The sequence below is a fragment of the Rana temporaria genome, chromosome 2 (assembly GCF_905171775.1).
Source record: "Rana temporaria chromosome 2, aRanTem1.1, whole genome shotgun sequence".
NCBI lineage: Eukaryota > Metazoa > Chordata > Amphibia > Anura > Ranidae > Rana > Rana temporaria.
The window spans coordinates 451,505,645-451,649,823 of record NC_053490.1 but is presented as its reverse complement, the minus strand read 5'-3'; the positions used below and the strand labels follow the sequence as shown (position 1 = coordinate 451,649,823).

General features: G+C 41.7%; 2 protein-coding genes across 4 annotated transcripts in view; one reads left to right on the top strand and one right to left on the bottom strand.

Annotated features, from left to right (window-relative positions):
* The window catches only part of UNC119 (unc-119 lipid binding chaperone), a 113,197-nt gene extending 97,884 nt beyond the window's left edge, over window positions 1-15,313 (top strand). The window contains exons 3-5 of the mRNA XM_040338507.1: window positions 5,098-5,200; window positions 11,146-11,318; window positions 14,430-15,313. Coding sequence (XP_040194441.1) covers window positions 5,098-5,200; window positions 11,146-11,318; window positions 14,430-14,542 — 389 coding nt within the window. The 3' untranslated portion in view covers window positions 14,543-15,313. The remainder of the gene's footprint in view (window positions 1-5,097; window positions 5,201-11,145; window positions 11,319-14,429) is intronic.
* A 20,416-nt stretch (window positions 15,314-35,729) lies between these two features.
* On the bottom strand, window positions 35,730-138,298 carry FOXN1 (forkhead box N1). 3 transcript variants are annotated; one of them, XM_040338504.1, is made up of 11 exons: window positions 137,900-138,298; window positions 125,516-125,599; window positions 122,527-122,659; window positions 95,789-95,949; window positions 87,000-87,452; window positions 79,207-79,332; window positions 52,870-52,997; window positions 48,905-49,001; window positions 42,553-42,760; window positions 38,871-39,347; window positions 35,730-36,625 (listed from the first exon to the last, which is right to left on the bottom strand). In XM_040338504.1, exons 3-11 carry the CDS (start codon window positions 122,585-122,587, stop codon window positions 36,354-36,356), a joined length of 1,983 nt encoding a protein of 660 aa, XP_040194438.1. In that variant the 5' UTR covers window positions 122,588-122,659; window positions 125,516-125,599; window positions 137,900-138,298; the 3' UTR covers window positions 35,730-36,353. The 3 variants fall into 3 exon arrangements, with proteins under 3 accessions (XP_040194438.1, XP_040194437.1, XP_040194440.1); XM_040338503.1 differs by lacking the exon at window positions 125,516-125,599; XM_040338506.1 differs by lacking the exons at window positions 125,516-125,599; window positions 137,900-138,298 and adding an exon at window positions 131,788-132,167.
* Between the last annotated feature and the right edge of the window lie 5,881 nt (window positions 138,299-144,179).

Here is a 144,179-nt window from a genome sequence, read left to right as displayed (position 1 = left end):
CGCCTCAAAGATGCTGCTAACAGGAATTTTGTAATGCGCTGCCAGAGCACCGCTCCAGTGTGAAATCACTCAGGCTTTCACACTGGAGTGACAGGAGAGGCGCGTTGGTCGCTATTTTTAGCGTTTTAGCGCCTGTAAAGCGCCTCAGTGTGAAAGTAGCCTTAGGCCACGTACATGCGGTCGTTCCAAACCGATGAGAATGGTCCGACGGGCCATTTCCATCGGTTCACCGCTGAAGTGGTCTGATGTGCGTACACACCATCGTTCCAAAAACCGATCGGGTAAGAGCGCGGTGACGTCAAACACACGACGTGCTGAATAAAACCAAGTTCAATGCTTCCAAGCATGCGTCAACTTGATTCTGAGCATGCGCGGGTTTTGAACCGATGCTTTTGTGTACTAACCATCGGTTTGGACCGATCGGTCAGCGGTCCATCGGTTCGATTTTGAAGCATGTTTTAAAATTTTGGACCGAAGGAAAACAGACCGATGGGCTATACACACGGTCGGTTTGGACCGATGAAACTGAACCTCGGTCCATTCTCATCGGTTTTGTCCGACCGTGTGTACGCGGCCTTAGTGTTTGGGTGAAGTAAGGGTCAAAAGTCATGGTCCAGTATATTATGGGCAGAACTGTTTTTTAAAAGCATTTTTTTAAATTGGTATCAGTGTCAGTGTCTGTTTTTTAGGTAGGATAAAAAAAAGCAAAATGCGCACTATAGTTTCTGGGCTGTACTATGGGTACATGCAACAACTAACATACACATGTGGCATCACCTCAATCGTCAGTAGCAGGATGGTGGTAGGTTATAGTAGTAGCAAGAAATATACAGCTAAATTTAAAAAAATACTTTTTAGTTTTGTTTTTACCAATTTGCTCCAGTTTTCCTTTGATGATAAAAATAAATAAATAGGAGATATCCATTACTATTTACCACCAAATGAAATCCCAATTTGTCCTGAAAAAAAAAAAAAGATATAATCCACATACAGTAGGTGTTTGTGATATTGTGCTTTCAGCACGACAGCGTCGCGCTGATACTCGGCGACAGGGTGCCGAGATCTCGCCGACATCTCACACTCACTGGAATAGTGACAGCACATCCCAGCAAGCGCGTCATAGAAGCGACGGGAGATCCGACTTGGATTCCCGCCAATTCTACACGTGTGCGGCGTTTGTTATGAATCCTGAGGGGGAAGTCCCCGCCGGATTTTAAATAAAAATCCGGCATGGGTCCCCCCCTCAGGAGCATACCGGGCCCTTAGGTCTGTTATGGGTTGTAAGGAGAGCCCCCTCTACGCCGAAAAAAACGGCGTAGGGGTCCCCCTACAATCCATACCAGACCCGTATCCAAAGCACGCTACCCGGCCAGCCAGGAAGGGAGTGGGGACGAGCGAGCGCCCCCCCCCCCTCCTGAGCCGTACCAGGCTGCATGCCCTCAACATGGGGGGTTGGGTGCTCTGGGGCAGGGGGGCGCACTGCGGCCCCCCCCACCTCAGAGCACCCTGTCCCCATGTTGATGAGGACAGGGCCCCTTCCCGACAACCCTGGCCGTTGGTTGTCGGGGTATGCGGGCGGGAGGCTTATCGGAATCTGGGAGCCCCCTTTAATAAGGGGGCCCCCAGATACCGGCCCCCCACCCTAAGTGAATGAGTATGGGGTACATCGTACCCCTACCCATTCACCTGCAAGAAAAGTGGTAAAAACACAAATAAACCACACAGTGTATTAAAATATTTTATTTTTCTGCTCCGGAGGCCGCCCCCTGTCTTCTTTATTAGCTCTTTTACCAGGGGGGGCTTCCTTCCTGGCTGGCCGGGTAGCGTGCTTTGGATACGGGTCTGGTATGGATTGTAGGGGGACCCCCTACGCCGTTTTTTCCGGCGTAGGGGGGCTCTCCTTACAACCCATAACAGACCTAAGGGCCCGGTATGCTCCTGAGGGGGGACCCATGCCGGATTTTTATTTAAAATCCGGCGGGGACTTCCCCTTCAGGATTCATAACAAACGCCGCACACGTGTAGAATTGGCGGGAATCCAAGTCGGATCTCCCGTCGCTTCTATGACGGCTCTGTCTCCATCGCGGCAAGCCAGCTCGGCGCTGGCTCCCGCGATGGGGCTCGTAGGTGCTCAATCTCGCTGAGAAAGAGAGCGAGATTGACACAAAATCGGGTTCACCTACTGTAGATACATAAAGTAGTTGTGGTGATATGTACAATTTTACTAGTCAAAGTTGCAAATTTGTGCTTGGGCATTAACATTTGTTTTACCCTTAGGCACGAAGGGGTTAGAAAGCATTATTATTATTATTATTATTATTATTATTATTATTATTTTAGCATTTTAAAAACAGTGGGCCCAAAAAATATTTTTAAACCTTCAACATGAAGGTGTTTTAACTGTTTGTATGTTTGTAGTTGTGCCATACTCTTTCCATTTTTGGATTATGGATTGAACAGTGCTCCCTGAGATTTTCAAAGCTTGGGACATTCTTTTATAACCTAATCCTGCTTTAAACTTCTCCACAGCTTTATATTTGACCTGTCTGGTGTGTTCCTTGTCCTTCATTATGCCGTTTGTTCAGAAGGGTTCTCTAACAAACCTCTGAGGGCTTTACAGAACATCTGTATTTATACTGAGATTAAATTACACACAGGTGGACCCTATTTACTAATTTGGTGACTTCAGAAGGCAATTTTTTCACTAGATTTTAGTTAGGGGTATCAGAGTAAAGGGGGCTGAATACAAATGCATGCCATACTTTTCACATATTTATATGTGCCACTTTGCATTGGTCTATCCCATAAAATCCCAATAAAATACATTTACATTTTTGGTTGTAACATGAAAAAATTTGGAAAATTTCAAGGGGTATGAGTACTTTTTCAAGTCACTGTATGATATCAAGATACCATATATACTCGAGTATAAGCCGAGTTTTTCAGCCCTTTTTTTAGTGCTGAAAATGCCCCCCTCTGCTTTTACTCAAAACCCTTTTTGTGCCTGATCTCCTGGACTTTGGGGACCTGGTACTGGCCGGCTGTAGGTACCCTGGACCCCAAACACATGCACACATGTAGCCCCACTCTTCCTCCACAAGTGTGCAACGTTTGTTGTCCAGGGGACCTGCAGCCGGGGAGCACCGATTTTTCAAAGCCGGACACCCCTTCCATAGACTCCCATGTTAAATGTCAGTCTAGTCATGGGCACAGTGAGGCATGGACACAGTGAAGCACAGTGAGGCATGCGCCCTAGGCTTATACTCAAGTCAATACGTTTTCCCAGTTTTTCTTGGCAAAATTAGGTGCCTCGGATTATATTCGGGTCCGCTTATACTCGAGTATATACGGTACTTCCTCAACCTTTTAATCCCAGAGGAACCCTTCAAATTTTAGGTCTCCAGTAACCCCTTCTAAAACCTATTCATTCAGGGCCAGTGGAAAAAATTCACAAAAAATGAAAAGGTGAACCAGCTCTGTACAGCTCTCACCATCTGACCCCTGCCCCCCCCCCCCTGCCAGGTCTGCCCAAGCAGCCTCTGCAGGGGACCAGAGACTTGAAACTCTCATGCCTCGTACACACGAACTAACGCCCGTCCAAAGTGCGGTGACGTACAACATGTACAACGGAACTATAAAGGGGAATTTCTATTCAAACCATGCCACCCTTTGTGCTGCTTTTGCTGATCCTCGTGTTAGTAAAAGTTTGTAACGATTCGCGCTTTTCATGAGCTGCAATAAACGATGCAATAATTTGCAGCGTGACAAATGTGATATCTCCTTTAGGGCCCTTTATGTGCAGGGACCGCCCTGTCTTTTCTCTGCTCTCCCCTATGGGGGGATCGGATGAACACGGACCGTGTGTCCGTGTTCATCCCATCCGATCCGCAGACGGAAGAAAAAATAGGACATTCTTCCGTCTGCAAAATCGGATCTTTGCGGAGGCGGGTGATTACGGATGTCAGCGGATGTTTATGATGTTTATCCGCTGACACCCGCAATCACATAGGGGCCAATGTATGTCCCTTTTTTTATCTGCAAACGGATGAAAAAGCGGACATATGGTCCGCACGTCTGAAAGGGCCCTTACGAACGCTAGTTTTACCAGAAAGAGCGCTCCCGTCTCATACATGATTCTGAGCATGCACATTTTTTTTTTCCCCCTCGGAAAAGCATACACACGACCGGTTTTCCTGACGGGAAAAAGTCCGCCAGGAATCCCAACGGGAAAAAAGAAAGCTGGTTCTTTTTTTTTTTTTTTTCATCAGTTTTCTTGTTGGGAAAACTGCGATGGAGCATACACATGGACAGTTTTTCACGACCAAAAGCTCTCATGGCAGTTTTTCCGACGGGAAAACCGGTCGTGTGTACGAGGCATCAGTCTTCTTCCAGGAACGATCAGAGTGATTCTGATTGGTCATGTGCTGACACATGACCACTTTGACCATTCAGAATCAGGGTGGGAATGATGTACGTTGTTGCGATAAGGTGAACGTACACTTCAAAGCCTGATTTATTATACAGGATTTATATAGCGCTATCAGTTTGTGCAGTGCTTTACAACATGATGGCAGACACTATGGTTACAATACAATTCTTCTAGATTGTAAGCTCTAACGAGTAGGGACCTCTGATTCCTCCTGTATTGTATATAAACTGTCTTCCCTGTAGTTGTAAAGCGCTGCGCAAACTGTTGGTGCTATATAAATCCTGTATAATAATAATTCAATACAGGAGGATTTTGGGTGAAATGCTTTAGAAAGGGAAGTCCTGTGCATTTGTCTGACACCAAGTTTTATACCATGCCAGAGTTTCGTGGTTAGTGCCTGTGTGTTATTATACTTGAATTGCATATTCTCATGTGTTAATATGGGTGACTTGTAATGCGAAGTACATTGTAATGTGCGTATGATGCGTTTGCAGTCATATCAGTGCAAAATACATTTTGCCAAAATGCACAAGTGTGGTTCCAGCTTGAAAGTTGTTCCTTTGTGCCGCCCCCTTTTGCTGGAGCTATCCCACCTTCTGAGAGTTACTGTGTGTTCAGATATTGCTAATACATCAATTACATTTTTTTATCATGTTTTTGTTTTTTAGAGCGAGAACATGGTGACAAGAAGGATGTGGATCCCAACGCAGGTAGATTTGTCAGGTACCAGTTCACACCTGCATTCCTCAGACTGCGCCAGGTTGGGGCAACGTAAGTAAATGTAAACTCAATAAGGTCACCAGGCAGATATAAAAACAGCAATTCATACCATTTATATATTCATTAGTGGAGCTAGTAAAACTTACTGAATATTAGCCTTCTGTAATCCCCTGTACAACAGCACAGAGGGAGACCGTGCACCTACACGGATATGGAGAATGCTGGCAAGAAGAAACATCAGTGAACAAATGGCTGACTTTATACTACCTTTCTTAGAAAACTTTTTCTATTTTCACTAAAGGTTCAAATGCAAAACTCCCTTCAAGGTCTCCATGCAATCCTGTCTTTCCACCTTTGGGTGCTAGTACAGGTCATCCTCCCCAACCAAAATATACCTAACCACTAGAGGACCGGCCACCGCAGTTAATAACGACAGGTTGGCTCCCCTGGGCAAATCGCCTTTGCTGTACGTCGGCTGCTTTAAAACCACTAGGGGGCACCCGCGGCGTGATGATAGAACCGATGCGCGTGCCTGGCAGCCGCGATGTCCGCCTGGCTCCCTTGATCTCTCCTGAGAGAGACAGAACGAAGATCTGCCAATGTAAACAGACAGTTCTCTGTTCTGTCAGGAGAGAGAAGACAGATCTGCTGTTCATACCAAGTATGAACAGTAATCGGTCTCCGCCTCCAGGTAGTGACACCCCCCCCCCAGTTAGAATCACTCCCTGGGACACACATTTAACCTTTGATCACACCCTAGTGTTAACCCCTTCCCTGCCAATTACATTTATACAGTAATCAGTGGCTATTTTTAGCTCTGATCTTAGTATAAATGTCAATGGTCCCAAAAAAGTGTCCGATCTGTCCACCACAATGTCGCAGTCCTGCTAAAAATCCAATGTTACCACCATTACTTGTATAAAAAAAATTATATTAAAAATTTCATAAATCTATCCCCTATTTTGTAGACTATAACTTTTGCGCAAAACAATCAATATATGCTTATTGAGAGATATATATTCTTCTCTTTCTATATATATATATATATATATATATATATATATATATATATATATATATATATATATATATATATATATATATATATATATATATATATATATATATATATGTATATATGTGTGTATATATATATATGTATATGTGGCCTTTTTTTTGGGTGGATATTTATTATAGCAAAATAATATTGCTTTTTTTTTTTAATTGTTTGGGTACAGCATCACACGACCGCGCAATTGTACGTTAAAGCGACGCAGTGCCGTATCGCAAATAATGGCCTGGTCATTAACCACTTGACAACCGGGCACTTAAACCCCCTTAATAACCAGACCAATTTTCAGCTTTCGGTGCTCACATTTTGAATGACAATTACTCAGTCATACAACACTGTGGGGGGACGTCCCCTCTCGCCTCCCGTAGGAATGATCAAGCGACGAAACGGCTGCTATGATTGTTCTTATGGTGTAGGGAATCGCCAGCTGAAAAAGCTGATATCTGAATGATGCCTGTAACTGCAGGCATCATTCAGATATCCCGCACAAATTTAAGGACGTCATATATGATGGCCAGTGGGCAGGAAGTGGTTAAAACGTGTGTTTATTTGTATTTATTTATTTTTTTACACACAAAGTTGACAATGTATACAATATTTCTAACACACAGCATGTACATACCAAAAATGACACCCTAAAATAGATTCTCCTACTCCTCCTGATTACGGCGATTCCACACGTGTGAGACTTTCACAGCCTGGCCACATACAAAGGCAGGGTATGGCAGGGATGGCTGAGCAGGGAGTGATGGATCTCTCCCCCTCTCACACTATACCGATCGGTGCAGAGAGGGGAGAGAGGAACCGGCGTCATGATATAACGCCAGTTTGTTTACAAGTGATCGCTCCGTCATTTGACGGAGCAATCACGTGGTAAACGCCCGCTATCAGCGGCCATTTACCATGATCCGTGATGGACAAGAGGTCCCAGCGTTCACGGACACTCCCATGTGCGAGCCCCAGGGGGCACGCAGGAGCGCGATTTACGCCCTCCCAGAGTTAACAAACCGCCCTGTAGCCGTCATTCGGCTTTGGGCCGGTTAAGTGGTTCAGGGGGCAAATCCTTTCCGGGGTTAAAGTGGAAGTCCATGCAAAAAATAAAATTCTTGCATCTATAGCCACCAAAATTCTAACACTAACCTCTCTATCCGTATAAAATTAAAATCGCTATACACATCTTTTCTGAAGCCGATCTGACCTAATCTCCAGCAGCAGAAGCTCTGCCGAGTACACGTCCAACTCCTGTGAAATGAATGGGAAGTGACGTCACCCATAGAGTTACTATGGGGCTTCTGTTGACGGACGTGTCCTCTGCATCCGTCTCCACAGCAAAGCCGTGGCTGACAGCTCAGCGTGGGATCAGCTTTCGCGGGTGGAGATTGGGTTGGATCACCTGTAGAAAAGGTATGTATACTGATTTTATTTTTCTTTACAGGGCTAGATAGGTTAGTGTTCGAATGTTGGTGGCTATAGATGCAGGGATTTTAGGTTTTGCATGGATTTCCACTTTAAGGAAAAATACATATCCTGAGAAGCTCAGGCAGGTGATGGGACTTATTGAGAAGAGGACACTGAAGTGGGGTTTATGTATCTTTCCTTGACTGAGAATTATGGCCAAAGCTATTTTGGTCCTACCTCATTAAGGCCTTGTGCACACAGAACATTCTTTAATTAGAAGCCGGCAGCATTTTTGCAGAAAAAATGCCACACTTGTAAAAGTGTCTAAAGCTTTTACAAGCTTCTAGGAGCTTTACAGGCATCAAGCTCTTGGATGCTAATTCATTTCATTGGCCAGAATAATCCGACATCACACATTTGTTGTCGGAAATTCCGACAATTGTCCGATGGAGCATATAAACAGTCGGATTATCTGACAAAATCCTGCCATCACACTTTTCCCATTGCCAGGGGTATTACTGCGGTTTCCCATTGATTTCAATGGGAATGGTAAACACCCTGCTCCTATACCGTTCCAAAGATGCGGCTAGCAGGACTTTTGGAGCGGACCTGCTAGCGCACCGCTTCAGTGTGAAAGCCTTCGGGCTTTCACATTGAAGCCTGCAGGGCAAGATTTTTTTCAGGCGGTATAGCAGCCCTATTTTTAGCGCTGAACCGCCTGAAAAACGTGTCGGTGTGAAAGGGGCCTTATAGCTCTCTCCTGAACTGTTCCTCTGTTATCAGCCTGAGAACTCCTGACAAATACTCAGACTTTTTAGACAAAAGCAGAATGAATCTTTTGTCAGAGGAGGTTGCTAAAATAGAGTAGCAGAGAGCAGGTCCTATTAGAAAACACCTCTGAGAGTCTGTCTGTAAGGAGAGGGGGTGTGTGCCTTTCCTCCCATCAGCAATGTTAGCTATCTTGGCTGTATGCCCAGACATCACACTCTGTGTTAATAGGGAAGAGAAAATCTCCTAAGATGATCTGAACTTTCTAAACGGTATATAAATGTGAACACAGCAGATATACATATAAAACCTATGTAGGGAGATTTGGTTCATCCCTGTGTATCATCTGAGGCTGTTCACTTCACTGGGTGTATGGAGGGTTTACAGATAGCAAAAATCTATCTCTAAGTTTTGAGTTTTTTTTTAGGATTTTGTTCTTTCCACTGCTGTTTCCCTTGAAATAAGGTAACACTGATGTCCTGCCATGCTCCACAATTATATTAGTATGCATGCATGGGTGATACTTGCATACATACGGACGTCACAATCCTTAAAGGGACCATTCTACCATGGCTACATATCTGCCACCATTCTATAGCTAAAAAAAGGGTCAAATGTGATATAATATAGCAAGCTTTTTTTATTTTTTAATAAAATGTGCTTGAATACTCCACCTATTCATGCCCATACAGGGGCGGACTGACAACTCATGGGGCCCCCGGGCAAAAGAAAACTATGGGGCCCCTGTGCTTACAGATGGCCACCACGCCAGGAGGCAGTGTAGAGGGGCAGCTCAAATCTCAGGATTTTCACATCAGAAGCATGTCGGTTTCAGACATATCAGGGACAGATGTAAAAACAACATAGATTTTTACATACTGTCCCTGGTTTTACTGAGCATGTCAACCCTGATGGGGCCCCCTAGTGACATGGGGCCCTCGGGCAGTGCCCGAGTGACTCCATGGTCAGTCCGCCCCTGTGCCCATACACCTCTTTGGGATAATTCCTGCTTGCTGGAACTACTTGCTGTGCCCGATTTTTGAATTGTGGTTTAATGGAGTCATATATGTCTCCCATGTACTGTACTTTCCAGCAGAGGTACTAAATCGTTTCAGGATCTTAAGACTGAATTTCAGTTTCCCAACTCCATGTTTTTCCATTACCTTCATCTCTGCCACATGCTATATACACCCAATTGCTATATACACCCAATTTGGGGACTCCAATCTCTATTCCTTTATACCTGTTGGACGTACTCCCTGATACGAATACTAAAAAACAATGTCCAGTTATTATAATAACCTCCTCTTACCACCAGCTTTTAATTTAGCTTACCAATTGAAGACTGGCTGGGTGGCGGACGTAGGGAAGCTGGAGGATGAAGACTGGGTTGACGTGTTGGAATTCTGCAGACTGGTCTACCCAAAACTTTTTGATTGCCTCACCCACCTATATATTTTGCATAGAACGTATCCAACTTCCATTCATCTAGCTAGGTACCGGCCGCATCATCTCGTGCTCCAGATGTGGTGAGACCAGCGGCACTTTTTATGACCTGATATGGGCATGCACTGGCATCCAAGGCTACGGGTCACAGGTGGTTGGTTTCTACATGACCAAATGGGCTCCCTAATCAAACCTTTGCACTAAGCAATGTCTTCTGTTTCTTAGAGCAAACAGAAGACAGTCCGGATAGTGACAAACATTTCCATATTTTCTTGCAAAAAACACTTTTCATGGCTAGAATGTTGATTGCTTGGGTTTTGCTCAGGGCATCACCACCAACTGTCCTAGATTGGGTGGCTTCCATTAATCTCATGCTGTCATATAAGAAAGTAATTTACATTCATTTAGGATGCCCAGCTAAATATCATAAGATTGTGACAGTTGACTAGATCAAGCCTCTACTTGCATAGGCATTAATCTGTAGATAGGGGAGTGTCAACTCTCTGTGTACATTACACTAATTGCTGTATATACTTAATTTAAAGTGTTATGAGTCATGGGCTATTTTTTAAATGGTACCATTGCTGACTGAATGCCAATTTACTACTGTAATATATGGATATAGGCAGTGCTTTTTTTCTCAGACAATAGGTGCAGGAATTCCCCCTTTCCGGGTCACCCCTTTTCTCCGCCCCCTACCCACCTCCCAGTACTGCCCCTTTTAGACAATCTAGAACCAAGTATATATTTGTGGTGCTAAGTAATTTGTATGGAATTTGGTAATGATATCAAGAAAAGCAGTAAAATAGATCCCCTGCAGCCAGCAACCATAGATCCCCCTAACAACAATGGACCACCCACAACAAAATCCCCCCCCCCCCGCAACAATAGACTCTCAGCAGCATCAACACCCCCCTGCATTACTGTAATAGACTCTCTGGCAGTCATCAACAATAGACCCATCCCACAACTGACCCCCCAGCAACAATAGACCCCCCCTGCAAAAATAGATCCACAGCAGTGAGCAGCACACCCCAGCACCCCTTGCCATTACATAGTCAGTCCAGGAGGTGCCGGAACTGCGTTCCCCCGCGTTCCCGCTGAAAAAAAGCCCTGGATATAAGTATTGCATGCCAAGGCCTTTTTTTACTTGATCCTATTGCTGAGGTACAGGCCTATTATTTGCAATAATTATGTTTTCTATATGGGAATCATCCTTTCTTCTGTAGTAATTTATAGTGGTGTTTATCGCACGTTTTTTTCTAATTAAGATTTTGTTTGATTGATAAAATGTGTTATTACAATTTTCCAGGGTTGAATTTACAGTTGGCGACAAGCCCATTAATAACTTTCGAATGATTGAGAGACATTACTTCCGTGAGCAGCTCTTGAAGAGCTTCGACTTTGAGTTTGGATTCTGTATCCCCAGCAGTAAGAACACATGTGAACATATTTATGAATTCCCACAGCTTTCAGAGGATCTTAGTAAGTGTCTTTTCCTTCTCCATGATAAACATTGATTAAGTTTTTTCTTTATATATATAGTCATTGCCACAATGGGACTTAAAAGCACATTATACTATTGTGAGAGACTTTGGGAACAATTTCTGTGAAAATAAACCCTAAATGTAATGGGATCTTCATTAAAGTCATTAGTTTAAGGAGTCTGTCTTTATAATAAAGTTTTTTTTTTAATATAAATATTCTGAAATTGCAAGGTAAAATAGTCAATGCACGGACATATGCAATACTATGGATCGATTTATAAAAAAATAGCGTCAATCATATGCAGAGCTGTCCCAAATCTTTACCGTAATTTCCTTTTTTATATTTATTTCCTCAAGTGGTCACTGCCATCTAGTGGCAAGAATGCAGTGTTTTCTTGATTTGAGGTATTTGAGGAAAATAGGAGAAAAACATATTGGACAAATCATGGGGAAGATTTGTGATGGCTGTGTAATGTTTGTATTTAAAGCCGAAACTTTGAATTTTGAAAAGCGTAGGGAAAGGTTAACATCAGTGTTCCATTGTGTAGATTTTAAGTGGAAATTCTCTATTAGATACCCAATTAGATTGCTTCTCTTCTATTTAAATGCTATATACAGTATCTCACAAAAGTGAGTACACCCCTTACATTTTTGTAAATATTTTATTATCTTTTCATGTGAGAACACTGAAGAAATTATACTTTGCTACAATGTAACGTAGTGAGTGTACAGCTTGTACGCCAGTGTAAACTTGCAATTCCCTTAAAATAACTCAACACAGCCATTAAATTTTAAACCGCTGGCAACAAAAGTGAGTACACCCCTAAGTGAAAATTTTGAAATCGGGCCCAATTAACCATTTTCCCTCCCTGGTATCTAATGAGTCACATAAGGTCTCAGGTGTGAATGGGGAGCAGTGGTGTGTTAAATTTGGTGTTGTCATTCTTACTCTCTCTCTTACTGGTCACTTAAAGTTCAACATGCCACCTCAAGGCAAAGAACTCTCTGAGGATCTGAAAAAAAATGTTGCTCTACATAAAGATGGCCTAGGCTATAAGAAGATTGCCAAGACCCTGAAACTGAGCTGCAGCACGGTGGCAAAAACCATACAGCGGATTAACAGGACAGGTTCCACTCAGAACAGGCCATGCCATGGTCGACCAAAGGGGTTGAGTGCACGTGCTCAGCAACATATCCTGAGGTTGTCTTTGGGAAAGACATTTGAGTGCTGCCAGCATTGCTGCAGAGGTTGAAGGGGTGGGAGTCACCCTGTCAGTGCTCAGACCATATGCCGCACACTGCATCAAATTGGTCTGCATGGCTGTTGTCCCAGAAAGAAAGCCGCTTCTAACGATGATGGATAAGAAAGCCTGCAAACAGTTTGCTTAAGAAAAGAAGACTAGGGACAGGGATTACTGGAACCATGTCCTGTGGTCTGATGAGACCTAGATAAACTTATTTGGCTCAGATGATGTCAAGCGTGTGTGGCGGCAGCCAGGCGAGGAGTACAAAGACAAGTGTGTCCTGCCTACAGTCAAGCATGGTGGTGGGAGTGTCATGGTCTGGGGCTGCATTAGTGCTGCTGGCACTGGGGAGCTAAAGTTAATTGAGGGAACCATGAATGCCAACATGTACTGTGACATACTGAAGCAGAGCATGATCCCCTCCCTTCGGAGACTAGGCCGCAGGGCAGTATTCCAACATAACAACCCCAAACACACCACCTCCAACACGACCACTGCTTTTCTAAAGAAGCTGAGGATAAAGGTACAAAGCATGTCTCCAGACCTAAACCCTATTGAGCATTTGTGGGGCATCCTCAAACGGAAGGTGGAGGAGCGCAAGGTCTCTAACATTCACCGTCTCTGTGATGTCTTGGAGGAGTGGAAGAGGACTCCAGTGGAAACCTGTGAAGCTCTGGTGAACTTCATGCCCAAGAGGGTTAAGGCAGTGCTGGAAAATAATGGTGGCCACACAAAATATTGACACTTTGGGCCCAATTTGGAAATTTTCACTTGGGTATGTACTCACTTTTGTTGTCAGTAGTTTAGACATTAATGGCTGTGTGTTGAATTATTTTGAGGGGACAGCAAATTTACACTGTTATACAAGCTGTGTACTTACTACTTGTAGCTACTCACTAAATTGCAGCAAAGTGTAATTTCTTCAGTGTTGTCACATGAAAAGATATAATAAAATACTTTCAAAAATGTGAGGGGTGTACTCACCTTCGTGAGATACTGTACAAAATAAAAATAAAAAAAATGGCTTCTGACACAGTGGTAATAAACTCTCCTTTTTTATTTTTAACTACTGGTAAGCTTATAATTAAGCTTACCCGTAGGTTAAATGAATATCTCCTAAACATGCACCGTTTTAGGAGATATTGTAGCAAGCAGCCGGCGGTGATGTCACTGGCACATGCGCTCTAAAGGAATGGCATGCCTGTGCTGTTCTTCAGAGCTCCATGCCACAACTTCATCGCAGCTCGGTCATTCAAGTGTCCGCAGCCCATGAACCTGGAAGGAAGACCGGTTGAAGATGGAAGCTCTGTCGGTGGTGACTCCACGTCGCTGGAGAGCTTCATATCAAGGTAAGTCTTTCATAATGTGCTAGTATGCAGTGCATATTGGCACATTATGCCTTTTACCTTGCAGGGAGAGGTGTTTTTATTTTATCCTGAACGATTACTACTGCTTGAAGTGTTAGATCACCTGATGAATACATGCTTGTTCTGAGTCCATGACTCCCAAAACAGTGAAGCAATGATATTCATGGTAGCTAAATAGCATGCAAGGTTCCCTTTAAAGCAGTCTTATTGTTAAAGGGAACCTGTCAGGATACAATTATGGAAGCTAGCGTTGTTGAATCTTTAGAGATCAGAGAACCCATTTCTGAAATTGTATTGGTTTTCTTCTATGACAAATTAACTACAAAAGGCACTTGGGAAAATGAAACCATCAAACACTGTAAAACCAATGCTGGCTTTTTCCTCCGACTAGAATACACATTTTCTTACTACAATTTTAAAGCATTTAACAGGATAATTTTGTTTTGATTTTTTTGTTTATATGCCTTAATTCTTTTTTCTTTTTTTCTTACCCTACAGTTCGTGAAATGATCATCCATCCCTACGAGACTCAATCAGACAGTTTCTACTTTGTGGACAACAAGCTAGTGATGCACAACAAGGCAGATTATTCATATAGTGGAGGCCCTTGATCCTATTGTAGGAGGGAACCAATCACAGAGCATTGAAAACAATCCCCCTTCCCCTAGCAGTTATACAAGGGATTGTGCCCAACTTCCTGTAGGAGAATCCATCCGGGATCCAATATTCTGTTTGCTAGTAGGAGTTCTAAGACTGAGCCTAAATCTGCCCCTACCTGCCCTAGAGCCTTTTTAGCACATCGAAACCGTGCAAGGATCTTCATATATCTTCACATGTTGGCAAGGATGACTTTGAAATGAGACAAGTCCCCTAAATAAGAACGTGGTCTTTGTACCAGAACGTCTGAGCAATGCCACTAGTTTTATAACCATCAGCGATGCATTGAGCTTAGCAAATGTTTTCCTGAAACAAGGACTGTTGTGAAACATTACTTTTTTTTTTTTTTAGGACCATCCTTGCTGATATCCCACAGGCCATTCATTTTAGGAACAACCATTCCCATGTTACTTGGACCAAATCATCTTAGGAACAGGTTTTCTTGTATACCTTGGGCTATACCAGGCCTCTTCTGTGTCAAGCACCAACCGCACACATGGAGCTAAAATGTCTTGTAAGCTTGGACCAGACCATAGTAAAGGGAATCCAAGCCAAAGATCTAATCGGTTCTTCCTCAATAGCTTCTTCTTAACAATCTGTTTAATGAATTGTGATACTAGGGTTTTTGTCAGGCTTTTCTCTACTGATATAACAGAAGTGTAAACTAGGCATTTGGAAGCATATATAGTGATGCAAAATATAAAATAAAGTGGGAAACTGACATTTTTTTTTTCAAAACAAGGTCAACTGTATTATTTAAAAGGTATAATCGGTGTCAGTGGTGTATTTTTAAAGGGCAACGCAGCCAAACGGCTAGATACACTATTGCAGCATAGGTGTAGAGACTTTTATACCTGCCATATGAATAATTTGTAATGTAATGAGTGTACACTTTGCTGTGCTACATGGCTGCTTACCATAAGGAGATACTGTCCAGTCTGCTGTGTGGACTACAAGTAACAGCTGGTAATGCTTGTTGAAAACGTAAGCACAACCCCCACCTTTAAGCAGGCACTATACATTTTTGCAGCTTAATGTAAAGAGATTTTACATAATCACTCCAGCTGAGTTAAAGAATAATCCTACAACAAAGAATACACATTGGGGTTTATTAACTAAAGCTAGAGAGGGCAAAATTTGTCACAATTCTGCGTAGAAACAGCTTCCAGGTTTTATTGCTAAAGCTTAATTAAACTAGCTGAGGTTAGAAGCTGATTGGTTTCTCTGCATAATTGTGACAAATTTTGCCCCTTCTAGCTTTAGTAAATAAACCCCATAAACTAAAAGGAAATTCTAATCCATCCCCTGGAGATGCCCTTTAGGCTGGGTTCACACTGTTGCGAACTCTTTTGCGAATTTGAGCCGTTGCGATCGCTCAAATTTGCAAGTCATTAAAATAACATTGTTTTCCATTAGTGCGATTCACATCAGTGCGGTGCGAATCTAAGCTGTGGGAAAAAAGGGTCCTGTGCGAGTTTGATCCGTGTGCGATGCAAATTCAGCTCTATAGACTGGCATTCCCTGAAATCGCTGTAAAATCGCACGATTTTGATATCTCAGCAGTGTGAATCTAGCCTTAATACTGCAAAAGTCGACTATAGCCCACATCAACTTGGTAGCAAATGCCTTTTTTTTCAGGTGTACTAATGAATGAGTTATTGCACCTAACTGGTCTAGATGAATACTAAAAGTGAAATGTAATCAAATAGTCTTTTTGATTTAAAAAGACAACTTTCACAGATGCAGTGCCTTGAAAAAGTATTCACACCCCTTGAAATGTTTCGCATTTTGTCATGTTACAACCAAAAACGTAAATGTATTTTATTGGGATTCTATGTGTATCCCTCCCTGTCCCCTCCGAGGCTGCCAGAACTGAACCATAAAAACGGTATATATCTTTTGTGGCCCCCCAACAAATCCCAGAGCACCGCGTGGCGCTCAGGGATTCGTTGGGGGGCCACAAAAGATGTGTATATATATCCAAATTACCCATGGGGTCGTATTAAACCCAGAACATGGGCCGCCATTGGCCCACGGGCTGAACTTTGGACATGCCTGGTATAGACCAACACAAAGTGGCACATAATTGTGAAGTACAAGGAAAATGATAAATGGTTTTCAATTGTTTTTTCAAATTTGTGAAAAGTGTGGCGTGCATTTGTATTCAGCCCTCCCCCAGTCAATACTTTGTAGAACCACCTTTCGCTGCAATTACACCTGCAAGTCTTTTTGGGGATGTCTCTACCAGATTTGTACATCTAGAGAGTGACATTTTTCCCCATTCTTCTTTGCAAAATAGCTCAAGCTCTGTCAGATTGGATGGAGAGTGTCTATGAACAGAAATGTTCAAGTCTTGCCACCGATTCTCAATTGGATTTAGCTTCTGGACTTGGGCCATTCAAACACATGAATATGCTTTGATCTAAACCATTGCATTGTAGCTCTGGCTGTATGTTTAGGGTCATTGTCCTGCTGGAAGGTGAACCTCCGCCCCAGTCTCAAGTCTTTTGCAGACTGTAACAGGTTTTCTTCTAAGATTGCCCTGTATTTGGCTCCATCAACTCTGACCAGCTTCCCTGTCCCTGCTGAAAAAAGCATCCCCACAACGTGATGCTGTCATTGCAATGTTTCAAGGTGTTGTGTTCAGGGAGATGTGCAGTGTTAGTTGTCTGCCACACATGGCGTTTTGCTTTTAGGCCAAAAAGTTTAATTTTGGTCTCATCTGACTAGAGGACCTTCTTCCACATGTTTGCTGTGTCCCCCACATGGCTTCTTGCAAGCTGCAAAGGGGGCTTTCTTTCAACAATGGCTTTCTTCTTGCCACTCTTTCATAAGAGCCAGATTTGTGGAGTGCACGACTAATAGTTCCCCCACCTGAGCTGTGAGGAAAGAGAGAAAGTTTGGTCGTGGGCACATTGAATGAGGCCAATCACTATATAGAGTAAGCATATGAGATATTAATATCCCACATGCTTACTCTACTGTATATAGTGTTTGGCCTCATTCAAAGTCTCCCCGACCAAACTTTCTCTCTTTCTGTTCAAATTTACGATGGGGACCAATTACTTATGGTGCCTTGGACCACATCATTCTCTCCACCTGAGTTGTGAATCTCTGCAGCTCCTCCAGAGTTTCCATGGGCCTCTTGGCTGCTTTTCTGATTAATGCTCTCCTTGCCCGGCTTGTCCGTTTAGGTGAACAGCCATGTCTTGGTAGGTTTGCAGTAGTGCCATACTCTTTCTATTTTCGGATGATGGATTGAACAGTGCTCCGTGAGATGTTAAAAGCTTGGGATTTTTTTTATAACCTAACCCTGCTTTAAACTTCTCCACAATTTTGACCTGACCTGCCTGGTGTGTTCCTTGGCCTTCATTATGCTGTTTGTTCACTAAGGTTCTCTAAAAAAAACTCTGAGGGCTTCACAGAACATCTGTATTTATACTGAGATTAAATTCCACACAGGTGGACTCCATTCACTAATTAGGTAACTTCTGAAGACAATTGGTTCCACTAGATTTTAGTTAGGGGTATCCGAGGAAAGGGGGCTGAATACAAATGCACGTCACACTTTTCACATATTTATTTGTAAAAAAAATATGAAAACCATTTATCATTTTCCTTCCACTTCACAATTATGTGCCACTTTGTGTTGGTCTATCGCATAAAATCCCAATAAAATACATTTACTTTTTTTTTGGTTGTTACATGACAAAATGTGGAACATTTCAAAGGGGTATGAATACTTTTTCAATGCACTGTACATATGTACAAGTTTAAAAATTTCTCAGGAATGCTATAAAATGTCATAGACTATTTCCAATTGTCAGTTAAAATACGCAGCTGAGGGTCTCTGTAAAGTATGTGTTCATTTACTCATAAAGAAGCGCAGGATGTTTCCGTTTTTAATTCATGATTCATTTTTAACCCATGTCTAAAATGTCTACTGAAAAATGATTGCAGTCTCCTCAGTCTTTATTTTCTTGTTACTCTATAGCCATTAACTGCAAAAGATGAGTTGAACATGGAATCGGAAGGGCCTACCAGATGTCTGCTTCCTACAGATTTTAAATGTTAAAAATATGGAAACCAGCAGGATATATTGTTTAAGCAGACTTAGGCCTTGTACACACGATAGGATAGCCAGAGGACAACGGTCTGAAGGACCGTTTTCATAAGTCCAAACCGATCGTGTGTAGGCCCCATAGGTTAAAAAAAGAGAACTTGCTTTCAAATTTAACCGATGGACTGGTAACCGATAGGTCAAAACCGATCGTTAGTATGCAAAAGCATCGGTTAAAAACCCGCGCATGCTCAGAATCAAGTCGACGCATGCTTGGAAGCATTGAACTTCGTTTTTTTAAGCATGTCGTTGTGTTTTACGTCACCGCGTTCTGACATGATCGTTTTTTTAACTGATGGTGTGTAAGCACGACGGACCATCAGTCAGCTTCATAGGTTAACCTAAGACGACGGTCCTTCAGACCGTTGTCCTCTGGCTATCCTATCGTGTGTACAAGGCCTTACATTCAGATGTATTTGTCTTGTTAAGTACATATACTGTATGTAATGTGTAAACCTAGTACAGTATTTTTCTTAACAATGCCACATCTGTAACATATGATCATGCAGTAGTCTTTGAGCTTGTGTAGACACATGTGTTTTTTTTTTTTGCATTTGGTGTGCGTTTAATTTGCACATTAAACACAGGTGAGCAAATTTTAATTTTCTTCAATGGTAAAGTGTGGATGGCAGATCTGATGCCCTATTAAGATGTTTTTTTGTTGCATTGCAGGCAAAGCAGGGCAAAGGCAGCCTATTTCTGTGCTTCATTTTCTAAAGTGTGCATTTAAAGAGGTTGTAAACCTCTGAAAGAAACCCTGGCTACATGCAGTGGAAATATCTCCCTAACTGTACAGGTTTAGGAGATATTTTTAATACCTAATGGGTAAACCTTATTATAGGCTCACCTATTGGGTAAAAATGTTCAGAGGAAGTTTACTACATCTTTAAAGGGCAACTTCTTTTTACATTGTCTGTCTACATGAGCCATTTATGTTGTTGGCTTTGTTTATATGTGTTTTCTTGTACAGTTCAACCCCTTGCTGCTGCCTCACTCCATGACCAGGCAGTGTAAAAATCAAGTACACTTTCTTATGTCTCTAACCATGTGACCTGCTAGTATTAAAATCTGGCAGTCTTGAGGCCCGTACACACGATCAAATTTTTTTGACGGGAAAAGTGTGACAGGCTTTTGTCGGAAAATACGACTGGTTGTATGCTCCATCGGACAATTGTTAGATTTTCCGACAACAAATGTTGGATAGCATGCTTTAAAATTTTCCGACAACAAATGTGTGCTCTCGGATTTTCCAATCGTGTGTACAGAAGTCCTTTGGGAAAAAATCAAAAGTGCAAACACGCTTAGGCAAAGTCCTTGACCGGAGTTCAGGGACTTCTTTTTTTTACTTCTACTAAGAAGTGGTATATAAATCTATATATACATATTTTTTAGGGGGGGGGAGGAAACTACTGCATTTGTATACTGTGAAATGTCAGTTTAGACTTTCTAAGTTACTGACAAGTTTGCTTAAAAACAAAGAAAACCTAATGCAGAATCATATGGACAAACAGGCAATGAAAGAAAAAGAGCAAAAACTGAAAGTGATATTAAAGGCTTTTTTTTTTTTAAATACTCTCATAATCACCTGTTTTGCACAAAGCAGCCCAAATCCTTCTATTCTCAGATCCCTCGCTGACTCTCTTGGCCCCTCTCTCCTGCCAAGTACCCCCAAAGCAAGTAGCTTGCAATGGGGGCATTCAAGCAGGCTTATTTTTGAGCCACGGCCCTGCGTGTCCATTCACACACAACCGTGGCTCAACCTATCTCCTCATTGGTTCACTAGCTGTGATTGACAATGGCTCCCACTTCTGTCTCAGCCAATGAGGAGGGAGAGTTCTCTGAGAGCAGAGACTCTTGTGCGCATTGCTGGGTCGAAAGAGGGCTTAAATAGGTATTGGGGGGGGGGGGGGCTGCAGCACAGAGAAGGTTGTTTACCTTCATGCAAAGAATCATTGAGAGTAAAAAAAAAAACTTTGAGCCTTTACATCCACTTGACGTGCAAGATGCCTTTGTCAATACTCTTATAAATAACCACAAAGTTACTTGGATAGCAAACATTTGATTTTCTGTGCAGATGTGGTAACTTCTACATACAGAGTTGTGACTGTCATTTGTAGATCTTTCTCAATGTAACTTTTTTGTTTCAGATCTGCCAATTCTTTTAACATGAGTTGTGCTAACTTAGGATACAAGTTGATACAATACATCTTAGTTATACACCTTTACACAAGTTGTTGTTGTTTAAAAAAAATAAATGGTAAATTTGCACACTGTGGTGCAACTATATTTTAGGCTGGACCGAAATTCATCCTGTGAGTATCAACCATTGGTATTATTACCGAGGCACAAAATCATAAATATTCACAGTTCAACCAGCAACATGGCGTTCCCAACCTGGAGTTCTTAGTTGATGGGTAGTCGGCATACACTGTGTATGCAATGAATACATGTCTATGTGTAATGCAGAGTAGATATCTTGAGTTGTATAAGAGATTTCCAATAAGTTGCTAAATCTGAGGTATGTCAACTTTTCTAATACTTGGTTACTGTCTGTCTGTTGTATATTTGTTCTGTTGGTTAATGACATTTTTCACATGTTTATTGGCTAGGCCTTCATAGGATGCCTGTGTTATTAAATAAATACAGTTTCTCAATAGATTGTTGGGTATCACTGTGTGGTACAATATCACTAATAAACAATGGACAGTGTCACATGAATTAATGTGACTAACTTGTGGTGATCAGACTTGTTGCTTTGATTTAGGCATTCTATTTTGTTGTAAAATTCTGGCCACTACAGAGAAAGGCTAGAACCCTTTTTAACCACTTAAGGACCGCCTCCTGCACATATACGTCGGCAGAATGGCAGGGCTGGGCACATCCACGTACAGGTACGTCCTCTTTAAGTGCCCAGCGGTCTGAAGCTCCATGACCGCAGGACCCATGGACCCGATCGCCGCTGGAGTCCTGCGACCGGTCCCTGGAGCTGAAGAACAGGAAGAGCTGTGTGTGATCACAGCTTCTCCGTTCTTCACTGTGGCGCCATCATTGATCGTGTGTTCCCTTTTATAGGGAAACACAATCAATGACATCACACCTACAGCCACACCCCCTACAGTTAGAAACACAAATGAGGTCACACTTAACCCATTCAGCGCCCCCTTGTGGTTAACTCCCAAACTGCAATTGTCATTTTCACAGTAAACAATGAATTTTTAATGCATTTTTTTGCTGTGAAAATGACAATGGTCCCAAAAATGTGTCAAAAGTGTCTGCCATAATGTCGCAGTTATGAAAAAAATCGTTGATCGCCGGCATTAGTAGTAAAAAAAAATAATAATAATAAAAATGCAATAAAACTATCCCCTATTTTGTAAATGCTATAAATTTTGTGCAAACCAATCGATAAACGCCTATTTGGATTTTTTTTTTTTACCAAAAATAGGTAGAAGAATACGTATCGGCCTAAACTGAGGAAAAAAATATATTTTTTTATATATTTTTGAGGGATATTTATTATAGCAAAAAGTTAAAAATATTGCATTTTTTTTTCAAAATTGTCGCTCTATTTTTTGTTTATAGTGCAAAAAATAAAAAACGCAGAGGTGATCAAATACCACCAGAAAAAAAGGTCTATTTGTGGGGAAAAAAAGGATGCCAATTTTGTTTTGGGAGCCATGTCGCACGACCGTGGTTAAAGTTATTTTTTGGTCTGTGTAGCTGTTAGGGAGATTTCCACAAATTTTCCTGTTGAGGAAACTCCTTCCGAGTAGAGACTTAGTCGAGAATAAAATCTTGACAATGGTTCTAATCTTTCCCCACTATTCTAAAAAACTTTTTATATTGTAGTCTCTGATCTTATTGGAGCAACAATGCGGACACAGACAGCAATACAAAACTTGACACATTCTATCCCTAAGCAGGGGTTAAAAAACACCACCTGGTTGCAACACTCATCTCCTCTCCAGTGTTGTTCTTTTCAATACTTTCTTTCTGTTGCCAAATAGTCCTAAATGCCCATACACACGATTGGATATTCCGACAACAATTGTGTGACGGACATGTTTTGTCGGATAATCCGATCGTCTGTATTCTCCATCGGACAATTGTTGTTGGAATTTCCGACAACAAATGTTGGATGGTCATGCTTTCAAATTGTCCGACAACAAATGTGTTCCGTCCAATTATCCGTGAAGTCTGTGGGACTAAAATCCAAAATCCATAAGACAACATTAGCAGAAGTTGCCCAAAGGGTGGTGCTAAAGAGCAGAAAAACCACATAGTTTTGTGAATGTTGGCTGAAAAAGTTCTGCCGTCTGTATGTAGAACAAGTTCATGGCCAACGCCCTTCGGACAAAAATCCACGGATTTGTCTGATGGAAGTCTGATCGTGTGTATGAGGCTTAAGTCTTCCAGATTGAGTGACGTCAAGTGTCCTTCAACCCAGAAAGGACATACTGTGAATATCAGGCCCAGAGGGGGTATTGTCACAGCGAGGCCACACTCTGCATCAGTAAAAAATGCCCACTGCCTAAAAAAGATCTGAAGAAAAAGAGTTGAGGAAAGTGGAAAAAAGGCATCAGACTTGTGCTTTTGGTATCTTAAAGATAAACTCCAGCCTTTCCACCCCAAACCAACAGATGTATGTGAATGAATCACATCCACACTGTCAGTTTGTGTGTAACTTACCTCCTTTAGCTGTATACAGCAAGTTCCTGTTTCTGTAATGTCATTCTTCATCCTCTTGGTTGCATTTCAAAGTTATCTGACTTCCTACTTCCTTCCTTTGTCAGTCCTGATACTATATCTCCCATGATCCTTTGCACCTTTGTAGTTTCAGGGCAGGCTATGGGAGTCACTTGTACCAGCTGTGGGAGTTGAAGTGGGTAAGTCTTCCGGTTACTGTGGGTGTTTCTGGGCCTTCATGGGTGGAGAAAGGGGAGGAATGGTATTGTGTTGTCACCGCCCACATTATATTCTTCTCTGCAGTGAATAGTGTGCTGTACAGCAGGTAGGGAACAAGCAGGAAGTGTAACTGCTTTAAAAACCACTTGACCTCCAGAAGATTTACTCCCCTTCATGACCAGGCCATTTTTTTTTATTCAGCACTGCATTACTCTAACTGACAATCGGGTGGTCATGCAACGCTGTTTCAGAATAAAATTGATGTAATTTTATTTCCCACAAATATCAAATAGATCTTTCTTTTGGTAATATTTGATCACTTATGCGTTTTGCATTATAAACAAAAAAGGACAGACAATTTTAAAGAAATATAAATAAAAAAAATTTACATTCTGTTCTTAAACATATCCAATAAAAAAAAAATCTAATTTCTTCGTAAGTTTAGGCCAATATGTATTCTGCTACATATTTAGGTAAAACAAAATCCCAATAAGCATAGATATTGATTGGTTTGTGCAAAAGTTATAGCGTCTACAACCTGGAATATATACTTGAATTTTTATTTATTTATTTTTATACACTTTGAAGGAATCAATGACTACTACAGTGATCAGTACTAAAATTATACACTGGCTGGGAAGGGGGTTAAAAATCTAGGGCGATTAAAGAGTTAAATGTGTGCCTAGCCAGTGTTTTTGCATATTGTGGGAAGTGCTTTTACTAAGGAAAGTCATAGAAGGGAAAGAAAATCCATCACTTCCCCATGTCAGAACGGAGCCTTGCCTTGTTTACATAGGTAGAGCTCTGTCCTGTGTGTCTTCCCGACAATTGGCAGGTGCAAGTACCTGCTGATCGGCTTCTGCCGTGACAAAACATCAGAAACACTTTGCTGACGCACCCTACCCGGAAGTGCAGAATCACGTGTATATACTGTATATGCGAGTCTGCACAGCATGGCCACCTTGTAGCAGTAAATCTGCTAATGGTGTGGTCGGCAAGTGGTTAAAGTGGAACTTCAGTCAGGAAATTAAAATGATTTTAAAGACAAAAAAATAACAAACATATTATACTTGCCAGCTCTGTGTGATGGTTTTGCACAGAGCAGCCATGATCCTCGTCTTCTGGGGTCCCCCACCAGTGCTCCTGGCTCGCCCTTCCTGCCGAGTGCCCCCTGGCAAACCACATCCTATGATGGCTAAGAGAGGGGGATTGCTTATGCCAGCAGAAGCCTTCGGACCACCGAGAAGAAGAACCCCCACCAGTGGCACCACTACAGTTCTTTTAAGCTTGAATAACTCACAGAGACAATACATTGAAGTCTTTATGGATAACAACCCGCTAGCCTACTTGGAGACCCCAAAATTGGGGCCTTGGAGCAAAGGTGGTCAGCGTGCCTGGCACGGTTTAAACTTAAGGTACATTACTGGCAAGGGAAGCTCAACGGTCATGCCGACACCCTGTCTCATTCTACAAGTACATAGAGATGGCTTCCGGCCATTTGAAAGAAACCAGACAAATAAAGCTGGACCCCAAGTGGGCACCCCGTACTGGGTGGTGGGGCAGCCTTTCCCACCTACCCCAGTCTATGACCTAGTCTCTGAGGGGCCAGACCCCATGAAAAAGAGACTGCATCGAAACATGCTGAGTTCTTGTGTGCTGGGCGGTGACTGACCCAGGAAGTCCCAACTGATTGGTTCCTGCCTTCCCTTGTAGCTCTGGTTCTGGGAGTCCAGAATGCCCAGAAACTCCATCCAGCACAATGGTCTGTACTGACATGCCTGAGGATACAACCTTGGGCCCAGGTGAGGGGTAAGCGGAATACATGTGTGACCCCTTGCCACCTGCGTCCCCATAGCCACTACCTGAAGTCAAACCTTTGCCAAGTGGCTCAGCTGAAAATCAAGAGAACCAGTGCCCTTTTCAGTTTAACCGCGGGAAACTCCCTGCAAGATATTCGGGCTATGTTTAAAATTGTTTATTGCTCTGCTAAACTATACTCTGTTGTGTTACGGTGTTTTCATGTTGTTGTGATGCTGAGGACAGCATATTTTAAAGAGAGAGTGTAGGCAGGTGGAGTCTGCTGTCTCCACTGTAGTTGCCCCTCAACCACAGTGATAATGCAGAGGGAGAGGAAGTCATGGCAAACAGGGTTTGGATCCGATTGAATGCTGGTCACCCATGTGACTCTGGTGGCCATCTTAGGTATTTTTTTTTCAGTTTTGGACAGAGTAGAGAGGGATTAGAACCTATCAGTTTTTATTACTGTGCCTCTGTTAAGGAGATTCACCCTCTATTTTAGACCCTGGCCCCTGGGTTTGGCACGCTTTATGCAAGTGGGTAGTGTGGGGAAATCTACCCCGTCTGTTAGGGACAGTAGTAGTGATAGGGAAAGGTTCCTGACAAGGAGGGAAAGCATAGGGTCCCATCTCTCTGGATACCTTCCTGATTGGGCATGCTACGGCCAGGCCGCATTCTATCCCCCCTGGACAGCTTGACTGGAACCTGCTTCTTCATCTTACTGGAAACTGAAATGCCCCATACACATGAGCGAAATTTCCGTCAGCAAAAGTCTGATGTGAGCTTTTCAACGTAAATTCTGACTGTGTGTATGCTCTATCAGACTTTTCTTAGCGGAATTTCCGCCAGCAAAAGATTAAGAGCAGGTTCTCAATTTTTCAGAAATGGAAAAAAACGTTCGTCTGTATGGAATTCCGATGGGAAAAAAACATGCATGCTCGGAAACAATTCAACGCATGCTCGGAATCATTGAACTTCTTTTTCTCGCCTCATCGTAGTGTTGCACGTCACTGCGTTCTTAACGGTCGAAAGTTCAGAGAACTTTTGTGTGACCTTGTGTATGCAAGCCAAGCTTGAGCGGAACTTCGTTGGAAAAACCAACTCCATAAGTGTGCCCTGCTGGAAAGCTTTACTAGCCGGTCTATTGCGAACTATTGCTGCATTACCTCAATACAAATTTAATATTGCACCTGACTGTGAATTATTGCCGGCATACCATGTTGCACCCCACCTACACAGTTAAGCTGTATGTATATATAACATTTGCAACTGCAGATGCTAAGTACACTGGGATATTGATCTGGTCAGTTAAGTAGCAGATGGGGAGGGGTGTATACAGAGGGGGTTGTTAATCAGTTTCAGCTGCTTTGCTGTTAATTTAAATTAACAACATGTGCACTAGATGGGCAACAATGAGACGACCTCCAAAACAGGAATGGTTTATCAGGTGGACGTGTCTGACATTTTTTTCCCTACTCATCTTTTCTGATTGTTTTTCACTAGTTTTAAATTTGGCTAGGGTCAGTGTCACTACTGGTAGCACGAGGCTGTACTTGGACCCTAAAAAAGGTTGCGCAGGCAGTCCAAATTCTCCAGGATGGCACATCAATACGTGTCACTGCCAGAAGGTTTGCCGTGTCTCCCAGCACAGTTTTAAGAGCATGGAGGAGATTCCAGGAGACAGGCAGTTACTCTAGGAGAGCTGAGCAGAGCCGTAGAAGGTCCTTAACCCATCAGCAGGACCCGTATCTGCTCCTTTGTGCAAGGAGGAACAGGATGAGCACTGCCAGAGCCCTACAAATTGACCTCCAGCAGGCCACTGGTGTGAATGTCTCTGACCAAACAATCAGAAACAGACTTCATGGGGGTGGCCTGAGGGCTCAACGTCCTCTAGTGTGCTCTGTGCTCACTGCCGGACATTTTGGAGCTCAATTGGCATTTTCTATTGAACATCAGAGATGGCATGCCCCATGCTTATTACAGATGAGAGCAGTTTCACCCTGAGCATATGTGACAGACGTGAAAAGGGTCTGGAGAAGCCACAAAGAACTTTATGCTGCCTGTAACATCGTTCAGCATGACCGGTTCGGTGGTGGGTCAGTGATGGTCTGGGGAGGCATATCCATCGGTCCATCTGATACCACCAGGTTGCACCTCAGTCTGTTCAGGAGCTCAGTGATGCTCTGGTCCAGATCTAGGAGGAAATACCCCAGGACACCATCCGTCGTCTCGTTGGGCGCATGCCCTGATGTTGTCAGGCATGCATACAAGCACTTGGGGGCCATACAAACTACTGAGGACCATTTTGAGTTGTTTCAATGAAATTTCAGCAAAATGGACTAGTTGTTGCATAATTTTTTCACTGTCTGTCTTTGAATTCAGCCCTCTGTAGGTGGATACATTTCATTTCCATCAAATGATGTGCCATCCTTTCATTCCTAACACGTTACCCAGTCCATATCAGTATAGATATCCAGCATGAGATTTTTGCCCGTTGAGATCTGATATGTTTTCAAAGTGTTCCTTTTTTGAACATTGTGCATCATACGAAATCTTTGAAGATCTTTTTCCATTTTAGTAAGATGTATTTGATTCCTCTTAATACATTTAAAAAAAGACTTGTAATTAAAATGGAGTTTCGCCCCCCCAAAAGATAATTAAAAGTCAGCAGCTACAAATACTGCAGCTGCTGATTTTTAATATTAGGACACTTACTTGCCCAGGGCGCGTGCAATGTCGGCACCCGAAGGCGATCTGTCCCTTGGCTAATCTGTCCCTCGGCTCTCGTGTGCTGCCTTGTGGCTTCACTTCCTGGTTCCCTACTGCGCAGCAATGAGTCACGCTGCACTATTTCACTGGTCCCTGCTGTCTTCTGTGACATGTGTGTCTCCCAGAAGACAGTGGGGGGATGAAGAAGGGGCTAGACATGGTGTAGATCGCTGTAGATGCCCGGAAGTGGGAGGAAATACCTGTATTAGACCCCCCCTGAAAGGTGCCAAATGTGACACCTGATTCCAAAAAGCGGAAGTTCAATTTTTGGGTGGAACTCCGCTTTAAGTGACAGACTTAATGCTTCACAAATAGAAGAAACTGCAACATCATAACCAGGGATGCCATTAGGGGGGACAGCCCATGTAGGGGGCCTAGGTGTTCCTAGGGGCCCAGACCCGAACCAATGAGATGTTTTTTCTGCTGACCTGGCACTTGCCCTGGGCCGAACAATATTATATGGGGGGGGGGCACATTTGAGCTCACCGCACCAGCTTAGCAGCTTCCCTGCCTTCTCTGGATCCACCAGCCTCCAGCATCGACTGTGCTGTTTACAGTGAGGGAGGGTAGAGTGGATGCGGCCAGCAGAGAGAGTTGCAGCAGGAAGGGGTGGGAATTCCTCCTGGCACCTGATTTGGTACTGAAAGTCTCTCTTCCCTCTGCATTGCAACTGGCTGCAATGTCTGATGTGCCCACTCACCCCACACACCATTCACTATTTTCATCATGGTGCCATAAGGCAGCTGTCTGCTGTCCTTTTAGTTCGGGTCTCTCTTTACTGGAGAAGGTTGTATAGGGGGGTCTGAGTTGGGGGTCCCCTCTGATCGCTGCCCTGCAGTCCTACCAGCGGGGGTCTGCTTCTCCTGGGGGCTCTGCGTTGGGGTCCCCACTGATCACCCTCCTGCAGTCCTAGCTGGGGGTTTCCTTTGACTGGAGAAGAGTGGGGGGGTCTTTGTGGGGGTCCCCTCTGATGACCCCCTAAAGTCCTCTTAGCTGAGGGTTTCCTTTGACTGGAGGGTCATTTGTGTGGGGCCCCCTCTGATCGTCCCCTGCAGTCCTCCTTGCTGGGGGTTTCCTCCTGGAAGGGGGTGGGCAGGAGAGTTTGTGTTGGGGTCCACTCTTTTCAGCCTCTGCAGTCCTCCTAGCTAGGGGTCCCCTTCTCCTGGAGGGCGGTGGGCAGGGTGGTTTGTGTTGGAGTCCTTTCTGATCACCGCCTACAGTCCTCCTAGCTTGGTGTTTTTCTAGAGAAGGCTAGCCTACCTGAGGGTCTCTTTTTACTGAAGAAGAGTGGGCAAGGGGAACCTCTCTGATCACCCTCCTGCAGTCCCCATGCCTGGGGGTCTCCTTCTCATAGAGGGGGGTGGGCAAAATGGTTTGGGTTGGGGGTCCCCTCTAAACACCCTCCTGCAGTCTATTTAGCTGGGAGTCTCCTTTAACTGCAGGGGGAGGGTTTTCCTCTTTATATTTGTCTGTATTCCTGGATGGATGGGAGAAGGTCTTTTTTATTTACCCCCATAAACTCCTCCTGTTCAGAGGTCTTTTTTCCTGAGGGGGTCAGTGATCCTGAATGAGAGGGAGGGGTTCCTCTGCTCGCCTCTCTGTACTTCTCGATGGTGAGGGATCTGTAAATACAGAGGGGGGGTTGTATATAGAGGTAGATGTCAGGGGGTCTTATCTAGTGGTTGGTAAGTGTCTGGGGGTCCTGTATAGAGGTTGGTAGGTTTTTGGAGGTCTTTACAGAAGTCAGTAAGTGCCTGGAGTCTTATATAGCAGTTGGTAGGTGTTAGGGAGGGTCTTGTATAGAGATCGGTAGGTGTCAGGGGGTCTTATGTAGAGGTCATTGTGTCAGGTAGTCTTATATAGAGGTCGGTAGGAATTGGGGGGTCTTGTATAGAGATTGGTAGGCATCATGGGGTCTTATATAGAGGTTGGTAGATGTTGGGAGGACATATATAGAGGTCATTGTGTCAGAGGGTCTTATGTAAAGGTCAGTAGGCATTAGGTGGTTTTATATAGAGATAGGTAGGTGTCGGGGTCCATTTAAAAGGTAGTACATGGTCCTGCTCAAAAGAGTCTACCTAGTTGTGGTGACAGGCTTCATATTTTTTGGCCAAAATATAATTCCTTACTGTTAAATCTTGAAAGCACTGATGGGTTGGAATACACTTTTAATTTTCATATATTAAGTTGTAAAAGTGCTAAATTGTAGTAGACAAAAAATTGCGCTAACCCAAAACAATAATAATAATGTGACAATAATGAACCAGAAGGCTGCAGTAAATGGTGCAATGCAAGAAAAGAAAAAGAACTACGCCAACACAAATCAACTAGCACTCATGCTAGATAAGTAGTGACATAGATAAAGTCAATCATGTCAAAAATGTCCCAAGGGGTAATAAATCTTGTTGGTGTTAACATCTGAGACAAACAGCACCAAAGTGAACATTTATAACATCTGTGAGAACCGCCACCACATGGAAAGCCTCTTACCAAAATAATAGGTATAAACAACCTTAAAAGAGATAGTCTCCATCAGTGGGTTAAACACAGGGTCCGGGAGCCACAGGACCAAATCATCCAACGGGGGATCGCTACCTCCTTCACCAAGATGGTCCGTGGATCATAGGTGACAAAAACGGACCATAGCATAATACCGGTTTGTAATGTTTATTTAGTAAAAAAGATTGTACTTACAAACAAAAATTTCATAAAAGCGTGTAAAAAAGACGCCGTCCGGCACTAGAGGAGCCCTTCCTCCTCATCGAACGCAGTGACGTCACTGTACGCCGTTCCAAACGTGTTTCGTCATGGGTTGACGTTTTCAATGGGTGCTGTTCGTCTCAGATGTTAACACCAACAAGATTTATTACCCCTTGGGACATTTTTTACATGATTGACTTATATGTTTATCTATGTCACTACTTATCTAAAAGTGCTAAATTAAAAGTGGGTACACTGAAGGACTTAGTAGGCTGGCTGGCCAGCCCGGGTTTACACTGATGCGATGCGGGAACCAGTGGGATTCCAGCGCCGGTTGCTGCATCGTATTTCTTCTGTGGGCAGTTCACACTGCCCTCTGCGAACCGCTGCAGGTGTCAATACATTGTTAACGACACCCCCAGTTTAGTTCACAGAGCGCAGTGTGAACTGTTAACTCGCACAGGAATCAGATTGCATAGGTGAGAACACTCATGTGATCTGATTCTAGTGCAGGAAAAACAAGTCCCTGCGATTTTTTACTGTACCACTCCAACTACAACTGTATGGCTGAACTTCTCTAATCGCCTCTGGTGTGAACTTGGGCTGAAGCAGAGAAGAAAAGCACCGTTCTCTCCTAGCAAGGATACTGAGGGTTAAATACTAAAGAGTCTTTATTTCAGATAACAAAGAGATAGGAGAAACAAAGTGGGAAAGCTGGAGCACAGATAAGCCATGGCATGAGGTTTGCAAGGAGACACAGTGAGGATCTGTATTTATATCTGACCTGGCTGGAGGGGTAAGAGTACAGAATGTACACAGTAGCTGAGTCTGCTGCTGAAGCCACTATCCGACGGCTCCATCATCCATGTGCACTGGGGTCACAAGTTCACAACACAGGAAGATAAACTGACCAGCTTTCTCACTGGTCTCCCGTCCTGTGCAGAGAGAAAGGGGGGTGGAACTGTCACCACACGCTGTATGAGAGAGAGCGCGCAACTCCAGCTAGCAACTCCTCTTCCACATCGCGCTGGGAGAACGTCTCCCGATCAACTCCACCCGCCGACGGTGCTCGCTCCCCCCCTCCCAGGCAGCCCAGCTTCTCGCCAGCCCTCATTTTCCACTCGCAAAATGCGAGTAGGCGAGTGGAATATTTGAGGAGTGCTATAGAGCTATATTGTAAATGACTCTGATCACAATATTAATACATGTGATATGAAATGATGTCCAAATCAAAGCTACACTATATTACCAAAAGTATTGGGACACATGCCTTTACATGCACATGAACTTTAATGGCATTCCAGTCTTAGTCCGTAGGGTTCAATATTGAGTTGGCCCACCCTTTGCAGCTATTACAGCTTCAACTCTTCTGGCAAGGCTGTCCATAAGGTTTAGAAGTGTGTCTATGGGAATGTTTGACCATTCTTCCAGAAGTGCATTTGTGAGGTCAGACACTAATGTGGACAAGAAGGCCTGGATTGCAGTCTCTGCTCTAATTCATCCCAAAGGTGTTCTGTCGGGTTAAGGGCGGGACTCTGTACTGGCCTGTCAAGTTCCTCCACCCCAAACTCACTCATCCATGCCTTTATGGACCTTGCTTTGTGCACTGGTGCACAGTCATGTTGGAACAGGAAGGAGCCATCCCCAAACTGTTACCACAAAGTTGGGAGCATGAAATTGTCCAAAATGTCTTGGTATGCTGATGCCTTAAGAGTTCCCTTCACTGGAACTAAGGGGCCAAGCCCAGCTCCTAATAAAAAAACCCACATCATATGCAATGCTGGCAGCACTCATACATCTATTTCCCAAAGACAACCTCTGGATATGACACTGAGCACCTGCACTCGACTTCTTTGGTGGACCATGGCGAGGCCTGTTCTGAGTGGAACCTGTCCTGGTAAACCGCTGTATGGTCTTGGCCACCATTCTGCACCTCAGTTTTAGGGTCTTGGCAATCTTCTTATAGCCTAGGCCATCTTTATGTAGAGTAGGGGTCTCAAACTGGCGGCCCTTCAGCTGTTGCGAAACTACAAGACCCATCATGCCTCTGCCTGTGGGAGTCATGTTTGTAACTGTCAGCCTTGCAATGCATCCATGAGGCATTGCAAGGCTGACAGTTACAAGCTTGACTCCCACAGGCAGAGGCATGATGGGTCTTTGTAGTTTTGCAACAGTTACAAGCATGACTCCCACAGGCAGAGGCATGATGGGTCTTGTAGTTTCGCAACAGCTGGAGAGCCGCCAGTTTGAGGCCCCCTGATGTAGAGCAACAATTATTTTTTTCAGATCCTCAGAGAGTTCTTTTCCATGAGGTGCCATGTTGAACTTCCAGTGACCAGTATGAGAGAGTGAGAGCGATAACACCAAATTTAACACACCTGCTCCCCATTCACACCTCAGACCTTGTAACCCTAACGAGTCACATGACACCGGTGAGGGAAAATGACTAATTGTGCCCAATTTGGACATTTTCACTTAGGGTGTACTCACATTTGTTGACAGCAGTTTAGCAATTAATGGCTGTGTGTTGAGTTATTTTGAGGGGACAGCAAATTTACACTGTCATACAAGCTGTACACTCATGCCGTGTACACACAACCGTTTTTCGGGTTGTAAAAAATTAAGTTTTTAATTTTTATGTCATTAAAAACGATCGTGTGCGGGCTCCAGAGCATTTTTCACGATGTAAAAAATGGGCATTAAAAATGTAGAACATGCTCTAATTTTTCACTACGTTTTTAACGTTTTTACTTTTAACGTCGTAAAAAATGGTGGTGTGTGGGCTTTAACGACGTGAAAAAAACGTGCATGCTCAGAAGCAAGTTATGAGACGGGAGCGCTCGTTCTGGTAAAACTAGCATTCGTAATGGAGTAAGCACATTCATCACGCTGTAACAGACTGAAAAGCGCGAATCGTCTTTCACTAACATGAAATCAGCAAAAGCAGCCCCAAGGGTGGCGCCATCTGAATGGAACTTCCCCTATAGTGCCGTTGTACATGACCGCGCTTTGCTAGAGCATTTTTTTTCACAATCGTGTGTAGGCAAGGCCGTTTTAACGATCGGGTTGAAAAAAACGTTGTTTTTTCTAGACCATTAAAAATGACATTTTTTACAACCCGAAAAACGGTCGTGTGTACGCGGCATCACTACTTTACATTGTAGTAAAGTGTAATTTCTTCAGTTTTGTCGCATGAAAAGATATAACAACATTTTTACAAAAATGCGAGGGGAGTACTCACTTTTGTGACATACTGTATTTACGAAATAGCTTTTTGTGCTCTTTTTGTAATGTAAAAACACAACACGTCATTTTTGTAACCCATATATTATCCATCTTGAGAATTATAATGTGGGTTTATAATACTGCACAAACATAAAAGAGTGATAGCAATACATTCAATGAGTTGTTATGGTATAGAGACAATAAAAACCACATTATTTGAAATTATGACAAAGTAGTAATAAACTAAAAAGTGCAATGGGAAATCCCACCAAAAAAGCCAGGGGTGCGCAGCCCAAAGGAAAGCAGCACCTGCTTTATGAAAGCCATGCCTATTCACATATGTTCCTAGACAAGCTGTAAGAAATATCTATTAATGCATGCATCTGAAATGTTTCTGAGTTCCTTGAATTTCCTTGTATATGGTAGGACTCTGAAATTTCCATTTCCATCTATAAGTGGCATCACTCTTCAGCTTGTTTCATTATCTCATGTGGCATCACTCATTAGCTTCTTCCATCACCTTCTCGAGCTGATTCAATCACTCATAAGTGTTTTCCGCTTTCTTGTGTGACATCACTAATCGGCTTGTCCCAACACATCGTTCTTGCCATTTTAATGAAATGAGTCTCAAATAGAAACTTTTTTTTTTTTCTTTTGCTCCCCTTATGATAAATCCTTATGAAATCTCTGGGATTTAAACAATGCATAGGTCCCGTGTGCCAGCTGTCCAGGGCACAGAATACGATACATGCTTTGAAAAGCGTGACAGATTTTAGCTAAAAGCTACAAATAAAACCTATAGTGAAACAGTCCACTGAAACAACACTTTTTGTACTGTACACAATTATTCATTCTAAAAATTATAAACTTCAAAATGATTTCATTTTGAAGGACCTAATTAACATTTTTTTTTAATATATATATATATTTTAAATTCTTTTAGCCACTTTTAGCCACGTTTAGCCTTTTAGGTAAGCATGTTATTAAAGTGGTGGCTAGACAAAGTGGAGGCACATAAATATTAGAAAAATCTAGATAAAAAAAAAAAAAGCATAAACATCAGTTAAATTAAATTCTGTACAATGATATCAAACTAACAAAATCAAAATAATTCTTATGAATTGTAATATTTTACTTTAGCTAGATTAGGACATAATGTTTAAAGAAGGGGTTCTTCAGTTTTAGCATAAACTGCTACTGTATTCTAATTCACACTGTAAATGAACGGGGATGTAACACAATGCTTAGAACTGGGAAAACGTATTGACTCGAGTATAAGCCTAGGGTGTCCATCTGCATGCCTCACTGTGCCTCACTTTGCCCATGTGTATGCCTCACTGTGTCCATTCCTCAGTGTGCCCATGCCTCACTGTGCCCATGCCTCACTATGCCCATGCCTCACTGTGCCCATGACTAGACTGACGTTTAACTTGGGAGTCTATGGAAGGGGTGCCCGGCTTTGAAATATCGGTGCTCTTCAGCCGTAGGTTCCCCAGACAACAAACTTTGCACAATTGTAGAGGAGAAATGGGGCTACATGTGTGCCAAGTTTGGGGTCCAGGGAACCTACGGCTGGCCGGGTCCCCAAAGTCCGGGAGATCAGGTGCAAAAAGGTGACTCGGGTATAAGCCAAGGGGGGCATTTTCAGCACAAAAAATTGTGCTGAAAAACTCGGCTTATACACGAGTATATACGGTAGGTGAAATTGGTGATGTCAATCAGAAGAATCGTGCACCATTGATGGTTTCAGTAGGGGGAATGGTGTCCCAAAGGCCAGATAAAAGCAAGCAAAGGACCACATCCGGCCCCTGGGCCCCTGTTTGGAGAACACTGCTCTATACCATCACTACACTGAAAACTATACAAAAGACAACACAGTCAGTTTTTTATTTTGTTTGTGTCTGGACTTTGTTTTACAGGCAGAGTTGCTAAAGCGTAGAATCCCCTTATATTAGACCCCTTTCACACTGAAGGCGTTTTTCAGGCACTAAAGGGCTAAAAATGGCGCATGTAAATGTCTCCCCTACAGCCTCAGGGTTAAAAGCTCCCTGCTAGTGGCCAAAAAGTACCGCTAAAAGGATGGTAAAGAGCCGCTAAAACTAGTGACGCTTTACCGGTAATGAGGCTGTGCTATTAGTGTGAAAGGGGTCTTACTGGTGCAGTTTCATATATATATATGTTTTAGTGTGCATAGGTGTAGCTTGAGTATAGCATAGAAAAATGCTGAGCTAATAATAGTGTCAGTCACTTTAAACTATTGCAACATGTTTGGATCCTGCGCTATTAATATATGAAGGAACAGCATTGTCCATCTCCAGGAATGAGGAATAAACAGGCGTGAGATGGATATCTCCTAATCCAATATGGGAGTTACTGTTCGGAGAGTGGATGTCATTGTTGTTACTCTCACAGTTGCCATTGTGTAGGAAGTAATGTCGTGAAGAAGGGGTTGCTGGAGATGATATAAGATTGATAGGATCCATATTGAGGCTGTCATCCTTTAGCTCCTCCCATAGATTTCCTGTTGCATAAAACATAAAGAAAAGTTATTTGGGTTTGTAAACTTTTGGCGTCACTGAGTGGCATTTTAACCAGTTTAAGACCAGGCCTTTTTCTGACATTTGTTGTTTACAAGTAAAAATCTGTATTTTTTGCTAGAAAATTACTTTGACTCCCCAAACATTATAAATATATATATATATATATATATTTTAGCAGAGATCCTAGAGAATAAAATGGCAGTCGTTGCAATATTTTATGTCAAACTGTATTTGCGTAGCGGTCTTTCAAATGATTTTTTTGGGGACAAAATACACTTTAATATTAATAATAAAAAAACAGTAAAATTATACAATTTTTTTCATAAAATGGGAAATGTGTAACGCCAAGTAAATAGATACCTAACATGTCATGCTTTAAAATTGCGCACGCTTGTGAAATGGTGACAGACTACGGGACTTAAAAATATCCTTAGGCAACACTAAATTTTTTTACAGGTTTCCTGTCTTTGAATTACGTTTCAAGCACAAACAGCAACTCCCTTCCCCTGTTCTAGCATCACTCCACATCTTACACAGGTTTCTATTGCTACAGCAAAAACACCTAAGTGAAAAACACCTGAAAAAACACCTATAATATTTGCAAATCTGCTAAAAAAAAATGCTCAATGTGTGAATATAGCATAACATTGAGTAGGCCCGTCGCTACAAGGCAGGCAAACCAACCTTGCTTGCCGCCCTTGCCGCGCTTCCTACAGCCGCCTGAGCGCTCTATAGAGAGCCTGCAGCACTGCTGCCTCGAGTCGTCACTTCCCCTTCTCTGTAAAATGGCCGGGCTACTTTTCCTTCCTCCCGTCAGCCGGACTCCAGCCGGGTACCGCGTGATACAGGAGATTCAGTTTCCTGTTCCCGGCCGGACTGACAGGAAGTGCACACTGAGTGCTCACTTCCTTTCAGTCCGGCCGGGAACAGGAAACTGAATCTCCTGCCGCGCGTTACAGACCCATGGGGGGGGGGGGAGTAAAAATAACATAGGGAGGGAGGGGGGGCCCAGGAGGAGTAAAAAGAACATGGGTGAAGTAAAAAAAAAAACATAGGGAGGGGGAGGGGGAAGTAAAAAAAACATGGGGATTTGTCCATTTTGCTTGGGGTCCCCAAATTCCTTTAAACGGCCCTAACAGAGAGTAATGTATGCATATTTGGCTATGACAACTGTCAATGGTTACAATATACAATATGGTTACAATATATTGACCTATGAATCATCTCACCATCTTCCATTCATAGATTCTGTTCGTTCTTAGAAGCTGTAGTACTGGCTTCTATGAATAAGGGAGCTGAGTGGAAAGGCTCTTGATGAGAACCTGTGACAGATCTCACAGTTCTATTAACCCCTTTTACACTTAGGCTTTAAGGCTGGGTTCACACTACTGTGCAGAGTGGCTCACTGCAGTCACTGTTCTCCGTTTCAGGGACGACGCTGGCCTGAATTTTTCATTAAATTCAGACCTGAAACTGAGCCAAAGACGCATGGGACCCCTGTGCCCCTGAGGTGTGTCAACTGGCTCCATTGAGAGCTGGTCACAGTCTCCTGTCATGTGAATTGGATGTGGCGAAACCCGCAATCAATTCTCAATAGAGTGAACCCAGCCTAATGGATACCATAAATGTGTATGTATGGACTTATTCTAAAGATACCTAGCCACTTGCCGACTGCCTAATTGTATATATAATTCATTTCTTTGATGTTAAATACTGGGGTTATGGCAGCAGCTAGCTTCCATAACCCCCCCTGTATATTTTTTTCAGTCAGGTGGTCGGCTTTCAGATAAAAGTGGTCCCAGCGACTAATTTGCTGCAAGATCACTTTAATACTGGAGCTGTCGGTAAGCACAGAGCCGATCCCTCTGATGCCTGGGCAAGAAGTCGAGTGAGGGCAAGATAGCCCCCACTCGGCTCTATGCCCTTGAAGGACCGGAGCGACTTCTGAGGTGTCATTTTTTTTATTCTTTTAAGGGTAAATGAGAGATCTGGGGTCTTTTTGATAAAAATGATAAAAAATAAATATTAAAGGGACAGTGTAAAAATTAGAAGTAAAATACCATATTTATCGGCGTATAACACGCACAGGCATATAACACACACCTTAACTTTAAGAGGGAAGTTTCAGGAAAAAAAAGGTACATTTTAAATAAAGAACTTTGAAGCAAAATAAAGGTCACGTTTTTTTCATTATCTTAATAAAATCAGCGAATAACAGTATCATACCTTGAAGTTCAAAGTCGGTAAGTGAAGGATTGAGGGCATCAATGTCAGTGCTCAGCTCCCCTTCTATCAGGTGGTCATGCATGGTCCTGGTTGGGGAATGCTCTGTAATCATATTCATATTGTGAAGAGGTGGGGTATGGGCAGGTATTGGAGAGTCCTGGGGATTAAGGGGTTGTGTATTTATTTCATCTTGGTTATCTGCTGAAGAAAAATGGTTCTGAGCCAAGCCATGGGGCTGCTGAATCATTGCTGGTGAAATCTGAGGGTAGCCATGTGGTAGTGAATTATAGCATGGTGGCTGCTTTTTTCCATGCATAGACTCAGACATCTCATGCATGGGCTGCAGGGAGGAAATGGTTTGTTCGTGCATGGTCAGCTGCATTGAAGCAGATGTATTCATTAAACCCGAGGCACTGCAAGCTAACAAGGTGGACCTGAGCTTCTCTGTTCTCTCTCCTATCAGCTTGTCAAGGTCCTCTGCGGAGAAAAAGAAAGATTTAAATTAATTAATTTGTAAAAGCCTGCATTGCTCATTGGCAGACAAATACTTCAGAGGGCCCTAGGTCTAAAAGAAAAACAATTTGTGCCAATTTTACCCAGCCATCTTTGTTGCTTTATGCCTATGCAAGGCCCATCATGTTTCCGTTCTCTTTCAATCCTTTCCTGCTCATCCATGATATTATTGTAGAGCACTCCTGTCATCACTTTCTATATAATTACCAATTTTTTTAGGGTAAATAATTGCCCAAGCTATTATAATGATCTTCAGGTGTCTCCAAACTGCGGGCTATGGACCACATCCGACCCCCTACAAGGTTTTACCTGGCCTGCATCTAGGGTCAATGGCGTATTTTCAGTGTGCACCGATTGTGGATTAATGTCATCAGAGGCTGCCTATGATTTCTGCTTCCCCTCCAACCGACACATGGACTCTATAAGGGGGGATCCTGATGTAAAGAGAACTCCAGTGTGGATTTTGCTCTGGGGCTTTGATGTTTTTTGGTCCACCAATAATTTGTACATATACAATGTGGCCCTCTTCATGAAAAGTTTGGAGACCCTTGGTATACTCCCTCTACAGAGAGGTCCCCACATGATGCCCCATTATTTTTTTTCTACTTCATTTGACCTTCTTTGCAGTCCCTGGTTTAATTTAAAAATCAAATATGTAGCTATGTAGGTGTATTTTAAATAATAGACAGAATATCAGCCAAATCCTGAAAATGGACACTAATTACGCTAGGAAATTGGACTTTAAACGGCACATAGTCAGGGGCGTCCCTAAGGGGGGGCCAGAGGGGGCCCTGACCCCCCCAACATCATGCTGTGCCCCACCATGTGCCCCCCCAAAAAAAAAAATTTTTTTTTTTTTGCGCAATTTTTGTTTTTTGCTCCCCGAGAGGGAGAGCGTCCCCAGTCAGCTCTGCGGGGGATTCCTCCCCCTCCCTCTGCTCGCCGACACTGCATAATGTGATCGCTCACACAACCAGATATTCTAGCCTGGGCCGTGTTTAAGTGTGTGCACTGCAGACTGCAGTACACTGTAATCACTGAACTACATTATCTCCATCCCTTCCCCCCCCATCTGTCTCCCTCCCCCTCTCCTGTTCTTTCAAAACATTCACAATTTACTTTCACTTTCAGTTAGGCAGATAATATACAGTGCAAAATTTCTTTCCTGCATCCACAGATTGCAGGAAAGAAACTTGCATGATTCCCCCATCAACAGACAGCGGTGACAGGGGAATATCCCTCCTGCCCAGCAATTGCATTCTCCCGACAAACAGTGATTATCACCAGTGGCTATACAGCAACCAATAGTGATAATTATAAGAGAATCTGCTCATTAATGGTTCAAATCTCAGCCAGTTTCTGCTGAACCAGCTGAGATTTAAACTGTCTATGGCTGGTCTTAGCTCCTAGGCAGCCCATACATTGATTAACACTGTGGAGTGTCGGCTTCCTGGCGTGATCGGGCATGTGGGATTTCAAACACACCCGAGCCCATCTCTATTGGTTGTAGACAGTTGAGCTTCCTGCACATTGCTTAGCAGCAGTGGACCGTTCTCTGACATGCTGATCAGGATGCAATCCAGGTGATGCTCTTAGTCAAATCCTAGTCATAATTATCAGAGATTTTATTGATTAAAGCCCACACTTTACAGGCATAGAGCCCACATGGCTGCTGATCATACGGTTGATTATATTTATGTGGTTGTACTCTTGATGCTAATAATTACTGTGTTTATTAGATCTGACTGGGAGCATCACCTGGATCACATCCCGATCAGCATGTCAACAGAGAAGGTTATACAGCATTACTGCTGCTAGGTGACCAGCTGGGGGCTCAGCTCTCTATAACCAATAGTGCCAGCCTTCCCCTGCATGCACCCATAATGTCACCAGCACTAGGTCCTAATAGACTGCCGCCGCTGCCAAGGAGACAGATGCCAGACCAGCGCTGTAAATAGCAGGGACAGGACAGCTGGGGATCCCCACTGTGGCAGAACACCAGGGCCCGGTGGCATGACAACCTTTGCAACAATGATAGTTCTCCCACTGCTTTGGACCCTTATATTTTCTTGGTGTGCTGGTGACATATATCTCTTGTTTTCTGCCACCCTGGGGGGCCCCAGTATAGTAGGAAGGGAGCTCACTGCAGAACATATGAAAGGGCCCATAGTGGGATCGTAGTAAAGGGCCCCAGGATATATATATATATATAATTGCATTTTATAGTTGGCCCCCCTACTTTTGTCCCTGTCCCCCCATGTGCCCCCCCTAAATATGAAAGCTGGAGACGCCACTGCACATAGGTACTTTATGTAAAAATCTAAGGGTTTTTATTGTAGAAATATATAAAAAACAATAGTACATTTAAGACTGTTTATATAGTAGTTATCAATACATGGCCCAAAATAATGCTTTTATATCACTTCCAACAACTACAGTTATTTTGGTAAACTCAGATGAGTAAAATACACATCCAACAAACAATGATAGTTGAATACAGTTGTGAAGTGAATAGCCTTAAAATGGGTCCAAATGCAGAAGAATTTTCTTGCTCTGCTCTACATGTTTCGCCCATCATTACGCTTCTTTAGGAGCATGGTAGTAAACAGGATGTATTGAGTAGTATAACATGAACCTAGATACCAGGGCACTAGCAATATATCTAGAGTAGATCGCCAGTCAGGATTGTAAGAATAATAGTAATAAACAGCGGCTCACAGGAAGGGATTTAACAGGCCCGTCAACCACGCCATCCACCCAGGTTTTAAGACCTTGGGCAGGTCACCATCTTTGGGCACTATTTTGGACAGGTTGTCCTTGCCCAACCTGCGCACTAGTTCTACTACCTTTGTGCATACCTTGGTGGGTTGAGTCAACTACATTTGAAAAAAAACCTTCTCTGCTTACCAGCAGACTGTGCTTTGTTTGTTACTCCGCTGTTTATTAATATGATTCTTACAATCCTGACTGGCGATCTACTCTAGATGATAGACCCTTAATTTCTTTGTAAGTAGGCAAACTTACAAAATCTACAGGGGATCAAATAATTATTTTTCCCACTGAACAGTCAGTTATCCCCGTTATCGTTGGGGATGTATTTGGTGTGTGGTTTCTAATGGATGGCTCTTTCCTAGTTTGAATGACATAATACACAGACTAGTCTGCATACCTGGTTTAGCCATGCTTTTCCTCACGGTGACAGGATCCTTTCTCTTCCACTTTTGCAGTTCTTCTTGCATCTTGTCAATCTTGGCTGGGTTCAGTGCCCATAAACATCCTTTTCGAGAAGAACTTCCGGATTTATTTTCTACTTTTTCAAAGCACTTGTTGAGGGACAAATTGTGACGCACAGAATTCTTCCACCCATCTGGAGCAGTCTAGAAACACAGGAGGTGTTTGTTAATTTTCTATTTATTTTACAGCACCCTAAACCAAAACAATAACATGCGTAGAATAGAAAACGCAGACTACACCAACAAATATAATGTATATTATTCCACAGCATCATTTATTTGTGTAATGATAATTGCATAACATTAGGCACGCCTACAATTCCCTCAATCTCTTATGTTGAACCTGGTTAACTGATTGTTGCTCCAAGAAGTTGCAAACTAGGTCATATATTACTTGTCATTTCTCCATCCCATGGACAGGAAACTAGTTTGTGCATTTCCCCCTGAATAATGAAGTGGACTGACACAATATAGCTATGGCAAGGGGGCGGGGCGGCTCATAAATTGACACTGGTGCATATGAACCATTTACACTAATGCCCTGTACACACGATTGGAGTTTCCGTCGGAAAAAACTCTAAAGTTTTTTCAAGCAGAATTCCCTTCAAGCTGTCTTGCATACACACACGGACACACCAAATTCCGACCGTCAAAAACGGTCCCGAGCATGCGTTGAATTGTTTCCGAGCATGCATGTTTTTTTCTCCGTCGGAGTTCCATACAGATGAATGTAATTTCCGTCTAAAAAAAAGAAAACATGTTCTCTTTCTAACTCAGTCAGGAATTTTCGACGGAAAAAGTCTGATGGGGCATACACGCGGTCGGAATATCCGATGAAAAAATTCCGTTGGACTTTTTCCATCGGAAATTCCGATCGTGTGTACGAAGCATTAGTGAATATTAGTAGTTATCTAGTATAGTCAGCTTCACGACTGAGGCCCCGTACACACGACCGAGTTTCTCGGCAGAATTCAGCCAGAAACTCGATCGGAGCTGGATTCTGCCGAGAAACTCGGTCGTGTGTACACTTTTCACCGAGGAAGCCGATGAGGAACTCGTCGGGCCAAATAGAGAACATGTTCTCTATTTCCTCGTTGTTCAATGAGGAAAGTTGGCCCGCCGAGATCCTCGGCGGCTTCAACACAGAACTCGACGAGGAACTCAATTTGTTTGGCACGTCGAGTTCCTCGGACGTGTGTACGGGGCCTCAAGCTAAACTTTTTTGTTTTTTGTTCTGAATAGAGCAGGGTTGGGTAAATATCTCTGTTTACTTTTTGTTGCCGTTTGTTTCTCCATGTGGGAGGTTTCTTTTTGATTTCTGCCTTTCATGGGAAGAGGTTTTTGTCAGAACAGGCAGCAAATACCAGAGCAGGCCATGGCTTTGGAAGTATGATAAGTCAGTGGCTCGGGGAGCTAATGCAATTTAGGTGGAATTAGAAAAAATGTATACAAAAAAATATAACCATCCTTATAATAAGATAAAAAGAGAAGCAGAAGCTTGGCAAAAATCACCTCAGCGTAAATACTGCAATGAATACTCAAAATATGTGCTCACTGAACATAAGGGGCCTGATCCACAAAGAACTGCCTATCTTTAGGCAGGCGTAGTGTATCTCAGATACACTACGCCGCCGTAACTTTTAGCGGCAGGTTCCTTATCCAGAAATAATTTGCCCCTTAGGTTACAACGCCGTAGTGTAAATGTGTCGGCGTAAGCACGCGAAATTCAAATGTCTGAGATGTGGGTGTGTTTTATGTTAAATCATCGTGACCCCACGTAAATTACGTTTTTTTTTACGGCGCATGCGCCGTCCGTGGAGGAATGCCAGTGCGCATGCTCGAAATCACGTCGCAAATAGTCAATGCTTTCAAAGTGAACGTAATTCACGCAAAGCCCTATTTGCGAACGTTTTACGCAAACAAAGTAAATGACGTAAAATTCAACGCTGTCCCGACGTCCATACTTAACATTGCGTACACCTCATAGAGCCAGGGGTAACGTTACGCCGAAAAAAGCCTTACGTAAACGATGTAAAAAAATGCGCCGGGCGGACGTACGTTTGAGAATCGGCGTATCTGACTAATTTGCATACTCTACGTAGAAATCAACGGAAGCGCCACCTAGCGGCCAGCGTAAATACGCACCTATGATCCGACGGCGTACTAAGACGTACGTCGGTCGGCTCTACCCCACATTCAGGCGTATCTTGTTTTGTGGATACAAAACAAAGATACCACGGCGCATCGTAGAACTTACGCGGCGTATCAATAGATACGCCGCCGTAAGTTCATTGTGGATCTGGCCCCAACTGTACGAACTAATGATATTGACTGCCATGGCTGTCTTTCATTTTTGACATATTTTTTCTGTAATGATCATTGTGATCCTAATTCACTAACCAAAGTCAGTCAGAACTTTTCTGACTTTGCTTGTTGCTGTATCAGATCAGTGAGTATTAAAGTCAGAGGCAGCCAGGGGTCTAGTATTCTCAGAAAGCAGTGTGCAGTGGTTGTCTTTTTCATAGCACGTTTGCTTTGAAGTTCTAGCAGATTTCATATTAATCATTGAGGCAGGAAAATTAACAAAAATTTTAATATGGCATATCCCTTATGTCAGGGCTTCTGACACAGGACATTAATAATTAGGCTTATTTCCTTACTTCGCTAATTATTATTTTGAAATCAAGATAAGATGCACTTTCCACTCACACTGTCTACAAACAGACTCTTGTCACTCAACAAGATGTCAAGTGCCATGCATCATTTTTATTGTTGTGTCTGTGTCTACATAATCACACATATATTCAGCCTTCTGTCAAATCGTTCCCACCCCGGATAATTACATTGAATTTTCATTCCTAGTACTGAAACACCAAGAAAGGCTCGGATTTTGAGCACAGACAATTAATTGCACTTATAAAACCAAGTAAAGACAGGTATAGATATTTTATACATAGTTACATTGCGCCATCTTGGACCAATGTCACTATGTAAATATATACCTTACCGGGCTGATTGCCCTGAAACTGAAAATCCCTGAAGTAGACATCACTGCTCTAGTGATCTCCACTTGCCTTTGGGTTCCGTAACAATTGGCTGCTCTACTGCATTCGGAACAATGGAATCGGCCGCTTAGCAAGGGCATCGCACATCGCCCTCTTCACCTCATCCAATCAGAGAACTCTTTTGCCCTGTACACACGATCGGTCCATCCGATGTAAATGGTCTGATGGACCGTTTTCATCAGTTAACCGATGAAGCTGACTGATGGTCAGTCGTGCCTACACACCATCATTTAAAAAAAAACGATCGAGTCAGAACGCGGTGACGTAAAACACAACGACGTGCTGAAAAAAAATAAGTTCAATGCTTCCAAGCATGCGTCGACTTGATTCTGAGCATGCGTGGATTTTTAACTGATGGACGTGCCTACAAATGATCGTTTTTTTCTATCGGTTAGGAATCCATCGGTTAAATTTAAAACAAGATTGAATTTTTTTAACCGATGGATAAATAACCGATGGGGCCTACACACGATCGGTTTGGCCTGATGAAAACGGTCCATCAGACCGTTCTCATCGGTTTGACCGATCTTGTGTACGCGGCATTTGCGTTTACTTAGATAATGCAAAGAATTCTGTGAATGGCGCCCAAGCTGAGTGACTGACCTTCTGGTCCACAATGCAGTAGTGCAGCTGATCTGTAGCTGACCTGGAAGCAAGTGGAGATCACTGGAGGAGTCGTGTCTACTTCAGGGATTTCCAGCTTTTAGGGGCATTATGGTATATACATTCAACATAAAATCAGCGCTGTTTAAAAGTCCTACATACCCCAGTCAATATAAATATATTTCCAAAAGTTCTTAATCTTCTTCTTCTTAATCTTTCTAAGTCCAATGTAGACCAAAGACTTCAACACAATCCTTTCTGGTTGTGGATCCCTTGTGGTGCTTCACACAATCTCGAAAAAAAGAAATGCCATTTAGTGTAGTATGTTCAACTACTTATGGCATTTTTTGTTTAGATTATTCGCCTTCTTGAGTGAAGTACCACAAGGGATTCACAACCAGAAAGGACGGTTTTGAAGTCTTTGGTCTACATTGGACTTGGAAAGATTGAAAACTTTTGGAAAGACATTTATATTGACTGGGGTATATACTGTAGGACTTTTAAACAGCTAGCGCTGATTTTATGTTGATTGTATTTCCCCACTAGAATTGTGGAGTCCTTTCAGCTGCTGCTAAGATTAAGGTATATATTGGGATAGTCCCTAGTGTGCTAAATTGCAAAGACATTTAATATAGTATATACAGTACACAGTCACATTGCCCAAGCTAAATCGATGTAACTATGTATAGAATTAATCTTTAATATATTAACCTTTTATGACCAGTGTAAAGGTAAGTAAAGTTTTGACATAGCTTAGATGCCCAGACCAAGTCTGGTACCTTCAAATGTCAAATTACTTATATGTAAGGGCTGGGATTTTTTGCATTGTCCATAAACGTGAGGAGCACTCCTCCCACTGAACATTATGCCATTCTTACATTCAGGAATCACTATGGATTCTAAATGTGGCTGATCCCTGCTAAACCTGCCAAATTTCAATCAATCTATGGCCAGCTTTAGTTAAACTGGCCTTTTAGTCACGGCCAAATGTCTGCATCTTAATGGGTTAGACAAGCCTTTCTAAGCTTTTCTAACACTGAGGATTCTTTAAAATAGTTTTCCAATCTCAGGAAATCCCTGATAATTTACACCCCAAGGTATTTAAGCATGATGGGAAGAATCATTGCCCTTACAGATAGCTAAAAAGATAGCTTAAAAGATCATTTGCACCAGTGGTTATTTATATGAAAGGCAGACATTGCTCAAGAAACCTCTAGCAACCTCTAAAGGAACCCTAAGGTTTCATAAAACACTGGTTGAGAACAGCTGTGGCTACACAATACAGTTCAGAAAATGCTTATCTGGCCATGTTTGCTTAAAGGGGTTTTCCACCTTTTTTTTAGTTCATTAAAAGTCAGCAGCTACAAAAAGTGTAGCTGCTGGCTTTTAATAAACAGACACTTGTTCCACGGCTCCAGCGACGCGCCGGCCGGCGCTCCGCTCCTCGCCCCCCCTCGCCCCAGTCTTCATTCTTAGTGTGCGCACCCGGCAGTGACAGCTTTCGGCTTCACGGCCAGGCACCCACTGCGCATGCGCGAGCGGCAGTGCGCATGCGCGAGCTGCACGGCGCCGTCCGATTGGACAGGCGCTTGCCTACAGGGAGGGGCTGTGAAAAGGCGATTAAGCTAATCGCCTTTCCAGCCCCTTGGCAGAAGGAGGAAGTGGGACAGGAAGTCCCCTTCTCCTGAAGCCCCCACTCCCCCCCAAAAAATTACATGCCAAATGTAGTGGGTTAAGCGGAAGTTCCATTTTTAGGTGGAACTCCGCTTTAAAGTGGCTATAAAGTCAGAATTTTTTATTTTTATTTTAATGCATTCTATTCATTAAGATAAAAAACCTTCTGTGTGCAGCAGCACCACCTAATACTTACCTGAGCCCATCTTGATCCAGCAATGTTGCAGGAGTGTCTCGGCTGCCCAGGACCCTCCCTGCTCGTTGGCTGAGACATTGGCTCCTGCTACAGTCAATCAGTGAGCCAATGAGGAGAGAGAGGGGGCGGGGCCGAACCGCTGCTCTGTGACTGAATGGACACACAGAGCAGCGGCTCGGCTCGGGTGCCCCCACGGCACGCTGCTTGCTGTGGGGGCAACTGTCAGGGGGAGGGGCCAGAAGTGCAGAAGAGGGACCCGAGAAGAGGAGGATCTGGGCTGCTCTGTGCAAAACTACTACACAGAGCAGTTAAGTTAAAGAAAAAAAAAACTGAGATTTTAGTATCACTGTAATAAGCCACACTAAGACGTGTGTTTCCGCTACAAAAGAATCAGTAATTTGAATTACATTTTAGATAGCTAATTAAACACCAAAACAGTGACAGATTTAAGAACAGTGAATGGAGAGACAGCCATAACAGGTGCTGCATTTTTTACTTGTTTAATAAGAACACATCTGCTTTGGGGCAGCAAGTTCAATACACATTCTTTTCTTGCCATAGTTAATGAAAATCAGCATGACAAGGTTATACGTGGAGTAGTATTTTTATAAATATCATGTGCTCACAAGTTACTCTGAAATGTTTGTGTATGTGTCAGTTTAGTCGCCATGCTCGTTTGGATAGTTAGGTGAGCTTCTGTTCAAGAAAGTTCCAATTACATTTTCAGAGCAGCATTTACCATTGCCTTACCTTGAAATAAGGAAAGTGCTCCGTCATAAAATTATAGATCTCACTCACAGGAAGGCTTCCCGTTTTACTGTTCTTCAGGGCCATAAATATTAGGATGCTTTTAAAGTAAATACAAAAAATTGTTAATAACAGAATACTAAATGACTGGTTTATAAAAGTGTGAGAGAGAAAGAGAGAGAGAGAGAAAGAGAGAAAAAAAAAAGAAGCTCAGGCAGGGGAGGGTTCAAGTGTGTAAACGGTCAAAACTTTTCCTTTTAACCTTATTTTTTGCTGTTTTTGTCTCGCTGAGAATATTTTCATCACTTTCTGTTCCAGGAACACAACAGAAAGTGAAAGGAATTTGCTACAAAGTTTGGGGAAATCCCCCCTCTTAAGCCGTTGTCACCAGGAGTTTATTTTGGGAGGTTATATTGGAAAACCTAACTAATCTTAAAAATGTCCTGTCCCCCTCCTTACACATTTTCTGGCTAACCTGCAGCAGCTGTAGGGGAGAGGAGAGAGTGCTTGACAACTGCTAGCAATGCTTGAGCAAGGTGATGTCACACACTGGGGCGGACTGACCATTCGGGCTCTCGGGCACTGCCCGAGGGCCCCATGGCACTAAGGGGCCCCGTCAGGGTTGCCAGCCTCAGTAAAACCAGGGACAGTATGTAAACATTTGAGTTTTTTTGTCCCTGAAATGTCCCTTACCGACATCCTTTTGGTCTAAAAATCCCAAGATTATAACTGGTCCACCTCTCCAGTACCTTTTCAGTGTGTGTATGTATATTCTGTGTGTGTATATACTGTGTGTGTATACTGTGTATGCATACTGTATGTGTGTGTATACTCTGTGGCCCCATAATCTGTTGCCTGGGGACCCCATAATCTCCTATTGCCCGGGGGCCCCATAATCCCCTATTGCCCGGGGGCCCCATAATCTCCTATTGCCCGGGGGCCCCATGAGTTGTCAGTCCGCCCCTGGTAACACATAGGCTCACTAAAGTGTATCTCCAGTCTGTTGCGGGCACTCCCTCCTCTCCCCTGAACCCACTGCTGGCTGACAAAAGATAGCTGGATCCTGTGGCCAGAGCAGCCTGAAAATAGTTAAGTATATACTTTTTTATATACATCTTTCTTACACAGATTAGTCAGCATAAGTGCTAGGAGGGGGATAGAGCATTTTAAGATTAGTTAGGTTTATTCAGGAATTCTACTTTAAATGATGTTAGATGTTATGGTATAGAATGGAGTTATGGGTAGAGTTCAAGATTAAATGCGTATAAGGCTTAGAGAACATGGATACTGCTGCAGGTCTTTAAAAAATATCAGTTATAAACATTTTGTAAACATACATTTTATACCTGTACGTTACGATTTTTTAAAACTAGTATGCTCTAACTAAAACATAAACAATGTGTGAAAATGTAGCCTTATGCCTTGTACACACGACCGGTTTTCCCATCTGAAAAACCGAGATTAGAGCTTTTGGCCGGGAATTTTCGACCGTGTGTATGCTCTATCGCAGGGCAGGATCTCTTTTTGCCCATCAGGAAAAAATGCTAGCGGGTAAAAAAGGTGCGTCTGTATGCTTTTCCGACGGGAAAAAAACAACGCATGCTTGGAAACAATTTGACGCATACTCGGAAGCATAATACTTAATTTTGTCGGCTCGTCGTAGTCTTTTTTGTCACCGTGTTCTTGGCAGGCAAAAGTTCACCGGACTTTTGTGTGACCGTGTGTATGCAAGGCAGGCTTGAGAGGAATTCCGCTGGGAAAACCATTGTTTTTTTATCCGACTGGAAAATCGGTCGTGTGTACGAGGCATCATTTGTAATTTCTTTCTTCCTCTACTTAAAAACATAGTTTAATAGTCAGATATTTTTTTGGATTTCTTTATATGCAGTGGAAAAAAGAATTCAAGCATTGAACTGATCTTAAATTTTGAAATGATTCCTAGGCGCAATAATTCAAGATGATGGAGGAATTTGCCCACTGGTGCATTTTTTCAAAGGAATTTAGGAGGTTGAAAAGGCATGAACAGTTCAACCTGAACGTTAGATTTTTGCTGTTAAAAATAACTTTTAGAAAGTCAAAGACAAAAATGAGTACATGTAAAGGTTGCAACAGTTTTTTTAAGAGCTGGCTTAGCTCACAAAGTACACAACCTAACAAGAGTTAAGCAGCACTGGAGTTTGGAAATCTCTAAAGCCCCGTACACATGATCGGACCTTGGTCCGACCAAAATCACATCGGCATTCCGACGGAATTCCATTGGCGTAAAAGAGAACATATTCTCTATCTAAACTCCGATGGAATTCATCGGAATTTCTGATGGGGCATACACACGGTCGGAATTTCTGATAATGTGTACCGGGATTTAGACTCTTACATTAGTCACATTCACATTTTGTTTTTGGATTCTGTCTGTCAAATCAATGAGATTTACCAGCCAGACAGACCGTCACAGTACCCAGTTGTTGGCAAATTTGGTTGATCTAAAAGTATATATTCAACAATATCAGACTGTTCAGTTGGAAGAAGAGAATAAGATCCACCAAAGATCCACCACTTTTGCTGTATTCTCTGCAAAAAGTTTAAAAGTTGGCTTCTCCACTTTATTCAGATTTAGGGCTATTTTCTGTTACCTTTGAGGCTGTTCTGTTAATAATGGATCTGGGTAACAACCATGTATCAGTTTCATGCTTATTAGTCCCCAATGTAATGGCCCGTACACACGATCCGATAATCGGATGAAAAATACCGCTTTGGAAACAATTGTAAGATAATCAGATTGTTATTGCAGAGTTTTTGAGAGTCGATCATGACAGTTCATCCGAAATTATCCAATTGGACAAACACAAAACATTTTCTCGTACGATACCAGATCGTACGCTTTTCATTTAATCAGTACAGTTGTCGTCCAAACATACAATAGAAACACACTACAACACATGACATCACTTCCGAATTTTTATTCTTTCGTACAAGAATTTTGTCACTTTAGTAACCTCTCCATTTTCAATATGAGACTAGCATGCAAAAAAAAAAAAAAATGATGATCTGTCATCCGATTTTCGGATCGTGTGTACAGGCCATTAGTCAGATCAGGCTAAGGTATTATGTCTATGGTGTAAAGCTAAGGCCTACTGTGTATTTACACAGTTCCAGTTCTGGAGTTCAGCCTTATTCTGTGCATGGCTAACAGTAAGGTTGGAGTTCAATTATTATGTTGAACTAAAGTATGAAAACAGGAGAAAAGATAAATGGGCAAACATGGAGGTGCTCTTTTTACTTGTTTATTGACATTTGGGATTTAAAGGAGTTGTAAAGGTAATTTTTTCCCCCTAAATAGCTTCCTTTACCCTAGTGCAGCCGTCCTCCACTTACCTCATCCTTCGATTTTGCTTTTAAAAATCCTTATTTCTTCTGAGAAATCCTCACTTCTTGTTCTTCTGTCTGTAACTACACACAGTAATGCAAGGCTTTCTCCCTGGTGTGGAGAAAGACTCTTGAGGGGGGCGAGCAGGAGAGTCAGGACACTCTCTAATTGCAGATAGAGAAAGAGCTGTGTGTTAGTGGGCGTCCTGACACTCCTGCTCACCCCCTCAAGAGACTTTTTCCTCACTAGGGAGAAAGCCTTGCATTACGGTGGTGAGTTACAGACAGAAGAACAGGAAGTGAGTATTTTTCAGAAGAAATAAGGAAATTTAAAAGCAAAATCAAAGGATGAGGTAAGTGAAGGAGGGTAAAGGAAGCTATTTAGGAAAAAAAAAATTACCTTTAGAACCCCTTTAATATATAAAATTTTATTTAGGAAAACAGGAAGAAATGATACTACAAGTTTCACCACTAAACAATGCATGAGTAAGAAGTAAAAATGCTTTCTTCAACAATATTTCACTATGCACACTAGGTATTAATACAATGAGACAAAATGAGAGGAGACATTCAAAAAGAGAAGATGGACCCTTCTCGAGGCTTACCTGTAGGAATAGATAGGTTTGGGGAAGAGAGGCTGTTGTGGCTCTATGCCAGCTTGTGGTGCAATCCTTTGATAAGGGTAGTGTGATGCAGAAATGTATGTGATGGGATAGCTCCCACCTGTAGAATACTGTAACAAACAAAGAGGAAACATGAGCAATGGCAAAAATATAATCAGAAAAAAGCATTGAATAAGAAAGAAAACCGTGCTCTCTCAGTCCTCAAAACAGAGATGTTTATCACTTCATTCCGAATTTCCGAGAACAGGAAGTGAATAGGCTTTTTCTGTATGTTGAGTGCTTTGGGGATTGTCTCCAGCACTTTCAGAATATACCAAAGTTGCCTTCTGGCATTAGAAGCTATGAACATGTACCTTGGTTGCCTTTGGTTGCTTCCTTCATCATCACCGAGGGGAGCAAGTAAAGAACAGTGTCAGTGACTTACAGCTTCTCTCCATTACTACTTACCCTTCTTAAGCCCAGTAGGTTTGCTTTAAGGTGATCCTGTCATCATGCAGCCACCTTGTAAAAAGAGTAGGCTAAATGCATACATGTCTGGCAAGAGGAGAGAGAAATATTTTCTCACTTCAAGAGTTCCTGGTAAGGGAGTATTTAACCTATTCTTTTTAAAGGGTGGCTGACACTAAATACTTTTCGAATAGTGACAAGGATGGTTTAAACTTTAAAGGAAACCTGTAGGCTGTTATTACTGACATTGATTTCTTGAAGTGACAGTTTCCCACCTCTCATGTTGTTCGAATATCTTAAAGCAGAACTAAACCCACCAATTTATTGTCATCCCCAATCCGTTACATTTAAGACATGTCTAGAATGGTAACGCCTGGGAATCCCGGCGGGAAAAAAAGAGAGCAGGTTTTTTTTGTCCGGCGGTTTTTGGCAGTTTTCCCTTCTGAAAAACTGCGAGGGAGCATACACACTGCCGGGATTCCCGGCCAAAAGCTCTCCTCGCAGTTTTTCTGTCAGAAAACCCGATCGTGTGTACGGGGCATGAGTGGTAATATAATACAAGGTTTCCTACAACACCAAGAACACGTTAGGTTAACAACTTAAATACTGGGCCCTTTTACCCCCTTCCTGCCAGGCCGATTTTCAGCTTTCAGTAAACCCAGCCGTGTGTACGAGAAAACCGGCGTTTTTTGGCAGTTTTCCCGTCTGCAAAACTCAGATGGAGCATACACACAGTCGGGATTCCTGAGGAAAAGCTCTCATCTGAGTTTTCCCGACGGGAAAACCCATCGTCTGTACGTGGGAAAAGTAGAGAGCAGGCTCTCGGTTTTCCCCCCGGGATTTCCGACGTTTTTTTTCCTGTCGAGAATCCCGCTCGTGTGTACGAGGCATCGGACTAACAAATTGTGTCAGACTGCTGTATTGTCTTAAAGAGTATGGCATGATAGAATGTAAAAGTAATACTATAAGGAAAGAGTAGGGGATGCAAATAATACAAAGGCTTTCTTCTAGCCCACATAACTCATAGAAGAACCTCTTGTGTACAGTTAGCATATGGTGGAAACATTTATATGGTTAGACACTTTAAATTATGACCTTGTATAGCTTTCTTGGAACTTTATACCAGCCCTGTTGACCTTTAGGCTCCATGCACACTGGCTTAAAAATCTCTGCTTCTACAGGAGTTTTGTGTTTTGCCTGTAGAAGCAGCTCAATGTTATCCTATGTGTCTATACACATTAGGACGATTATAGGCATATTTTGAGCTCAGAGTTCAGAGGCAGGGAGAAAAAAACATTCTGGTTTGCAATTTTGATTGGAGCTTTCTAACAGAAAAAACACTAAACATTCCCAAACTCTGTACAAAAACTCTCTATATGAGCATTTGTTTCTGCCAAGGGAAGTTTTTCTTTAAGGCCCAGTGTGCATGGAGCCTAAAGTAGTATTAAACCCAAAAGCAAACATTTAGATTATTGCAGATTACCAATTCTTAGAATTCTTCAGAATTTAGCTAATCAAACCCAACATCTCCATCTGTCTTTAACTGATTGGGCAAAATGAGGAGCTGCTTTCATGTGAAATGTTCAGGTGCCATGTAGGTTTGCAGTAAGCTTCAGGCAAAGATGGAAACTAACAATAAGACACACTGATAATGCAGGTGGGTGTGCTCTGCTGAACAAAATGGATGTATATTAGGAACTTGTCCCAACCTTACTTTTGCACAAAAGACCAGGGCCGCCGATAAGAAAGTACAACCAGCCCTCGTGTACTGGGTCAGGGCTCAACACTGAAGAAATGGTAGCACTCCAAGATCCAGCAAAATTCTTATTTAATAGACGAACATCCCAAGTGTTACAAACAGTTCAAATGATAGACGCGTTTCACACAAAGATGTGCTTATTCATTACCATTACTGGGTCAGGGCTCCATCAGCTCAACAGGGGGACTTGGGCAGCCTTGTTGTCTATCTATAACATGCAGGCATTTTTACATAAATGACCCGTTGAGCCAGGCTCAAATCCTTGCAAGGACTTAAATTATTTTCCTTGGGCCCCATCCATCCAGCAGAGAGGCCCAGGAGACAGGAGCAGAAAGAGGGTTTTACACACATTCCCCCTGGCTGCAGCCACCAGGAGTGTATGTAAAACCCCTCACCGCCACCGTCATAATATGTACTTAGCAGCAGAGAGTGCATGGGGGTGCTAAAAATGCAAGTTTTTACTGCCCACCAAACACAGGAATAAACAAGACCTAATAGGAAGCATCCTACTGTGCTGTGACCATTATCGTGATGATGATCACAGCATATTAGTTGCTGTTTGGCTGTCTGTCACACTGACAATCATAATTGGCATTCCCCGCTCAACAGCCACACATATACATGACTCTTGTATACGCAAGGCTTCAGAGTGGGGAATGCCTTGGCTGCTGATGATTGGTGGGACACTGTGACGGGGGAAGAGGACCCCGTCATAGACCCCATGATTTTTAACAGCAGTCTTGCAAAAGAAAGTTCATGTCCTCCACAGTATGCCACCAGGTGTTCTGAGAGAGTTTTACGCTATTTAGGGGAAGAGGACCCCGTCATAGACCCCATGATTTTTAACAGCAGTCCTGCAAAAGACAGTTTATGTCCTCCACAGTATGCCACCAGGTGTTCTGAGAGAGTTTTACGCTATTTAAAGAGTCAATACATTGACTGAACTTTGTATTTGTTTTGGTGACAGTCTACTCCAATGCATTTTTTTTAATGAAAGGGGTGTAAAATAATTTCTTTCCACAGAAATGACAGACAAGGATAAATACATTAGTAAAGTCCTAATCATTTATTACTATACATATGTCTTTTGTTGCTTAGAAAGGTGAAGGTAACAGATTACAAGCCTAAACAGCTGACCTGCTTAATTCACCTTTGAAGGATATGGAGGGGTGTGGACATGGGAGATCAAGGTGGAACATGGCCAGAGATTTGGGTTTTATATAAATGATGAATAGGTGCCTAGTCAGGAATTTAGACTTCAAAGTGTGAGTGTACACTAGAGGTTTATTGAGGGTGGGAAGAGGAGATGACTTACAAAGTACAATGTCATGAATTGGTGGTGTGCTTTTGTTTCTTTTCAAATAGACATTACACTTAAAGTATAAATAACTAAAGGCAGTTTTTCTTTTTTAGTTTTTAGTGGCAAGCAATTAGAACACCTGTGAGATTTTCATTGCAGTCTCTGCCCCAATTAAAGCCGGCCATACACGGTTCGGATTTTGAAAATAATTTTCTTTCAAAAATCGTATCAAAGAATTTTCGAACTATTTTCGCACCATTAGTGGGCTGCAGCAACAGCCGATTTTCGTGCGGCAATCAAATTTGAGAAATCGGACATGTTAGAATTTAAAAAAATAAATAAAGATTTTATAATCAATGATGGGAGAATCGTGCGAGAAATGTAATAGAAAAAAATTGCGCATGTGCAAGAAAAGAAAATTCCTGGAGAGAAAAGAATATTCCCGGCCACGAAAATTCTTTTCTATAGCAACATAAAGGTGGCACCATTGGATCACAAAAAAACAAACTTTCTGATTTTGAAAGGAAAATTTGTTCGAAATTCAACCATGCATGGCCTGCTTAAAGAGATTTACCCTCTCTTGTACTGGTAACTATTATTACTGGAAGTGAAAGTGAGAGATAATCCAAAATTTGGGGTTGCCCCAGAACAGTAATATAGGGGAAACCTTCCAATCGGGGCACTAGTTCTGGTGATCCTAGTGACAAAAAGGGTTTCCCTCACTTTAGAGCAGGGGTAGGCAACTTGTGGCATTCCAGCTGTTGCAGAAGTACAATTGTAACTGCCAACCCCATCATGCCTCTGGGAGTAATTGTAACTGCCAACCATGCAATGCCTCATGGGAAATGTAGTTTCACAATATCTGGAGCGCCAAAGGTGCCTACCCCTGCTTTAGAGGAATTCCCTCTAACTTCCTGTGTTGGCTATGGGACACAGATGGCAGAAAAAACTCACAAGGGTTATAATCCTCCCTTATTCTATCTAAATTGAAAAACAGTTTTGGCACAGTATACATGGTTGTTGCCCAAAGATGTCCAGACATGATCGAATGATAACCCTGTGTACATATAGGTCAACCATAACCTGATTTATATCGGATATTATACAGTATTTAATGGCTGAAAGGGTGAATTAAAGCTCAATTCCAGGGAACTAAAAAATTGCAGTGGGGCTGCATCTGCACTGCAAGGGTTATTAGCCCGTTTTGTCCAGGAGAGAGAAGAAACATTTTTTTCTTAGCTGATCCTCTGTTTCCCCAGGCAGATGGCGCTCTCCCATGCTCCGGTGGTGGACTGTCCTTCGCGATCATCACATCCAGTGCAGGGCTTTGAATCCTGCCTTGGGCTTGATGATGTAAGGCCCTAATTAAGGTATTTACCCTGCATTAAGGTAAAAAATACCCACTATCTGTTCTAGCCCCATCCCTAAACACTTGACCACTACTCCACCACTGTCCTGGCTCCAGCGCCACTCTCCTATCTTCCTGGAGTCACAGGAGGCTCTGAAAGCAGCAGGAGCCATGTCTATCAACTCACAAAGCCTGGCTCCAGAGTGTGTTCACATAGGTGCCCCCTTGGCACCCGGATTTCTGAGGGGGCACTCATAGGAAGAAGGAAAAGCGAAAAGATCTGGTGGGGGATTGCCAAAGAGGAGATATGTGACTGCTCTGTTCAATATTGTTTTACAGAGTAGGTGGATATAACATCTTTTTTATTTGGACCCAGAAAGACAACATTTAGATCCTGCTCAGGTAGGGGTGTAAAGTTCAACTAGACCACTGTGAGTGCAGGCAGGGGCAGGGAGTTCACCCTAGCTCCAAGCTGCATCAATGTCAAAGGAAAAGATCCATAAGCCGCACATCAAGAATTAGACACATGTGCATAAAGTAAGGTGAATGGAAGCCTCAGCCCAGACTCCAGCCAGGCCACACCCCCAATATGTTTTGCTCCACCCCTTGGAGCTTAATTATGGGGAAGCTCCATGATTAATCTCCAAGGAGCAGAGCAAAATGCGTTGGGATGGGGCCTGGCTGGTGTACACTCTGAGGTTACCATTCACCTTACTTCATCCACATGGATGTGCTTCTTGATGTGCGGCTTATGGATCTTTTCCTTTGACATCTTTTTTATTTTAACACAAAAAATAGCCTAATAACTACTTTAATCTTAGCAGTGCAGGCACAGTCCCACCGCTAGGGGAAATATTTTAGTTGCCCAGAGTTGAGCTTAAAGTTTTGGGATTTCAGGTGTTTGCATGTGAGTGATTGCATGTCCATTTCTACTGTCCCCTCCATAATAAAGGAGTTCTAGAATTGCAGGATTATAAATTATTTAGAGGAAAATAACATTACAAAGGAGCATAGTTCAGGGGTCTTAGGGGATAAATACATAGATATTGTCTGCAAATTGGTAATGAGTGTAAAAGTCAAAATAACCTTAAGAAAAATAACTACCGTATATATAAACTTTCACAAATACAAATAGCATTTGTTTAAATCAAAATGTTCCTATTGAAAAGGAGTTTAATTTTCAAAGATGAATCCAGCCAACAAATGTCTGCTTTTACTATGGTGGTGGGTAGCAGGGGACGACTGGAAACCAGTGACACACCTTTTCATATTTACCAGCCTCGGCTTTGTCTATGGCTTTTGGCTTTCTTCACATGACATAACAGAGCCAAACAGGAAATAATGGGAGACTTTGCTCCACCAGACACAGTGACTGCAAGTCTGAATGGGGAATAGGTAGCCATATAATGCCCATCACCAGTCAATGAATGTGGGTACCACTGACTGATATTCTGTAATAGTGGATTGTCTACAATTGATGAGTTTGTTGGAGCTTTATAAAAATGCAATGTAAATGACATCAAATGGTGTTCTCTGTAATTCGGTTAAGTTTGTTTAGATATTTAAAAAAAGGCATTAAAGCTAAATTCCACCACTTTCTTAAATGTGCTTGCTTACTATGGGTTAAGTCCAATGTGGTGTATGCCACCTCGTGGACATAACTCTTTTATTTACAACTGACAGTTTTACTGTTCCATCGCTCTGGCAGGAACGATGCTGCTTTCTCACACAGCAGCTGCTCTGCCCACCCCTCCTCTCAGGTCCATTCACAGAAGGCTTTGTATTTTGAGAATGGGCACACATAATACAAAGGGCAAGAATTGCTGTGCATATGATTCTGCAGCTGGAGGAATTAGGGTATAGTGATAGCTGTACTCCCAGTGCTCAGTAGGGCCTCGTACACACAATCGGAATTTGCGATGGAAAAAGTCTGACGGACTCAGATGAATTCCATTGAAGATTACATAGAGAACATGTTCTCTTTCCCTCCGATGGAATTCCGATGTGAGTTTGGTCAGGCTAAAGCCCGATCGTGTGTACAGGGCATAAGAGCGGACTTACCCCAAAGTAATTTCATTTTAGAAAGTGGCTGAATTCTTGGAGTATAACTTACTAAGGAAGACAAGCATAATATGTTTATATGGATGCCACAATGAATATTTGTATAAGGTATGTCACTATTTATTTGTGTTTTGTCATCATGCAAACTATTATTTGTTCAAGTAATAAAATCTCTCTATACCCTTGCTACATTTTCATTTTTATTCCTTAAAAATCGAATTTTCTATAAAAATGAATTTACTACTAAATGACAAGCACTATGACATTTTTCACACTTCCTTTACGGGGAGTGATAATGATTTTAGACAGGTACTGGAAGGTACACACTTAGAAAAGTCATTAATATATCCACACCTTAGATGAGGACAGGATAACAACAATTCATCTTATTCCTCTGTGGAAGAGACATGGCCCAGCTGGACTGATATACACCTGGGGATGTCTCAATTTATACAACACATTTTCACGTTTTAAGTTATCTTTAGAATTTGCAAGTGACCATTTATAATCCCCAACTATTTTACATACCAATGAAAACGTGAAAGCCCAACTCAAGTCAAATTTTTTTTTGGGTCGAAGAATCTTTCAACCTTTTACTGCTTTGTGTGTCCTTGGACAGATTTCTGTTTGCTTCTTTGCAACAAGGGGTTACTTACCCTTCAGGGTTGCTCCACTCAGTGGAAGGGGCTTTTTTAGCCTACATAGAGAGATAGTGAGGGAAGAACAGACAGGTAGAGAGAGGGTCAAGAAGAAAAAGAAGATGTAGAGATGTAGTGACAGGGAACACACCACCTCCCTGGAATACTTGTAGTAGGATGTGAGGCCTGCATACACGGCTGTAGTTATGCACACCTCCCAACATTTTGAGATGGGAATGAGGAACACCTACTTGCAAATGTATGTAGGCATACGACATGCCCCCTGCCACACCCCCTTAAAGGAAAATTAACCCCAAAAAAAGGTTAATTAAATCCACAAGGGCTTTTTTTTACCACTACTATTGCTTTATATTGGCTTTTCAAATTTACAAATGAAGCAATTTAGAATTTGGAAGAAAGGTTTAGCACTGGAAAACATTATATTATATATTGTAGTACTACCCCCGTAGGAGCTGCTGAGAATTGATTGGGTTCCTGCTGTTACCCCTCTTTTCACCGTTTCAGAACTAAGGCCCAGATTCTCAACCGAGATACGACGGCGTATCTCTGCGTTGAGCCGTCGTATCTATGCGACTGATTCTTAGAATCAGTTACGCATAGATATCCATTAGATCCGACAGGCGTAAGTCTCTTTACGTTCAGGTCGAAAACCAATGACGTCCTTGCGACGTCATTTGGAGCAATGCACACTGGGATATTTTACGGACGGCGCTTGCGCAGTTAGTTCGGCGCGAGGACGCACTTCATTTAAATGATACACGCCCCCTACCCGCCGAATTTGAATTCCGCCGCGTGATTTACGCTACGCCGCCGCAACTTTACAGGCAAGTGCTTTGTGAATAAAGCACTTGCCTGAAAAACTTGCGGCGGCGTAACGTAAATCGGATACGTTACGCCGCCGCATAGATATGCCATTCTGGCCCTGTGAGTCTATATTAGGAAAAAACTGTCGAACAGATGTAGCCACCAATCACTTAGTCTTTTTTTTCAATGCTTTTATAAAACAAAACTTGCAGTAGTAGAGGGCCATAAGGTCAGAGAGTGCGGAGTAGCACCTAAGCAGGGCCCCGAGGTAAGAGAGCGATCACATGGCTTCTGCCCCTTAAATTTCCTGAATGCCCAGCTACAAAGCAGCTCCTAATTGGGCTGTTTCTGGGGAAAGAATAGCCAATACACTTAGCTTGCTGTATTTCTCACACTGACCTGTGGCAACACCTTCTGGCAACAGTGAGAAATGCACACAACACACTTAAATTGGAACAGAAGCTAATTTAGCTTTGATAAATAAATTCTGAACTATTTACAATTCAGACAAACACTACATTTAAATTTAATATAGCACCTATTCATTAGGAACAGGGCGCTACACATTATATTATTATGCATTTTATATACATCTATATAGATCAGACCAAAATAAGGGACAAATGAGGGGGAAAGAGGGACAGAGGGACATTGCTTTAAATAAGGGACAGTTGGAATCTATGGTTATGGTTGGTATGAACAATTACACCACAGCACTCCCTCTTTACCACCAGTTGTTTGAAACAAAATGCAAATGCAAATGAAAATTTACCCATTTCTGGAACAGAATATCACCTACTGGAATCCCAATGTACCATTTATATGGATTGTATTATGGAGTGTTGTACCACGTTCTTGTAACTTGCATGCAAATTTTTTTTTAAAAGCAGATGAATAAAAGAACCATCGCCTTTGTTTAGTGTTCTGTGTAAGTGGCGGCAATTTGAAGTGAGTGCAAGAGGCTGCAGGCAGTCCAGTACTGCAGAAAAAGCCCTACAATGTTCTGCACTATGGCAGACCTGGTTGGGCACCTTGGCTCAGCCAACACCTGGGTGAATAAATATAGCAGCAGCCGGTTCAGATTAGGAGTGTTGGTTGTTACTTGTGGTGGGTTGATGGCTGGAAAGCGTCCTCTGGTGCACCAGCCATGATATCTGGAAACCTGTATTACACTGGCCTCAGATAAGAGGTGTACTTGTAACCAATTTATCAGGAGTTTTCTGTAGTGATGAGTAATGACTACTCCTAAACAATCCAATGGTCTGAGAAGTGGAACCTGTGGTGTCTGTGAATTGGAACCAGTGTGACTGGTATGGGGCTTTGGCCTACAGTCTCTGAAAAGACCCACTTTGGTACGGGAACTGGCTCAGCGACATGGACTCTAGGGGGCCCGCTACATCCTGTCTTTTAAATTAGTGTTAGACCGTACAGTATGTCAGCGGAAATACCCCCAGTGACAAATCAGACAAATATTAAGAGTTTTTTTTTGTATAACTGGGAAGATTTAAAACCTGTGTTATGTTCTTATTGTCTGCCATTTGGTGATTTTCCCTCTTTTCCTGTCCAGGTGGCAGGTGTTTGACAGAACAGAAATTAAAGGGAATTCCGTTCCATGACAATACAATCGCTAGTGTCTACAATGACAGCTATCCAATAACTTATTTTCCTCTACTTTTCAAGTTTTCCCCCTTTCCTACATTTTATTTAGTTATGGAAAGAGTATGGGAGTGTGGATAGTGTCTTTGCTGACTGTGTCCCATTAGGGAAGCTTTCGATTGCTTCTGATGACAGGACTGTTGTTTACCGTGATGAGAATGTGAGGAAATCTCCAATGGAATGACAGCAATTAAAAGGTAATTGAGCTTCTAGCCTTACCCATCTTGCTAATGACCAGGGGCTGACTTCCTGTGACAAAATTTTAACTAGAAGTGATAGAAAACTTCCTGAATGGGAGCCACAAACGGCAAAAAAAAAAAAAAATTAAGGTTCAAACTGTTACCTACCCTATCCAATACTTGAAATAAAAAATGGAATGGAATCCTATTGTTCGTTAACACAAAGTAAGAACCTTTAATATACAGTAAAACCTTGGATTGCGAGCATAATTTGTTCCAGAAACATGCTTTTAATCCAAAGCACTTGTATATCAAAGCATATTTCCCCATAAGAAATTATGGAAACTCATATGATTCGTTCCACAACCATTTATTCATATAAAAATGTAGGTAGGTAGGAATACCCCAGTGATGAAAAAAGAGTGTCAATAGGGGATGCATAAAGCAGAGTACAGCAGGAGCTATAAAATATAAAAGAGAAGAGAGGCGCCTCTAAGTGTAGCAATATGGTTACATTAAATGAAGGTACAACATTTAACAACTCACAGGGTTGATGATTAAAACAGGCACATATAAGTATGCAGGCACCTGGGGTAAAGCTGTCCACATAGACCATCCTCCGCACCGCCTGCTCTCACCACTGTCAATCTGCAATCATGACCGAAAAGACTACCCTGAAGCTTTACCCTGCATGCCTGTGTAGCGCCTCGTTACTTCTAAGTACCGGTGCTTTGATAAATTTAGAGGGGGATCAGAGAGTTAGTTGGCTCTGATCCAGTTAATCTGTTCAAACTGGGTCTCTGTATCAGCTTGGCTGTGCTGTTGGCTTATTCTGTTGTTCCTGTGGTGCTGTTCCCACCCCAGGACGATAGGTGGCAGCAGTGGAGTCAAGGTTTAGGTACTTTTCCCCAGCAGCCTATCAGGAGGGTTTTTCCTTGCTGTGCATGCTGGGGAGGGTATTTATGGGACAGACGCCATTGGTCTGGGTCCTTATTCTTCGAGTGCGGCACCCACCTTGCTTGATTGATTGATTTAATAGATTTATAGTGACTGTGACTGTATCACGGCGCCCTGGCAAAATGTCCTTCCAGGACAGGGTGCACGTGCCACGCAGTGTTCCTGGTTCTGGGATCATGTTGGTCCGGAATATTTAAAGCTGTGGCGGGGCCCAAGTGATCGGCTGGGTCCCCAATCCTGAGAAGATCCCAAGCGAGTTCTTAGTGAGAGGAAGCTGTTCGGTGGGGAGTCCATCTGAGGAGAGCCAAGAGAGCCTGGCAATCCAATAGGGTCTGGACAATCCACCGAGGATCAAGGGAACCAATTACTGAAAGGTTGGATGTTGGTCACCTGTCAGTCAGTAACCTGCAAACTACCTGAAGGAGATCCAGTCCAAAGTCTACCAAGGAGGATTACCTCCACAACCTCAATCATAAGGAGGGTCTGTGGCAGAGACTTTTCCTCCGAGTGATACTCTGGCTGCCAGGTCAGTGAGAGAGGCCTGTCCAGGTACGCTATACCCACTCAGGCTACAAACCAGTAGCTCCTTCGGGGGTAGTGCTACACCTACAGTACATACCTAGATGTGCCTATAAAATTGTGTAACAAATCAGTGGCATGCGTTGGCAACAAAAACCTTGCCTCCAAAACTGGCAGAAGTATTACAAATTGTAGTGGAATGCGTGAACTATGTGCGAAATAGTGCTCTGAGGCACTGCATCTTCAGGGAGCTGTGTAAAGAAATGGGATCTGAATTCGAGGTACTTCTGTACCATTCTAACGTTCGGTGGTTATCCCGGGGACAGGTGCTGAATCGTGTTTTCACCGTGCGTGTGGAATTAGCCCTGTTTTTGCAAGAGCATCAACATTGTCATGCAGATTGCTTCAAAAATTCTGAGTTCGTTCTTATTTTAGCGTACATGACTGATATCTTCGCAGCTCTCAATCATCTCAATCAACAGATGCAGGGCGGTGGAGTCAACATCATCGAAGCGGAAGAAAACCTGAAGGCTTTTCAAAAAAAGCTACCGTTATGGAAACGACAAATAGAGAACGATAACTTCGCAAACTTTCCCCTGCTAGACAACTGTGTAAGTAAGATCGAAGATGTATCTGGAATCGGAGACATTTCTGTACCCGCGGAACTGAAGCAAGCAATTGCCACGCACTTAGATGAGCTTGCAAAGTCTCTAGACGGATACTTCCCTACAAGAGAGTCATATCCAGCATGGGTGAGACAGCCGTTCACGTTTAGTGTTGAGACAACAGATGTCAATGATGAATACCTTGATGAAATCATTGAACTTCAGCAGAGCCAGGTTCAACAGCAACTCTTCAGAACAACAACGCTCTCAACGTTTTGGTGTCAACAAATGGTAACGTACCCTGTTATTGCTAAGAAAGCTCTGGAGATTTTCGTACCGTTTGTTACAACATATCTTTGCGAGCAATCCTTTTCGAGGATGCTGGACATAAAAACGAAGAAAAGGAACAGACTTTGTTGCGAAAATTACATGAGTGGCACTTGCCAAGGTAAAGCCGCGCATTTCTGAACTGGTCTCTGAAAGACAACAGCAGAAGTCACACTGATTTGCAATAAATATTCATTATTATGTTTTTGTTTTTGTGTGAAAATTATGTTTTAATGGTTTTGTTCTTTGTTCTTAATGGTTTTGTTCTTTAATGGTTTTGTTCATTTTGTGCACCTATGTATAAATATATACCTAAATATATACCGTATTTATCGGGGTATTGCGCGCACCCGTGTATAGCACGCACCCCCAACCTAGAAGGGAAATTTTAAAAAATAAAAATACTTACAGTTTGAATGCCCCTCGTTGGTGTCTTGCCCGGCGTCCATCGGCGGCCTTGTCCGGTCCGGCGTCCGTCTGTGGCCTCGGTGGTGTCCTCAGTCGAATCTCCGCTTCCCGCACTGAGTTTGAACTGTGCCGCCGACATATACCGAGCGCAGTACACTCAGGCACGCTCGGCTTCTCACGCATAAAGGCTAGGAGGCATCACAGAGCATGACCGAGAGCGAAGCTGAGCCTGGCCGAATGTACCCGAGTGTACTGTGCTCGGTATATGTCGGCGGCGCAGTTCAAACTCAGCGCGGGAAGTGGGTATCGGCGTATATCGCGCACCCACGATTTTGCCCTGATTTTAAGGGCAAAAAAGTGCGCGGTATACGCCGATAAATACGGTACCTATGTTTTGAATTTGAAAAAATCATATTTTATTTTTCCAATTAAGAAGGGTTCGGTGAATGCGCATATGAAACTGCTGGGGTTCAGTACCTCCAACAAGGTTAAGAACCACTGCTCTAACACAACTCCACGCAATTACAAACACCTAACAATAATGTGAAAAATTAAATAAACAATAATCTCAAAAAAGTCTATTAAACCACTTGTGTACTGTAAATATTCTTCTCTCTTTGCATTGCTTTTGGTGACACACCACCAACAGGTGAAGTGCTCGCTCACCTTAAATATCTAACCTCACTACAGAGTCAAATAAGCCTTTAATACGATCCTCCTGTAGAGAATGCAGCTAGATCTCCTTATCTTCCCATCCAGGGGTATATCTGCTTCCGTTCCCTCTTTGATCCTCGATCATAGACTACTTTTACAGTGAGGAATGTTCACACTCTCACCTTCTTCTAGGTGTTTAAAATGGTACGAAAAACACTGACCGCCTATGCCAGAGCAGCAACTGAATACAGACCATCACACATTAAAAAGTGCAGGCTCTGTACTGAGCAAAATGGTGGGAATCCACCTGTGAACCAGATGTGCCTGTTTTAATCATCAACCATGTAAGTTGCTAAATGTTGTACCTTCATTAAATGTAACCATATTGCTACACTTAAGGCCCATACACACAATCAGACTTTTTGACAACAAAATTCTAAATGAGCAGGTATTCAAAAAAAATCTGACCGCGTGTACGCTCCATTGGACAAACTTTTTTTATCGGACAAAAGTTCGCTCTGCAAACGGATAAACTTTTCGGCAACAAAAGTCGTATGGCGCAAAGTTCTATCGTGTGTACAGAAGTCCATCGGACTTTAGTCCAAAGTACAACCACGCATGCTCAGAACCAATGTTAAAATCAACCAGCAATAGCAGAAGTTGACCAAAGGATGGCAGTAAAGAGCAGAAAAGAGCTGAAAAAACACGTGATTTTTGGAAAGTTTCGTTGAAAAAGTCCTGCCGTGTGTATGCATACCAAGTTCACGGCCAATCTCCTTCAAACAAAAATCCACTGAAAAGTTTATTTGAAGTCCGACCGTGTGTATGAGGCTTTAGAGGCGTCTCCCTTCTCTTTTATACTCAGTTGCTACTCGTATTGCAGGACATCCCTCGTTTATCAAGTTAAAATGTATTTTCAAAAATGTTCTCGTCGTGTGAAACACTCGCAGACCAAGTTACTTGCAATCCAAAGTTTTACTGTACTTCTTTTCTCTTGACATACTGTACATGTCAATTAATTAATGGATGTTGGTGCATTCTTCCAGTTATTGCTTATTATGTGGTAGGTTGTTTAGAAGCAGGTAATTTCTATTTCTCTGATTCTCACAGAGATGCATATAGGATTGTATAAATTCCAACCCATCTGCTTTCACGAATCCCCCTGGTTGCATAATGCTCGTATAATCATGCTAAAAAAAAAACACCTTACTGTTAAATGGCTTTGTAATCCACAGCACTCTTTATTAGGTACATTCCGAACAAATCTAAAACATGTAATGATGAATCATTTAGATTATTAGTCAGAAGACTTGTCTCACTATCTTGTAAATTCTCCCATTTGATTCACCATTCAGGGAAATAGGCAAATACTTCACAGACTTGATAGCACATGTAAAGCCTTGACTTAAAATAGAACTCACACAGAACACAGTTTAATATTTGTAAGTAGTTGTGCCAAACACATGTAGCAGGTAATTCTTCGTGTCTTACTGGGACATTTTAAACAACTTGTCTCTTGGGTACTTTTACCTAAAAATACAATCACATTTGTAACCAAAGCTATGTAACAAGCAGGATAAAATTTGATGTCCTTTATTTTTCCTAAGTCAGTCTTTCATTTTTTAAAAAGTTAGTTCACCTTTTCAGAAAAAGTAAGAAGGTGAATTTGTGGATGGGGCCTATTTGCCCTGCATGCTGGGGTATTTTTTACGCAGAGCAAGCTTATGAATGCCCAGGACCAGGCAGAGACTGCGGTCATGTCAAGAATCTAACATTAAGGTAATTCCCTGGCTTAGACATCAGCTTTTACACTAATTGCCATCTTATTAGCATCATGGGCGATTGGCAAAGTAATGCACTGGGGCCCCTACTAGGGAGATGGTTTTACGTCAAAAATTGGGTGTGGTAAATTATGCTACATATGGGGTGTGGCTTTTTAATCTGATTAGACTCAACAAATAAACACAACTAGTGAAATATCCCAAATTTAATTCACCCTCCGTACATACTGTCTTACCCTCTCTACATACTGCACCCCTGTATACACTGACCCTCTTTTCCCCTGTACACACTGCTCCTACTCCTTTTCTACACACTCCCTATATGGGGTATCTCAGCCAATGGGCAATGTTTTTTTTTAATCCCTTGGCCTGCTGGGAGAAACTAAATATCCGGGTGGAGTCAGGTGAACTGTGCTCTGTGCAACTTGGGTACTGTCTGGGTGGACATGTATCGTATTGCCCGGGCTGCTAGGCGAGAGATTGGGCCTATCCCGGGGACTTCTGACTGCAAGGCTGTCTAAAGGCCTATCCAGAAGCAAGAGAGCAGCACAGGGTTGGGATTGCGGCTTGTGGTCCAACCAAAAGTGACGGTTCTGTCAGCCAGAGAACCTGTCAGTGGTCGGAGGTAGAGGGGAAGCTGTCGCCAGGAAGGGGCTATCCACCTTATTACCATGGACCACACTGAGTAACTGAAGCAAGTACAGGAGTAGAATTCTTACCAACCGGTGACAGTGAAGAATTGGGAGACTTTAGTGGGAATCAAGCCAGGGACCCAGCCAGCGGAGGTGATGCTTGCAGAGCAGCCTTGTGTGTCAAGCTAGGGAAGGCATGCGTGGGTGAAGCTTGAGACGTATATAGAGTGCCAAGCTAGGGACCAAGCAGAGAAGCGGGGGTGACGCTTGAGGAAGATCCATCCATGAAGATTGAAGGAGCTCAATAGATTCAGTGATAGTGAATCAGTGGATCTAGTGAGAGACCGGGAGCTCAGTGTATTGGAGAACTGTTAAGTCTTGTGTTTGGAACTGTTAAAGACTGTTGCCATAGGAGACAGCATTCCTGCACATGCAGATGTGGTGTCTTACTGCATGCCTTCCCCTGCATGGCTGTGCTCCTATTGAAATTTGGAAGTCTGACACTTCATCTTACAACTACTTAAGGGTGTCCTGGCCCTAACCCTCTCTCCCCCAAAAATACAAAATGGACTGTTAAAAGAAATAAAACCTCTTTTGCATCCAAGAAGTGTCTGGCGCTCAAAACCTTAAACCATCTTACACCCACTATGCCTTGCAACCATACAGAAGGATGTCAGCTATTCCTGGCCCTAGAGGTTCTCATCAGACCAAAGGAGGCCTGGGACCTTTTTAAAAATTAAAAAAAGGAGCTGTGACGTCAATGTGTTCTGGACTTGATGGTGGAAGTCGCATTCAGATCCCTCTCTCTATTGCTTGTTTTTAATATATTTCTTGTAAGTGCAACTTTTTAATTTTAAATTAAATACTATTTAGATATACTGCATGATGAGTCTCCTTGCTTATTGTAACACAATATATTTCCCTTTCTAGATATTTTTTACTAAGAAGGTGTTCTCATTTAGTTTTTTGTAGTTTTTGCACTGTTTTGTTTTTATCAATTTGAATACTTTGATGATTTCAGCAGCTTTGTGTTTCTCGGCAGAGATAAATTCACTTACGGTAATTGTTGTCAAACACATGACTAGAAGATGTGTGTTAAAGTCACTACTTTTTGAGGTTACATATCACTTGTAGTTCATCTGTGTGTGAACTTATTCACTTTTGATCACAGACAGCACAGTCTTTTTTATCTTTTAGATTTGTCCTATTTCCAGTATTCAGGAAATTTAAAAGTGCAGAAGTCTGTTTTGTATGGTTTATTTGTATATTTCTTTCTTTTTCGTGCAAGGTTTATTTTATGTATTAAATGGTACAATGCATAGTCTCTCCTGTGTAGTTGAGCCCTTAGGCAGCTTTCAGGAAAAATCAATAAATATTATAATAATGTGATCAGATTTGAGCCTAGCCGGTTAAGGCAATAAAAAAAAAAATCACATTTATCTGTTTCCTAAGTAGTACAATTTTTTAACTGCTTAGCAAATTTACACCAATATGCACCTTGCAGCAGGACAGTTCTGCACATTATGTAGGAAAACTCCTTAAGGCCTTTAAGAATAGGGATACATGATTCACAGCTTGTCAGGCTGCCAGTCTGCAGGTGGATACAGTAGATACTGGTAACAGTAGAGGATAGCATGTTGCAGCTTGTCAATGTTATTCTTCAGCCTAAGGCATTTCTTTGTTTACTAGTGTTTCAATGACTTGTGCCAATGTGCTGTAGTAATGCTGGCATAAGACTTCATGAAGGGAGGTACCTGTTCTTCATTTTATAATTATGAAATGTGATTTCAGCAATATTGACTTCAGGACACCTACAATGTTGAACAATGCACCTGGAACAAGATGATAGACGGTAGGCTGGGAGAAGACCTATGCAAATAGCTCTCTATCATAACATACATGGATGCACCCAGTTTAGAAAAAGAATAAATAGACAGCATCATCCATCATTTAAGGATTTTATAGAATTGTAATATGCTGCTAATAGGTAAAGTCACTTCTCACTTGTTGTCTTCTGTGAAACAGTCACCCTAACATGGCTCAGGATACAAGCCACTGTACACATCTAAAGTCCAGGGCTGTGTCGTATTATGTAACAAAAATTCAATACTTATAGAATTGAAGATGTTGCCATGTATCATCTGAAACACATAAGCATCATTTCTGTGTCTTTGAAACATACATGAAGTTTGACATATTTACCTAATCCAGCACAATCAGTAAGTCACATAGTAGTCATCTACAGGTACCTGACCTGTATGTCTGGTCCTTCTTTTGTGTAAGAATCCTGGGTTTCTGGGGTTGCCCATATCATATCCCAAGTCCTAAGTCCTATTAGTGAGCAGAAAGGCTACAGATTTCAGTTATGGGCCAATAGTGAGGAGGTGAGGCCAGCTTTCCACCCAATTGTCCGTGAAAGTTAGTCTATGCAAGAGCACCAGGGCATTCCCACCACCAAGTGTGTTAACTCAGTTCTAGATTAGGTAGGTATATGAAATTTCAATTTCATGTTAAAGTAATCTGGTAGAGCTGGGAACTCTCCAGATCTGTCCCATAAACTCTATGGCCCAGATTCACAACGGAGATACGACGGCGTATCTCTGAGTTGTGCCGTCGTATCTATGCGCCTGATTCTTAGAATCAGTTACGCAAAAATTTCTATTAGATCCGACAGGCGTAAGTCTCTTACGCCTTCGGATCGTAACTGCATATTTACGCTGGCCGCTAGGGGCGTGTACGCTGATTTACGCTTAGAAATATGTAAATCAGCTAGATACGCAAATTCTCAAACGTAAGCCTGGCCGACGCAGTACAGATACGTTGCTTATGTTAGGCTTTTCCCGGCGTAAAGTTACCCCTGCTATATGAGGCGTATATGCGGCATACCAATGTTAAGTATGGCCGTCGTTCCCGCGACGAAATTTGAAAATTTTACGTCGTTTGCGTAAGTCGTCCGTGAATGGGGCTGGATGTAATTTACGTTCACGTCGAAACCAATACGTCCTTGCGGCGTATTTGGAGCAATGCACACTGGGATATGTCCACGGACGGCGCATGCGCCGTTCGTGAAAAACGTCAATCACGTCGGGTCATGGTTATTTTACATAACACACGCCCCCCTGTTCCAAATTTGAATTAGGCGGGCTTACGCCGGGCGATTTACGCTACGCCGCCGCAACTTACGGAGCAAGTGCTTTGAGAATACAGCACTTGCCCGTCAAAGTTGCGGAGGCGTAACACAAATCAGATACGTTATGCCCGCGCAAAGATACGCCGCTGTACGAGAATCTGGCCCTATGTGATTTCAGTATGATTATTGGTTCAACAGACTGTTGGGCGTTACCTCCATCTTGCTTACCAACTGACTCTCGAATATTGACATCAGTGTCAGTAGAAAGAGACACTGATCTGGAGGAGAGTCAGAAGGACATGTGAGGTATACTCTCTTCTACTCCAAGATCTCCATTTGAACGAGAAAACAATTGTGGCTAGAGAAAGAAGGAGCCTACTGACAGCACTGCCATTAGAAGCAAAGAAGGCAGTAACAGACATATTTGGATCCAGATATTTCCCTTGCATTTTATTCCCTATACTGTCAATGTGTTACCCAAGTGTTGTCAGAATGGCTTGTTAGTTGGCCATTAGACTATTTCCCAATTGTTGCCCATCTATGTCAGACTTGTACATCTTATCCTGATAGGCTGTTCCTTGTGAAAACATTTCCACCATAACATTTGTTAATTTACAACCATATTGTTACAATTACCAATCCCCCTTATTGCAATCATTGCCTGTTTTTTGACACATATTGTCAGGATTGCCCATTTGTTACCCATGTGATGTCACAGTGGTCTGCTGGTTGTTTAGAAATTATGCAACCTTTCTCTATTCATCTCCACTTGTTGCCTTGAGTAATTGGAGACATGAATTGTGATTTTTGCCCCGAGAGAATAGTAGAATTGCAGTTTAGGATTTCAGATTGTTACTCAAGAAAATCCCTCCAAATTAACCTACGCTCAAAAGTGCAGAAGCTGCTGGAATAACAGTGAAATGTCTTCCAAATTACAGATCAAGTGCGTTCAAATGTTTTAACTAGAACTAGCTAGACCTTTGTCTGTTAGTTGACAAAGCAAGTTAGGGTTGTCCCTAGGCCTTCTGGGACTTATGGAGTTCTATTGGAGTCTCTACTTTGTACATGTTCCTGTTTTGAATTACAAGCTTATACCCGCACACAGGCAGCACAGAACCAAAGACATGCCTCTTCTCCTCCTCCACAGTGGTTATTGGCAGCTGCTCCAGAGCTTTGGTTCTGTGACTCTTGTGCTGCCTGCGTGTTTGTGACTCTGGGAGCAGTTGCGCGTAAGCTAGTTCAGAGTGGGAGAGTGTACAAAGTGGAGACCCCAGCAGGACTCCATGGGTCCTGGCAGGCATGGGGTGCACCAACATACCTGAAGTCAGGTAGTGCGGCTAGGGGACAGTATGAGGAGCAATTACAAAGGAGAAAAATTGCAAAAAAAAAAAAAAACAAGAGCATATAAGTCCTCCTATCAGCATTTTTTAACATAAAATGTGGCTTTAATTTCACTTTAAAGGGAGGCTTTAATAGTTTTATATAAAAAAAAAAAAAAACGTCATATATTTTGTCATTGCTTGTATAAAATGTTGAAAAAAGGGGAGAGTGTCGCCTCTTTTAAAATAGGGGTACAAGGAGTAAAAATTGTGCCTACATCCCATTGAATATAGAAAATGATATGACCACAAATATTTGACAACTTTTAGGTGCTTGGGGCCAATAAAGGTCAATATTTGGGTCAGGGGTTGGGGGGAAGGGGATTTTGGGGGGGACTTTTCGCGGCACTGATACAAACAATCTGGTAAAAGGTATCGATATTTATTTAACAAAGAAAATACAAATATAATACAAAAGAAAATTTAAGAACAATCCCCACATTATACATCAGAAAGTAATTAACAGACTGTGTTTTAGTGGAATCGATGACCTCGACCGGTTTCGCGGTTTTACCGCTTCTTCAGGAGGAGATTATGTTCTAAAAGGTATGTATAAACAAATGAATAAACAAGCAGAACATACAAAATATGTATACATTGTGTATAATTCAAAACAGCGCATTATACAATGGAGCAAAGCACTCACCCAGGTTGGTCATATGGTCGGACGTGGAGCCTGGCAAAAGCCTTCTGTGGCGCGTGGAGGGGGATATTTTTATTTAGATGGGCTCTATTAGGATAAGGAATAGAATGAGTAATATGTATAGGGGGGATGGTCGGTTAATTATTGAGGTATGGATCACCAGGGGGTGAAGAAGGTGTGTAAGTGACCAAACAGGACAAAAAGGACAAAGAAGGGGGGGGAAAATGAAGAAAAAAGGAGGAAAGAAGGAGGAAGAAAGGAGAAAGAAACAAGAAAAGGAAAGAGGGGGGGGGGGGAGAAAGACTGGGGGGAGAGAAGGATTGAATGGGGAGGTCAATAAGGCAAGGAATAGACAGGGAGAAAGAAGGGGGACCAGGAGGGTAGGGAAGGGGAACCTCCAAGGAATGGGAGTGACTTTATATTAGCACAGGGTTGGGGTCACGGAGGAAGGGGGGGGGGCGCAGGAGGGGGATGGGGAAAGGAAAAAGGGAAGGGGGAGGAAGAAGTGGGAAAGGGGAAGTAGGGGAAGGGGGGGGGGGAAGACAAAAAGAGGGACGGGAAAGAGGTTTTGGAACGGGGCAGGGGGAAAGGAGAGGTGGGAGGGAGGGAGGGGGGAAGGGGAAAGAAAGGGGGGGTTATTAGTAGAAAGGAGAAAGGAAGAAGAGAAGAAAAGAGGGAGAGAGGGGGGGGGGGAAGTGGTGAAGGAGCAAGAGGATATTGGTAGAAAGAGGAAAAGTAGGCAATAACCATAAAAAGGGGGAATGCGAGGGAAAGGGAAGGGGGAAAAAAAGGCAAAAGTATTGGTGAGGTGTGAAGGGTGAGGAAGGTAAAAGGGTGAAAAAAAGGGGAGGGGGAGAGGGCTGGTGAGGAAAAAGAGGGGGGATTTAACTGTGATCGGGGATTAGAAAAATTGAAAGGGGAAGGGAAATTTAAAGGGGAGAGGAAAGAAAAGGGGGAAATTAGGGGGCCAGTGGGAAGCACCAACATATACACATCAAGAGTGCGGTGTTGCATGAGAGATTGTGAAAAATGAAATTCAGTAAAAAAGTGGTAAATTAAAAAGATCTATCACCAAGCACCTTACTAAAGTTAAAAGTACCCATCACCAGGATAACCAATCAATAATAGGAAAGTTCCCCATAGGGGCCTTACCATCAATATATTAATAATACGCAAATTACTGGGGCACAAGGAATAAGGTAGAATCAGCCTTATGTAGTAGCTTTACATTGCCAGGATAAGGGCAATCGCTGTACAGTCGGTCCAACTGAGGAGTCCAAAGGAGGAAATATTTATCCATAGAGGCAATTACCAGATCAAGGGTAGAGCAGTCTTAGTGACAGGCATCAAGTGTACTCACCTCGAATGCAAGACATTCACATGTGTCCCCAGGGAGAGCGTCCGTGCTAACTCACAGAAGCGGATGTGTAAGCCGCTTTTGTAAGTATCCCTGGACGGCGTGTGACGTCATCGAATTGCGACGCCGCCGCCGTCCAACGTCCCACCAACCCCTGCACGTGAGTGCGTGGGTGTGTAGCTGCTGACCCAATGGCAATGCGCCAGGTCATAGGCTACAAACTGAGAGCTCCAATTGGTGCTCACAGTCGGGGACGACACACCACGCGCCAATAGGAAGGGAAAAAAACAGGTGCACGGCCCAATCAACCAGCCAGGGTGTCTGAGCTCCGAGAATTCGCTGTATTGTAAACAAAAATACATAGACATTTGCATTGCATGTAAAATGATACACATATTCAATACTAAATATATATAAATAGCGTGGGATTACCCCATCACAATGCTTGGCTGTTAGTTCAGAGTTAAGGGTCTTTTTTGCCAAGATAGGGTATGGAGAGAACATCACATAATTACCCTCTAATGTCCATATATATATGTATATATATTTTTTGGGGGCAGGTAGACGCCTCCGCATTAATGCCACAACCTATTTAGGGATAATTGGCAATTAGGACATCAGTGTGTTTTTCCAAAGAGAAGGAAAGGCACGGGAAAAAGGGGGGGAAAAGAGGGGGGGGGGAAACGGGGGGGAAAAAGACCGCCATCTAGGGGGCTGGAGAAGGATCTCAATACTAGCGTAAGAAAGATTTGTAGGAGTTCATTTCATTTAATCCTGGAAAGGTTGTGGCATCGAGATACTCGATCCACAGACATTCTTTCTGTAAAATAGTCCTATTCCAGTCTCCACCCCGTGGATGTTGTGGAATTATTTCCAAGATAAAAAACCTTACAACAGAAAGGTCATATCTATGATATAGTCCAATATGACGCCCTACTGTTGTTAATTTCCCTACATTTGAATCGTAAAGGTGATCACCCATACGTTGCCGAAATTCTCTAAAGGTCTTGCCTATATAAAAGGCTCCACAAATACAAATCATGAGATAAACAATACCCTTCGTGCCACAATTGGCAGAGAATGGGGGGTAAAAGTCCTTGCCATTGGGTAACAGAAAATGATCGCCCTCCATCACCCATGGGCAACTTGGACAGCTGCCACATCTGTAGGTGCCCCTGGGTGATGTGTGCGTTGTATCCTCCGTAGTGTAATGACTACTGGTCAGTCGGTCGCGTAGTGAATAAGCCCGACGAAATACCAGTTCGGGTTGTTGTTTAACGTATTTCTTCAAAATATTGTTTTCAGCGAGGATGTGCCAGTTAGCTTGCAATATGTTGCGTAAATCATTATGATGTGCAGAGTACGTTGTGATGAATCGTACTGATTCATGTATACGTTTTTTAATATTTTTAGAGGGGTCATACAGCAAGGATTGCCTAGGTCGAAGGCACGCCCTGTTGTAGGCCTTTTTCAGATTAGTGTGGGTGTATCCACGAGCAAGGAGACGATCTCGTAATTCATCTGCCTGTCTCTTAAAATCTGTAGGTATTGTACAATTCCTCCGCAGTCGTAAGTATTGGGCAAATGGGATACTTCGGATGAGGGGCCTAGGGTGGGCACTCGAGGCACATAAAAGGGTGTTACCCGCTGTCGGCTTCCTGTAAAGATAAGTATATAATGTACCATCCGCCTGTTTGATGACAGTCAGGTCCAAGAAGGGGACCTGGCTCTTATCAAACACCACCGTAAACTTCAAATTAAACTCGTTGATGTTAAGCATCTGTACAAACTCAAGTAGGGACTCATTGGAACCTGTCCAAATAATGAACAGGTCATCTATGAATCGATACCATACCAGTATCTTGTCCATAAATCTGCTGTATAATTCGTTTGCATTTAGAAAACGTTCCCATGCACCCAAATATAGGTTTGCGTAGGCTGGGGCACAGGAGGTGCCCATAGCCACGCCCTGGGTTTGTAAAAACAGTTGATCGTTAAAAATGAAGTGATTCCTGGTCAAGATAAACAATAACAACTGTAAAACAAAATTTACCAACGGCCAGGAGGTGTTCTCCTGTTCATAAAGGAAAGAGCCAGCCATCCTGACACCCTGCTCGTGGGGGATGCTTGAGTACAGGGCCTCTACATCCAAAGCCACGAGCAGGGCGTCAGGAGGGACTTGGATTCCCTCGATGTGTCTCAATAAGTCCGAAATTTCCCTTCCCCTTTCAATTTTTCTAATCCCCGATCACAGTTAAATCCCCCCTCTTTTTCCTCACCAGCCCTCTCCCCCTCCCCTTTTTTTCACCCTTTTACCTTCCTCACCCTTCACACCTCACCAATACTTTTGCCTTTTTTTCCCCCTTCCCTTTCCCTCGCATTCCCCCTTTTTATGGTTATTGCCTACTTTTCCTCTTTCTACCAATATCCTCTTGCTCCTTCACCACTTCCCCCCCCCCCCCTCTCTCCCTCTTTTCTTCTCTTCTTCCTTTCTCCTTTCTACTAATAACCCCCCCTTTCTTTCCCCTTCCCCCCTCCCTCCCTCCCACCTCTCCTTTCCCCCTGCCCCGTTCCAAAACTTCTTTCCCGTCCCTCTTTTTGTCTTCCCCCCCCCTTCCCCTACTTCCCCTTTTCCCTTTTCCCACTTCTTCCTCCCCTTCCCTTTTTCCTTTCCCCATCCCCCTCCTGCGCCCCCCCCTTCCTCTGTGACCCCAACCCTGTGCTAATATAAAGTCACTCCCATTCCTTGGAGGTTCCCCTTCCCTACCCTCCTGGTCCCCCTTCTTTCTCCCTGTCTATTCCTTACCTTATTGACCTCCCCATTCAATCCTTCTCTCCCCCCAGTCTTTCTTCCCCCCCCCTCTTTCCTTTTCTTGTTTCTTTCTCCTTTCTTCCTCCTTCTTTCCTCCTTTTTTCTTCATTTTCCCCCCCCTTCTTTGTCCTTTTTGTCCTGTTTGGTCACTTACACACCTTCTTCACCCCCTGGTGATCCATACCTCAATAATTAACCGACCATCCCCCCTATACATATTACTCATTCTATTCCTTATCCTAATAGAGCCCGTCTAAATAAAAATATCCCCCTCCACGCGCCACAGAAGGCTTTTGCCAGGCTCCACGTCCGACCATATGACCAACCTGGGTGAGTGCTTTGCTCCATTGTATAATGCGCTGTTTTGAATTATACACAATGTATACATATTTTGTATGTTCTGCTTGTTTATTCATTTGTTTATACATACCTTTTAGAACATAATCTCCTCCTGAAGAAGCGGTAAAACCGCGAAACCGGTCGAGGTCATCGATTCCACTAAAACACAGTCTGTTAATTACTTTCTGATGTATAATGTGGGGATTGTTCTTAAATTTTCTTTTGTATTATATTTGTATTTTCTTTGTTAAATAAATATCGATACCTTTTACCAGATTGTTTGTATCAGTGCCGCGAAAAGTCCCCCCCAAAATCCCCTTCCCCCCAACCTCTGACCCAAATATTGACCTTTATTGGCCCCAAGCACCTAAAAGTTGTCAAATATTTGTGGTCATATCATTTTCTTGTATAAAATGTTATTTTAAAAGTAAAAATGTAGTAAAAAAAAAAAAAAAGAAGCGAGAAAGAAAACATCTTCACATTTCTAAGACTCAAACCTGAAGATCATATCATAGCAGAAATGTGCGCAAAAAGAGTCAAATATTTAGACATGAAGAACTCACCTGTGGAAATGTCTGTGGTGTACAATAGATCTGCTGTGTTGGAGATTGGGACCAATACATCCTCTGCTCTTTCTCTTGTTGTCGCATAACCAAAGAGTGAGGCTTAAGTTTCACATCCGAGCCCAGCTACAAAGGAAAACAAGCTTTTTAATATTTGGTTTCCCCATTCTAGTGAAAACGAAATGCAATTTGAATGCATTTTTCTTTCACTTTACAGTTCCAAAAAAAAAAAGATTACTTAATTAGTAAAGGTTTTCCTGAATGTAAACATGAATGAAAACAGAACATAAACTAGTAAAGGAAGCCATTGTATTGATTGTTACATGACTTTGCTTTGAAGCTGTATCTAGCTTTATAGTTTTGTAGGCTGCTTTGTAGCTGTATAAGCTTTACTTTTTTTTATGTAATTTATGCCTCTTGATGTCAACTAATTTATTCCTGCTGAATCATTATACGACTTTGATAGCCAAAGCTCTAGCTGATATTAACACATTTATTATGTAAAACTGGGCTAAAAGTAGTGCCAAATTTTACAAAACCCAGTCTTTCCTGCTCTCTGTTGTGCCACACTGCACAGCTAACAATCATTCTTATGCACAAACAGGAATGACAAAGACTCATAAAATATAACTCCATCCAGGATTACCGTGATACTAAAGTCTCATTTTTTTTCTTTAAAAATAATAAACATGTTATACTTACCTGCTCTGTGAAATGGTTTTGCAAAGAGCAGCCAAGATCCTCCTCTTGTCAGGTCCCTCTTCGGTGCACCTGGCCCCTCTCGCCTGTTGAGTGCCCCCACAGCAAGCAACTTACTATGGGGGCACCCGAGCCGCAGCTCCGTGTATCCAATGAGATGTGGTTTAGCCCTGCCTCCTCAGGAGGGATAGTCCTGGATGGCCGAGGCACTCGTGCACATCGCTGGACAGAGATAAGGCTCAGGTAAGTATTAGGGGGCTGAGGGAGCTGCTACACACAGAAGGCTTTTTATCTTAATGCATAGAATGCCTTCTACCTTTACAACCACTTAAAGAATCTCCAACTTCCAGCTGACTGTGGAGTGTGGGCAGTGGAGCTGGGCGTTCAGACAGTTCTTCTTTCTCCTTTTGCTTTGTTTCTGCTTTTTCCTTTCCTTATACTTCTTTTTGTTCCTTTTTCTATTTTTTGTCTTTTCTTTCTTTTACTTCTCACTTCTCTCCCCCATTACCCTTTTCTTTCTTGAATTTGCACGTGCTTTTTCATTTGGTTGTGTTGCTTACACTTGTTGTTGAGCATTATGAATACTCACGGCCCATGTCGGTGCGCCAGTTGGTGGTGGTGAAATATGGGTTCTAATATTTCTGAGTGGGATTGCTGTTTGCTTTATAAGAACCTTTTTTCTTTATGTTGAGTTTCTATTTTATTTGGCAACCATTCGTGTCAGAAATATTTGGTGGTATAATATTTGATTCCCCTTTTATACCTGTTCTTAATGTTTTGATATGCTCCACCTGCGTTGTGGTCCCTATTCTTGAAAACTTTCAATAAAAATATTGAAACAGAAAATATAACTTAGTGGAATCCTTAGCTGTTTGTGTCTGCTTAGTGGGGATCATAACCTCATGATTTGTTCTGGAGACCATTGTCACCAGAATAAAAAGTAATGGGAAATTCAAAATTATACAGCTGTGGTGGAGTGAAAAGGAGACCTTTGGACACTTGTTTTGGTGCCAACTGTCTTTTCATTTTGAGATTTTAATGTACTTTCTGTGGTGTCTCTATAGTAGGTAATTCCCAAATTCTTCCCACATTTCCAAATTGGGGTAAAATGGCAGTAAAACCCATTAAGTGCTTTTGGGGTTCTAATGGCACCCCAAGCGCGGTGTGATTTTGCAGCGATTGTCAGGTGATAGAATCGTGACAACACATGCATTTAGGAGCTTTTTTGGGTGACAAACACACATAGGGCAGCCCATTGAAGTGTATGGGCTGCCCTATGTGCGACATGCGGAAAAGCATGGAAATCGCGTTTACAAAATCGCAAGCGAGAAAGTTTTCTTCTTGCTGTGAGAGAACTGAACAAGGCCTAAAGCAGTATTAGAGGAGCCTTCTTTCTCAGTATTCTTAGTAGATCTGCTATGGAAATAAGTTTCTGGAAGGTCAGGGTACACCACAGAGTTTATTTTTATAGTACAAATTATTACTGTATAAATGTATACATAAGTTCAATAAGCAACATTTCATGCAAGGAAATCATGCACAGGTGTGTTAATATGACAGTATGCAGTCAGAACAAGGTTTTGGAACTTTGGAAGCATGCATGCTATTAAAGATGAGAAAGATGAATAGAAAAGCATGTTTAAACCCAAAAGCAAAAATGTAATATATTGCAGCTTATCAGTCCTTAAATGTAGTAGTTGCATTCATTTTCTTTTTTCTTCTTTTTTTTGGGGCTTTTACTTCATTTGGTTATCCTGCCACTAAATCTTTCTGTCCCTAGATGATAACATTTACCGTTCTGTATTTATGCAGGAGCAGCTTTGTCATCCTAGGCTTCTCTCATTATTTGGACTGCAAACACTTTCCCCTTTCCTCATCCCTATAGGGGTTGCTTTGTAGTTCACATAAAATAGCTGGGAAGGCCCATAACATTGTTTGAGATTTCAGTTTGCTGCACAGGCAGTTACAAGGACACTGCATTAACAGTGCAAAAGAAATGCATCCACCCCGTATAAGAACTGGTAAGCTGCATTATATTACATTTTTGTTCTTGTGTTTTTATATATGTTACATACAGAAAGATTAGTTTAGAATCACAATCATACAACATTCACCAGTATAGTCAATTTTCTTCTGTTAAAGGGCTGGATCTTTGTATTTGTAAAACTATAGTCTTCTGTCTTGGGCCCCAAAGTTATTGAATTAGCCCCATTCGAAAATATGATACGTTTTTTTTGGCCATGTAGAGCAGTAAAGTGGTTGTAAACCCTTTCTACAGGTAAGCCTGCAGTGCTTAAAGGGGTTGTAAATGTTTGTTTTTTATTTTCTAAATAGGTTCCTTTAAGCTAGTGCTTTGTTTTCTTTGTCTGAATTTCTCACTTCCTGTTCCTCCTCAGTAAGCTGTTCTGTCTGACTAACCCACAGCCAGATGATGGGGACAGGCCTACTGAGGAGAAACAGGAAGTGAGAAATTCAGACAAAGAAAAAACAATTTAGAAGGGAAATTGAAGGAAAAGGTAAGTGAACCAACAATGCACTAGCTTAAAGGAACCTATTTAGTAAAAAAAAAAAAAAAAAACCTTTACAACCCCTTTAAGCTTTGCCGATGCATGCTGGGCCACTTCAATGCACTTCTCATTTGAATGTGTTCCATCGGACCTATGTGGAATGCTATGGCTATAGTTTCATAATAATATGCCACGGCTGTTGTTTACGGGTTGGTAAGGCTTCCTGTCCTAATAAATTCAACCCAATACACACAGTCAGTCTCAAGCAAACCAGAGCAAGAACCCTTCATACCTGCCCCCAAAGATGCTGAAACAGCGGAAACATCGTCATCTATCCACCAGCAGAATCCCAAGCCAGCTAACACAAAGCAATAAAAGAGTTTTATATGGAGTCACACATTAACAGAAACCAAACTCGAGGAATACCCAATGGATCCTATTAAACTATGCACAAAGTAAAAAGTTAAGCTCCAAGCAAATAGCTAAGTAAAAACTTTGAATATATATATATTTGTGAACCATCCTATCTGTAAACCAGACACCCATGCCAAACTGCACAGACAGTTCCTGGTCATTATTATGCAATTTTTGTATTGCAATTAACAAAACAGTCCTATCTAGAACAGGCCTAAGCCTCTGATTGGACAATAAAGTAAAAGCAGCACAATAATGTTGTCATCACTGTGCTCTACTGACTTGTACGCATATTTGTGCAAGCAGAGCCCTAATAGGCCCAAAGGCTCAGGGTGATGCTGTACAGAGGATTCGAAGGGGCTACTATCAAGACAAATTTAGTTTATTATGCTTGTTCCATGTAAAATAAATGTAATGTTTATTTAATAACACAATTAAATTAAATATATGGGGCCAGATCCACAAAGAAGTTACGTTGGCGTATCTATTGATACGCCGCGTAACTTCTAGGATGCTCCGGCGTATCTTTGTTTTGTATCCACAAAACAAGATATGCCTGAAGCTGGGCTAGATCCGACTGACGTACGTCTTAGTACGCCGTCGGATCTTAGGTGCATATTTACGCTGGCCGCTAGGTGGCGCTTGCGTTGATTTCCGTGTAGAGTATGCAAATTAGCTAGATACGCCGATTCTCAGAACGTACGTCCGCCCGGCGCATTTTTTTACGTCGTTTACGTAAGGCTTTTTTCAGCGTAACGTTACCCCTGCTCTATGAGGCGTACGCAATGTTAAAGTGAAGATTAGATTCATGCTCATTTTGTCTAGGGGAATCGGGTATTTATTTTTAAATCAAAGCCGTACTTACCGTTTTAGAGATACATCTTCTCCGCCGCTTCCGGGTATGGGCTGCGGGACTGGGCATTCCTTCTTGATTGACAGTCTTCCGACAGGCTTCCGACGGCGCGCATCTATCGCGTCACGATTTTCCGAAAGTAGCCGAACGTCGGTGCGCAGGCGCTGTATAGAGCCGCACCGACGTTCGGCTTCTTTCGGCTACTCGTGACGAGATAGATGCGACCGTCGGAAGCCTTTCGGAAGACTGTCAATCAAATAGGAACGCCCAGTCCCGAAGACCCATACCCGGAAGCGGCGGAGAAGATCGCTCTCTAAAACGGTAAGTACTGCTTTGTTTTTAAAAAAACTAGCCCATTCCCCTAGGCAAAATGAGCATGAATCTAATGTTAAAAAAAAAATTTCGGGTGAACTCCCGCTTTAAGTATGGACGTCGGGCCAGCGTCGAATTTTCCGTCGTTTACGTCGTTTGCCTAAAACGTTCGCGAATAGGGCTTTGCGGAAATTACGTTCACGTCGAAAGCATTGACTATTTGCGACGTGATTTCGAGCATGCGCACTGGGATACCCCCACGGACGGCACATGCGCCGTTAAAAAAAAAGTCATTTACGTGGGGTCAAGTTGAGTTAACATAAAACACGCCCACATCTTAGTCATTTGAATTACGCAGACACATTTACACTACGCCGCCATAACTTACGGCGCAGATTCTTTGTGGATACGGAAACTGCGCTGTAAGTTACGGCGGCGTAGTGTATCTGAGATACGCTACGCCTGCCTTAGGCCTGGTACACACGATAGGATTGATCCGCGGATACGATCCTCCGGACCATATCCGCGGATAAATCCTCTGGCGGATTTGGATCCGTTGGCATGTACTCACCATCGAATCCAAATCTGCGCGGAATTCAACCGCGGTGACGTGTCGCGCCGTCGCCGCGATGAGGACGCGGCGACGTGCGCAACGCTGTCATATAAGGAAATCCACGCATGCGTCGAATCATTACGACGCATGCGAGGGACGGGTTCGGACGGATCGATCCGGTGAGTCTGTACAGACCACCGGATCGATCCGCTGGAGCCGATTCCAGCGGATAGATTTGTTAGCATGCTAACAAATTTTTATCTGCTGGAAATCGGAAATATCCGCGGATAAATATCCACTGGAACGTACACACCAGGGAAACTATCCGCTGAAACCGATCCGCTGAGATTTTTCAGCGGATGGATCCTCTCGTGTGTACGGGGCCTTAAAGATAGGCAGATCTTTGTGGATCTGGCCCATGGTGTTTTTTTCTTCTTTTTTTTTTTTAACTAGCATTTAACTTTTGAGTTCTAAAAATTTAAATTACGGGACTACCAGAATATATCAAATATAGACTGAGCATTTACAACTGATAATACATCTTACCTTAGGAAAACTGGTGGAAAAAACAGTATTTTATGTCATCTGAGTTCATGATTCATTGTATCATTTCCTAGCAGTTTATGCAGTGTTGTAGTAAAGACTTCACTTACAAGGCCTGGTATTTACTGTGCATTGTTGGTTTAAGATGTAGAATCTAATTGTAATAAAATTCAAAGGTCTAAAACATTTAGTGGGTTACCTTTGACAATAAGAAATCAGCCTTTGTAGTTTAGTGTCACCCTAGCTAAGCCGATATATAAGGTTACCAAATATATCTGACCAATAAATATAAACTTATTTCACAAATTAAGACACCCATAACTATGACTTTTCCATGGGATACCCAAAGTTATTTGAGGAGAGGTGAATGTGGAACAGCAAAAGTATTGAACACTTAAAGTTAAACCTAGCAAAAAATAAATAAATGGTATTTGTAGTGTGTGTAGTTAAAAGTACAAAGGTATAAACAACTGTTTCTCAATCTGTCAACATTTACATGTGTTTGTGTAAATGTGTTTGGTGTTGGTTCACGTATGTTCAATAAAGCTTGTAGATTCGAAGCCCACTTCTCAATCAATTGATTGGATGACAACTACTATCCATCAAGATGTCAGAAAAGTGTTGATTTTGTAGAAGACTCTATGCCACAGTGATGCAATTTACATTATAGTAAAATGTACATTTTTCAAATATGCTAAATAATTTTAATGTAATCAAAATACTCATCTGAAAAACATATAGAACCAGCAAAAAATAAATAAAAAAGGAAACTTATGCCAAGAGAAATACTGGGGCTGCATGCTAAAAAGTTAGGGCCAGATTCACAAATGAGATACGACGGTGTTTCTCCTGATACGCCGTCGTATCTCTGTTTCTATCTATGTGACTGATTCATAGAATCAGTTACGCATAGATAGCCAGAAGATCCGACAGGTGTAATTGTTTTACACTGTCGGATCTTAGGATGCAGTACCGCGGCCGCCGCTGGGGGGAGTTTGCGTCGTAAACCAGCGTCGGGTATGCAAATTAGGAGTTACGGCGGATCCACGACGGTTTTTCGCGTTCGCTACGTCGCCGCTAGTCTAGTTTCCCGTCGCAAAGTTACACTTTTTTTTTGGTGCCTTAACTTTAGTCAGCAAGTGTATTACTGTCTAAAGTATGGCCGTCGTTCCCGCGTCGAAATTTAAAAATCAACGTCGTTTGCGTAAGCCGTCCGGGAATACGGAAGTACGCTACGCGCGTCGCCGTTCAAAAAAATGACGTCACTGCGCGCAAAGCACGGCTGGAGTTAGGAAACGGAGCATGCGCAGTAGGTCCGACGTGGGAGCGCGCCTAATTTAAATGGCACACGCCCATTTGAATTGGCCCGCCTTGCGCCGGAGGCCGCGGGCGTAGGTTTTCATCGCAAGTGCTTGGTGAATCAGGCACTTGCGATGAAAAATTGCGGCGGTGTAACGTATCTAGGATACGTTACGTCGCCGCGATTCTACGTAAATCTGGCCCTTAGTTGTTTGGCTATAATGCAGATCTTATGTATGCTTTACATTGTACATCGAATATCAGACTTGGAATAGGAAGTGAAGTCATTGTGATATGTCAACATTCCAGATCTGTGATTCCAGGTAACTGGCTAAGCAGGTATTAAAGCTTTACATATTAGATTAACACATGTGCCAGTCAACTGGCAATTTCATAGGCTGGGTTAGCAATGGCAGTCTGCATATTTCTTTCAGTACAGATTTCCTATACCATTAGGCAGGTACACAGTGCAATTGGCTGAGTTTGGTATTAATAAATCTTTTGATGCCAGGGCAGGCCCACCTGCCAAATTACTAGTTTCCATAACACGAATGGTTTTCATATCCTGTAAACATAAAATCTGCTGGTGAACAGATGCAGATGAAACTCTTACCATCATCTGCGATCCTTCTTCATGACTGGAAGTGTACTGTAGATTATTGCACCATGCTGTCTCATCTGATATATCAGGAATGAGGGGTGCAAAAGTTTCAGTATCTTCAGGGCAAGGAGGTCCACAAACATTGTCAAAGCTTTCCATTCCATCCATGCCTTTGAATGGCTTCTCACCAAGAGACAGAGAATTCAGACTTTCAGGGAACACGTCGCTGAACTGTCTTTTGTAAGGGTGAAACTGATGTTTTTCTTTGCCAAACTTCCCATAGCTGTTTTCAGTGGACTCATCACAACTGTATCTCCTGTATCCTTCACTGGGGGAGGCTTTGCTTGGAAATCTCATGGGAATGTGGTCCTGGGGTGATAAAGAGAGATCAGGGCTCATGGAAGAATCTGAGCTCTTCCTTTCAGTCTGACTGTCAGAGTCATGTGCTTGCTCTCCATAGTTGTCCTGAAATAGTCAAATCATTAATTGGTAAACTTCCATAAAATAACAAACAAATGTAGTATTTTCTTGAGAGACTAGGTGGGTCTTGTACAGGGTATACACATACCAACTTTCAATAAGTTTTTGATTGCAACAATGATGAAAGGGATAATTTTAACCTTCCAACATTCCATCAACTGCCATAGTAAAAAGCATTGCCTTTATCTGTTTGATGTTATTTTGTGATTACAAATGTTTCGAAAGTGGTTGAGAACTCTGGGAAATTGCCACATATGGCCAACAGTGGGTTAGGGTATACAATTTAATAACATACAGTTCACTTTTGTGCAAGAGACAAAAATTGAAATTTAAACTGGGGAGCCTCTTCAGAGGCCTCCCACCCATCCATTTGTCTCCTTGGTATTGCACTGGTGGCTTTCACTGTAGAAGCCAATGTGATGCCCTGGAAATCGTGCAATGTTACAACAATAGAAAAATGAAAGATCAGATGTGTGATGTGGCATTAGGACACCATGGTAAGGATGACTGGGTGTAGTAAAATGTTACATATAAAGCCTAAAGAATTCTACAGACATTGGATGGTAATTTTTTGATCCAACCATTTCTGAATGATGAACTAATGTCTATGGGGTAGTGTCCAAGTGCCCAAGGCAACCATTCTTTGATGTTAAAATATTTTGGAACATTAGAAAACCTTGTTGATAACTATTTTTTGGGGAATGTTTACATGCTTTACCCTCTTCCCTCCTCCATTCCCTAAAGTAGTAAACTAGTTCATCCAGTGTATTCCTGTTTAAGGCCACCAGTCGGATGGTGGCTCATCTGACCTTTTACTGATATTTATATTTTTGTTACAAGGAGTAACCTATTATACAAGTTTTATCTCTGTATACGAATACCTGTGTATATAAACATAAGCTGCAGAGGTGCCATTTCCAAAAATGTGTTTCAGATATTGCAGTGTTCGAACTCATGACACTCATACTCCGAAATTGCTTAGTTCGTCTTTCTACTTTGAAGCCCAAAGCAGTGCTGCATTCCTTAAATTCTAATCTGAGTTGCCTTATCTTGTATCAAGCATGTGACAGTTCTGTTATTATATCTTTTGGGGGGGTCATTAAAAGAGCACAATAAAAAAAAAATATATATAGCACACACACATATATAGTGTATGTCTGATGAATCCCAACTACACCTGCAAAGTGAAACAAAAAACATAATTCCTGGATTTGTAGGTCAATTTACAGTCAAGAGGTGCCTAAGGCTCCGTATGTGCTAGAACCTTTCAGTAACTTCAATTATGAATTCCATTTTATGATGAGCAGATTACTGTATATACTGTATACTGTATATATTCAACTAGACCTAAAATGCATAATTGTACTTTTGAACAGTTGGGATTATTTATTCTCTTGGCAGCATACTCTGAATTATTTAAAAACAGTACCGTATTTTCCAGCGTATAAGACGACTGGGCGTATAAGACGACCCCCTAATTTTCTAGCTAAAATGTTGGTTTTGGGATATACTCACTGTATAAGACGACCCCTCACTGTGCCATTATACATGCCTCACTGTGCCATCTATACATGCCTCACTGTGCCATTATACATGCCTCACTGTGCCATCTATACATGCCTCACTGTGCCATCTATACATGCCTCACTGTGCCATCTATACATGCCTCACTGTAACATTCCATTCCCTGCCTCAATGATCTCCCTACCTTCTCCTGTTTGCAGAGTCAGTCAGTCAGACGGCGGCCATCCATTATTCAAAAGCCGCGTCTTCTCCTCGGGCTGTTCCGTGATAGGCGGAACACTAATTTTCCCAGCAGAGCCTCTGTTCAGTGTTCCGCCTATCACGGATGTCCTCTCGTCCGAGGCTGAGGATGAGAAGGCATCCGTGATAGGCGGAACACCGAACAGAGGCTCTGCTGGGAAAATTTGTGTTCCGCCTATCACGGAACAGTCAGAGGAGGAGGCGCGGCTTTTGAATAATGGATGGCTGCGTCTGACTGACTGACAGGTACCCGGCGTATAAGACGACCCCCGACTTTTGGGGCGTGATTTTAGATGCAAAAAGTCGTCTTATACGCCGGAAAATACGGTATACACAGTATGGAAAATATTTATTTGCTCCCCTGGAGATTCCGCAAGTTTTCCCACTTACAAAGAAATGAAGGGTCTCTAGCTTTTATTATAGGTGTATTTTAAATAATAGAGGCAGAATACCAACCAAAAATCCATAATAAATGCATTATACAAATGTTATAAATTGAGTTGCAGTTCAGTGTGTAAAATAAGTATTTGATCCCCCTACCAACCAACAATAATTCTGGCTCCCACAGACTACAGTATGTGCTCATTTGGTACACAGATTAGACACCTGTCTACAGAATCTCTTTCTTCCATTCAAACCTCACCATCATGGACAAGACCAAAGAGCTGTCAAAGGACATCAGGGATGAGATTGTAGACCTGCACAAGGCTGTAATGGGCTAAAAGACCATGAGCAAGAAGCTTGGTGAGAAAGAGACACATTTGTTCTTTTAATTGGGCATTAGATTGACCCCCAATATCTCGTCCCTCTATAAGGTGAAATATCCGGGCCTGTTTAAAAAGCTTTTGGAGGACATGAGGTTGTGGTCCGATGCGATCCTACTGTGGGTAGGGAAAATCCGTAAAGATTACAGTCTTACCCTGTTCCACTAGACGCTATTCGGTAGTTTCGATCCAAAATCTTCCATTTTATTTGGAGTAGTTGACTGGCCTGTGCAACAATGTATAATCCTAAGGATCTGGGAGGCCGGGGGACACAACTTACACAACTATGCCAACTTCATCATAGTTGTTATAGGCCAGCATGGGTGTCCATAGAGGCCCAAGTTTGTTCCAATGGATCTAATGCTTTGGATCCCCCTGAGATATCACAAAGCTATCTTGTGTCCTACACTTTTCCACTCTATACATTTGGGGGATCTTTGCTGCAAAAGGTGGCCCCTGCTCTCCCCACACACACCTGTAGCCCCCCCGTTTTAATAACCCCCTTTTTCCACTGGGTATGCATCTTAATCTATATAGTTGGTGGTTGAACAGGGCATTTTCTTGACCATAAAGGGGCACGTCCCTCATCATACTTTTTGCATACGTTTTGCACATCCTAGAGATGCCCTCATCTGAGAGTTTTCATTTTCAGCAAATCTATAATTTTTTTAAGTGCCTTACAGTCCTGACATAGCAGTATGAACCTTGTTTGAAAATATATGTATGCAGAAGAACCAACTGTGGGGGTGCATCTCTCTGTGTTGTAAAAACTATTTGCCACCCACCTGTCAAACTCTCCTACCAATCACCATGGGAAAGGGATCTGGGCATAGCACCTGTGGTGGAGGACTGGCGATCCTGGAACGTGCGTATTTACAAAGGAATTATTAATGTTGCCCTGATTGAGGCAGGATATAAGGCTTATGCCAGGTGGTGCTTCGTACCAGAACATCTTTCAAAAATGTACCCAGGCTTGTTGGCCTCCTCCTTCATTGGTTGTGGTTAGTTAGGCACATCTTCACAAATTTGGTGGACCTGCCAAGTCCGACATTTCTGGATGAGGATTCATTCCTTTACAGTATATATTTGGTCATCATGGTCACTATTACCAAGGATGCATGCATTGCTTTGTTAAATAAACCAGATGAAAATATCCAGAGACACAAACAAACTTTAATTTACTATATGTTTATAGCGGCTAAAGTCCCTAGTGGGCGATGGATTCCTGGTCGGACTTACCCTCTTTATTTTAGTATTTTTTCTCTCTTTTCTTCTTAACTTTTTCCTGTCCTTATTTTTTCTTTATTCATTTGGTAGCCTTGACCTAGTTGAGGGGTTATTTACTCTGATAGATGATTAAGGTATTTGTTGGGAATATGTTCTGATACTGTACAACGCAGGTTATGTGCTTTAATACATTAAATACTATGGGCCAGATCCTCAGAGCGAGTACGCCGGCGTATCTACTGATATGCCAGCGTACTTTCAAATTACCCACGTCGTATCTTTATTTTTAATCCTCAAACCAAGATACGACAGCATCTGGGTTAGATCCGATAGACGTACGGCTTTGTACGCCTTCGGATCTAAGATGCAATACTTCGGCGTCCGCTGGGTGGCGTTCACGTTGTTTTCCGCATCAGGTATGCAAATTAGCTATTTCCGACGATCCACAAACGTACGAGCGGCCGGCGCATTCTTTTATGTTGTCTCTAGTCGGCCTTTTCCGGCGTATAGTTAAAGCTAGTATTTTGCAGCGTATAGTTAGACTTGCCATGTTAAGTATGGCCGTTGTTCCCGCGTCGAAATTTGAATTTTTTTGGCGTAAGTCGTCCGTGAATCGGAATGTACGTAAGTCCCGTCTAAGTTAAAAAAAATTACGTCCTAGCGACGTCATTTAGCGCAATGCACGGCGGGAAATTTTGGGACGGCGCATTCGCAGTTCATTTGGCGCGGGGACGCGCTTCATTTAAATGAAACCCGCCCCCTAATCGCCGATTTGAATTCGGCCGCCAGAGATACACTACGCCGCTGTAACTTACGGCGCAAATTCTTTGAGGATTCAAAGCAGCCAAAAGTAAGTTACAGCGGCGTAGCGTATCTCACATATGCTGCGCCGATCTATTTCTATGTGGATCTGGCCCAATTTTTTTTTTTATTGTTTTACTTTGAAAAAATGTTGATGATGTTGTGTAATTATTCTTGTAGTAGGATCTGTAATATAGTCCTACCATACAGGTTCATTGCATAAATGGGCCGGTATAAGCCAATTGCCCAATTAATATATACGCTATCTTTTTATGGTTATTAATGAAATTATGTTCCTCCACAGGGATTGGACTATTTTCTACTGTGCTAATAGACTCAAGTTCATCAATTCCTACTCTAATCGTTTCTGAACTCAGATTGGGTTCATAGAACAATCCAGTTCCAACATTAAGGTTCATACGTGTACCTATTACACTGTATTGCACTATTAGTACTGTTTGCAATATTGTTTTGCTGTTATGTTTAGCTGTTATGTTTAGCTTTTAAAAATGTTATAAAAATGATTAAAAAAGAGAAGCAATTTGAAACATAATGTTAATAAAAAAATCATCTTTCTATTTAAATCTGCAGCCAAATCTATGTTGCCCTCTATAGATTACTAGGAAGTGGTAAAAAAAAAACAGGCATAAACTTCCTATATGTGCGCAATGATGTCACTAGGTCCTGCCCCTAAAAGTGGCTGCACACCCCTAATAGGTCAAGTCCCTTGCCTGAGTGCACTAGAAGAAGTGCAAAGAGAAATGTGAGTTTTAATTTTTAAGATTTTATTAAAGTTTTTTTATACAATTCAGCACTATGTTAGTCTTCTTTTTTGAGTACTGCTGTGCGGACCTTCATATACTGGAGTGAATATATCAGAAATAGGATCCCTTTGACCAATTGGTGGATTTATATATCCCTTAAAGGGGTAGGCTCAAAGTGACCTGTAGCTGGTCAATGCTGGAGGGGAGCGCATAGTTTGGAAGGTGGAGGGGCACCTGTGGTGATTTTTGTTACTCTACATTTACTTCACGGAAGAGTGCATCTATGTATTGGACTTTACTTACTGTTATATATTAGTTTGCTACTGCACGGAGTCTTATCACTGATTGGTGTGTTCATGCCTACAGTATATAGTAGCCCTATTATGATTATTGGGTAGTGCATTTTATTCTGATCACAACTGACATTTTATTTGATTACACAATCCTACTTATTGATTATGTCTAATGTTATTCACTAGTAGCAATACACCGTTTTATGTTACACTCTTTTAGGGCCAGATTCACGTAGAATCGCGGCGGCGTAACGTATCCTAGATACGTTACACCGCCAAAATTTCTCATCGCAAGTGCCTGATTCACCAAGCACTTGCGATGAAAACCTACGCCGGCGGCCTCCGGCGCAAGGCGGGCCAATTCAAATGGGCGTGTGCCATTTAAATTAGGCGCGCTCCCGCGCCGGACCTACCGCACATGCTCTGTTTCCGAACTCCCGCCGTGCTTTGCGCGAAGTGACGTAATTTTTTTGAACGGCGACGCGCATAGCATAATTCCGTATTCCCGGACGGCTTACGCAAACGACGGTATTTTTTAAATTTCGACGCGGGAACGACGGCCATACTTTACACAGCAATATGATTGCTGTGTAAAGTTAAGGCACCAAAAAAAACGACTAACTTTGCGACGGGAAACTAGACTAGCGGCGACGTAGCGAACGCGAAAAACCGTCGGGGATCGACGTAACTCCTAATTTGCATACCCGAAGCTGGTTTACGAAGCAAACTCCCCCCAGCGGCGGCCGCGGTATTGCATCTTAAGATCCGACAGTGTAAAACAATTACACCTGTCGGATCTTCTGGCTATCTATGCGTAACTGATTCTATGAATCAGTCGCATAGATAGAAACAGAGATACGACGGCGTATCAGGAGATAGGCCGTCGTATTTCATTTGTGAATCTGGCCCTTAGGGCCAGATTCACGTACAGCGGGCGCAGCGTAACGTAACTGGTTTACGTTACACCGCCGCGATTTTTTCGAGTTAGTGCCCGATCCACAAAGCACTTACATGGAAATTTGCGGCGGTGTATCGTAAACAGGTCCGGCGCAAGGCGGCCCAATTCAAATGGGGCGGGTACCATTTAAATTAGGCGCGCTCCCACGCCAGACGTACTGCGCATGCTCCTGTCGCAAATTTCCCGACGTGCTTTGCGTGAAATTAAGACGCGCCGATGTTTTGTGAATCGCAACGTGAAAAAAGATTTACGCAGGGAAAAATAAAAGATTTAAAAAAAATTCAAAAGCGACGTGGGAAAGACAGGCATACTTTAACATGGTGGAGTACTTTTACACCATGTTAAAGGTGCCCTATGTTTGCAACGGAAATCTAACACTCGCGACGACGTAACGACGGGAAAAATCTTCGTGGATCGCCGTAACTCCTAATTTGCATACTCGATGCTGGTTTACGACGCAAACTCCCCCCAGCGGCGGCCGCGGTACTGCATCCTAAGATCCGACAGTGTAAGTCCATTACACCTGTCGGATCTTCTGCCTATCTATGCGTAACTGATTCTCTGAATCAGTCGCATAGTTGGAAACAGAGATACGACGGCGTAACTCTGGCCCAGAGTATTTTGTAACTAGGCTTAATTTACGAACTAACAAACATTATTTGACTTTTGGTTGAAATTCTGTCTCTCTCATTTAAAATAGACCTATGATACAAATTACAGACCCTTAATTTTTTGTAAGTGGGCAAACTTTCAAAATCAGCAGGGGATCAAATATTTATTTCCCCCACTGTATACAGAATGAGGATATGGTTACAGGATAATCCAGTTGTATGGGGTGTACAGTTATTGTAGGCAATATTATCATTAAGTCAGTTGTGTATTTAGGGTTTGTGCTGTCCTAGGCCTGACTAAACTCGTGCAACCCCTAGTTTAAATATGATCCACCCCTTCCTGTCAAGGTCACACCCCTTCCTGTTTAAGGCCTGCTCTGAAATATTCCAGTGGGGACACTAGTTCCGAGGGCCTTGGGGGGGGGAGGGGGGGAGGGATTACCTTAATCTGCAGAGATTTCCTCTCACTTCCTGTTTGGCTATGGGGAAGGAAATTAACGGATGGCAAAAAAAATAACAACAAGGGCTATAACCATCCCTTACTCAATCCAAAATGGAAAAAGTGTTGCATATAGTTCTACTAAATTTATGGAGGACTAAGAGGATATAACCATGCCAGTGGTGCAGCAGAAAACATATAGTACAGCGATGAAGGTATTTGGTCCAGGCAGTGAGCAAAGGAAGGATTGGAGGCAGGAACAAATAAATCCAATTGTTTATTTTTCTCATCACCAATCAACAGAAATAAAATTAAGATTCCTTAATATGTACAACTGACACAAGAGAGTCCTACTACCTACCTGCCAGGTATAGATGACCATGTCAGTGTCCCTTGTGTCTGCACCATCCCTATCATACCGGCAGCAGTGTGGCCGCTTTATGGGGGCACCAGAACGATTCGTCTTGCGGCCCAGTCCACCTCATAAAACTGGCGCTGCACTAAATGTGTAGCGCAAGCCGGCAGGGACTCTTTTCATGCTGCCCCCCGGCAAAGTGCTGCCCTAGACCTGGGCCTTGTTGGCCTAGGCCAATATACAGCATTGCATTAAATAAATTGCATGTGAATTCCAACATAGTCAACAAACTTGAATAGTTTGACTATCTTTAATATTCAAAAGACTTTGAAATTCAGTTTTTACCATTGTCAAACAAGATGCCATTGAACCAGTCTGATCCTGTATTCCGTCATCTGATTGGTTTACGGGAGAACAATCACTGTCCAGAGATCCTGGGGTGAAAGTCATACTCGATTGATCCTGCATCAATGAAGATCCCACAAGGTCCTGGCTGGGTAAAAATCCTATAACAATAATACAACCAGAATTCCATTTAGTATTAAAACTATAATTGGCATCAATAATAAATGTTCAGTCATGAGTTTGATATAGTGGCAAATAAACTGCTGATGAACAATCTGGCATTAAAGTGGTACAGTCCACGGTAAATAATACACTGATATATTAAGCTGATATTTTGACAATCATTTTACTGGTAATGGTAGTTTTTTAATATCATTGCAACAAAGTACTATGGGGGTAATCCACAAAGATCCGGCGTAACTTAATTTTTGCCATTTAAGTTACACTGCCTTAAAATTTCTACCTAAGTGCCCGATCCACAAAGCACTTAACTAGAAATTTTGGGCTGTGTAACTTAAATTCCGCCGGCGCAAGGCGTACCTATTTTCATGGGGGAGATTCCCATTTAAATTAGGCTCGCTCCCGCGCCGGCCGTACTGCGCATGCTCGTGACGTCATTTTCCCGACGTGCATAGCGCAAAATTACGTTACGCCAAGCTTTGTGGATTGCGACGGGTCAATAAAGTTGCGTCGGGAAAAAAAAAAGATACGGCACGAAAAAAAAAAATCTAAATTTAAAAAAAATTGCGTCGCTGGACAGAAAGGTCTGTTTTTACAAGGTGTAAACAGTTTACACTTTGTAAAAGCAGCCCTAATTTTGCATATGCAAACTAAAACTTACGGAGAAAAAACGAAGCTGAAAAGCTTCGTGGATCTCCGTAAGTGCTAATTTGCATACCCGAGGCGGCATTTCGACACGAAATGCCCCCAGAGGCGGATGCGGTACTGCATCCTAAGATCCTGCAGTGTAAGTCCTTTACACATGCCGGATCTTCTGCCTAACTATGGAAAACTGATTCTGTGGATCAGTTCCATAGTTAGGAACAGGGATACGACGGCGTAACAGCAATTACGCCGTCGTATCCCTTTTGTGGATTTGGCCCTATATTTATTGCAAAAAGCATAGTAGTTCTCAGCAAATTGTTGTCTGACTGTGTCACAAAACTGGACACAGAAAAAATCTTTTTGAATTCAACATGTATATTAACACAAGAAAAAAAAGGAATATCGTGCAGCTTACTATGGGCCAGATTCACAGTGAGAGTACGCCGGCGTATCTGCTGATACTCCGGCGTACTTTCAAATTTGCCGCGTCGTATCTTTAGTTTGAATCCTCAAACCAAGATACGACGGCTTCTGGCTTCGATCCGACAGGCGTAACGCTGGGTGGAGTTCGCGTCGTTTTCCGCGTTGGGTATGCTAATTAGCTGTTTACGGCAATCTACGAAGGTACGCGCGTTCGTCGCATTCTCTTACGTCGTCGCTAGTCGGCTTTTCCTGGCGTATAGTTACGGCTGCTATTTCATGGCTTATTATTAGACTTGTCATGTTAAAGTATGGCCGTCGTTCACGCGTCGAATTTTAATTTTTTTTTTTTGCGTAAGTCGTCCGGGAATAGGAAAGGACGTAATGCACGTCGCCATTCAAAAAATTACGTCGGTGCGACGTCATTTCGCGCAAAGCACTGCGGGAAATTACAAAACGGTGCATGCGCAGTACGTTCGGTGCGGGAACGCGCCTAATTTAAATGATACACGCCCCATTTGAATTAGGCGGGCTTGCGCCGGACGGATTTACGCTATGCCGCCGCAAGTTTACAGGCAAGTGCTCTGTGAATCAAGCACTTGCCCGTAAAACTTGCGGCGGTGTAACGTAAATGCGATACGTTACGCCGCCGCAATTGTATGTGAATCTGGCCCTATGTCTTTAGATGTTGTGTCTGCTTTATTTTCCTTTTTTAGGCTTTTTTCTCCTTTAGACCCCATACACACTATTGGATTTTCTGCAGATTTTTCTCTTCAGATTTACCAAAAGTCAAACCTTAAGAGTTTAAATTTGTATGCAATCTGGCAGGCCTTTGCACTTCATGGTTTTGGTAAATCTGAAGACAAAAATCTGCAGAGAATCTAATAGTGTGTATGGGGCTTTATTCGAAACCTGATCTGCCCAATAAAACATTTCTGGTCCTCTAGTGACAGTGCTCACTCACTGTACTCTATGTATAGTGGAGCAGCATTGTTACCCTAGAACAGTGCTTCAGAACACCCTCTTGTTTCTTCTCCTTAACATGATGTGAGGGGTTCTGTAGTTCTAGCACACTTCCTAAAAAAACTGTTTGCAATATCACTGTTGAGTGCAGCACTGGATCTCTAGCAGGATTAACAGGAATTTTTCTGTATTTATCAAACTATACAACAAAACCCTTTCAATTAAGTATTCAATAGACCAAAAGATTTTAAAATAAGGTATTCACATGTATATGGTTTACATACCCTTTTTTTAAAGTAAAATCTTTAAAAAAAATTTTTTTAGATTTGACAATTTAAAAACTGTTATTATAAATCCTATTATACTAACAAATAGATGCATTTGAAAGACAAATTAAAAGATATGTATAGTGCATTTGTTTATATTTTCTGGCTTTGCATATTATGGTGAAGTCTAAGGCACCAATGTTTTAATACTTGTCTATTTTTTTATTCAGCTGATATGAAGAAATTCATTCAAATATTATGCATTTATATTTACAGCCAGCAGGTACAGATCATAGTCTCATTTACACATTTTGTATTCTTTACCTTTTTACCTACAGGTAAGCCTTATTTTTTATAAATATGAATTAATAGTGCTCTAATTTGTGTACTATAGTAGCCCTAGTAATATGTGCACCTTGAATGCGTTGTATTTTTACTAATATATTTGGTGTTTTGATCATATGATATGTAAACTGGCACCGCGGCTGCATATCCAATGCTGTTTCTCCCTTAAAGAAATCAGCCCCTTCACACTTTAAATAATGTGACAATCAGTGACCAGGTACGCCCCCTGAAGACGTAATCTATGAAACATACGTCGGTGGCGGTACCTGGTCACACTAATCCATGTCACTTCCTGTCCCTCTGGTTGCTGCCTACGGCCGGTGGAACGCATGCTATCCACGGAGGTGGACGCAAGTTTTTTTCAGATAAGCCAGCAGCCCCAGTGTCGGGATAGGCATTTTTTAATGTAAGGAGCCATTTGGCTATTGTTTTATATGCTTTTTATTATTAAATCAGTATTACGCTATGGATGTCTTCCATTCCTTTTACATATCCTGTCTTTAACTGCGAGGAAGAGGTTTACCACACTACTCCTGTCATATTGTATGCGGGCAGGCATTATCCTGCTAAAGCGATATTTGACTCTCTTTTTAATTAAAGAAGTCAGATACATCTGGTAAGCACATTATTTAACCTCAGCACTTTGGGTCGTTTCTCAAGTTGTTTGGTGAAGGAATTTTTATCTGTTTGGTAGAGCAATCATTATCACACAGCAAGAGTTCTTCTGTCACTGGATCCTTATGAACTATCATTATCTGTTGGGACGGTCATACCACTGGATTTCTGTCATTGGATTTTCACTAACTTTATGATATTCTGTTGGGACTTTATTGGTATCAACTAAGGATATTTTCACATTTGTTTTGTATTAGATTTAAGTCATAATATACTATATATGTTAATTAATTGATTCATCAATGGTTCACATTACTCACCATTGTGATATAATCAAGTAGCGCCCCCTATCCCACTCTACTTATTAAAGACTTACCTGTAGGTCAAAGTTAAAAAAAAGGGTATACAACCGCTTTAAGGCATGCATTGAAATACAGTATTCTTTGATGCAGTTCCATTGATTTGAATTTAAAATGCATCAAGCAAAAAGAAAAATGAGTGAATCAAGCCTAACTATCCATAAATGATTTATTGGAAAAAAATGTTAATCTCTTCAGATATTACCCTAGGCCTATAGATTCCTGCACATAATACATTTCAAGAACGTGCCTTAAATAATTATTAAATAAAATGAAATAAAAAATATGAAAACGAAACATTTTTGTAGCTGACTTTACTAAAGGTCTTTACTAAAGGGGCCCCAGGGAGAAACACTGACTACTGGATCTAGTCCTGGCATGTGTAATAAAATGAAGATATGTGTCATTCAAAGTTCAGTAGAGTTTGTCCACATAAGCATGGTAGTGAAACTGTCTCAAGCTAGAATTGTGATTATTAGTTCTTCTGTAAAGGTGAGTGTAGTCTTTTTTAATCTGATAGCATAGCCAGTTACCCAATCTGCTTCCATGACCTGATCCCCCTGGTCTGTGTTCACGTTCATTTAATGCATCTCATGGAAAGGGCCAGGGACCAACAGGTTGTGTTTCTGATTCCATAGTCTTCAATGGATCAAAAATGTGTATTGAAAAATGCAAAATGCATCTGGAATATGTATTTACTGCAAACGGCATAGGTGTAAACCAGGCCTAAACCAGCCACCTGTATTTTTTCTTTGCCTTTTTTTAACCAATTCTACCTTATTACAATGTCCTGGCTATTTTTACACTGATGTTTTATCTGTGGTCTCCCAAATCTTTATAAGAGTTTCATAGAAATTAGCCAGTAGCAGGACATTTTTATATCAGCGAGTGTACAAAATTGCTATCCGTGAAAATCATACTGTTCTGTAACGCCATTAATAGTGTTAAAGCATCCCTCAACATCTTATTTAAAGAATGTATTCCCTTGTTTCCCTTGAAGCCCCATGAAAGGACCCTCTTCCGGTTTTATTGCATTGGTACATGGCCAGCTTCCAGTGCTTTTTTAAGTATTTTGCCTATTGCGTCCTAAAATGACAAGATACACCCCCCCCCCGCTGACATCAATTGGACTTGCTGGGTGTAGTAATGCTGGGTGCTGTAATGACCACCGGCTGGGTACCGTAGACAATCAAAGTGTAGAAATGTCATCAGCACACCAAGATTCCTCAGAAGGGTCCAAAGCTTTATTCACATGGTCACACGGTACACATATGGCATCGGAGCCAAGCAGGAACCCTTACATATAGTTTAAATATATGACAAAACCGTCAAGAGTAAAGATGCAATCGTTAAAAAATAGCAATCAGAAACTACATGAAGCATTACTCCTCTGGAGAAAGATGATGGTTACTTTTAAAGTTAAAAATGTATATGTATAATAAACAAGCCTGCTGGTTATATCTAGCCGCGGGCCATACAGTCTCGGAATATTGTATTTTCATGTTGCCCATCTGTTGAAAGGTGTGTCACTCACCCCCACCCAATGCTGTTCATGCTAAGGCGCACACGCAGTACCCGTAAGTAGTTGAACGCCACAGCGTCCACCAGACTGGATAGAAGACAGACCATACTGAGGGAAGGTGCTAGTACTGTGCTAGTGCTGTGTGGGGAAGGTATAGGTGGCAAAAGATACAGATGTGAATGTGGGAAAGGAGAACAAAAAGAGGAAGAGCTACAGAGAAATTGAAAGAGCAAAAAAAGAATACATGAGAATTAAGTAACAATAGGGGAGAAACTAGAAAAAATATATAATTAACAAATAATAGATGAAAAGAAAAAAAAAAAAAAAATTAAGAATAAAAGAATAATAAATGGATTATGAAAAATGGAAATAATAAATAGGAATAAAAGAATAATAAATGGATTATGAAAAATGGAAAAATGGAAATAATAAATAATAAAAATATATAAAATCAAAAAGGAAAGAAATTAAAAAAAAAAACCTGAAAAAAAATATGTGAAAAAAACTGAATAGAAATTGGGAGATAACAGGAGTCCAAGGAAGACAGAAAGGGAGAAAATGTAAGAGAAAAATGTAAGATAAAAAATGTAAGAGGAAAAAACTTAAGAAAAAAGGGTGGGGGACAGAGAGTGAACAAAACCTGGTAAATGAACAAGTAGAAATAGGAAGGATAGACACTATCAACAAAGTTCAGTCCTGAACTCATCTAATAACAAATTATCTCTCATCAAGGAAGCAGATGAAGGACAAATTAGAGTACCCTCTCTGGGTAAGGTAAAGCAGTTGTGGCTACCCCCTCTTACAAGACGATCAACATGTTTAATTACCCCCTAGGTTCATGTACCTGATGTTTTTTTGTTGCAAATTGTACAGCCACTGGTTTTCTGAGGACAATAGGAGCATCATTCACGGTCTTAGATAAGGCAGTCCTGATGTCACTCCTGTGTCTCTATAATCACCACTTAAAGGGGCCAATAGTCTTACCAATGTATATCAGTGAACACGGGCAATTTAAAAGGTTTACACAATATTCAGTGTTACAGTTAACATAATTGCGTATCTGGTAAGGCTATGAGGATGTGCAAAAGTTTCTCCACATATTAAGGAGTTGCATGCAGATATTACAGTTATAACACGTGTATTAGCTCAGTTTCTGTGACCGATTTAGCATACTTTGATCTGGGTTTGTCTGGACTAATAAGTCCCGTAAAGACTTTCCACATTTGTGAACAAGTAATAGCAGGTTCTTCTGATCAGTCATCAGGGTATCATCAGCTTTAAGAATGTCAAGGTTCTGTGTGGTTGCGTGTCTGATCCGGTCTGATTCACAGTTGAACCTGTGTAGGAACAGCAGCCTATCCCCTGTTTTAGAGGTCCTACAGCTGGCCGTGGTGGCTCTAGTACGGGCTTGGTATAATACCGAAGCAGGATTCTCATGTTCTAAAAAAATTGGATACATAATCTCCAGCTGATTTTTTTTTTGTCACCTCTGGAGCAGATGCGTAGGACTCTTGGGGTGCTTGGAGTGCACACTCATGTAGTGGAGCAAGGTGTTTCTGTCTGTTGGTTTTGAAAGAATTGTAGTAATGAGTGACCCATCTACATTCTTGATCATTACATAAAGATAGGTGATGTTATGTGTTGAAATCTCTGGATTGAAAACAATGCAGAAAATCCCATTAAAAAAATTAACAAATGCCAAGAAGTCTGGTTCACTGCCATCCCAATCCAGGAAAATATCATCTACGTATCTAAACCAGCACCTAACATGGTCAGGGAAAATAGTGGATGTTTAAATGTCACATTCCTCCATGTATTCAACAAGTACATTTGCAAAAGAGGGGGCTGCAGAGCTGCCCATAGCTGTGCCATGTATCAGGGAGTATTTTGTACCCTCGAATGCAAAAAGAGTTTTTCAATACAAAATGTAAATATTTGACCAAAAATTCAACTGGAGGATTCTGGATATTCGATCTAGATCGGAAATGTTTTACTGCTGCTAAACTGGCTGCATTGGGTATGCTGGTTTATAGAGATGATATATCCATGGTTGCAAGTCGCCAATTATCATCGAACGTCAGGATACTCACCAATTTGACCAGTTTGTCCGGAGCTTCTGGCCCCTACACCCCTGTTGAGTGCCCACACAGCAAGCAGTTTGCTATGGGGGCACCCAAGCCGAGCCGCAGCTTTGTGTGTCCATTCAGACACAAGCCCCTGTTCGTCCCCGCCCCTCTCTCTCCTCATTGGCTAACTGACTTTGAGTCAGGGTGTGGGTGGCTGATGTACTCATGCACCATTTTTGATGTGAATATAAGTTTTTTCAGAGTATAAACTGAGCAAGGTGTCCCCATTATACTCTTTCATCTTATTTTCGGTCTCCATGACACAACCGAGATGGTGTATAAGGTGAACTTGGCATTTATTATAACCTGGGTGTATTTGGTCTATTCAAAAATGGCCACAAATTACGTGATATTAGGTGGCCTAGATACCGCATACTATATAATCTCAGGAAGTGTAGCAAGATGGCGCCGCTTCTGATGACATCAGTATAGCGAATCGTGTAAGGCGGAGCTTCTACCACCATTCATTGTGTCACATCCTGCCGGGTCGGTGGAACACAGAGACACCCCGGACTTCCTGTTTGTCACACTTTCAAACACTGAACAAATGTAAGTGTATTTCCGCTCATGCAATGGAATAAAAAATGGAAAACAGTAGTGTGCTATGGGATGTAATTTCTTTCTGCATATTACTGAGGAGAAGGAGCAAATTGACTAAAGGAGAGGAACACATAGTGGATCGGAGTCCTGGTATACAGCAGATTAGCTGTGAAGGCGAGATACCCCCTTGAGGGGAGCACCTTTTGGTGAGTGCAATAGCATAAGAGGAGCACAGAGTGGAGCACCTGCACTGGATGTGTTACAAGCACGGATAAAAGAGCACCTGTCACTTTACTTGGAAAATGGTAGTGTTTCATTGTAGACACCTTGGGATCTTGTCATAATAAAAGGGAATAGTAGTTCATAGAAATATGGTGTCTTATTTACTAAAACAGTGAGGAGAAAAGTGCTTTTGGTAAAGTGTGGATACCAATATCTTTTACTGGTCTGACTAAAGAAATTTTGGTTACTTCAGGTTAATGCATTTTGCACTTAAACTGTTTATTAAAAGTCACTTAGCCCCTCATTTGAGCTATGCACCTCAGACCACTACCTACATGACATCTCTTATAATCTACCGCTAAGTATGGAGATGCATTTTGTTACCACTGCAGGTCTTCTGCAGTTTCTGAGATTTATACACGTGAAATCTAATCCCCCTCATTAGTGCAAACTGAGGAATCTGCCCATCCATCAAAAGGAGTAAGCTTTCTTCATTCATCTTAAAACAAAATAGCTAAAAATATAAAAAAATTATTCTGTCAGCAGCAAACAATCTAAATTCAAACGCTATGATTCTATAGCAGAAATTGGTAACTTTACCCAAAATAGCAAATCTTACTTGTTATTAAATATATTGGTGTTTTAAACTGACTTTAACCTAAATGGATTTTATTGCTTTCTTTGGTCTGCAAAATAACCTAAGACTACTCACATACATATTGGCACGCCTGGGCGAAGTGACGTTATCTTACGCCACTAGGCCGATGTGAGTGCACAGAACGTAAGAGTGACAGAGTGAAAACCGGGATCTGTGTGTGTAAACACACAGATCCCGGTTCTTTCAGGAGAGAGGAGACTGATCGTGTGTTCATACAATGTATAAACACCCATCTCTCTCTTCCCCTAGTTAGTCCCATTCCCCTACAGTTAGAACACAGTGAGGGAACACAGTTAACCCCTTGATCACCCCCTAGTGTTAACCACTTAATTAGTGCATTTTTATAGAACTAATCGCTGTATAATTGTCAATGGTCCCAAAAAAGTGTCAAAAGTGTCCGATGTGTTCGCTGCAATATCGCAGTCCCGATAAAAATCGCAGATCACCGCCATTTCTAGTAAAAAATAATAATAATAAAAATGACATAAATCTATCCCCTATTTTGTAGACGCTATAACTTTTGCGCGAATCAATCAATATACGCTTGTTGCGATTTTTTTACCAAAAATATGTAGAAGAATACACATCAGTCTAAACTGAGGAAAAATTATTATTATTTTTTTTTAAATGTGGGTTATTTATTATAGCAAAAAGTAAAAGAGAGTGTTTTTTTCAAAATTGTCGCTCTTCTTTTGTTTATAGCACAAAAAATAAAAACTGCAGAGGTGATCAAATACCACCAAAAAAAAAGCTCTATTTGTGGGAAAAAAAGGAAGTACATTTTGTTTGGGTCCAGCGCTACACGACCGAGAAATTGTCAGTTAAAGCGACGCAGTGCCGTATCGCAAAAAATGGCCTGGTCATTGAGCAGCCAAATCTTCCGGGGCTGAAGTGGTTAAAACTGATCATTAAGCACCTTTTCAATTTCAGCTTTAGCAAATTACAGTTCTTCTGTGTTTAGATTAACAAGACATTGTCACATTCCAACTTGCAGGCTTTCGTTGAGCCCCAATGCTCTTGTTCTTTTTACATACACTCCCCTAGTACGATAAGAGGTTTTGGTGCACTTCTTAAGAAAGTACGTGGCACCATATTTGTCCATTGATAAAATCATCTAATCTTTTCCACAGAGCCACTGACAGATGTGTATTACATGGCAGAAATGCCTGAAGCTATTGCTTTAGTATTAAATATCGGCAGCTGGAAATGCCTTTGACAAATGGCCTATATTGTTACAGCATTTTGTAAATGTTGCATGACAGCCCGTTTCTCCCATTACAGGTCACTACCTGGAAAATACAGTAAGGAGGAAGAAGAGGTGTCACACTGAAAGATAAGATCCACGCTTGGCAATGCTGGATAATAGCAGATGATTCATTAGTTTCACATGGATAGGGATCTTCTGGCTGGAAACCTTTTGCCAGACAATATCTTGTTTTGTTTAATAACTGATCACATAGGAAACACTTGGAAGTATGTCATACATGGTCACACTTTGGCACCTTGCTGTCTATGTTGACACCCATAGTATAGTTCTCTCACACTGTGCTTCTGTGGTTGAAGCCAAAGTTATCATGAATCTAGGGCCCAACTAAACATTTAGTTTAAATCAGCCAAATACATTTCAGATGCAAAAAAACTTGTTTAATGGCTTACAGTTTGATTTATTTCTAAAGCATCCAAATGGAAAAGGCCATCCCCTACCAGCAACTGCAAAGTGGTTGCCTTTCTTACTGTGGGGAAGCAGTGGTCTCATTGAAGAGGTCCAACACACTCCCTTTTGAGCCAGACCTATAGCTCTGCAATCATTAAAGCTCACATTCTCCACTGATTGGATAGCTCTGGCTTTGACTCAACAAGGGGTGCGTCGGATATCTGCAGAGAGAACACTGTGGCTAATGGTTAAAGTAAACAAACTAAAAGACTTTGCACATTTTTTGATGCACTGGAATATATTTAGCTAATTTAACATTTAAGGTTAATGGGCTTTAACAATGAATCCTACTACGAAATGTTCTGTTAATACAATCAAGACAATAAAGAGCCATGTGACATAACTATGGCTCTTTATGTAACTAAACCAAAAAATTACTATATAGTCTATTTATTCCTAAACATCAGTATAAGTTACATCGGTAGTTACATTCATTTCAGCAATAGTTAGTTGCCCTTAAAATGGTTGTAAACCCTTACATACCACTTTGACCTACAGGTAAGCCTAGATTAAGGCTTACCTGTAGGTGCAAGAAATATCCCCCTTACCTACACGGTTAAGGAGATATTTCCAAGAAAGACGGCACTGATGTCTACGACTTCCGTCACATGCGCAAGAGTTATGTCATCGCTGCTCCGGCCAGTCAGTCTGGGTATCATGGCGGCGACGGAAGAGGTGTCTGAGGACCACTGCGGGGGCTTTGTTCTCAGGTAAGTAATTCATAATGAGCTAGTATGCATATCAGAAAAACAAACACTCAGGGAGACAAGCAATCTCTAATGGGAACAGAAAAACAAACAAGGCACCTCTAAGTGCAGAAATATAAAACTTTTTAAATCCCCTAAAGGGGTTAAAAACACTTACAAGATGGTGGATGAAGCAGGCAAGTAGCAGGTAAGTGTGTCCAGAAGATGTTCCAGTGGAAGGGTAGTCCCAGTCTGATGATAAAGCTTTCACTTTCAGGTCACTGGCTGAAGAAGGAACCAATGAGCTGTTCCGAAACGCGTCACGCCTCTATAACACACTTCCTGTCCTCTTCCTGTTTGTGTCCCATGCTGGTTTTTGTCTCGCTTCCTCTGACATCATCCCCACGCTCCAGCACCACTGTGTTCCCTAAACACTCACAGCACAAGTTGGCTGTTATCTTGTGGACTTCCCTGGAAGCTTTATCATCAGACTGGGACTACCCTTCCACTGGAACATCTTCTGGACACACTTACCTGCTACATGCCTGCTTCATCCATTGCACTAGAATTATTGTTCTCGCTATAACATCGCGCCGATGCCTCACACGTTAGGTGGGAACACTGATTACACATGCGTGCGCAACTAATGTATGTGTTCTCTTCTGCGCGCGAGCACAGGGCGACGGGGCGATTTTTTTTTTCTTCTTCCTTTTTTTTTTTACACTGCCCCTTAAGTTTTATTTCACTTTTATTCCTATTACAAGGAATTTAAACATCCTTTAGAAATAAGGGATGATAGGGTCTCTTTATGGAGAGATATGGAGTCTATAAGACCCCAAATCTCTCAGTTTTTTGGGGTTTGTTATTTCCATCACTTTCAGTCTAGGTGACAATGATCACCAGGATAGGCAGTAAGGGTGAATATAACCAGCTGGGTCCCAGTCACCAATACAAATATGACAGTTAAATTTACCCTTGGCTTTACCTTTCAAAACTAACACACTTTAAATAGATTTTAAAGGCTCAACATTTTTTATCTTCATGCATTCTATGAGGATGAGGAGAATCAGGGCTGCTCTGTGCAAAACCTCAGCACAGAGCAGGTAAGTATGACATGTTTGTTTTTGTTTTGTTGTTGTTTTTTAAATTGCCTTTGATATCACTTTATCTCCAAACTGTAGTTAGCAAGGATTTGTGCCTCTTTTTATATGAAGAAGCAACTTGTTTACAGGCCAATTTCTGATACCTTTAAAAATGCTCTGTTATTATGTTTTTCCAAAGATACGCACTCTACTCAAAGAGTATCGTTGACATTGAGCAGTCTATATATATAGAGATATATATATCTCTATATAGAGATATATATCTCTATATATAAATAAATATATATATATATATATATATATATATATATATTTTTTTTTAAAGTGTATTCCTTCAAAAGTTTACAATTGCAGGTTATGTCTTAGTTGTAACAGGTAAGTGGACATCTTCCTACATGCCAGAAACACAAGTATGTCACATCTATCCCTAGCGCATGCTTTTCTTTAATACAAGTGTGTGGAAATGGTAAGGATGTAGGAAAGAAATAGCTCTGGTCAGCAGAAATGACAGTACTGCTCTCAACAATCTGGTATGAATGCCTGGCATCATACACAACACTGTCCTCGTTAATTATACATGCACATGTTATCTGTGCATCACAGTATCCACATGATGTTATGTATTGGTGCACATTCCATTATGTTTTGTAATGGAAAAAAATCCAGATCCTTAGATATTAATCATATAGGTTTTCTCACTGATACTGATAATTATAGGTCTGCATATTATTATTATTATTACATTATAGATACTAGGGATGGGGTTAAGGTTCACCACCACCGTGGGTTTTAGGTGAACCCTGTTTGTTGAGGGATCACATTTCCAGCAGACTAGAAAATACATTTTCTGGACAGCCGCACTCCAAACAAACGTAGCATTTATTGGTAAAATCAGGAAAAAGCACTACAAACCACAGCAACCAGGACAGTTCAGCTGACGCGTTTCACACTATACTTAGTGTTTAATCATAGCTGGTTATCATTATTATTACATTATAGATACTAGGGATGGGGTTAAGGTTCACCACCACCGCAGGTTTTAGGTGAACCCTGCTTGTTTAGGGATCACATTTCCAGCAGACTAACGGAATTTGTCAGACTAAATGGGGGCTCTTATATAAGCCAACTCCTCACTATTAAAGGGTTAAGTCACAGCAACCATAATGACAATGTACTTTAGCCGTCATACAGAAAGGTATAGGGCTTGTAGGTACTGGCACGTCTGTTAAAGTAGATGTAAACCCTAATGCCCTGTACACACGATAGGTTAGTCTGATGAAAACGGTCTGATGGATTTTCATCAGATAATATCATCAGATTTCATCATGATATTTGTGGCACTGTTTATTAAACACAAATAGCTAGATTCAAATAGACCGCTGCATCTTTTCAGCGGCGTAGCGCATCGTATTTACACTACTCCGCCGTAAGTTAGCTAGGTAAGTACTGTATTCACAAAGTACTTGCCTGCTAAGTTACGGCGGTGTATCATGAATAGGCTGGCGTAATCGCGCCGAATTCAAATGAGGATGTGGGGGGCGTGTTTTATGTAGATTAACTGTGACCCGACGTGATTAACGTTTTTTTTACGAACGGCGCCTTTGCCGTCCGTGTACATATCCCAATGTGCATTGCGGCGAAGTACGCCGCAAGGACGTATTGGTTTTGACGTGGACGGAAATTACGTCCAGCCCTATTCACGGACGACTTACGCAAACGACGTAAAATTTTCAAATTCCGACATGGGAACGACGGCAATACTTAACATTGACTAGGCCAGCTATTTGATGGAATAACTTTACACCTGAAAATGCCTTACGTAAATGGCGTATCTTTACTGCGACGGGCGCGCGTACATTCGTGAATAGGCGTATCTAGTGATTTACATATTCTACGCCGAGCGCAATGGAAGCGCCACCTAGTGGCCAGCCTAAATATTGCACCCTAAGATAAGACGGCGCAAGCCGTCGTTTCTTAGATAGGTTTAAGTGTATCTCTGTTTGAGAATACACTTAAACTTAGGACGGCGCAGATTCCGAGTTAGGTCGGCGTATCTACTGATACGCCGGCCTAACTCTATGTGAATCTAGCTAATATTGTCTGGGAAAAAATATAATACAATTTATTTTATTGCAAACACACATTTTTTGGTAAAATATAAAAGATGTGGTTGCATTGAGCAAATAGATACCAAACATGGCAAGTCTTAAAATTTTGCGTGCCCCTAATATCGTGAAAATACTGTTTACCATTATCAAAAGTATGAAAGTAAAGAAATAACCCAAATTTTGGGTTGTCCCCAGAGAAGTAATAGAGGGTGGAAATCTTCCAATTGGATTTGGAACACTAGACTTGGGGGTCCCCAGGGAATTCCCTTAATTTACAGGGTTTTACTCTCACTTCCTGTTAGGCTATGTGACAGGAAGTGAAGGGAAATCTCTGCAATGGGACACAGATAGCAAAAAAAAATCTGACAGGGGTTATAATCTTCCCTTGCTCTATCCAAAATGTCTATAGTTTTACTTGTCACAAGGGGTTAACAAATGCCAAGATAATACTATTGGGCAGGTACTGTAACAGTTACTCTTTGTGGAGTGTCTCCCATGACCACCATAGCATCTAACTGAGCAGAGATCTGTGGTGGTCATGCACTGTGAATGTGATCACTTTCACTTTAGAGTCAGGCGCTGTATGAAAAAAATGGAGCTATTGCAGTCATCAGCTTGTGCTTCACCCTTCACTCTTTGGACATACATAGTATGTCCAAAGAGCTGAACTAGTTAATTACAGTGCACAAAAATATTATTTTTGAGCTTACTGTGTGCCCTTAGTTAAAGGGGTTGTAAAGGTTCATGTTTTATTTTCTAAATAGGTTCCTTTAAGCTAGTGCATTGTTGGTTCACTTACCTTTTCCTTTGATTTCCCTTCTAAATGTTTTTTTTCTTTGTATGAATTTCTCACTTCCTGTTCATCCTCAGTAAGCTGTTCTGGCTGACTAACCCCCAGCCAGAAAGGCTCAGAAGATGGGAGCAACCTTACTGAGGAGAAACAGGAAGTGAGAAATTCAGACAAAGATTTTATTTTTTTTTAGAAGGGAACCAAGGAAAAGGTAAGTGAACCAACAATGCACTACAGTAGCTTAAAGGAACCTATTTAGAAAATAAGAAACAAACCTTTACAATCCCTTCAATTAGTTCCTATATTGACACAAATATGTAAATCTGAAATTATTGTTAAAAAAAAATAGTGATGCCAAGTAGGAAAATGTTAATGTGGGACTGCCCAGGCGATGAACTAGACCTTGACCTGGATTCCCCTCCCTCTACCCAGTGGTGGAATTTCAGCGACTCTGCCCATGCTCTAGGGGGCCCTTTGCGGCCTCTGTGGCAAGCAACTGCAAATACCCGCTGTTTGTCTTGAGCGCCAGCAATTACTAGAGAGTTTCAGTCTGTGTGGCCAGCAGGTTAGTTAGATACTGTGATGGAATACTAGGCACAGCCGCACACTCTGCACTCCTCTTCTGCACATACTACCCACTGCCATACGCTCCGCACTCCTCTCCTGCACATACTACCCACTGCCATACGCTCCGCACTCCTCTCCTGCACATACTACCCACTGCCATACGCTCCGCACTCCTCTCCTGCACATACTACCCACTGCCATACGCTCCGCACTCCTCTCCTGCACATACTACCCACTGCCATATGCGCCGCACTCCTCTCCTGCACATACTACCCACTGCCATACGCTCCACACTCCTCTCCTGCACATACTACCCACTGCCATACGCTCCGCACTCCTCTCCTGCACATACTACCCACTGCCATACGCTCCGCACTCCTCTCCTGCACATACTACCCACTGCCATACACTCCGCACTCCTCTCCTGCACATACTAACCACTGCCGCACATAAATCAACTGATCAATTTGTAGCAAATTTGTGTAGCAAGTCTCTAGCAAGAGCAAAGTTGCAGGGTGAAGTCTACATAAAAGCGCTGCAAGTCTACAGCCTGAAAATTTGCCACAGTGACCCCTGTGGTGGGATGACTATTGCACAACAAACCTGAACCAGAACTTGCAGCAGGCTTGCAGGATGTTTGCAAAGAAAGTTGATCTGAAGGCATGCAATGCGGACTTGCAATTATCCAACAAACTTGTGAAGCCTGGCAAGTCTAGCAATAGCTTAGCAAGTCATTTTCAAACTTGCAGCACAATTTCTTGCTATCTGGGTTTCTATTTTAGACACAAATATCTTTCATTTGTTTAATGAGTGGTTCGTGCTGTTTGTTCCTCTCCGCCATCTCTAAAGCATCAGCTCCTGCTTCCACCTTTATAATGCAGTCAGGGATTGAGTTCCATCGTTCTGTCTTTACCAGGAAGGTGTGTTTCTTGTTCCACCCTAATTGTTTCTGTTCTTGGCTGTGGCAGCATGTTTTATACCGGGTGTGGCATAAACCCACATGAAAGTGCTGCAGACCCATCTACCTTTCACAGCACACTTTTCCTAACAGTGTCTTCTGTACCTGTTCTGAACATCAATTATCAACCAATCCTCTGTCACTCCCACCAACCTGCTGGGAATCGCCTAGAATTTAAGCCCTGTAATTATCTGCCTTTTCAGTTCAAAATGCATTTCCCCTATACGGTATACTGATACAAAGCTAAAAAAAACTCATACGTAGTAAAAACCCAGAGGGTTTGTTCTGTACATATAACCTAATGGCAAAAATGCATACTTTAGAATTGGTAAGTATGGTGTGACGTTAACTAAATTAAGGGGCTCAGATCTGATGTATTCCTCCCAATGCTCTCTGATGGGAAAGAGGAACACACAAATTTTCAGGCAATAGACACACTCCTGCCACACCTACATGTGTACCTTATTTCACATAAAAATGATAAATCATAAGTATTTTACGATTAAAAGAAATTTTTATTTGAAGACATCTGCAACGGTCGGCATCAACGCAAAGAAAAATATTTTGTGCTGGCCATAGCAACAAAATAGTAAATTTTATACAGTTACAGACATTAGCCCTATAAAAAGATAAATATGTTACAAACAGGCAGAGAGGAATTTGGGTCCCAAAGAGGACTGTTCTTTGGAAGATATACAGAGTACAGGAGACAGTTGTGTCATGGTATACCCTTTAGGACTGTGTCACACTGGTGGTTCTGCCGTTGGTGCCGCTGGCAGATTCAGTAAAATGCAACTTCCACTTTCCCTAATGGATGTCACTAACTCAGTACAACCTGTATCGACATACATTTTTTTAATGTAATTTTTATTTGCCAAGAAATCACAAAGTAATATAAGCAAACAGAAAACAAAATAAAATAGAATAGAATTACAAAGAAGCTATAACATGCAATCTGATGGTACAAGTACCAAAATATGTTCCTAACGTTTCAAAAGCTTTGGGTAGTGATATATCTGATTTTAGAGATATTACTATGTTTAGTCTCAAAGCATGGAAGAATAGTATTGAAGGAGTTGTTTTGGCAGGAGGTTATTTATCTTAATGCATTCTATGCATTAAGATAACAAGCCTTCTGTGTGTAGCAGCCTCCCCAGCACCCCCTAATACTTACCTGAGCCCCCTCTCTGTCCAGCAATGCCCACAGTCCCTCAGTCATGCCTGACTCTCCCTCCTGATTGACTGGGACACAGCAGCGGCACCATTGGCTGGCACGGCTGTCAATCAAAGTCAGTTAGCCAATTAGGAGAGAGACGGGGCAGGGCCGAATGGCAGCTTTGTGTCTGAATGGACACACAGAGCTGCAGTTCGGCTCTGGTGTCCCCATAGTAAGCTGCTTGCTGTGGGGGTACTTGACAGGAGGGAGGGGCCAGGAGCAGCAAAGAGGGACGTGAGAAGAGAAGGATCTGGGCTGCCCTTTGCAAAATTACTGCAACAGAGCGGGTAAGCATAACATGTTTGTTATTTAAAAAAAAAAAAAAAATAGACTTTACAATCACTTTAAGATTGCTTTAGCAAGGAATTAATAGCAGGATGCTCATAAGAGCCACATGAAAAATTACATCAAATAAACAAACAAAAAAAAACAATTTAAGACGAACCACTACTAGTAAGTTGACAGATTTGTAGTATATGTTGTTAGAGAAACACTATTTAGTAAGCCATACATTGTTCTTAATGGGGTAATAGTTTAAATGCTGGGGTTGCCTTGTACATTTAGTTACTGATGGTAAATGTATTAATGTTACTAATTTAAAAAGTTAATTACTAAATATAACAACATGTATACTGTAACAATTGTAAGTCAGGTCAGTCAGTCAAGATTCCTTGTAAGTCAACACATATATATATATATATATATATATATATATATATATATATATACAATTGTGCTCATAGGTTTACATACCCTGGCAGAATTTATGATCTCTTGGCCATTTTTCAGGGAATATGAATGATAACACAAAAACTTTTCTTTCACTCATGGTTAGTGTTTGGCTAAAGTCATATATTATCAATCAACTCCGTTTACTATTTTTAAATCATAATGACAACAGAAACTACCCAAATGACCCTGATCAAAAGTTTACATACCCCAATTCTTAATACGGTGTATTGCCCCCTTTAACATCAATAACAGCTTGAAGTATTTTGTGGTATTTGTGGATGAGGCTCTTTATCTTCTCAGATGGTAAAGCTGCCCATTCCTCTTGGCAAAAAGCCTTTAAGTTCTTGTAAATTCTTGGGCTGTCTTGCATGAACTGCATGTTTGAGATCTCCCCAGAGTGGCTCAATGATATTAAGGTCAGGAGACTGAGATGGCCACACCAGAACCTTCACTATATTCTGCTGTTGCCAATGACAGGTCGACTTAGCTTGGGTTTTGGATCATTGTCATGTTGGAATGTCCACGTACGTCCCATGTGCAGCTTCCTGACTGATGAATGCAAATGTTCCTCCAGTATTTTTTGAGAACATACTGCCTTCATCTTTCCATAAATGTTGACCAAATTTCATTTTCCGTTGTAGCTCACACATCTAAAACATCAGCGATCCACCTCCATACCTTTCATCATAGGCCTTGTTGACTCATAACCAATTGTAGCATTTATGGTTGTCGCCAAAAAGCTAAATTTTGGTCTCATCACTCCAAATGACTTTGTGCCAGAAGGTTTGTCTATGTGCTGTTTGGCGTATTGTAAGTGGGATACTTTGTGGCATTTGCGTAGTAATGGCTTTCTTCTGGCGACTCGACCATTCAGTCCATCTTTCTTCAAGTGATTCCTTATTGTGCATCTTAAAACACCACATATTTTCAGAGAGTCCTGTATTTCACCTGAAGTTATTTGTGTGTTTTTCTGTGCATCACAAACAATTTTCCTGGCAGTTGTGGTTGAATCCGTAGTTGGTCTACCTGACCGTGGTTTGGTTTCAACAGGACTCCTCATTTTCCACTTCTTGATTATAGTTTGAACACCGCTGATTGGCATTTTCACCTCTTTGGATATCTTTTTTTATCCCTTTCCTCTTCTATACAGTTTAACTACCTTATCCTGCAGATCCCTTGAGAATTCCTTTGCTTTCCCCATATCTCAGAATCCAGAAACGTCAGTGCAGCACTGGATGAAAGATGCAAGGGTCTGTCAGGAGTCCAGAAAATCATTGACCTTTTATACACACAGATCACAGGTGAGGATGATTACCTTTAATAGCCATTCAAACCTCTTTGTTTCAACTTGTGTGCATGTTATCAGGCCAAAATCACCAGGGTATGTAAACTTTTGATCAGGGTCATTTGGGTAGTTTCTGTTATCATTATGATTTAAAAAGAGTAAACATAGTTGATTGATAATAAATGGCTTCAGTCATTCAGCCAAACACTAATCATGAGTGAAAGAAATGTTTTTGTGTTATCATTCATATTCTCTAAAAAATGGCCAAGAAATCATAAATTCTTTCAGGGTATGTAAACTTATGGGCAAAAAAGTATGTTTAACTGTCATGTAGTATAGCTATACACATGCTCTAAGTCTAATTCCGAATATATATTTTATATAGCTTGGATCCTTTATCCTCTCTATGGCTGTCTACTCAGTTATCTAGATCATTACTCCATGGGTGTCAATTACCACTATAACTATAGATAATATCTGATGGAAATGTAACAGGTATGTAATATGATTTATAACAGAAAAACGATTGTGAGGTTGCCAATACATTGTTGGATGCATAACACAAAGGATTATTCTATTTTGTTTATTTATATATATTGTTGTATGATTTGTTCACGTTATGAGTATATAAATATTTAAATATTCGGTTTGGCAAAACATGTCGAGATGGATTCATCAATTTTAACATGAACTACTGTATGAAATATGTGTCTGTCAAATGTATCAGTTTAACTAAATGGATTTTATTGCTACAAAATAAATAATGTTTTTATAACATAATTGGGTCTATTGTGTCACATCGGCTGTGTCTACAAGCATTACGGATAAGGATTTAATCAGTTGATGTTATGTTAAAGCTAAGATGCAAGCATTGGTTTGTGAGTATATTCACCACCGTCATTTATTATTCAGTAAAAACATGTATTAAGGATAATGTGATAGGCCTATGCGCCATCTGTGCTTTCCTATACTTGCAGTCAACTAGGACATCCCCAGTCTGTGGAAGGCAACGAGGAGTGCAGTATCCACATACATCAGGGATGGACTGGCCATTGAGACTTCAGAGAGTTTCCCGGTGGGCCGATGGCTCAGTGGGCCGGCTTCAGTGACAGCGGACCGCCGCCCCCCCTCCGCTCCTCTGTCTCTCCCTTCCCTCAGCACTCACCTCCTCTCCCTCCCCGCAGCGCTCACCTGGGGGGAACAAAGAAGCAGGGGGAGGACCAGAGGAGCAGGGACGATGACAGAAGAGCATGGGGAGGGGATAGACAGCTGACTCAACAGCTATGGCCTGGGAGTTTCTCACTTCTGCCTAATCTTGTCCCATAAGGGGGGGTACCGAACTGATTCTTTGCCCCGGGTGAAATAATGTCTAACTTTCCCACTGGTACTGCCTATAAGAGTACCAGCCGTTCTACTCTAATAAAGTAGAACGGCTAGTGAAGGGGGATGAAGTCCAGCTCTGTTTTAAGTGACCTGACAAAAGGACCCCAATTTACTTCCAATAGTTTATTTTTTCTTTCTTTTTTTTCTTCTTTTTTTTAAGTGTATCTCGGGACAAAGCCTTTTCTTTATAGTATTGGGTTAAGCAGTAATGGGTTCGATCTTTTTTCAAGATTTTAATGCTGTCTGAATCCCTATTGGGGAGATTCTTTACTAGTGACTATTTTTGCTGAAATGGAATGTGAAGGCCAATCCAAAATTTTTGAGGTGTCCCTAAAAAAAGAAGGTGAGAAGAAATCTTCTAATTGAGACACTTATTCTAGAGACAACTAGGGAAAACCCTCTGATAGGGTAGAGATTTCCACTACCTTCCTACTGTATATCTCTTTCCTAAATGCCGAAAAATCATGTTCAGGATGGGAACGTTTGGTCCGCGGGCCACAGGAAAACGCAAAATGCAGCCTCTGGTCCACGATTTTGCAGCGTTTTGCATTTTCCCATGGCCACGGTAATTGTAGGAAGGGTGTACATGAAGCCTACATGAAGGGGATTTTAACCCAAGAACTAAATTGTATAACCACAATTTAAATTAGTCCAAGCTGGAGTGGTGCACACTTAAAAGTCCTACTGTCTAAAGTCCCTGTGGTTAGACATCTGTATCCCCTTACAGCATAGGTGTCAAACACAAGGCCGCGGGCCGAATGCGGCCCTCCGTGCCATTTCATGTGGCCCGTGCACCTCTCCTGCAGCGACAGGAGAGCTCCAGCCCTCCTCTGGTCCTACTCCAGATCCTTACTTTCTGCTTTCAAGCAATGCATGCAGCTTCTTCCCAGCAGAAGCATAAAGAAAGGGGGATGCACTGTGATGTAAGGGAGAGTGGGGGATTTAACTTCTGATGGTGGGGTGGCTCTTGACATCTAATGTAAAGGTACAGATACAACTGGCCCTTTTGAGGGCAATCATAATGCTGATGCGGCCCACGATGAAATTGAGTTTGACATCTCTGTTACAGCCATTGTGTCACTTGTCTATTGCTTTTCTGTATATTTTTCATGGAGAAAGGTCACTGCGGGAATAAATATATAGAGAACTAACTTGGATCAGTAGCAGCAGCTTTGAGTTAGTAGGAGATTGACCCAAAATGGAGAAACCCATTATAGACAGCTTTGCTTGTAAATATTACGCCTTTCACCTTTCAGTAATGACAGTAGTATCATTAATTATGTGACTTGTGAATTTATTGAATTTAAAGCCTAATTTATATTTATCTATGGACTGTAGCCAAGCCTTTTTAAAGTGTTTTATAGCACATACATAAATATATAGATATATAATAAACACCCATTCTTGGCTTCGGTAGCTAAGCTAAATTCAGATCTCATAGAAAACTATAAAGAGAATGATCAGAACCTTCAGGGACAAAGTACGAGGATAAATGAAGGACGGGCCTTAGGTGGGGCCTTATGATAATGCAGATTTAACTCTTTTGATCTACGTGATTTATTGCCTTGTACTCCTCTCTGTAATTGTTTTTATATCATTACAACACTTTGCTGGCTAGAACAGAGCTTTTGTAAACTGTAGGACCTATAAGTACTGTAAGTGGTTAGAAGTTAGAACTAATAAAGAATCTACTAATATTAAAGCAATTTATTGTTACCTCCTAAAACTAAATTACAAGTTGGTTTATAGAAGAAAAATGTAACATTGATGGATAAACACTTAAATAATTTATATGGTAGGGGGCAATATTGCCCAGAAAACAGCTCTTTTCTTGTTTAGAAATCCCACCAATGAATATTAAAGCTGTCAAGTCTAATGAAAGCCAACAGAACAACTCCACAGCAAAGTAGAGCTTACCATAGCTAAAACAAAATGTGGCCAGTTCAACAGGGACCACTTAAACTTAAATTCATACGTGGGTGCCCCTGTTTGACAGAAATTGATAGTTAGATCAACTTTTATCAAACAGGAATGTTGGAAATTTGTTGTCGATCAGCGACTGCAGCCACTGATTAATGTATTCTGACAGTGGAGTCCTGCTGTCAGCATACACTGTCTCAGCATGGGAGATTCCTCCATCACCCATCTATGACCAGTTTTACATCAATGTGAAATTTAAAATTTCCTCTGAGTATGAGATTTTTACATACAAGTGGTGATTTTCTAAAGGAATTTTTTTACACTGGTCAAGAGAACCTTTAATTATTCAAGTATCTGATCAGGTTCAAGTGAAGAGTCTATCGCTTTTGTTTCTTTAAAGTAGATCCAAACCCAATTCCTAAAATCAGATATGATCATAAAGATAACCTCCAGTCAGATATAAAAGACACACATTTTTGCAGCTCTCTAATCATTCATACATCATTACATTTTTTTTTTAATGCAAGCAGTGCAGGTACCTGAATTTATCTTGCAATCAGCACAAATAACCAATTTGTTTTGCTGCAATGTGCTAGCAAGCAGCACACTAATTCTCAAAACTGAATAGACACTTTTTTCAAAAGTGGTTTTAATATTTTAAAACTTGCATCTTTCATTAAAAAATAATACCTAATAATCCTTCCATTAAGGTCATTATCCAGACACCTCCTGATATGGGGTGACAACAGTCTCCCAGTTGTGCTCCTGCACATCTCCCTGTTACATATGTCACATATGACCCCGGGGGGGACTCCAAGCAGCCACGCTGCGACACATTGCTCAGTTCACTGTTGGACCTGAGGCCCACGGTCGCAGCTGAGGCTATTGCATGTATATAGGAAGTGGTTGAAAGAGGCTAGAGGAGATCAGCAGCACTGAGAGAGGTAAACATAGTATTTTATGAATAAATTTGATTCACGTGGCCACACTGATCAGTACACTCATGCAGATGTATGTTTCCTTAGTGTACATTACTGTAGGACTGATGCAGTCCTGCAGTCTGTCTCCATTCTGAGCCATGCATTGGTCCTGCACAGATGGGAATGCGCATGAAGATCCATGCAGCTGTCCCCTGCCCTGCCATTGATTTAAATAGGCTGGCTGCATGTGCCTCCTGGGTGGATAAACATGGCCCTGTTTTTGGGTGTACTGATCATTCACCCCTGTGAATGAGTTCTTAGTTCTCTACTGTAAAGCGTAACTAAAGGTAAAAATACTTCAGTTCCTGCGGTCTGACACCTGCAAAGTCCTTGCGAAGTGCCGATCTTTGGCCTTCTTCATTGGCCAGCACAGGATGTCATTCCCACGTATGCCCAAGAGTGAAGTAATCACAACACAGATCAGCCAGTGTACATGCACAAGGGGATTGTGAATAGGCAGGTAAGTGTATTTTGTTACAGAAGAGAAAATGCCTATCTCTTCTGCAAAAAAAAACCCCTGCCTGATTCCATCCTGCTGGAATGTGTTTTGTATTATTCATGAAGAAAAACCATCTCATGGCATGAGCCAGTTATGTTTGCTTACATGGGTATTTGTATATATACCCCAAAAAGACCACATAGGGGGAAATCTGAAAATGTACTCCAGCGCGTTTCAACATTTTGTCTTCTTCAGGGGGCATTGCAAGAGAGTAATATTGCTAACAAAGTCCAATCCACAAATGACACCAGCATAAAGAAGAGATAAGAATTCAGGGGACATGTTGCCAATATGACCATTACTTGTCGCAGTATATCTCAGAGTGAATGGGATGTATGAGGATCTTGCCCAGTAATGTACCAAAAAATGATGTAGACAGGTCCAAGATGAGCAAATCTATGGACTAGAAGACTAAGAATCAATGAGCTGCACCTCAGGGGGAGTTCATGGGTGACATTCAGAGGAGCAATTACCCCATAATGGAGGAAAAAGTACCACTCCAAGAGACAGCATTGACCTAAGGCACGGCAGTCTTTCATTGCAATGAGCACCTCTCCTGTCTAACTTTATGGGATCTTTTTTTGCCTCAATTATGGGGTAATTGCTCCTCTGAATGTGACCCATGATCTCCCCCTGAGGTGCAGCTCATTGATTCTTAAGCTTTCAGTCCATAGATGTTTGCCAATCTTGGACCTGTCTACATCAGTTTTTTGGTACATCATTGAGAAAGATCTTCTTACATCCCATTCACTCTGAGATATACTGCAACATGTCCTGGTCATATTGGCAACTTGTCCCTTGAATTCTTCTCTCTCCTTTGTGCGGTATGTTTTCCCTGGGTCACTGGGGTGCTTCACTTGTGGATTGGCCATTGTTAGCATTATTAATCTACCCCCTCTCTTTCAATACACCCTGAAGAAGCCATATGTTGAACTGTGTTGAAGTGTATTTTCAGATTATTTGGGGGTGTCTATATAATATATGGCCTGGATTCACGTAACACTTACGCTGACGTATCTCCAGATACGCCGCGTAAGTGTCAATGTGCGCCGTCGTATCTATGCGCCGTGCCCATAGAACTAGATACGCCTGAAAATAGGCTTCCTCCGACCGACGTAACTTTCCTACGCCGGCGTATCTTGGGCGCATATTTACGCTGGCCGCCTCACTGCAAATATGCAAATGAGGGAGATACGCCGATTCACGAACGTACTTGCGCCCGTCGCAGAAATATACGCCGTTTACGTAAGGCGTACGTCGGGCGTAAAGTTATTCCACCTAAAGGAGGCGCATCCCATGCAAAGGTATGGACCACGGAACAGCCGTTGTATTTTACGTCATTTACGTAGGACTACGTGAAAAGGGATGGGCGTAGGTTACGTTCAGTGATTCGACGTATCTTAGGCATTCGTTCCTACGTGATTCTGAGCATGCGCACTGGGAAGCGTCTACGGGACGGCGCATGCGCCGTTCGTTCGGCCCATCATTTGCATGGGGTCACGGTTCATTTAAATGGATCACGCCCACCGTCCACCTACTTTGAATTAGGTGGGCTTACGCTGAATAATTTACGTTACGCTGGCACAACGTAGGGAGCAAGTGCTTTGTGAATACTCTGCTTGCCTCTCTGTGTTACGTCGGCGTAGCGCATAAGAGATGCGCTACGCCGGCAGAAAGATGCGCCGATCTACCTGAATCCAGCCCTATATATATATATCTCCGTGTATACAATTTATCTGCATGTGATCTACTTGCATAAGGGATTTACATGTTTTTAATATTTGTGTTTGTTTTTAATCACAATGTACGATAAAACATTTTTCTATTATATATGGTTGTAATATTCTCTTGGTGCCGGTAAAATCCTCTCCATTACTTTGTTTTTGCATTGATCATAGGGATCTGGCACCATGAGAAAGTTATGTTTGCTTGTTACCTGTTTGCAAGTTCACCATCTCTTCTTCTAGCTGAGAGTAACTGTCCTTTTCAGTTTCCATGTGATCTCATAAAAGAAAACTTGCTTCTGTAACATCCATCAGTGATTTCATTGGGAGGGTAGAATTATTTTTCTGTTGAAGAAAATGAAAAATAATCACTTTAGGGTAAAAAGAAAGAATTCTGCAGAAATATAAAATAACTGGGTTTAACCGTGAAAAGTTACTCAGGAAGTCTGAAAAATGATTTGAACTTACATTTGAATATCTTGAGAGTTAAAAATAAATCTAAAGCCAAAACTCACCATTCTATTAAAAACTAAATTTTTTTTTTTGCTTTAGGTATAATTCAAAGCAGTATTACAGCTTAACAAATTCTTGCTGTATATGTGGTGGCTGCATTAGTAGCTGTCAGAGACAATGCTGTCACATACCCATGCTACCAGCTCGCTTTGCCATAGGATTTTTAGTAATGTATCCTCAGCAGGGAGCATCGTTTAAGGGATGATAATATACCGCTTGACGATAATAAGTGGTTACCACCTGCAAAAGTGTAGAAAAAGTTTACTTATATTAGTCTACACAACTGCAAACTAAGATTCTCAGGGTCGGTTCACACCAGAAGGCAGTGCAGGAAACCTACGTTCAATGTGCATTTCCCGCACCCTTTTCAAAACGTACTGCAGTTTCGATCTGCAGTAAGTGTCAATATTAAGTTATTGACACCCAAAATGCAGGTAGCAAATGCAGTACGTTTCCAAAAGTGGTGCCTGCACTCCTTTTGGTGCAATGCATTTTGAATGGGCTGAAATCGCAACACTCAGGACTGCTTGTGAATCACAAAGGACTACATAGTGCGTTCCTGTGCGATTCCCGGTGTCACCCAGCCTTATACACACCCTTCTTCACACCCCTTTCCTCTAGACTGTATATATTAAGTATAACATAAGTGTACATACATATATGTAAACCCTCACCTTGTAAAACAACCCATTCAGCTTAAAACAGAAAATTAAATGCAAAACACTTAGGTATACATATAAAAATATATATTATTCCCCCCTCCCCTTTTTATAACTAGTCACATAACCACTCTTTTAAGTTGCATAAGGAGCTCAGAGAGGTAGGGGTGGAGAAACAGCAGCACACTGGTCTTCCTATTTAATGGCTATGTGGGGGAAGGGGGGGCAGTGGCATAGCATGGGGGAAGCAAACGGTGAGGTTACCCTGGGCGCAAAAGGGCCAGTGCCACCATAAGGCGGCCCAGGCAGCCGCTTAAGGGTGGGGCAGTAAAATCTATGTCCCCAGACACTTGCTGGGGATTTGGATTTTTAAAATACCTGTCTCCCCAGCAAGCAAACTAAAACTTCCACACTGTGCCCGGTAGAACAGAGGGTGCAGCATGGAGGTTTTAGTTTACCTGCCGTGTAACTGCTGTCACCAAGAAAGCAGGGAGAATGGATCCAAGCATGCAGAGGAGGGCAGAGCAGTGGGCCAATTCTGATATAGTGTGTGTGCAGACAGTGAGCACCACACTGTGCGAGGGGGGGGGGGGGCAGGCTGAAGGTGCCGGAAGTGATGGCTGTGGAGGAGATAAGGATGGAGAAGGCTCCCTGCTGGTTGCTGCAGCTGCCTCCGCCACCGGGTCCCCTGCAGGAGGACACAGCTAGCCCTCCTGTCCCTGGTGCTGCAGGACTGGTAAGAAGTGGGGGGATTGTGTGTGTGATGGGAGATGGGGGTATCTGAGGGTGTGATCAGAATGAAGGGATCTGGTGGAATATCTGGAGGTGTGATCAAAGTGGAGGGATGTGGGTGGGATCTGGGGGTGTGATCAGAGTGAAGGGATCTGGTGGGGGATCTGGGGGAGTGATCAGAATGGAGGGACCTGGTGGGGTATCTGGAGGTGTGATCAGAGTGGATGGATCTGGACATGTGATCAAAGTGGAGGGATCTGGAGGGGGTCTGGGGATGTGATCAGAATGGAGGGACCTGGTGGGGGATCTGGAGGTGTGATCAAAGTGGAGAGAAGGGGGGATATGGACGTATGATCAACGTGGAGGGATGGGGGGATCTGGGGGTGTGATCGGAGTGGAGGGATCTGGTGGGGGGACGGGGGTGTGATTAGAGTGAAGGGATCGGGAAGGATCTGCATGTGTGATCAGAGAGGGGGGATATGGGGGTGTGATCAGAGTGGAGGGATCTGGTGGGGGATCTTGGGGTGTGATCAGAGTGGAGGGAATTTGGGGTTTGATCAGAGTGGAATGAATCTGGGGGGGCTAAAAGTCCACTGGTTAGGGGGCGCAAATTACTTGCCTTGCCCCTGGGGGCGCTGGGGGAGAGCAGGCTGGGTTCCCAGCACAGCTAGAGAGCTGACACACTGTGTTCTCATGTCTAGTGTGGTCAGTGTTTTAACAGAAAAGCAGAGGGACTGGCAGGAACACCAGGGATTTCACATAATGGAAATTATACAAAAAGATCAGGATGCTTTTTCATACACGTCCATGGTACAGCAGGCACATATCAGGCATATAAAATGTTGAGGTAACATATTCTTTAAGTTCCTGCAGTTTCCTGATATTCAGTCACCAAGTGCTCAGATGGTCACGTAATCCAATGCTTTAGAAACCAAGACAATAGGCTCAGTTCCCCAATCTGTAACAATAGTTTTTGCCCAACAACTGTTATTTTCATAAAAAACAAAAAACAATGAATGCTGAAAATAACAGATGAAAACAACAATCTGTATGGCAAATGATAATTATATTAACATGACAACCTTCCACACTATTATAGTGAAGGGGCAGATCAACTTGGCGTTCTGACATATTATATTACAAATATCCAGATGCAAGACAACCATCAAGTAGCCGATTAAATATTTCTTTAAATTGGATATAAACTTAAAAAGTGCTGAAAGTGTATGTTGATATTAGGAATTTACTGTAGTGCTGATAGAAAATATAGTGCTATAAGGTGAAATCTGATAGTTACCTCCAGGAAATGTGTGTTTTATTTTGTACAAATAGATCAATCATATATCTGTCAAGTTTCTTGCTTTTATGATCTAAATAAAAACTGAAGCAAAAAAAAGTGGAATCATTGGCTGTACAAACCAGGTTGTTTCCTTGATTCATTTTCTAGTACAAATTAAAAGGTAATTGCATGTTAAAAATATCCATATACACTTTCACCTAAGAAACCCATTGCACCCATTTCTAAAAATCATAGCATAACAGGTATAGAGTTCCCACTGCCCAAGGCTAGAAAACCTGCAGAACTCACATATGTTGCATGTGTCAGGTCAATTTGTATGCTTTAAGTTTAATGTGTATGTATAGTTAAGCCAAAATTTTAAAATTTTGGATAGAGTAGAAAAAGATGAGACCTTTTTTTTGCTATACGTATTCTCCTTCTAATTTGAACTGGTGATCATTGTCACTAAAACAGAAAATGATGGGAAATCCAAAAATGTCGTCGCCAACAAGAGTTGAGGGTAAATCTTACAATGGGGCACTTGTTCCTCTTACTTCCTGTTTCATCCATAGGAATTGAAGTGAAAGGAAGTCTCCCCAAATGGACAAAGACCGCAAAACAATCAACTGACAGGGGGTGTTAACCCTTTACTTTACAGTCCAAAATAAAACAAAGTCTATACATACCATACCTATTAAGATAGCAATGGTCATTATCGTCTATGCCCAGGCCCAACACGTTTTCAGCATACAGTATACTTCTTCTCAGCTACCAATGGCATTCAAACCTGCTGTTAAATTCTAATGCCGCGTACACACGATCGGACATTCCGACAACAAAACCGTGTATTTTTTTCAGACCGAATGTTGGCTCAAATTTGTCTTGCATAAACACGGTCACACAAATTTTGTTGGAAATTCCAAACGTCAAGAACGCGGTCACGTACAACACTACGACGAGCCGTGAAAAATCAAGTTCAATGATTCGAAGCATGCGTCAAATTGATTAAGAGCATGCGTAGGACAATTGTGCATGGGAATTGGCTACAGATGATCGAAATTTCCGACAAGAACTTTTGCTGTCGGAAAAATTGAGAACCAGCTCTCAAACATTTGTTGTCGGAAATTCCGACAGCAAAAGTCCAATGGAGCCTACACAAGGTCGGAATTTCCGACCGTGTGTACGCAGCATAAGGCCCCATACACACTATTAGATTTTCTGCAGATTTCTGTCTTCAGATTTACCAAAACCATGTAGTGCAAGGGCCTGCCTGAGTGCATACATATTAAAACTCTAATGCCGCGTACACACGGTCGTTTTTTGGCATGAAAACAATGTCATTTAAAATCATCGTGTGTGGGCTTCACATTGTTTTTCGGCTTCTGAAAAGCGACAAAAAAAAATTCGAACATGCTGCATTTTTTAATGTCGTTTTTTAAAATGTCATTTTTCGGGTTATAAAAAATTATCGTGTGGGGGCTAAAACTACGTTTTAAACCCACGCATGCCCAGAAGCGAGTTATGAGACAGGAGCGCTCGTTCTGGTAAAACTACCATTCATAATGGAGTAAGCACATTCATCACGCTGTAACAGACAAAAAAGCGCAAATCGTCTATTACTTACAAGGAATCAGCTAAAAGCAGCCCAAAGGCAAATAGAACTTCCCCTACAGAGTGCCGTCGTACGTGTTGTACGTCACCACGCTTTGTTCATAATTTTTCAAAAACAATGGTGTGTGGGCAACGTCGTTTTTTGAACATGCTGAAAAATGACATTTTTTTTCATGCCGAAAAACGACCGTGTGTACGCGGCATTAAGATTTGACCTCATATTATATGGTTTTGGTAAATCTGAAGACAAAAATCTGCAGAAAATCTAATAATGTGTATAGGGCCTTAAGGACCGTTTGGATTCATGGATTTGGATTTATGCATTTTATGTAGCATTAGCAGATCCATTTTCATGTGTTATTGTGCAAGCCTTGTGTGTATTAGCAAGCCTTGGTTACTGCCTGCTAACCTTCTCCATTGTGAATTCTAAACTGAAAAATGCAAAAATTGCTTTGTGCATTCACATGTGTTCACGTGTACTTTCACTGCATTTTATCAGTTTAGAATTTGCAATGGAGAAGGTTAGCAGGCAGTGACCAAGGCTTGCTAATACACATTTTCAGTGCATTATAGTACTTTATATACATTTTCTGGGTGGCAATTGACTTCTATGGGCCTACCAATTCAACAAAACCCCCAAAAAACAAGACTGGTCTTATTTTTTTTTAAATACACTGCACTGCAGTGCCGAGACAGAAATAGACACTATTAATAGTGGACATACTGTATGCATTTAGTGTGCTGCAATGCATATGGTAAAATGCAATAAATAGACCCTAAATCTGATTGGTGGCTATAGGGAATTCACTAGTACTCCATGTCCTTAGCTGTTTCAGATTAACTGCATGGTAAAAATTATGCATAAAGATTCTTTAAATGATTAAATACAGGTCAAACGTCTGATTTTATTAACTGTGAAAATTTCATAAACTGAAGCCAGCCACAGACATTCGAGGACAGTTTGAAATACATTCATTATTCAATCATCTCATTATGTGTTTGGCCAGGTTTTCCCCAAAACTGGAACACTCTAATCCCACTAGCACTTCTATTAACAGCAATAACACATATTCACAGGTTTGTTCTCCTAAGAATACTTGTTTGTGCTTTTGGTATAATGATATATTTACACACACCACTCAATGCTACTCGTGGAGAGGGGGCTGTGAATATTCCCGTGAACTTAGAGATCAGAGAGAATACAGATTTCCTAAAAAATTTATGGCTTTTACAACTCCACAAGGTATGGTAAATGTATCCCACCTGACCTTACTGTCACCAACAGAGAGCTGATAAACTAGGAAATATTGTAGATAATCTGCTTGGCATCATATACCCTCTCTGTAATGCCGCGTACACACACGATCGGTCAAACCGATGAGAACGGTCTGATGGAGCTTTTTTATCTTACCAAACCGATCGTGTGTGGGCCCCATCAGTTATTTATTCATAGGTTAAAAAAAAGCCAACTTGTTTTAAATTTAACCGATGGATACCTAACAGATAGAACAAAACAGATCGTTTGTAGGCACGTCCATCGGTTAAAAATACACGCATGCTCAGAATCAAGTCGACACATGCTTGGAAGCCTTGAACTTCGTTATTTTCAGCACGTCGTTGTGTTTTACGTCACCGCGTTCTGACACGATCGGTTTTTTAACTGATGATGTGTAGGCACGACTGACCATCAGTCAGCTTCATCGGTTAACCGATGAAAACGGTCCATCAGACGGTTCTCATCGGTTTGACCGATAGTGTTTACGCGGCATAAGATCTTACAGCATTCTCCCAATGTGTAGTGCAATATGTAGAACTCTAAGTAGTAGTTACTGCTTTTCACTACTCTGTTGGTTTAAATTCTTGTCCCATCTCTGCCTCCCATTTAATAAATGTGGGGGGGTCTTCATGTATTGGGGTTCATTTACCAAAGGGAAATCCACTCTGTACTACAAGTGCACTGTAAGTGCAGTCACTGAAGATCTGAGGGGAAGATCTGAAACGAGGGGAAGCTCTGCTGATATTATCATCCAATCATGTGCAAGCTAAAATGCTGTTTTTTTATTTTCCTTGCATGTCCCCCTCAGATCTACAGCGACTGCACTTCCAAGTGAACTTGTAGTGCACAGTTGTTTTCCCTTTGATAAATCAACCCCATTGTGTCTCACCATGGAAATAGTTATAAAACCAAGTGTTAACTCCCTTTGTAGCAGAGAAATGAATGAACTTTTTAAACTCAATGAACTTGTAGCTGCTTTTGGACCTTCTTTACTTGCTTACTAGTGCTGTGCATTAAAGTGATTGTAAAAGATTACCTTTCAAAACAGCCCATCCAGTTTAAAATAGAAATGAAAGGCAAAACATTTTTATATAGATATAACAAAATATATAAATACTTCCCCTCCCCTTTTTTATAAATTATCAAATTACCTCTGTTCACAGCTGCATAAGAGCTGGGGGGAGGAAAAACAACATTACACTGAGCTTGCCAGTGAATGGCAGTGCAGCGGTGGGGAGGGGGGGGGGGTGTCAGAACAAGTCTGATCACTGGAGCAGAGTACAATGAGTGCTCAACATATTTAGGGAACTGACTACAGTGTGTTCTCTCTGCTTAATGTGGTCAGTTTTTAATAGGAAAGCAGAGGGACTGGCAGGAACACCAGGGATTATACACAAAGGAAGCAATACAAAGAGAACAGGATAGTTTTTTCATACAAGTACATGGTACAGCAGACTAATATCAGTAATTTGAAGTGTTGGGGTAAGAAACACTTTACTGCTCACACTGTGGCTTCATCTTGTTCTCAGTTTTCACTAGCAAAAACATAAAGGTAAAAGGGACACAAAAATAAATTTTAACTTTTAAAATGTTTTGCTCTGTTGAGTAAATAGTTTTCTTTCAAACATAAGCACAGGCATTTTATGATGCTGGCATAAGGCCTCATATCAAATGGTCAGAGAGTTCAACCATGTAAAAGTAATATAAAGGAGGGGCTATTGCTAAAATCTAATGTTCAGATATTACAATAATAATGTTCACAGAATCATTTATTTCATTTATACCCTTGCCAGCCTGACTTGTAATCTGCAAACCTGCTAGAGGCAAGTAAAGGATTGCAAAGTAGTGAATGTGAGCCATTAGATCAAACATTTTATGAGCAAAAGTATTTAATAAATATTAATAAATTGACATAGTTGGGTCAGGAAAATAATTGCCAGTTTAGGATATTTTAGTGGGGAAAGCAGAGAATAAAGAGAGTATTATAAAGTATTTCCAAAATGAATAATGTTGCATACCCTTCGATATAACAATAATACATCCATGTTTGAATTGGTTATTCTGTTACTCTTTTTTGTTTCTTTTGTTATATTTCTGTATAGTTGCACAAACTCTTTGATAAACGCGTATATCCCCCGATGAAGCTACTAGGCGAAACATGTCAGGATGTGTGACCATCTCTTTTAACAAACTGCTGTATATTAGTGAACAATTTGTTTCTGCTATGCTTTTAACTTTATTCTAATTAAATTTATATATTTTTTTCTAAATGTATGGTTCTCATTATTATTCTTATATATATTACACCGTAATAATTCCTTTTGTCCTTCCCGTTTGATTCATATTTCCAAAATAGTTTGAAAGTCCACTTTATAAAAGTGTCTGATGTCAAATTTGTCCTAGACTGCCCTTGTTACTCCACATCAAGCAAACTGTTTTAATTATTCTCCCATACTGATTTTTAAAGTAGAGCAACATAGTTTGAATTCATTCTTGCCCTAGGGCAGGAGCACATTGGTGATTTGTAGAAGCTTAATAACAATAATAAACTCTTTAGCAACTAGTCGCTATACAGATGCAGCATATTGTACCATAAACTGTGAGCTACACAAGCAGCATGCAGTGGTTAAAAGTACCGGTATTTGATTGCACAATGCTCCTTATATGTGAGATTCTTGGCTACTACATTCTACTTGTGTGGGTCAAACCACAGGAAGACATTTGTTCCATATGTGTAGATTTTTTTTTAACTTTTAGCGATTAATAACTATCAATCCCCAATTCATCAGTATAATGATTGCTGGTAAAACTGACTTTTAGTATTTGATTATTATGCTGTATAGGTGTGCACTAAACTAATATCATTTAGGAAGTATTTAAAAAAAAATCACTTTCTATACTTATTTTTGAAGAGTGTAGCATGGGTGCAGTCATATGAGTTAGCTTAAAATGCATATTGCAATCTGTGTTTATACTTCATAAAACATGTCCACTTTTATGCTTTTTTTTATGATTATAGCTGACATCCTTATTTTTGTTAAATATTAGCCATTTTCTCCATAGCATTCGTGAGATGGAGATTTACCAGTTGCAAAACAGTAACTCTTCACTCTGTAATGAGGTCAAAGTCATGCCCCAGGTGTTCCCATCGGCATATTTGGATTGGAATCCTGATAACATATTTATGAATTTAATTAAACTTTTTAACTTACATACTGAATATTTTTAATGGGTATGTTGGCAGTACCTGTCATTCCCCAACATCTTGCAAGTATATTTAAAATGTTCACATTTAATGCTATTAGAATGTGGGAAATAAATAAAGCAGAAAATCAAATTTAGGTTGAACTCCAGGCAAACAGCTACATACACAGATAAAATACACATATGAGAGCAGTTTTACCTGCCAATGGATTTGTAAATCTGTCCAGCCAGTTCAAAAATTAACACAGCTCCATCACACAGCCCTGTCTAGCAGCTGGCAGGGTAGGGTACCTGATTTTTTCTTGCTGCAGTTCAGTAACATCTGCAAGTCTACTCCCTTTCTCCACCCTGTGACTGGACAGTGAAAGAAGAAGTAGCACACTGGTGAGCTCACCTCTTTGTCAACATGCTCTGTCCTCCTGCAGCACAATTGGCTGGCTCCTAATGCTGCTTCTCCCTCCCCCAATCAGAGCTCCTCTGTACAGATATAGCAAGAGGCAAATAGCAAGTCAAATTCAGGCACTTACACTGCTTGCAATTTAAAAAATAAATTTAAGGATGTACCCTATTAATGAATATATAGCTGTTTTTTTTTTTGTGTGTGTATTTTATATCTGTCTTGAGTTCAGCTTTAAATTCATCTATTTTTAAAGCACATTTTTGCATATTTTCCCCTTAGAAATCGAGCAGATAAGCTTTAAAGTAATCATGCTTTGAGGAGGGAAATGACTAAGCTGACATTTAAGTCATTATAAAAATGCTAGTTACCTGGTTGCTATGCTGACTTTCTAGCTTTAAAATGTTTTGCTGATATGAATATGCACATAAAGAAAATTCAAATCTGCATACTGGTTTCAGGTCAATAATTCAAAATGTTACAGCAAGCAAGCAGATGGCACCCAGGCAATCAGCATTTTCAAAAGCAAAATGCAACAATGGCAGCCCCATATTTTCCGCATGAAAGGTTTATTTTAAAGTTAGCCTGTCATAATTAAACTAAGATCACAGTGTTGTAGAACATAGAGAGCCATCTGCATTGGTCTGCACCTGGGCACTGCGGACAAGTCAACATAAGCTAAATCCTCGTGCCAGTGCCGATCCTGACCTCCCTGGGGCCCTAAGCAAAATGACATGTCACATTAAAGTTGAGAAGCGGGGGGGCTGCCGAAAATGACATGTCACATTAAAGTTGAGAAGTGGGGAGGGGGGGCACTGCAGACAGTGACATGTCACATTAAATATTAAAGTTGGGAATCGGGGGGAGGGGGTGTTCTGCTATCGGAACTGACATCTTACATTAAAGTGATAAGCCGGGGTTGCTGACTTCTTACCTCTTCTCCCATGCAGCCAGCGAGTTGAGAAGCGGGGTGAGGGGCCGAAAATGACTTCTCACCAGGCGGGGCTTCTAGTAATTTGGTAATTTGGGGGCCCCCTGAAGCTTTGTGGGGCCCTAAGCGGCTTGCATAGTGAGCCTATAGGGTGGATCGCCCCTGCCTCGTACACATTGTTGTATGACCGAGCGTCTGATTTTTGTCAAAAGTGCGTGTGCAGGATTTTGTCTGGCATATTAACTATCCGCAAATTGTTGTTCGACAAACACGAACGTAGTGACGTACTATGAGTGTATAAAGAGGAAGCTCATTTCTCAAGCACCACCATTTGGGCCCCTTCTGCTAATTTTGTGTTAGTAGAAGTTTGGTGAGCGTTGATTTGCGATTTTCAGATTGTACAAAACAAATTCCTTTTAAAATACGTTTGGCATAACTACATCAGTATCACCAGCAAAGCAGCTTCATTATTATCCCATCAATTGCCACGTCACAAATGTTAATTTTTAAGGCCAAACTCTTCCCGGTCGTTCCTTGATTCCGATCATGCGTGTTTGTACTTTCAACTTTTGTGTGACGATTTCTGTACTGACCATCCGAAAATCAGACGTTGAGTTCAAATCCGCCAAAAATGTAATAGTCTGCACGTCCAGCTTTTGTCTGAAGCAAAAGTCAAATCGGCTGTCGAAAGCAACGTGCTAACGATCTGAAAATCCGCAGACAGCTCGTCTTACCAATTTTCCCTTCTGATTTTCGTATCGTGTGTACAAGGCCTTAGAGTGCATTTTATATCTTATTGATCTTATTAGTAGTGCACACAGTGACATAATCAGCAGTAAAGTTATTTGATTCAATAAGGAACTTCTACAAATCCTGGCGAGGGAAGGGAATCCCCACTCATGACAGCCAACATAGCAAATAATTTAAAGTGAATTAATTCAGAATAATCTGGTGAATGATGATGTATACATTTCTCCCAAAATTCTTCCCATATATTCTACATTAGGATATATGACATATTTTGACTTGAATCAGCAAGTCGCCAATATGTCAGTTGTGTATGAGCCCTTAAATGTCTGTAGCATACATGTGCATGAACGGTAAGTTTTCCAACTTATCGTCTGACATCTATTAGCTGATTTACTAAATCACAAATTTTCGTAGTGACACCAAACCTATGTTCACTTTTAACATAGAATCAGCTTAAGGGGAGTTTTGAAATAGAATTATCCAAGGAAACTGGTTCTCAAGGAAAGAATCATAAATTAAACCTTCAGGAAATTAGCCTTGAGGTGTAATCTGACATATTAGGCAAAACAGGGATAGTTATAAAATAAAACATATCCACATTTGTCAGTACAATTATGGTCTATACACAGGGGCTGATTTACTGAAAATGGAGCGTGCAAAATTTGTTGCAGATCTGCATAGAAACCAATCAGCTTCCAGGTTTTTTTGTCAAAGCTTAATTGAACAAGCTCAGGTTAGAAGCTGATTGGCTACCATGCACAGCTGCACCAGATTTTGCATTCTCCAGTTTTAGTAAATCAACCCCATTGTGTTAAAAAGTTGTCAAAACATTACATTCTCGGTATAAGATGGGGAGTATGAAGTGATGGGAAACCATACATATAAATTTACTTATGGTACAGCTCCACATGATTTGTACTTCTGCACACTGGAATGAGTAAACTTTACTACACAACTGCTACTAGCTGTGCCTAGCTAAGTAAACTTGGCTAAAACAAATTTAGACTGTCCACATATCTGCAACTGGTATGGAACTACTACCTTGCCATGCTGTCATATGACAGACACAATGCTCTGAAAACTGCAGTTCTACTAAAGATACATCTCTACATGTTGGCCAATCTTATTCGTAGAAATTGACAAGAAAATATACTGTCAAAATGCTCAATGTTAATATTTCTAATAATATTTAATTGTTTATGTGTAAAGTTGTAGCATTTAAACAACTGTTGTCATCAGTCATTGCCTCAGTGGAGATTGCAATCTAATGTCCACAGCCATACAAGCCAAAACCATTTTTATAGGGAGTATTTTAAACCTCCTGTCCCTGAGACACATCAGTAATTGAGGAAAGTTGAGAAGAAGTGCTCTCTTATGCCGCGTACACACGATCGGTCCATCCGATGAGAACGGACCGATGGACCGTTTTCATCGGTTAACCGATGAAGCTGACTGATGGTCAATCGTGCCTACACACCATCGGTTAAAAAAACGATCGTGTCAGAACGCGGTGATGTAAAACACAACGACGTGCTGGAAAAAACGAAGTTCAATGCTTCCAAGCATGCGTCGACTTGATTCTAAACATGCGTGGATTTTTAACCGATGGTCGTGCCTACTAACGATCGGTTTTGGCCTATTGGTTAGGAATCCATCGGTTAAATTTAAAACAAGTTGGCTTCTTTTTTAACCGATGGTTAAATAACCTATGGGGCCCACACACGATCGGTTTTGACCAATGAAAACGGTCCATCAGACCGTTGTCCTCTGTTTAACCTATCGTGTGTACGAGGCCTTAGACAGTTGTCATCTAAAAAATGACCCTTCACCTTGTTTTCCAATGACAACTGTAACATTTTAGTTTTCCCATCACTTTCTGTTCCAGTAACAATGCTCACCAGGACAAATAGGGAAGATGAATATGCCCAATGGGAGACAACAATAAAAAACCTGGTGGTTTTAATATATTCATGCTGTATTAAACACACCAAAAAAAGTTTTTAAAAAGCTTTAGATATTTAAACATTTTTAAATGTGTGGTAGGAAACTGGAGCATGTGGAAAAAACCCTAAAGACACAAAATAAATGTATCAACTTTGTGCATATAGTGTCTTGGTGGCATTTGAGCACTTACGGTAGTATGCTAAACATGATACCTCCATGCTTTGCTAATTTTAAATGTTATCTGGAAAAAGTATAAACTTTCGTTTTATTGTAAGCCCCTTTTTTTTTTTTGCTATGAAAAGTTTAGGATTTATGTAGGTTTCATCCATCCTGAGACTTGCATTAAACAGTTGGGGTTAGTAAATATGTTCACACCAGAAACTTCACATAAGTACGCGTTTTTGACTGCATGTTTTAGGAGTAAAGATGTTTCATCTAGGGGCAAAAGGGTAATTTACTCATGGCCCTCCAAGACAGGAGGCTTAATGTTTTGACATGGCAGTAGTGTCAGGAAAACAGGTTTATCAACCCCCCAAAGCCCTACGATGACAAGGGACTAAGGCTCTGTTACAAAAGGAGTTGTATTTTTTTCCTACTTAAATACTTACTAAGGCTCCGGAGAATGTTTAATACAGACTAGAGTTCAAATCACACCTGTGAAAAATCAACTACTACATTTTAAAAATAAATAATACAATTTTCAAATACACTGAACATTGATTGCAATGGATGCTTTAAATAATATTTTATAAGCATTAATTATTGAAATAACATTTTCAAATTGCCCTAATATACAGTAGACAACATCTCCAGATTTGAGGGTAAGTGATAGTGATCCTCTTTTTAAATACAAAGTGATTTCAACCACTAATTTCAATTATGTCATGGAATGAGGAGTGCGGAGTATCTTCTATTCTGATTAACCACCTCACCAGACTTTTGTAAAACATCTCCAGTTTTTGTAAGGGCCACATTGTTCAACTTAATTTATAAATTTGAAGTGTCAGACAATAATACAACTACACCAGCCAGGAGCTTCACTTAAAGGCACTGGCAAAAATATGATTTTCTTCTGAAAAATGCTCTCAGCTGTCCTTCTGACATTAAATGGCCTTCAATTATTTACATTTCATATCATTCTAATATAATCTTCTCCTGCAGGATATACTAAAATAAATATTAGCCAAACTGTGTCGGTTAACTTTTATGTACGAATATTAATAACATTTGCTTTACATAGCTTTCACGAGGCAGAACATGATGAGAAGTTTGAAGGGGATGCCCATATCAACATATTGCATTTTCAGGCAAAGGCACCTTAGAGGTTATTTATGAAAGGCAAACCCACTTTGCGCTACAAGTGCACTTGGTAGTGCAGTCGCTGTAGATCTGAGGGGGCCATGCAAGGAAAATTAAAGACAGCATTTTTGCTTGCACATGATTGCACATTGGATGATAAAATCAGCAGAGCTTCCCCTAATTTCAGAGCTTCCCCTCAGATCTACAGCGATCCACAGCGACTGCATCTCCAAGTGCACTTGCAGTGCACTTGTAGTGCAAAGTGGATTTTTCTTTCGTAAAAAAAAAAACAATGGACCTTGTTTATGAAATGATCTGCATTATCCAAAGCAGCAACTCAGATGACCCTTTTATATTTTGAGTGCTAAAAAATTTAAACATTTCATTGCTGCTATCTGTGATAAATGAGGTTACCTTCATCTAGTGGGTACCAAAAGTATGAACATATGTGTAACTGGTTAGAGAACAGAAGCATGAATATTTAAGTGTAATTCCAGAAGTAATAACTCTGTAATAAATAGTTAGTTAGTAAATAAAAAAACATTCTTCATCTAAAATTGCAGCATTTGTTGCTTCTGTCAATGCTAAAATTGCTAAACCTATAAAAATGAACAATTCTAAGCACTATACAAATACACTACATGCCTTAATAAAGGTTTTAATACGTGTAGAACATGTTCTACCTATTTTATAGACTAAAGGATAAATATAACTTAAAGCCTTTTATTTAACATGTAAAATTAAAGTTAAAGTTAAAATTAAAGTTTTATTGTAATTGCTTTTTATAAATCTGATTTTTAATTTCAATATGAAAATGAATCATCTAAAAGTTTAAATGCTTTAACTACTCTAAATAATTGTGAAAACTTAAATCATTTATAAATGTAAAGTAATTTTCATTCTTCAAAAAAGTATAAAATAAATTAGAAAAACAATCTACAAACATGCAGAATACATTGAATGAGTATGCATGAGTGAATAAACAAATACCTGAAAATGTAGTACAGTCCTCAGAAAGTTGTATACACTTCTGCAAACTTGATGATGAGTCTTGAAGAGAGTAAAAAGAAGCGTAACCCAGTAAGTATCACTCCTGTATTCCAGTTGGGAATGTCACTGTGGCTTTCCTGGGCATTAAATAGATGGGCTGTGTTGAAGGACTTGTGCGCCTTGCTTACTTTGGCTTTCACGCATGAGTTCTAGAATGCTGGTGGAAGATGTAAGTTGTCTCCTCTTACCTTCCTAGTGAAGCACATCAGCGTGCTGCTGCTTCTGGTGTAGCCCAGGTATTAGATCAGACAACATGTCAGGAAAGGAGAGGATTCAGGTAGAAAAAAAAAGCATGTTGAAATAGATCTGAGATTACATCAGTTGAAATAAGGCAGGCAGATGGCTGTGTGAGCCAATTATTATATCAGCTCTTGTTGGCCTCAGGCAAATATGCATGTAATAAGAAAAAAGAACAAGTCAGTGACTAAGTTATGGGTTCTTCAGCTGCTCTGCAAGTAAAGAAGAAAGAAAGATTTACAACACGGTGCACCTGAACACTGCTAGTGCAAAAAGACTACTAAACCCAACAGGCAAATTGCTGTACTATTAATGATTATACTGTATATAGAAATATGGCATTCAAATGAAAAGTTAAAGCTTTGTAACATTACTCTATAAAGGATATTTTTATTGTATTTAGAAAAATGCAACTGCGTATTTTAAGTCCTAATTTTCTTTAAATCCAACAAAAAAGTTTTTATTGATGAAAAGGTGGTATACAGCTTATGGCATTCAACATTTCACAGCAAAACCAAGAGTACATTTCTCATCGACCAATCCCAGTTAAGGCCTAATTTTATATAACTTTTTGCTCAAAATAAAATACATCAGGGTATTGTAATATTACTATAGTAAAGTATATTAAAGTTAAATAAAATAATTTTTTTTCAAATTTTTGACAGAGAAGAGAATTGTTAAGACCCTTGCCAAATTTTTCTGTCAGAAATATTTCCCCTAATTTCATGTCTTGTAAATGCAACACAAGGCCTCATGCACACTGGACGTTAAAATAACGTTATAAAAACGCCAGTAGCTTTGCAGTGAGTTTTTCAACTTTTTTGCAATAGCCTTTTTTAGCGTTTATTTGCGTTTTTAGCGTTTCCCCCTTTAGCGTTTTTTTGCGTTTTTTTAACCACTTAAGCCCCGGACCTTTAGGCAGCTAAATGCCCAGGCCAGGTTTTGCGATTCGGCACTGCGTCGCTTTAACAGACAATTGCGCGGTCTTGCGACGTGGCTCCCAAACAAAATTGCTGTCCTTTTTTCCCCACAAATAGAGCTTTCTTTTGGTGGTATTTGATCACCTCTGCGGTTTTTATTTTTTGCGCTATAAACAAAAATAGAGCGACAATTTTGAAAAAAATTCAATATTTTTTACATTTTGCTGTAATAAATATCCCCCAAAAACATATATAACATTTTTTTCCCTCAGTTTAGGCCGATACGTATTCTTCTACCTATTTTTGGTAAAATAAATCGCAATAAGCGTTTATCGATTGGTTTGCGCAAAATTTATAGCGTTTACAAAATAGGGGATATTTTTTTCGTGACTGCGACATTATGGCGGACACTTCGGACAATTTTGACACATTTTTGGGACCATTGTCATTTTCACAGCAAAAAATGCATTTAAATTGCATTCTTTATTGTGAAAATGACAGTTGCAGTTTGGGAGTTAACCACAGGGGGCGCTGAACGTATTAGGCTTCACCTAGTGTGTGTTTACAACAGTAGGGGGGTGTGGCTGTAGGTCTGATGTCATCGATTGTGTCTCCCCTATAAAGAGGATGAAACGATCGATGCGCCGCCACAGTGAAGCACGGGGAAGCCGTGTTTACATACGGCTCTCCTCGTTCTTCAGCTCCGGGGAGCGATCGCGACGGAGTGGCTATAAACGAATAGCCACGCCGTCGTCCCGGATCGCTCCCCGAGGTAAGCCGCCCGCCGCACGCAGCGGAGGGGGTCCCAGGCGGACCCCCGACCCGCTAGAAGGCAAGGACGTATATATACGCCCATCTGCCTGTCCGTGCCATTTTGCGGACGTAAATAGTCATGCGGCGGGCGTTAAGTGGTTAAGAAACGTTTATTGATGTTTATCAGCGTTTTTACAGCTAAAAAATGTCTCTCAGAACCCTCTAGTTTGGTTTTTTTTTTTTACTGCTCAAAAACACCACTGCCCAAAACTGCTGATAACACCCTATGTGTGCATGGACACATGGGATAACATGATGGAGAGTTTATAGACTTTAGAAGAAAATGGCAAAAAAATATCCAAAAACAGCTGCTGTAAGGCATCATGCACACTGGACGTTAAAATAACGTTATAAAAACGTCAGTAGCTTTGCAGTGAGTTTTTTAACTTTTTTCATCTTTTTTCAACGTTTTTTCAATAGCGGTTTTTAGCGTTTATTTGTGTTTTTTAGCGTGTCTCCACGTTGGCGTTTTTTTTTGGGGGGGAAAAAATGTATGTTTTTAGTTTTTTTCAATGGGTCAAAAACGTTAAAAAAAAACACTGGTGAGTGATGTTTTTGAGCATTTATAAACGTTTATTAGCGTTTATCTGCATTATAGCGTTTTTTACAGAACGTCTCTCAGAACCACTAGTTGTTTTTTTTTACTGCTCAAAAATGCCACTGCCCAAAACTTCTGATAACCTATGATAGCCTATGTATGCATGGACACAATGATAACATGATGGAGAGTTTATTGACTGTAGAAAATACGTCTACTGCCAAAAACAGCTGCTGTAAAAATCTTCAAAAACGTCCAGTGTGCATGAGGCCTAAAAAACGTCAAAAAAACGCCCAGTGTGCATGAGGCCTTAAAAAACGTCAAAAAAACGCCCAGTGTGCATGAGGCCTAAAAAGTAACATTTGTCAGGGGAAGAAGTGTCCCTATTGGTGGATTTTCCCTCTATTCTGAATGAAAAACACAAAATTTTGGATTTCTTTTACTTTTCATCTCAATGACAGTGGTCACCAAGTCAAATAAAGAGAATGCATCTCCCAGCAATAAAAACCTCACAGGGTTTCTAACCCCTTATAATGCTACCCAGAGATAATAATAGTTGTCTTTAGATATACTTTAATACTTTATTGACATGGGGGAAGAGGGTCAGTGAAAACCATGCCAATAAATAGGGCCATAGACTATTTATTTTTCCTCTGGAAGTGGGGGGAAATTCAGCCATGGGCACCCAGAGAAAAATAATTAGATGGTGCTCGCAGCGTGACAAATTGAGGGTGTGGCAAAATTGGGAAGGGCTTAATCAGTAGCCTGTAATATCCCTTCATTGCCAGGCCATTTTCAGTTTTCAGCACTGTGATGTCGCCTACACACGGTCGTTTTTTGTCTTTTTCTCATGAAAAAAAACGAATTTTTTTAAACTTCATTTTAAAAAACGACGTTGCCTACACACCATCGTTTTTTCAAAATGCTCTAGCAAAGCGCGGTTACGTTCAGCACGTACGACGGCACTCTCTTCCATTCAAGCTCGCGTCATAACTTGCTTCTGAGCATGCGCGGGTTTAAAAACATTGTTTTAAACGTCGTTTTAGCCCACACACGATCATTTTAAATGACACAAAAAACGTCATTTTGAAAAACGACATAAAAAACTGAAGCATGTTCGAATTTTTTTTTGGTCATTTTTCAGAAGACAAAAAACAACGTTTTGCCCACACACGATCATTTTACATGACGTTTTTTAAAATGTTGTTTTATTTCATCACAAAAAACGACCGTGTGTACACGGCATAATAGTTTGACTGACAATTACTCCATCACGCAACGCTGTACCCAAATGAGTTTTATACATTTTTTTTGAGACGGAGCTTTATTTTAGTGTATATAATAACTGCTGTTTTTTTTACTATACAAAGGAAAAAAGACCAAAATTTAGGTAAAAAAACGTCCTTACTTTTTGCTAAAATGAAAATGCCAGAATAGTACGAATGGCCCTTTTTTGGAAAGCACCTCAAGGTGATCTTATTTTTTTATCCAAAATGTTTTTTGAAAGAAAGGAAAGAAAGAAACATGCCGGTACTGAGGGTTTTAACACGGAGCATGAGAATGTTATACATGTTATACTTTCCTCCCCTGTGCAAGGGTTTTGCACAGAGTGGCCCCCATCCCCCTCATCTGTGGTACCCCAGTGGCACTCCTGGCTCCTCCCCGCATCGAGTGCACCCTCTGAGACACACATTTCGAGGGGACACTCGTGCGTGATACTGCTCTACAACCCCCCCAAATAAAACAAAACAAAAATCAAAATCCAAAAAGGAGTTTCACAGCACTTTGCTCCGCTCTGTGCTAGACAGTTGTAACGGGCTGCAGGCGGAGAAAGAAGCTGCATCCCCAAGCCCCATATTTGCAAACAATGGGGCAGATTCACAAAGATCTGCACGTGCGCAGCGTATCTGAGATACTCTACACCGCTGTAACTTACTTGGCAAATCTTTGAATCCAGAAAGAATTTGCGCCGTAAGTTACGGCGGCGTAGTGTATCTCTCGCGGCATAAGGGCACGGAATTCAAATTCGGCGAGTAGGAGGCCTGTTTCATTTAAATGAAGCGCGTCCCCATGCCGAACGAACTGCGCATGCCCCGTTCGTCAAAACTCCCAGGGTGCATTGCTCCAAATGACGTGAACGTAAATGGCGTCCAGCCCCAGCCCCATTCACGGACGACTTACGCAAACTAAATAAAACTTTTCAAATTCGACGTGGGAACGACGGCCATACTTAACATTGAGTACGCCACCAGATAGCAGCTTTAACTATACGCCGAAAAAAGCTGAACGGAAACGACGTAAAAGAAAGCGACGGCCGCTCGTACGTTCGTTGTTTTGTCGGAAATAGCTAATTTGCATACTCAACGCGGATTACGACGGAACGCCACCCAGCAGATGCCGAAGAATTGCATCTAAGATCCGAAGACGTACGAAGACGTACGCCTGTCGGATCTAACCCAGATGCCGTCGTATCTTGTTTTGAGGATTCAAAACAAAGATACGACGCGGGGAAATTTGAAAGTACGCCGGCGTATCAATAGATACGCCGGCGTACTTTCTTTGTGGATCTGCCCCAATGTGGACAATTGCAGTGTTGAGACCCAGGACATCCATCTGTAAACATCCAGCATCATGTGCCCTGGATGCAGTGCAGACACTACTACACAGAAGCTGGTGGAGGAAGTGAGTCCTTCTGTTCCGACAGAAAAAAACCCTGGTACAATCAAAGTCCCATTCTTTTTTAACCTCCCTGGCGGTAACCCCGAGCGTGACTCGGGGTGGGTTTTTCTTGCTGCGATCGCTATCCCCGAGTCATGCTCGGGGTAGATATGCAGAGCCTGCAGCGTGCGCTGGCTTACCTTCTCCTGGATCCAGCGATGTCACCACGCTGTGTGAGCGAGCGGGACCTCAGTGAAATTCCATACTGGTCCTCTTTCCGAGCTGCCATTATTTTTACCCAGCTTGTATTGCTGTTTCTGTCCATGTTTGCTTGACTAAGGCAAGAATGGTATTAACAAGTAATTCTGTAAATTTTTATTGGAAATGAAAACACATATATATGTTAATGTAGGACTGACTAGGCCATGAACTGGAGGAAAATTACTGGGCCAGATTCAAGAAGCTATTGCGCCCGCGCAACCATAGGTTGCGCGGCGCAATAGCTGTTTTGCTCCCGCGTAGCGAATGCCCCTGATTCAGGAACATCGCTACGTGGACTGCAGCCTAGGATATGACAGGCATAAGCCTCCTTATGCCTTCATATCTCAGGCTGCATTCTTGCGTTGTCCGCTAGGGGGCGTGGCCATTGTGATCGGCGTATAGTATGCAAATTGCATACTACCACCGATTCACAAAAGTTGCGCGGGCCCTGCGCACGCAAGGTACGGAGTTTCCGTACGGCGACTTTAGCGCAAGGTTGCTCCTGCTATAGCAGGGGCAGCCAATGCTAAAGTATAGCCGCCCTTCCCGCTCATGAAATTTAAATTTCACGTCGTTTACGTAAGTGATTCGTGAATGGCGCTGGACGCCATTCACGTTCACTTAGAAGCAAATGACGTCCTTGCGACGTCATTTGCCGCAATGCACGTCGGGAAAATTTCCCGACGGAGCATGCGCTGTTCGCTCGGCGCGGGAGCGCGCCTAATTTAAATGATTCCCGCCCCCGGCGGGATCATTTACATTAGGCGCCCTTACGCCGGGCTATTTAGCATAG

Bases quoted from the DNA above. Each gene is read 5' to 3' on its own strand.
- FOXN1 (XM_040338504.1), bottom strand. From the start codon at position 122,587: ATGGAAACTGAAAAGGACAGTTACTCTCAGCTAGAAGAAGAGATGGTG. The intron at 52,998-79,206 runs GTGAGTTCTTCA...TGTTTGTTACAG, and splicing joins CACCACAGACATTTCCACAG to TATTCTACAGGTGGGAGCTA. The intron at 49,002-52,869 runs GTAAGCCTCGAG...TTACTTTAAAAG, and splicing joins AAACCTATCTATTCCTACAG to CATCCTAATATTTATGGCCC.